The 136,741-nt window shown below is 43.9% G+C and overlaps 2 protein-coding genes and 1 long non-coding RNA gene across 5 annotated transcripts; 1 reads left to right on the forward strand and 2 right to left on the reverse strand.

Moving 5' to 3' along the window:
• Nucleotides 1-36,410: 36,410 nt before the first annotated feature.
• ebf1a (EBF transcription factor 1a) lies at nucleotides 36,411-121,681 on the reverse strand. 3 transcript variants are annotated; one of them, XM_036126899.1, is made up of 17 exons: nucleotides 121,474-121,680; nucleotides 120,478-120,634; nucleotides 119,302-119,365; nucleotides 118,609-118,664; nucleotides 115,410-115,483; nucleotides 113,965-114,033; nucleotides 78,019-78,100; nucleotides 75,571-75,712; nucleotides 71,935-72,065; nucleotides 69,899-70,025; nucleotides 58,650-58,738; nucleotides 52,202-52,267; nucleotides 48,165-48,327; nucleotides 46,805-46,984; nucleotides 42,628-42,825; nucleotides 42,335-42,403; nucleotides 36,411-39,548 (listed from the first exon to the last, which is right to left on the reverse strand). In XM_036126899.1, exons 1-16 carry the CDS (start codon nucleotides 121,605-121,607, stop codon nucleotides 42,336-42,338), a joined length of 1,800 nt encoding a protein of 599 aa, XP_035982792.1. In that variant the 5' UTR covers nucleotides 121,608-121,680; the 3' UTR covers nucleotides 36,411-39,548; nucleotide 42,335. The 3 variants fall into 3 exon arrangements, with proteins under 3 accessions (XP_035982792.1, XP_035982793.1, XP_035982794.1); XM_036126900.1 differs by lacking the exon at nucleotides 42,335-42,403; XM_036126901.1 differs by lacking the exons at nucleotides 36,411-39,548; nucleotides 42,335-42,403; nucleotides 42,628-42,825 and adding an exon at nucleotides 42,832-42,984 and having other exon boundaries at nucleotides 121,474-121,681.
• On the forward strand, nucleotides 48,458-52,074 carry LOC118557279. The gene is made up of 3 exons (XR_004927760.1): nucleotides 48,458-48,841; nucleotides 50,442-50,472; nucleotides 50,680-52,074. It is a non-coding gene; the product is annotated as an uncharacterized LOC118557279 (long non-coding RNA).
• An 11,869-nt stretch (nucleotides 121,682-133,550) lies between the features above and the next one.
• On the reverse strand, nucleotides 133,551-135,455 carry il12ba (interleukin 12Ba). The gene is given in 12 exon segments (XM_036127702.1): nucleotides 133,551-133,555; nucleotides 133,885-133,921; nucleotides 133,923-134,006; nucleotides 134,132-134,304; nucleotides 134,418-134,659; nucleotides 134,845-134,936; nucleotides 134,939-134,952; nucleotides 135,051-135,129; nucleotides 135,132-135,213; nucleotides 135,215-135,266; nucleotides 135,269-135,331; nucleotides 135,452-135,455. Coding segments are annotated over 12 exon segments (927 nt in total).
• Nucleotides 135,456-136,741: the final 1,286 nt, after the last annotated feature.

Below are 136,741 nucleotides of genomic sequence, written 5' to 3' on the forward strand. Positions count from 1 at the left end.
CTCCACTTCGATCTGACGAAGGTTGAGCAGCTTCGTTTAATAATGAGCGACACTTTTTGTCCGTAGGTGTGCGGAGACGGTGGAGAGCCACCCCAAAAGGCTGTGACTGCAATCGCTCTAAAAGTTGTTTGACCAAGTCGGAAGAACCCAAATAAACGCACACCACACATTTCCAATTTTTATTTCTAAGATAAGATAAGATAAGATAGTCTTTATTGATCTCACAATGGAGAAATTCACTTGTCACATCGGTTCATACAAGAAGGTGCAGAGTAGGAAAGGTGCATTCAGTTATATACAGTGACTCTTCATATATACAATGGATCAAAAAGGATACAAAAAAATACAAAAGAAATAGGGATGGGCATATGCTGTCTTATTTACATACATAGTGATCTATATATATATATATATATATATATATATATATATATATACGCCTACATACATGCGTACCTACACGTATATATGTGCATATACATTCGTGTATACATTTGTACATACGTACATACATGTGTACTGACATATGTTCAGGTGGTGATAGCAGCAGAAGTCACTACATCAGGATTATTGCACGGGTTGTGGCCCAGTGTATTAATTAGATTATTGCACATTAGTCATTGCACATTAGTTATTACAGTTATGGTTACAGTTATAGTGCAGCATTGTATAATCTGATAGCAGCAGGAATGTATGACCTGCGGTAGCGTTCCTTTTTACACTTTTTTTTCTTATTCTTTTTCGTCTGCCACTGATTATCCCGAGCAAAATCCATTGCACTTTCGCGGTTTCAATGTGACAAAAACACGTGAACAGTCAAAGGGAATGCAGCGCCTTTTCTGAGACGCTGCAGGGTCCACAACAGCAACAGAAAGCTGCGAAGGGAAACAGAGCGGCGGCGGCGGCGGAGGCCTGGAATGAAGGAAGCAGACAAAACAGCCGGAGCATCAGGTGACAGCAGGCGTTATCAGACCTCACCTCTGATTGCAGGCTATTATGATGGAACAATAGTTTCCTGCAGGCCATGCTAACGACCTGTGTGTGACAGCGACAGGGGAAATTAACCCAGCCTGCTCCGTTCCAGAAGGAAATCTGACAATGGACGGCGGGGGGAGAACAAGAGGAAAGAAGCATTCGCACACCTGTTATTTAGCGATATACAGCTGCCATATGTCCATACCTGCACAGTGAAGCGGAAGGGGAGCTGTGGTGCCAACCAACAGAGGGCAGCAGAGAGCTTCAGAGGCAACATACTCCTCTGAGGTCAGGCCCAAGCAGAGCAGCCTCTCTCTGCTTTGGACTCACACTGGCTAAATCTGGATAACCATGCAGCACGCCCTCTTTAATCTGTTACGATTTCCTTCAAGTGCTTGTGAACTACATGTGAAGTAAGATGGCTTCACTTGAGGTGTAAGAGAGAGAGACTAGTTGTTTGTGTTTGCGAAACTTTCTCCCCCCCCCACCCTTCCCCTTCCACCCATGTTTTCCCAGCCGAAACAAGGTGGAGGTGGTGTTTGAACCGCGGGGGCACTGGTAATGGCGGAGCGAGTGTTCCGCAGCACGTCTCAGCGAGAAACCAGCCCGATCTATTCGCACTACACGCAGAGCCGTGGCCTCCAGGCTCGGGTTCCTGCTTCGGTAATGACTCTGTTCCCCTGTGGAATGTAGAACATTGTCTTTCCTCAAATGAGGGAAGCGCGCAGTCTCACACAAACACGAGCACGCACGCGCGCGCACGCCGGAGCGATATGCACGAAATACACACACCAACACGAGGCTGTAAACATAAACAGACGAAGAAAAAGGAAGAAGAAAAAGAAAAAAAACAGGGAACACTTGCCCACACGCAAAACAGACACTCTCACCTGCATCTCAACAGATTCAGAGACATTGATTGGGCCTCCTCTTCTTCTTCTTCTTCTTCTTCTGTCTCTCTCTCGCCCTCTCCTCTCTGGCCTGGCTCGCTCCTCTCCCGATCAATCAGTGAGTTTATAGACCGCAATGTGTGGCAACCTGCGTTGCTCTTTCCTCCCCGCTCTTTGTTACCGATCAGAGAAAATCCCACTCTAAGCAAGTGCAATGCACATTCATACAATTTTAATGACTCTTAAATTAACCACCATATTTTTTTATTTTTTTTTCTTTGCTCCGCTCCTTCACTGACTAAATCACTTAATATGCATCAGCACCGGCCTCACTTGTGGGCTACGCCGTGACAGTTTTATAATTCCTGCGCAACGTGCATTGTGTTTATTTATGAGCGTGTAGGCTTTTTTGGCTGATAAATGGCACAATTAAACAGTGCTCAGACACTCGAGCAGGCGATTCAGGCTGCCGACAGATTTTTAGTGTCCTCTTCCTTGGCTAACGATGAAGGTAAATAATGCCTTAACGAGGTTGCTGGAGCAGTTGTTTGAGGATTCATTTTATCTTTTGCTTTGAGTCGCGGCGGTCGGGAGCAGAGAAACACAAAAGCGCCGCTCGCCGCTCGGATTTCACACTTTGAACATAATTTAAGAGCTTGTTAACAAATTCCTTTAAAGTTTTCACCAAGGTTACACGGGCGAGCATTGAGACGAGTTTTCAGAATTATGCTGGCACCGAGCAGACGATTCATTTTTTTTGCTCGCGTGAAGGTCCGTGTTACCGTTCTTTTGCGAAAGTAGTACTCCCACCGACTGTTTTTCACGTTTTGTCACATTACCGCCGCAGTCTTCCGGCCGTTTTATTGGGATTTTATGTAATAGGCCGACACAAAGTAGTGCTTGGCTGTGAAGTGACAGGAGAATGATACTGGGGGTTTCATTTGCTGTATTGCTAATATAAATCTGAAAAGTGTAACATGCATTTGTATCTAGACCCATAAGTCAATATTATGGAATCACCTTTCTCTGTAATTACAGCCGCAAGCCTTTACCAGTCACTATCAGTGTTGGACGCCCAAACCCTGTTCTTCTTTGCAAAATAGCTAGGAACCTCAGTTCTCGAGTCTTGCTGCAGATTCCTGATTGATTAAGGCCTGTAATTTTCCGTTCCTTACACGATAAAAGGTTTTCATGCTGGACTGCCCCTTATTTAGCTCCAGTCTTCTTCTCATAGATCAACTGTGACAAGCTTTCCTGTTACAGCTGCAGACAAGCATCCCAATAGCGTGACTAAGCTTTGGTGTGGAGATTGTGTGTCCAGGGTGAAGTGCAACATAGCACAACGTAGCGTTTTGCTTCTAGGCAAATTTAGCGTCATCAAACCAGAGGACCTACTTCCACCTACTTTCTACATGGGTTGAGCAAACTACAAATGGGAATTCTTAACCCCTTTCTCAAAATTGGTCTTCTTGTCCTGTCAATAGACCTGAGCGGTGGATCTCTGCAGCTCCTCCAGTGTTACCATGGGCCTCTTGGTTGCTTCTCTTATCAAGGCTAACCTTGTCAGTTTAGGTCAGAGGCCGTGAACCTTTTTAATCCAATGATACATTTTTGTCCCTGGTCATTTTGTTCCTGCTTCATAAAATTTCTCTTTATAATTTTTTTTTTTGCTTCCTCATAACCTCCCCCCCCCCCCCCCCACACACACACACACACACACAAAACATGGTTGAACTTTTAGAAGGACCACAAATGTACAGTTTCCTGGGTAGATTGGTATGCACTGAGTTCCATGTTTCTCAAAAATAATCAAAACCAGGCATTACTATTGAAAAGAAAACATAGGACCAAATTGCCAGGTTTTGAAATAAAAAGATGGAAACAAAATCACTGAGCAAAAATAATTCTAAAAAGTAAACAAATAACAGAACTGTTAAAATCATCCTGTTGCCTTTATCTCTATCTATCTATCTATCTATCTATCTATCTATCTATCTATCTATCTATCTATCTATCTATCTATCTATCTATCTATCTATCTATCTATCTATCTATCTATCTATCTATCTATCTATATATATATAGATATATATATAGATATATATATAGATATATAGATATATATATATGGTTTGCCATTGTGCTGTACTTTCTTCATTTTTCAAATAACTGAATAAAGTGCTTTCAACTTCTGGTGGCTTCATAAAACAAGTATTACGTTTAACACAGCTAGACTGTCAGGTGGGTGGCACTGCAAGCAGTTGGTTGTACTGGATCCTGGTTCAGTGTATCAGAGTAAAGGGTCTCTGACTATAAACATACGGCCCAGTGTTTATATATTTGCATTTGTACACAAGCATCCCAAACAATGCATCGTGGTCCTTGCCTGTGACAACTACTCAGCACTTTGTGTTCACGGCGTAAAAATCACAAAAGAACCCACTTGTGGCCTTAGCACGAGAAGTTCCAGGCGTATGCATAACTTCGCCAAGCACTGTGCTTTGTGTTTGTAGGCTTCCACCGTCCGCTTCCGCTCATTTTCTACTCGTGCGACACGATTGTGTTGCTACGTCAAATAAGCCAGACGCCAGCGACGCTTAGTTTTCTCTGGGTGCCACGGAGAGAGCGAATCTTCCGACTTCCTGTATGCATTATTGAAGGGCCCCCATTGGTTCATGCGAGTTCAGCGATGAAAGCCGTCTGACGCAACGCCCGGCAACCGTGTTTTACAGTATTGTTTTACAAACTATTGTAAGGCATGGCCAGAACAAGGGAGAGTATTAGCCAGGGCTTGGGAGGAGGGTAGCTTTATGAGCCCTCTGAGGCTGACCGGGCAGCGCCTGGGCTCCTGTGCAGTTAAGCAGCCGGCTACGGCGCTACAAGCTGCCCCTACATTTACAGAATGCCCTTGGACAGAGGATGTGTGTGTGTGAATGAGGGAGAAAGTGAGGGGGCTTGCTTGCTCATGGGCTAATGAGTGCATGTGTTAATGCCTGTGTGTGTTTTTTTCTGCACACATTTGTATATATGTGTGTGTGTGTGTGCGTGGATGGGATGTTGTTGGGTTGAGTCATTCTCCAGAGGGAAGGAGAAGGACAAATGCTCCTTAAAAATAGCCCCTGGGCAGCTGGTGTACACAGTCTATCAGCAGTCCGTCCCTGGGGCCAAGGAGGGAGGGAGGGAGGGAGGGAGGAGATGGAGAGAAAAATGGGGAGCGAGAAAGAGACAGCGGATGGATGTGAGAACAAGAAATGTGGTAAAATAGGGGGGGGGGGGGGGGGACCGCAAAGAAAGCAAGATGATGGAAAGAAAAATGGAATCTGTGTGAGAATTTTAAAAAAGAAAGAACCGAGAAAAGGGAAAAAAGACAACCCAGTTTGAAAAGGAGCGAAGAAAAAGAGAGCAAACTAGTCAGCAAAATCGAGAAGATGAGTAGCGCCTCCAAGTCCCAGTTGTGAATGCTCCAGAGGTCAGAGTAAGGGATAGGGTTTTTAGAGAGAGCAGAGAGTCGTCCCCAGACGTCTTCAGTTACTAATATACCAGAGTGTGCCGCGCTAAATCGCTCCCAGTCGGCAGGAGGGGAGATCCCGGAGACCCACTGAGACCCTTTATGGAAATAACTCCCATTTGCTCTCAATAACTTGCTGCAACACTGTGCATGTGTTCCGAGTGGGGAGGGGGAGGTGTGTGTGTGTGTGTGTGTCTCATACCTTTGAATCGAAGGTGCTCACCGGGCATTTGCGTGCGTCATTTTAATGGACGTCCACATCATGCGTAAGATGGTTTTTTACAACTGCTCAGTCGAGTGGGAGCAAGAAAAAACAGCCCCTCAAGCTATTAGATATTTATGGAGCTGGAATGGATTTTTTTTTTTTTTTTAGGGCTGCGGCGGGAAAACTCCCAGAAAATTTAGATTAGACCTAAAAAAAAAACACAAGCACGCGTCTCCCCAAAGAAATATCAGGTGGAGTGGAGTTTGACGCTGGCGAGGAAATGTGGGTGTTTTCTAACTTGAAATGAGAAATAAAGAGCTGGGAGTCATGCTATGGTTGCCTGAAGGATCCCGCTCGCCTGCAGCATCATCAACACTCCAATTAGAGCCAGAGACTGGGAAAGGATCAATGCGGCGCTCCAAGAGCGCGCGTGCGCGGCGCGCGCGTGGGTGGGTGGCGTGCGCGTGAGCGGGGGATAGATGTGTTTCGTTAGCTCCTCCGCGGAGCTAATTGAGCCGTTTCTCCTCAACAGTTGGGAGCTCTTAGGCTGCGGACAGATGCCCTTGGGCACAAGGTGTGTGTGCGTGTGTGTGTTTTCCCATCAGTTTGTGTGCATCTGTATGTTTGGCCCTGCAAGCATGTGTTCCATCTTGCCTTAGCGACTGTGATAGTTTTGTGGGTGCAGGCCGAAATAAAAAAACTTTTGTGAGTGTGTGTGTGTGTGTGTGTGCGTGTGCAAGTCCGGCAGGCCGTTGGTCTGTCAGTGGCGTATTTAGTGGTCTCCAGGCGTCATTAGTACCCCGACTGTCACATCCAGCAGTCTGCTTGAGCTCTTTATAAAGCTTTGTTTAGAATACTCCGGCCACATGTGCGCCACTGCGACTGATGAGCCCTGAGCGGGTGCTGATGGAGTTTCTCCGTGTGTGTGTGTGTGTGTGTGTGTGTGTTTGTATGTGTGTGTGTGCGTGGAAGTGGGGTGGTGATGGAGCAAACCCGTCCTGACAGAGATGTTACCCAGCAGCAGGGTCCTGCGCCCAGCCCCCTCTGTAAACACACACACACACACACACACACACACACACACACACACACACACACACACACACACACACACACACACACACACACACACACACACACTCTACTATTACCCCAAGCAGCCTGCCTGCTCGGTGTCGTAGTTCAGATTGCATTTAAGTTTAGAGAAGAAGTTCTACTTTGCTTATTTCAGGAATACAACCTGACACTTAGACTGGAGCTCAGATGAATGTTGAAATGGGACTACGGCCAATTTAATGTTTATTCATATATATGCTTAAAAGTACAGTTCCTTCTGCACACAGTAATGGACAATAAAACTGGTTTGGCATATCGGATTTAAGTTTTTATTTGGATTGGCTATATTGCCAGTTTAGAAGTTAAAATGTCCCCCCCTCCTTTAAAAAAAAACAACTAAATTCAGATAACCATGTTTACAAAGTTGTGAATTTAAAGAAAGAACTTATATTTCTGTTCCCATTGTCATGTAAACATAACATGAACAAATGCCTTCTTGGGCTCTGGGTCAGTTCAACCCTTTGCATTCTTGCTCCCAATGGAGACTGTTTTGTCTCAGCCTACTTATATTTTGTATCCAGGAAATCACAGTTGCTAATCAATCTACTTTTCTAGGTGTGTTTTTTCTAGGTGTTTTCTAAGTGTTTTCTAAGTGTTTTGAAGAGTTATGGAGACAAATAGTCATAAAGCATTCTCAAGTGGCAAGTTTAATTTAAACTAAACGCGCATGTATCTATATTACGACGTGATATTGACATTTATTCTAGTCCTGATTGGCTCTGTTTTACAAGAACCACAACAGATTTTTATTTATTCTTTTTATTTTTATGACTGATGTGTTTGATGTGTACCCAAATGCAGAGATAAGGCTGGGAGGATCGAGATGAAAGCAGATGTTGAGGAATGCAGGAAACGGGCGGTTCGGATGCAGGCTGACAACAACAGCAGAGGATCTGGCAAATGAGTGATTGAACCGGCAAGCGTTTATGCTGAGGAGGATGATTACAGGATTCGCTACTCCGGTGTGTCCGATGCGCCGAGTGCATGGCAGCCGCTAGGAGAGTAGGACCACGGAAGCCGAGGGAAACTTAATAACAGATACAGCAGTAAGAACGCACACTTTCATAAGGGCTAAAACGAAACACCAGGCGTGACTAACATACCTCAAAGTCCTGTCCAGTCCTGATCAAACCAAAATCACAGGGATTGGTGGGTAAGATTTATAGATAATGCATAACCATGTTTTCCAACGGTGGCCTGCGAGTAAATGATGGAAATTGACTTTAAATAACCGGTTGTCAAAGCAGGTATGAAACCTTCCCGAAGCAGGTGCGCATTGATGCATTTGGCCAGTGCAAAATGTCCCGGGGGCCACGGCTGCTTTAGAAATCATCCTAAGCTGCAGAAGGAAGGGCAACCAATACCAATAGTCTTGTTTAGGATGAAGTATTGGAAACGGATTTTGATTGTATGTGCAGCTGACAAATTCCTTATAGCCTGTATCTATTTTTTGGTGTCATCACTCTTGGACTCTTTTCGTTATCGTTACAAATGCCATTAAATATTTTTCTCTAAAAAGGTCATTCCACAAAGATGGATTTGTTTGTTGCAACTCTACCTTCCACTTTATCTTCGATGATTACATCCTTTTACTTAGTTATTTATTTTTCTCACCAAATATCTTTGCTTTGTCAAAGCTCAGTAGTGTCATGAAAATAACGTAGAATTTGTGAAGTAAAACATACTTCCAACAGTGAAGTGACTGAATCTTGCGGGTTTGTTTGATGTTTTTTTTTTTTTTTTTTGGGGGGGGGGGGGAGAGAATTTAATACAATTATAAACATTGAAAATAAAAGTGGTAAGCATGAAAAGCATTTATAGCATGACGCCATTACTTAAAATAACCCGCAATAAAGCAAATTCATATCAGATTTCATTATCTCAGTCTAAATTTTCCAATATAGTCATATTCATTAAATTATAATATTATCAAAAAGTCAATTTGTTTCACTAACCCAGTTAACTAAGGTAAACACATTATATAGACTGACTAATTACTCACAGACTGATGTTTTAAAGCCATTATTTCTGTTAATAACAATTATTATTAAATATTGTTTGCTTATTTATAATAAAAACATGACATTTAAGGTTCGAATATCACAACAAACCATTACAAAAATCAATGTAATACATAAATATGGGTTTAATGAAAAGTATGTTGAATACTTGCTTAAAGGTTATTTTGTATTTTCAAAGGGTACTTTGAATCTGACAAATTAGTCTCATTCTAACCCATATTCTGATTTATTGAACATGACTGTATACACAATTTCCCAGTATTTACTTACGTCATTTAACATTTTGTTAATGTTAAGCTTCTATAAAGCAAAATAACTTAACCTTTATTTGCTTACTTTTTCTGAAGGGATGTTTATCTCTAAAAAACATTTAACCTCTGTTCTTTAATTTTTTGCTTAAATGGCACCTTGCTAACTGTAAAAAAAAAAAAAAAGCAGCGACTAATCATTGCATGCTGGCCTTATTTACTGAAGCACCTTTGACTGCAGACACATGAACCGACAAAAACATATTCCCTGGTTGTGCTCACTGCAATTATAATGATTTATAACATTTTACCCCCCCCCCCCACGCCCCCATTGCAAATCAAGAACCCTGGAAATTTTTTTTGCTTTTTTTATTTAGAACCTCAAAATACAATTTTTGAGGATTTTGTAAAAGGATTTGTCAGAAAAAACAACAACAAACAAACAAGAAAAAAAACAACAAGAATTTCCACAGGGTGTACTTTTTCTCTCCCCCACAGACCTCCTTTCTGGCATCAGGATGATGTACTGTACCGTAAGCGGACCTGGCTCAAAATAAACCACTTTGTTCACGTTCGCGATAACAAAGGACCGAGTCACGCTCTGCGAAGGGGTCTGCTTGTTTGTGTATCCTAACGGCAGACCGGGGTTATTACAGCAATTTGTTATTGCTTGAAAATTAAAACACAAGAACGTTGTCAGGTATGTTCTGCACCACTTACTAATGCGATCGTTTTAATTCTGCACCAGAGCACGGCCCTCTGAATAAAACAATAAAGCAGCCCTTTGGCTTTAAAACCGCAAAAGAACTCCACATCATTATTCTGCACATACATTCATACATTCTGCACTTCTTACACTTATTAAACACGTGACGGCTGTAAGCAGCCACGGCATCAACAAGTAGCGTGCGTGTATTTTCAGGAGAACTTCTCGCCGCGTCTGTCTGGTGTTAGCCGTCTCTCCTCACCCCGGCAGCTGCCTCTGATGGTTATCTCTCATTCATTTTCAAATGCACGCACACACACAGGCACACACACACGCATGCACACACACATGCAAGCGTCCGTGTTTAACGTACGTAGTGAGAACCGTGCCTTGACTTCCATTCATCTTCAAGCCTTTCTATCTGACCCTAACCCTACCTTTACCAGTATAGACCTAACCCTCATCTGATCCTAATTGACACCTTAGTGCTAACCCTAACCCCTGGACCAGAAAAAAGTGAGTACCAAAAAAAAAAAAAAAAAAAAAAGGTCCTCACTTTGCATCAAAGTCCTCACTTTACCTGTAAGATGAGCAAACATTTTTCTTGCTCAACCGCACGCACAAGAACACGCACACACGCCCAATCCGGTGCACATTTGCACACTCACTCCTGCGGCTCAGGCACTTCCCCATTTGCACAGCTGAACATGTTCGCACACTTGCATGTTCTTTTTTTTTTAACTATCTCTCTCTCTCTCTGTCTTTTTCATACACAACTTCCACCTTAACTTCTCGCAGAAGTGCGCCCCTCTCAGTCCTTTAGCACAAGTCGATTTACTTTGAGGTACTCTGGAAAGCAGTCTAACTTTCTAGCATGAGACTAGTCGTTGAGTTTACCCTCCAGGGACCGCCGCTATATAACTTATACTCACTTTACAGGACTTCCATATCAGTGGAAAGCACCTCTCTGCGAAAAATCACTGAAGTAGGAGTTGGGGTAAAGCTATTTGATGTTTTGTAGGGAAACGCATCTGAGGTAATGGATACTGTGTGAAAGGGTTACAGCAGCATGAGCGAACTGACAAAGTTAGTTTGGGCCTTACAGATCTCAAAATCCCCCCGGATCTCGGCAAAAAAATGCCCCCTCTCTGCACTCACCGCTCCGCTGGGTTGGGTGTGTGTTCGGCGCGCACGGATCTGATGATTGGTGCCTGGGCTAACAGAGAGGAGTCCCTCAGGTCCTCCTGTGACGGTTCCCGGGTCTGGTCAGTTAACCTCCATCTCTCTCTTTGATCGCTCGGGCTAAGGCGACCCTCGGGGAAAACGCGGCGCGCTCAAACCTCGGCCAGACCGCTTTTTCAGCACATTTCCACACACATCTAGTGCAGACAAGTGGATTGACACAAGAAAAACTTGTGCTTGTGCCAAAGTATACACCCCCCAACTCACACACACACACACACACATACACTTTGACACACTCACATGGGGTAATGCTATACAGCCAGTGTCAGTGAGAACAGGGTACTTAAGGTGCTATTACACTCCCATTACCTCTACTCTCATGTGCAATCAGCGAGAGGTGATGGCCTGTATTCTGGCAACACACCGCCTGTTTTCCCTTCTGACAGCGCTGTGGACAGAAGCCTGAGGCGCCGGGCTCCAGGATCGTTAGGTGGCAAAGGCGATAAGATTTAATCTGAAGGGCGTGTGTCATATCGGCGGAAGGCAGAGGAGAGGGAATGCACGAGCACTGCAAACACGGACGAAGCTCATACTCCTGTTTGCAGAGGATGATGATAGGTACGCAGAGTTGCGCGTGTTTGTGGAGCAGTTGTAATGAAAGGCATGAAAAGAAAACATCACTACCCACCCCAACCCTTTGCCGTTCCCCCATTTTCTACCTGTTTTTTTTGCGCCCTCTCCCTATTCCTTGCACACGCGCACACACAGGAACCTTGGTTCTCTCTCAGCTGGCCCCAGATAGTTTTGCTCTTCCCCCAGTTCCTCTGGGACCTCTTCTCTGTGTCGTTAATCAGAGCTCCTCAGCTCAGATTCTCTTTCTCTCCCCCTTTTTCTTTCTTTCTTTTCTTTCCAACCAACTCACACACACACACACACACACACGCGCGTATGCACACTCGTAGGCAGCCGTATAGTCCCCCCCCCACCCCCACCCTCCCATGCATCTTCAGCCCCATCCATCATAAAGCAGCAGTGTGAAGGTGGGGTTGTGTGTGAAAGTGCGGCTCTGGTGTGTCTGCCCATGTATGTGCGCGCCGTGGGCACACATCTCCGTGTCTCCTCAGCAGAAATGAATTGAGACTTTACAAGAAGAAAAAGCAATTAGGCCAGGGCTCTGCCCTATCATTCACCGGCTAATGTATCAGAGGCAAAGTGAATATTATTAACGGACGGGAAGGGTGACGCTCGGTGGGCTTAACAGCCAGGAGGTAGGAGAAGAAAAGACTAATGATCGTGATGAAGTAACCCTGAGTCGAAGGGTTTTAATCACTTGTAGGCTTTGTAGCTTCACAGTTGACACGCTCTTTATGATAACTGCGCGGACTATACGGCTCCGGGGCGCTGCCATCCATTGAACAACAGTGTAAGAACCAAATGAGCCATTATTGGACATGGACGCGTATCAGTGGGGACAATGCCACATGGCTGCTCATTTGTCAGGAGCAGCGAGTGAGTGGGACACATGCGGCTCTTGTCTTGTTGGATTATTTATTTGCATGTACGGATCAACGTCCAGCGCCTCCCAAAAGAGTCAAAACCCCTGGAACTTGTCCACGTTTGGCGTCATACCCAGCCCGCATAGATATGCTTGAACTGAACCCATTGCCCTGTAGCTCTGACTGCGTGTTTGGGTTGATCGTCCTGTTATAATGGTGAACCCCTGACCCAGGCTCACTCCACAGCTTTATCTCTGACCTGCCCGGTGTGTCCTTTGGTCTTTATGATGCTGTTTGTTCTCCAACAACAACCGTTACACACCCGGTGGATCATATTCACCAGTGAGGTGACTTCTGAAAGGCAACCGATTCCAGTGGGTTTTATTTAGAGATATCCGAGTATTCAGCAATACGTATTCAACATGATGTATTGCCATCGGGCCAAAATAACTTCAGGGGTGCACTTCTTCTAGCCTTCTGCCAGTTTCTGACATCGGTCGGAGGAAAGTTTCCCCCGTCAATCACTTTCAACAATGAGAAGTTTGAGCAACCGGTTTTCAAGTCGCCCCACAGGATGTAAATGAGCTCAAAGACTTCAATTTCTTAATTCTCAGCCAGTCCTTGGTGGATTTACCGTTAGATTTTGGGTCAATATCATGTTGAAGGGTTTTTTTCATATGGCTTCACATTTTCACCAACCACCTTCTTGTACTCTGTAAAATTCACGTTGAATTCTATGATGGTGAGCTGGGCCGGTAGCCATACATCCCCAAACCATGACCCTTCCAGCCTATCGCTTTACACTTGGTATGATCTTCTTTTCCCTGGAGTAGCGCATCGTGTTTAAGCTACACATAACTTCTGTTCTGGTGTTCAGAAGAGTTCAATTTTAGACTCGTGTGTTCAAAGAACATTATTCCAGAAGTCCTGGTTCTTCATGCTTTTTAGAGTTGAAAGTTTCCTCCTTGCACACGTCCCACGAACGCTAAAGGTGTGCAGTCTCTTTCATATGAACAGTAGAGTCCGCTGCTCTGTGATGGCATTTTAATGATTTGGAAACTTCTTTTAGCATCTTGCGGCCTGCTTTTAGTGTTCACTTGCTGGTGCGACCAGACCCGCACATGTACAAAGTCATTTTAAGGGGAGTCGTGGCTGAGTGGTTAGAGCAGTGTGCTTGCAGTCAGAGAAGGATGCAAGTACCCGGTTCGATCCCTGGTCCCGGCTCTCTTGGTCCCTGATCAAGACCCTTAAGCCCTGATTGCTCCCCAGGCGCCGCACATGGCAGCCCACTGCTCCCCAAGGGGATGGGTCAAGGTGCAGAAGTGAATTTCTCCATTGTGAGATCAATAAAGCTCAATTACTATTATTAAATGTCCTCTTTTGCAGTATCTTGAAATCCCTAAACAAACTCCAAAGATGTTACAATCTCTTTTTTTCTTCTGAAGTCCTCAGAAAGCTCTTTGGATATCACCAAGGTCTTCACTCTCACTTCAACACTTAGGAACTCACCAAACTAGATATTCAACCAGGAGGTTCAACCAGGGGCAAACATCCAAAACACAGAGGACGATGTTCTAATGATGGAAGTAATCTTAGCCCTTTCAAGCGGGAATAAACATGAGAGGGTCCCAGTTTGTTTCTCCTCGGAAAAAGCATTTTTTAGGAGGTTTTACGGAATTTATTTAAACATTTGAATTTCTCCGTATTGCCAAAATAAATAAATAACAGGAGTCGCGAGTGAGAGCGAGAGGCTAAGGCAGCGCAGGGAAAACAAATTGAGAGCTCAAACGTGCGGCGAACAGAGGACACGGAGACAAATGAGAGGAAAAGCGCAGGAGGAAGAGGGCACAGAGGCAAAGTGCAAAAAAAGAGAGATGGGTGCAAGAGGTGCGGCATTGATGGACAGAGTCAAACAGGGCTGGGTCGAGAAGAGAGGAGGTGGAGGAACGGCGTCGGGTCAGTGATGCATAGAGGCAAACCATTTGCACCTCTGCAGCAGCCGAGCAGAGTGCTCTCGACTTGTGTAAGACACGGTGTGTGTGTTACACTTTTCTTTTGGGGGGGGGGGGGACTGGGTTCAGGTCTGGGATGTTACATGCTGTAATGGTGGCCTTTCTCTTAACAGCATTTGTGTTGCACATCTCCACACAGAGCTCTTTAAATGTCATGCATTTTAAAAAAAAGTCAGGCCCCCAGTGGGTCACGCTGACATTGACGTGTGGACTTTTCCTCGCGCGAGAAACACTTCCTCTTTGGGATTTCGGGCAGGGTTTCTGTGCTCTCTGGTTACATTTGTTAACATGCATGAGCTCTTAACAGCAGATGTGATATAATAACTCAATCACTCAACATGCTAAATATTGAGATAAGCCTATCGTGACCCTGAGGGGGGAAAAAAAATAAAAATTAAATTCATGAGGCCAAATGTTCCAGCCTGTTACAATGTTGCACTCACAATTACTGGAGATTACAGGCAAATTACTTCCACATGCGCTCAATGAAAACTTTACAATCTCTCCCACAATACAAGATGAGGTGACTGTGTTTGGCTTAAAACCAACAGAGGAAAGACAGGGAAGACTGAAGGAAGTAAAGGAGGGGGGGGGTCGGGGAGTGGAAACATTTAAGAAGTAGGTGGAAGGTTTTGGTAAAGGCCTTATTTTTGAGCAAACATGCAATCAACAGTTTCTCTCCCTAAGAATCTCCATTCCAAAATCTGTCAAAATTGGAAGCAAATGTTGCGGGTAAGACCGCACTAGAATAAAAAACATTCCAGTTGTTTCACAATCCTCCTGCAGAACAGAGCTGGCTGGGTGGAGGAGGAGTTAAAGAATGAGCAGGCAAAGAGAAAAAAAAATCGAAATCAGCTTGGACATCGCAGCAAGCAGAAGAATGCTGCAGGACTGGCCCCTGAAGATGCATTTGTATTTAGTTTTGTATTTGATTGTGTTGTCCTGAATTGCAATGATTTGATTTTAAGTTTTTGGATATGAAATTGATCTGTCTGCTTTGTAAAGTTCCATAAGATTGGATTTGTTCTGAACTGAGGCAACATGGGTAAAGCAAATTCAATTAAATGAAGATTATCTGTCTATATATATAATTTTTTGACCTGGATGGCTGGACCAACTAACCAGACAGTCCTATTAGCCAAAGTACCCAGAGAGAACCCACACACATATGGGCAGAACATAAAAGCTCCATGCAGAAAGACCCCTGATTGGGATTTGAGCACAGGACCTTCTTACTACAGGGCAACAGTGTTATCAACTGCACCACTGTGCACCGCTCTTGGAAACCTGTCATGTAATTAATAAAAATTTTGAAGGCGGAGCATGCAAAAATGTTAATTTCTGTTAAATTCAAGCTCAATCCTAATAATCATAAACTACAAATTAGAGGTGTTTGAGAACTATAGTATGTGTGAAAGGTCAAGGGCTGTGGTGAGCCCCCTGGTGGGCCCCTTGCAGCACATTGGTTACGTTTATTGGTTCAATTTCTGATGTTTATATATAAAATTCTGATCTCAATTTTGATGATTCACTCCCTGTTTAAAAAGATAGATAAAGCAGCACCATGAATCATGATTTTGTTTGTACAATGGTAACAGTTGCCCCCTAATGGACATTAGATCTTCTGTTAATACTTTGGATTCTTCTTTTTATTTTGTGACTGTTTTATTCATATTAGTTTACTTCCTGTGGTGGACCGTAAAGTCACAGGAGATTATCTTACTTAAGACTCAAGATTATTCCTTTAAATGTAGAACGTCACCACATTTTCAGCATTAACTGGAAACTGCAGCCAAATTGATGCCCCCATCACACAAATTAGACACAAGAACGTAAAAATCTAAACCCAGCGCAATAGTTACCATTTTCTATTTTGTCTACTCTAGGTAAATAGCGGGAAACAATTAAGAGAGGATGACAACAACTCAGAGCATCTTTGGGTGTTTATTCCTAATTTTAAGCTTTTTAATTTTTTAATTTTAACTCAGCATTTGTATAAAGACAAAAAAAAAACCTCACAGAACTGTTTCATGGGTCACTCACTTAAAGTCAAACTGGATTTTGATAAAATCCAATATCACAGTAATGCAATTGAACCAAAATCGGTTCAGCGTGAGATTAAGCTAGTAGCGGCAAAAGCTGCTAGCCTCAGTTGGATAAGAAGGTGAGAAAAGTTGGTTTGAATAGTTTTTTTAAAGGACATAGCTTAAGACTCCTAGCCTGGCAAGCCAGATAGACTGATGCAATGTGTATTAAATACACAACTTGTCAGTCTGGGCAGGCTTAGACTCTCCAGTCTGAAACTTACCAATTACAGTGCGGGAGGCGGGAGTTTACAATGCGTCACTCTTAGCGCATGAATGGGGTACCGCGCGCGAGCTATTTTTAGAAACACAACGTCACGATGACGTCACATCACGTGGTACGCAGTGGGGCAAACTCCGGAAAGCCGCCGTTGTTTTGCTGTAAAAGAGACGTGCGTTAGCCTAGGTTTTACTCGGTAAACGACTGCTTTTTCCAAATCTAAGACCATGGTTTTTAAACATTGTTGCTATGGAACGTGCAACAGTGACTCGAGTTACGCTGATCGGCCGCATATGAAGGATGTTTTCTTCAAGACTGCCAAGGAGAAATGTGTGCGCTGGGACCGGGGCGGTCGGCCTACACAACAGTTCAACCCGGAAAAAGTTACCAAATTCAAGTACATATGTAGCAAGCATTTTGTCGGAGGAAAGGGCACAACCGAAGAACATCCTGACCCAATTCCAGCGACATCAAGTCAAGGTAAGAGTATTTTGGTGGCCGACATGTTAATAAAGTAGCGCCTGCTACCATGATAGCATATAGGCTATCATGGTAGCAGGCGCTAACATGATAGCCTGCTACCAGGATAGCTTACTCAAAAACATTTCAAATGAGACAAACATTAAACATATACCCATTCCTGGACGGTGATTGCAAACAACAACAAAAAAAAAAAACGACGCTGCCATGATCGCCGCGCAGGAAAAAAACAACAAAGCTTACCGTTCATCAACTCGGCCAGTTTTCCAGTCTTTTTAAGCCCTCGAACCTCAAGCCATCGTTTGAGCTGAAGGTTGGTGTGTTCTTCGACAGTGCGACCAGTAAACCGTGTGCCTGGGACATCGTCTTGGGAAAGTTTAACGGCTGTAAAGTCGGTCATATCGCTGTTTCTGTTGCGCTTGTAATAGCTGGGTTATCCGTGCTTTCTCTCCTGTATGCCCTACCTAAGCGGCAAAAGGGGCGTTGCTCTTGAGACGGTGACGTCACGTGCGCGGTACCGCATTGCCCGTAATGCAGCAGTGCTTTTCTGTAACCATAACAGTCAAGATGGCTGACGCAATGGAGCAATGTTTTAAAGGAGATGGCTGTAAGTTTTACTCCCCCTAACCAGTAGGTGCCATACTCGCTAACTCTCGTTCCAACCTGTAGCGTTGATTCGGTAGCATTAGCATAATAGTTAGCATTAGCAAACATTTAACTTACCTGTCCAGAATGAAAGCGGCAACCTCCGCATGGCTTCTGAGCCCCTTTGCTTCCTTAAGTCGGCACCAACGCTCAAAAGCTTTCCCCCTCATTTGGATTTTTTTTGACCCATTTGAATCTGAGAAGAAGCCATTTCTTAGCACTAAGCTAAGAGCTACTACGATCTGGCATCGCCTGAGCTTCCTCTCACATTTCCTATAGGTGCATAATCCTTTGGTATTGACGTTAGCATCGCAACCAGAAGTTTGAATATTTTGGACTTGTCAAAATTTAGAAAACAATTATTTATATACTATATATTTATTTTTTAGTAAAATTAGTACTTTAATTCTGTACCACTCTTGACATTCTGTGGATGTTTTACTTTTGAAAAATGTATCGTTTTGATGAAAACAGCATTAACCTCTAATAATGCCCTTAATTATGTCCTGAATGACCTGGATATATCTTTAAAACCTCAACAACTGGCTGCTCTAAGGGTAAAGCAGAGCATGTTGCTTGGAGTTTGCTTCACATCCATAGTTGTCTGATTGTTTCTAACCTGTTTCTGTTGACTCTGTCAGTCCCAACCTTTGAAATCGGGCTCTACCTGCTGCACTCCAGACTGATATGCTGTGCTTACAGCGTAAGTATGTCTGAGTGACCAGGCTAAAAGTCACCTGCCCTACAATAAGACTGAACAAGAACAGTCTGCTGGCAAATTAAGTTTAAAATCAGAGATCCCAGGGGCCACCGGGAACCCACTTTGTGTGTTCTTTATCTGGTTTTAGTTTTAACTCCCTTTATTTTCCAATTTAATATATTTTGTTTTTCACTTTTTCACTTTAGACACTGTACTGTTTTATGGTGCTGTTTTTGCAGCATGCAAACTGTTAACATGAAACCTCCCTTTAGAGAATTACTTGGTGAGAATACCTCAACTTACCTGTTTATGGCTGCTGGTTTATAAAATAAAACACCAAGAATTAAAAGCAGTTAAATATTGTTCTCACTAAATGCTAACTGTAAATCCAATGACTGTTTTTAAGAATTACTGAAAATAGTCATAGCAATTCAACTCCTTTCTTAAAGGATTGCATAATTCCATAACAAAGAATAGTTTGGTTGATGGTTGGCATGTTAAAGGGATATGAAGGAAGCGTGGTTCTGTGAACTCATTATCAGTAATAGTTCCCTTAACAGTTCCCCAGACGGATGTTATATTGCAGTGCGTTTTGAGAAAAGAAATCCTCAGAACTGCGGGGTCATATCTGGGTCAAAATGAGTCATATCTGTGAGATAAAATGCTGTGCTTGTGGATATTAATTGTCTATAGTTTTGCAATAGACTTTTATTGAGTTTTTTTTGTTGTTGTTGCCATTTTCTTGGACAAACAGCATGTTTGTTACTACAGGATTTCACATTGCCGACGTATCAGTATGACTGATCTAACTGATTAGATGATTATTAATCCGAACCACTATTAGATCTGTGCAAATCTCCTTGGAATGAACTGACAATTTACAACCGATGAAATTGATTGATTCATATTCTGATTTGCAGAAAAAAAAGGACTCAGTCGTGAACAACTTTACTGGTATTCTGTTTACTCAAAGAAGACTCATGCTTTAACATATTTAATGAATGCCTTCTCTTTGTGGGAAGGAAGAATAGCTAAATAGCAAACTTCAGATACTTTTTCATAAATCAACAAGTAAGCATTAACAAGATCTTGGGTTTTAATCCCAGCCTGTAGTCTTTCTGCAGGGAGTTTGAATGTTCTCCTTATGCACGCGTGAGTTCTCTCTGGGTACCCTAGCTTCATCCCACTGTCAAAACCTGATTGTCAGGTAACTGGTCTGAGGGATGAGTGTGTGTGCATGACTCTTTGTCTTGTGTGTCTCTATGTTGCCCCATGATGAACTGACCACCTGTCCACAGTGTGCACTGCCTCTCACCCAATGACCACAGGAGAAAGCCCCCCTGTGACCCTGCATGGATAAGCGGGTAGAGGCAATGGATGGAAGGATAAATCCAACTGTACACAGAACGGAAAAAGAGCATCAACTAAGAATCCAATCAAAATGATCAAGACCTCTCCAAGGTCTACACCACCTCTGAACCAATGACTGCTGGAGGAAGGCACAAGCCACACCACCCAAAAAAACAAAACCCACACATCTGTGGATCCTTACAATAGATTAAGATAAAGCATCAAAATGCTGAAGTAAACATGCAAAACTCTGGTTAGCATGGATTAAAAAAAGAGCATATTTGCTGTAAAGATTTTTAGCTTGATTATTCAGAAATATAATATAACATAAAAATAAAATAAATTGGCATTTTGACATAGCACTTTTTTGAACAAAATGTAAATATGGACAGGGACAGTTTTTCTCATAGGAAATGTCTCTAATCCAAAAAAAACAAATCTAAGTTTCAGTCTAAATTCACAAAGGGTTGTGAATGATTTGGGGCTTAATTGTAAGTGAAGAATGTTGCAATAGCGTGGAGCTGCTGGATGCTCAAATGATCAGCTGATGAAGTGAAGATGAACTGAGGGAAAATACACATTCTCTTTCCTCAGGTAAGCCCACTAACACACCTACAATGGGCAGCACGGTTGTTAAAAGATAGAACTTCCATGTAAGTTAGCTACAAGCCAGATATTTCAAAACAACACAAAGTCTGGGCTGAATTTGAGGGAATGGAGTAGGGGACGAGATGTGAATATTCCCTTCATTAGATGGAGGCATGATGATGAATTTTTAGATCCAATCCATCTTTATTTATAAAGTACTTGAAATAAACCCAGAGACCCAAGTGCTGTACAGACAAAAAGCTGTATTTTTAGACTATAAAATACATACAGTACGTAATAAACAAACCACATGGGGGATGGGCAACTGGTCTTACATTTTAAGTCAAGTCCAAAAAGCCAAGGGTTTGAATATTGTCTGCACCTGCAAAACACAGTTTTAACTGAACAGAATAGAATAAAAAATACTTTATTGTCCCACAGAGGGGAAATTCAGGTGTGTCAGCAGCAGGAAAAAAAAAATACAACATAAAACAAAATACTGTACAGTTATCAAATACGACTTTGAAATTTATTTCTTGAGTAAGCTATTTTTAATAACTGACTGTGCAGTATTTTTTCGTTATGTTGTAAATTTCTTCTTTGCTGCTGGTATACATGAATTTCCCCACAGTGGTACAAAAAAGGACTATTCTATTCTATTCTATTCTATTCTATTCTATTCTTCTTCTCAGCCTCCAAGTGTTAGTTTCTCTTTAAACCCCAACAGACCGGTACCGGGTCGAGAAGGTGACGCCCATTTTTCATCTTTTCTAAACGTAGTTCAGACATAGTCATTTTTTTATTTCCTAAATTCCTCAAAGAAGGAGGCTTAAATGTTTCTAAAACAAGACCCTGAAATTGTGTTTTCACAAATTTTACAGCATTTAAACACAGAAGATGCCATTTAAAGGCCTATCAAACATGGCACACTCTTCCGGAAAAATGTTTCAGAGCACAGATATGTTCTTTCTCCTCCCCTCAGGGCTTGAATTCTGGGAAACTAAAGTCATACCTTTCCAATATCCTTTCGCACGTCTTTTTTCATTGTTGTCAGGTGACACAATTCATGGCAATTTATTTTGACGCTTTTATAACCTCCGTGCTTTACGCACAGTTCACTTTAAGAGCTGCTCTGGACACAGTTGAAGACTTACAGTGTAAATGTCATGACCAAAGGGTCTGTCATATGCAGAGTCCTACAATGGAAAACAGCACATTTATTTGATCAGATTTCATTTTGTGAGGTGCAAAGCACATTTGGCAGAGTTTTGGCACATTTGGCTAAATTGTGCCAAAATAACTGCTCCACTTGGCACAACAGCCCACTAAAACCTTTGTGGATCAACTATGCTTCAACTGATTCAGTCCAAATTTGCTGCAGTTATAGTACAGATGTTGATGGATATAATCTGACGTGTCACTTAGGTTTTCAAAAGGACTTTCATAGTGTTTTTCACTGTTTATTTAGAAAAACTTTAGGTGAGGCTCAGAAAGATTAGATTTTTTTCTTCATTTAATCACAATTACATCGGACATAGCAACAGTTGTGCAGATAGGGTTCCTGCACCACAAGGAACCCATATCAGTAGAAATCGATGTGTACACTCACATCAGCCACGTGTAGTTGTGGGTTCGGTTACCGAGTCCGTGCAGCGCTTCAACAAGATCCCAAGTGGGAAGTTTGACCGGACGCCGCAGTGGTCCCCAGATCAAGCTCCTGAATTTCACAGGCCAAGCAGGAAATGTTGGGCACTAGACGGGAGAAAGTTCCAGTGAATTTCAAAATAAAATCACCCTACCAACTCACGCTAACTTGACAAGTTTAAAGAAAACGGCGACACAGAAACAGAAGGAAACAGAGAGGCTGTTGGAAGATGAATTAGGATATTTATGTGCACCGATAATGAGTTTTGCCCTAGAAAACGAAAACCTTGGCTGTTTTTGAATCACTTATGAGGGACAGCGACAGAAAGGACCCCGTTAACGACCGTTCTCATGAGCGCCCTTTCCTGCCGGAGTCGCAGCTGGCCGCTGTTTCCTTGGGGGCAGTTTGGGTTTGCGGGAAGGCCAGGACCGGATCAGGACCGTAACCTGCACCGTAGTCAGTGTGAGCCCAGGGTTAAGGTGCTTGTGCTGTGATTCTGGCCGGCTGACTGTGTGTCACTCACTGCTTCTCCTAACTGCTGTGAGCATCTGCGTCTCCTCTGCAGCAGCACAACTAGCCAGAGCATTTTTCACCTGTTCCCACTCATTTATTATATTCAGGAGCTTCACAGCATCTCTTTGCTACTGAAAGCCATCGGTGAGTAGACGTCCAACGTTCTCAGTGACAAAGCGCTCATTTTGTGGATTTCCCTGTTTTTGCCTCGCTGTTGTTGAACACCTCATCGACTCTCTGTTTTCTAGACACGACCTGGACCGTTTTTCTGACCACAATCCTTTGCCTGGCTCTTTCGGATCTATCTGCCTTTCTCTGTGCTCCCGTGCATGACCCAACCTGTCCTACGGAACTCATTTCAGCCTCTCCCAACCTGCCCGTCATCTCCTGCTGTGAGCAGCCGGCATTTCCAGGCTCCTGCTTGCTCCTGCAGGGCATTCTGACTGCCAGCACCAAGGCTGTATTTATTTCAGTAAACCTTTTAAAACGCAACGTCGTGTCCGGCTGAATATCAGGTTCTCCGATTTTCCGGTGCACGGCAGCTCGAGATAAGGACACACGCGGAACCTTGGACTTTGCAAATCGCGATTCCATTTTTTTGGGAATTGAACCTGCAACTTCCAAGTGTTGCTTGTGTTACTAGTGGAAGTGGCACTTAATTCAAGTTGTGAATAGCAATAAAATGAAAGAATAATAATACAAAAAAAAATGCAGTGCGCAGTTAGGGTGGGCTTGTGTTTTTATGAAATGTCACATAAAGATTAGCCCCCTCCAGACTCCAGTCCTTTTTGAATAGTCCTTAAATCACTGAACGGAAAGGGGTAATTGTTGAACCAATTTCTAATTTTTCCCCTTTTCCTCCATAAAGCCGTCTTGTTGAAATGTCTTCTTTGTCCGCTGCAGTTTCTTGGTAAAACAATCTGCGTTAAAGTCTGTGGCCTGTGGTCGTAAAGTCAACCTGGCATGCCGGGCTTGCTTTTATAGGTGGCAAAAAGCTACTAATCCTTCAGTCCAATATTTACTTAGTCCAAGTTATGCTTTCCTGGACCGTAGCTATGCATCTCCCCTGCTCGCTGCTTATATATTCCTGGCCCTTGATGTATTCCTGGCGCAGGAAACAACTTTTAGTGCCCCGCAAGGGCTGAGTGAGAATTGACAGTGTGTGCCAGAGTGAGAGCGAGAGGTAGGGGGGCTGTTTTAGTTCCACTGTGTTTGTAAGGTCACTCAGAGTACATCTGTATGGAGTGGGAACTCACTCGCTTTCACTGTCACAACCACTCACAACAGCCATCTGTAATGCTGTTATGTGGAGCACTGTGTCCCTTTGTCCCTTACACGGACGCACACGCCGCACACACACACACACACAAACACACACACACGCGCGTGCACAGAAGCGCGCACGCCGCATAACCTTTCGCACAACAACAAGCGGACCGGCACAAACACACATTAACATAACGCGCGGCTCTAATTGCCAGAGCATGTGTTTCTAATGAAAAAGTTGTTTTAAGGGCTTTATTCCGCTCAGCTGTCAAACAGTTCAGCCATGTTTTGAAATATAATTGTGGGTACTGTAAGAGTTTTGAAACCCAACCAAAACATTGCAGCGATCCCCGGCTTTCTAATGTTTCTAATTTGTTGAAATATGCCGAGCGAATGACAAAAGTGAGGGAGTCCCGACCTGCCAAGAAAAACATATCAGAGGCACGGCCCGTGTGGAAATACAGAGACTCTTTTTAGAAACATGATCAATGTAACCTTTGTTACAGGAAGGAGAGGCGGCCATGGAGGAAGGGTAGAGGGGGGGGGGGGAGAAGAAGAGTGGGAGGCAAAAGAGACAACATACATAGACACTAGGTTCATGTTTGTGTACATGTTTATTTATCACTATATCTACAGTGTGCGGCGCAGAAATTCAAGTGGACCTCCCCCACCACCACCATTAAACGCAGCACAGACCACATACCGAAGAACGAGCTTTGTTGTGGTGAAGAGAGGATTTTCTCCGCAGAGCAAATATGTTCAGGGACCATTTTCACAAACTGTCAAATGCCTCGAGGAAGAATAGAAGAATTTAATTGTTTACAGATGGAAACGATATCTCCTGCTTCTCTCTCTCTCAGGCTGGACTGAGAAGGATGTGTAACCCCCCCCCCCCCCTCCACCCACCCTCTTCAGTCGACCCTTATCCCACACTTCTAACCCAAAACTAACATACAGCCTGAAAGTGGGCTGAAGGGGGAGAACGGGGGAAGAGTGAAACTCATATGGTTGCCGAAGATTTTTTTTTCATCCCCACTGCTCCCCGCTTCACTGTCTCTCCCCGCATATCTGTTTCTCCGAAGAATAACATACAAACCCTCTGTGAAAGGATTCATGGTTTATTAAACCAGAGGTCCTTTTCCTGTTTCAACACCGAGAAGAAAAAATAAATACCACAGTTTGTTTTCTCTCCCTCTGGCTTAGTCCTCTATTTATCTCATTATCTGTTTTGATAAATTCTCTCCTCCATTTCTTCTACTTCTCCTGTCCGTCAAGAGAGGTGGCTTGAGTCTGCCACTTGGACCGGAGTTGCCCTTCAGGTGCAAATGTAGACTTCCTACTTGACTTGGACTCGCACTCTCAAGAGTTGAGACTTGACTTGGACTTGAGGTCTGGGATTTGGGTCTCGTGTACATTTGTCATCATGTCATCAGGGGATAAAGTGAGTCTCTAATGTTAAGTCATCCGAGTAAATAACTTCTCACCTTTGCACTACTGTAGTGTATATAAACTAGAATACTTATGCAGTATGCAGTAGGTGTCAGTAGAAGTAGATAACAACAGCTTAAAGTTCTTAATTATTGTGACCATTGAGCAAACATTTACTGTAAATAAGCCACAGACCACAGTTTTTACAGAAAGGCGCACATTGTTAAAAGGTGTGTTTGATTTAACAAACAGGAACATTTGCGCATCATGGGCTAAAAATATTTCAAAATAATCTGCTTATTTTATCTGTACCATCATAATAATGATCATGGTAATGCCTCTCAAACTGCACTGTGTATTGAATAGCTTTGGGTCATTTTAAGACAAATGAGAAATTAAATTTTTGACCACTAGAATCTTTACAAAGCCAATTATGGTTCTTTAAAGCAGCATTATTTCCCATTAGATTTATTCAAAAGTTTAACTTTAACAGATGTAGCCCCATTTCTGCTATTTTTATTTGAACTTAAAGGCATACTTCTGGTGGGGTACATATTGCATCTTTTTGTTTCAAGCATTCAGCATGCTGAGCTAAGTAAATCATCAGCACAGACAGATTGTCTTTATAGTTACGCATAAGAAGTAATATTAAAATGGTGTCTTCTTTGCAAAACTGGAGTCACAGTTGTGCAAATGCTATAATGATGGCACACATGTATGCTATACTTAGAGTAAAAGAGCTGTGATACTTAAGTTTTGGAATTTTACAACATGCCCCAAAAAACTGTTGCAGCCTGGATTATCTTAACAGTTATGCTACATAGTAAAATACATGGAGAGGTGAGGCTTAGTTTTATTAGTTCTAATCTTGTTTTAGTTTTTGCTCTGTACAGTTTGCAAACTGTCATGCAACACATGGCAGTTTTTGCTCAAGTATAAAAATCACATTCTATTGTATATTCTGTGGCCTGGTTCAATTAAGCTTAGGACCCTTTGTCTAATTACATGGTTTTATGTTATTTAATGTTTAATCAAATAACCCTCTGCCTGTTAAGTATTGTCTGGTGAACCCAACTGGCTTTGATATTAGGACAATAGTTGGAAGAATGAATCGAGCATTAGCATTTTTCTAACAGTAAATTCTGCAGACATTTGGAATAAATGAGTGTGAACTTCTCTTTAAGTATAATCATTTATAAATTGAAATAATTGCTCAAACAAAGAACACCATTAATTATATTGTTTACATGAATTAACAATATACTTCAATCAACAACAGCTAGTGAAACTTATCTAAAACTACGAAGCAAAAGCAAGATTAAAGAAATCAAGGAGCTATGTACACACAAAAGAACAAAAGGACAAATACAAATGGTTGAACTCTGTCCACACATGAATGATTCAATGAATTTCAGAATTCAGCGATGATTTTTAAGTTAGAAAACCAAAGTTCATTCTAAAGAATTTAGAATGAGGTAAATTAGCTTAACTAATTTAGAACATTTGGTATGTGCCCAGCCCATTCACAATCCAACTCTGAGTTAAATAGAACGTTATATTTATTTTACTTCTTAAATAGAACAAATAACATTTTAAAGAATGATTTCCTAAATTAAAAATAAATTTTTGTAATTATTTCTCCAGAAATGATTAAACTCGAATTGGTAACTTAAAACTGTGGAGGGAGGCTTTAAGGGGACAAACGACCAGACGTTATGTTGGGAAAGTATCTGGATCATGTGGCTCTTAGCTTGATAGCTTCCTCTTAAGTTAGCCAAAACCCCATTAATCAACATTAATGTTCCCCATTAATGGTGTACGAAAGCTTGTAGCACCATCAGACGATTGCGAAGCCAAACGGAAACAAGCGATTAAACAAACCATATGCTGAAACAGTTAAAATCATTAATGTTTAAACTGTCTACTAGGAAGCTAATAGCAGCTAACGCTAGCAGCAATACATGTCTTATTTAAAATTACTTTTAGCCATATTTGGTGAAATAAGTGATGTGTAAAATACAAACATTCATGTCCCAAAAGTGTTTAAACCCCTCATGGAAATAAAGTTTGTCATAACCTTAAAACACAACCAAAAACACAGCTTTGTTTCAGAAGCTCTAGCAGGTAGCTTAGCCTTTGAGCTTCAGGTTAACCTTAAATCTTAAATACACAGTGAAAACACATTAAAAGTAAACAATTTTAAACAGTTTCATCTCAAACTAACGTTCCCTGTTCATCTCTTTCAAACTTTAGTTTTTGTATCCTGTTTTTGGTTACTGGTGCATCCGGTAGCAATGAGCTATTGCAGGGGCAGCTAGCAGGTGCAGCTAGCTGGTCAGGCCGGCGGCAAGAAAGCGGCTCTCCTTTGTGCCCACTCAGAGTCAATGCTGGGGAGCGGCTTTGGGGTCAGCTTTCTCCTGCAAAAGCTGAGCAGCAAGCGATCACAACAGCCGGTTTCTGTGGTTGATGGCTGACGGCTTCGATGTCTGATTTCACAGAAACACTGTACTTAGCTCTGACTCCAGTCCGAGGAGTGTCACACCGATGCGGTCAAAGATAGCTGGAAAAGAGCGACGTGGTGGCTCTCCAGTGTGGACCACCTTCTCTAGAGGGATTCAAGGAAAAGAGCCGTGTCTCTCCAGTGCTGCCATGGCATGCAGTGGGAAAAAATAGGTTGATTTGATTCAAGACAAAGGCTTTGTAGGATCCCAATAGGTGTCCTGCTGTGAGGACAGTCTTAAGGTTGTTCTTGCAGTCTTATATTACTCACGGCTATCATATGACAGTCTGATACTTATATTCCTAGAGCTGAACCCCAACACCCCTCTCAATCAAGCTCTCTAAATACTATGCCATCAAAATACAATACAGATAAACAATACTGCAATTGCATAAGGATAATAATTTCAATTCAAAAACCTACAGCCACCCATGTTTGCTTTCGGACCAGAGATGCAGCTGTAAGAAGGTTCCAGCCAAGAGAGGCTTGAGTCTTGATTTAGACTTGGGAAAGGACTAACGAATGTCCCCATCTGTTAACCTTCAAGCTCTGAACTTTTCTTACTCTAACATCATGTCCAATCCCTGTTAGGAGTTTTTTTTTTTCTTTTTTTTTTTTCTCAGTCTTCCATCTCTTGGACACCAATCAGGCCTACAGCCCATTAAAGCCGAGTGTGTGACTACTGAATGGGTCCCACTAGTTTACGCCCCGTGTCTGCTCAGTCAATGTGTGTGTTACAAAGAGAGCAGGCCAGGATAACTCTGGGTAATGTATTGTCCTGAGCGCCGTGCCCTGACAGTACCCCCCCCTCCTCCCTCGCCGCTGTCTGCTCATTCATTACTGCTAATTTGACATGTTTACGGACCCCCCTCCTAACATTACATACTTAAGGCAATTGACTGACCTTAAATGGAAACACCTACAACCGCACGGCATGTCAATACCAGATGAGGATGTTTGTGCCTGTGTGTATGTGTGTGTGTGTGTACCTGGGAGGCAGTGCATCAATACTGAGTTAGTGGTTAATCTGGAGGAGCAGGTGAGTTATGTTTCCAGAGACGGTTTCAAGCATTATCTGTGTAAGTGTGTGTAATGTAGCTAAAAGGGTGAACAATTCAGGAAATAATGCGGGGCATGTGTGCGTTTGTGTGTGTGCGTGCGAGGGATTAGGCCTTTAAGAGGTGATATCTGTTTTGATTTCACCCAGTCTCTGTAATTTCCTCTCCGTCTGTTTGTGTTTTTCCCATATTCAGCACTTAAATACAGAGCTGTGTCATTAAATGGCCAATCTTGCGTTTGTCTCTCACTGATACACAACATTAATCACCAATTAGCTTGTCCTGTGACTGGCAACCTCTCTCATTAGAATATGATAGAATATAATGGTACTTAATGATGCTTGGGAAACATAATTAAATGACTGAGCTGTAGAACATGTGGAGGAACCGCGGCGCATCAATCAACGACGACCCCGTCAATCTAGCACTCGTCAGAATATCGGGGGTTGTGTGCGCGCGGGTGACAAACAGAAGCGTGTGCGCCCGCTGAAACCACTGGCCTCTGTCGTGACCTCATTAGGGAGAAATGAAGGGTGGACGTGTCGCCATCACAAGATAGCTTCGGTGCTTCAAAGTGTGAATGACATTAATATGGCACTGTGTCTGCCTCCAGATTTAATGTCTGTCGTGGCTCCAGATAAATAAAAAAGCAAAAGGGGTCATTTCTCTCTGGTGCCCGGTTCTACCTCTAATTAGAATGAGAGTAAATGAGCTAAATAATCTACAGTGCCGTGGAGAAAGTATTCACACCCTGGGACATTTTCACATTATTGGAAGAGAACAGGAGAATAATTCCATGTAACATATTCTAAATATTGATATTTTTTTACATTTTAAAAAAATAAAAAATGTGTCATGCTGATGTCTTTAGCCCCCTTTGCTTTGATACCCCTTAAAATCCTTTGCAAGTCACATAATTATTAAATAGAATCCACCATTGTGTTTTTCAATCTAAGCTTAGTTCCATCTGCTCTGTGAAGGACTCTAAAGTGTGTTAGAGAATATCAGTGAACAAAACAGCATCATGAAGACCACGGAAAACATTAAACAAGACCAATCAAGTCACGATCATCCACCTAAACTGACAGAACATGCATGAGGAGCTTGAATTAGAGAAGCAACCTGGAAACCCGTGATAACTCTGTAGGAGCAGCAGAGATTCACAGCTGAGCTGGGTGAATTTTGTTAACAGGACAACTATTAGTTGTGCTCTCCACACATTCATGCTTCATGGCAGGATGACAAGAGAAAGCCACAGTTGAAAGATAGTCATAAGAAGTCCCATTTACAACTTGACACAAGCCATGTGGAGAGGACATGATGTTTTAGTCATTGGAGACCAAAACTGAACTATATGTGCTTCCTATTGTGAAGCAGAACTCACCAAGCGGTGTGTTGTCTAAATGAACAAACGCCACCTTCGAGGAAACACTGCACATCTCCCTGAACACACCATCAACACTGTGAATAATAGTGGCAGCAGCCTCATGCTTTTAGGCATGCTCGTCTTTAGCAGGGACAGCGAAACTAGTCACAGTTGACAGGGTAACATATTGAGGTTTATACAGATCCTAGAATCTAGGGCTGTGCGATAAATTGATTTATTTGAATTTACCATTTTTTTTAAGACTTAATTTTTTGAAAATTGGGATTTCATTTTGGCAAGGCACTCACTGGGCTTCCATGAGGAGATTAGCATGCAATGCTGAATATATGTTTAGGAAAAGACATTGTCGAAATATTGTAAAGAGGGATTTTTTTTAACCATAGTATGGGGTACTTTAATTAACATATTTACTTTTTTAAAGTTAGTTTGAAGTTCCACAAGTGAAGTGATGCCTGTTTTCAGATCATTGTGTAGAACCACTTGCAGAAAAAATTTAGTTATATTTCATTGTTCACAATGGAAGAGCCCGCCACCTTGTTTTACAAGCATGTTTCAAAGCTTGTATTTAGTTGCACTTTGAATTCAGGTCACCTTCCAGACGAAATGCTAGACATGAAAGCAAATAAAATAAATAAATAAATGAAACCAAAATGAGTAAAAAAAGTCGATTAATCGGGTTTGGTATAATAAAATTTGAGATTTTATTTTTAAGAGATATTGTCAGCCCTCCTAAAAAAGACCAAAGCAACAAGGAAATAGATTTTTAAGCATTTTCATGTGTTAGAATGGACCAGTCAAAGTTCAGACCTAAATTGAACAGGGAATCTCTGAGGATCTCTGTCTGGATCCTCACCCCTCTTGCTCATCCCCTTCACCTGTTCCTCTGCCTTTATACACTGGTCTTCAGCAAACAGACAGTGCCAGATTATTGAAAGCCTTGAGCTGGTAAATGTTTTTTTAATTTTTTTCCTGTGTGGTTTCTCTGTTCTTTACTACGGGCACGTCAACGTGGATTTCCCCTGCTTTGCCTTACCCTTGACTTACATCTCTGCTCAACCTTCTGTATTCTGGACTACGACCAGGACTGATCTCTTAATTGCAAGCCTTGCCTAAGGCCTACGGATCTGTCTGCCTGTTTGTCCTTCCGTGCATGACCTAAGACTGTCCTACAGTGCTGATCTAAGCCTCTGCCAGCCTCCCTGTCATCTGCTACAGGGTTTCTTCTGCTCTTCCCCGCCAGGCTCATCAGCGATCTCCAGAAGAGCCGTTCCAGTCTGCACCTAGTCTCAGGTTCGTCATCTGTTTCAATAAATCTTTTTCAAGCACAACTCTGTGTCTGGTTTGAATATCTGGTTCTCTACCGGTCTGGCGCATTACACTTTATCCACTCTGGCTGAGTTTGAGGTGTTTTACAAAGAGCAATGGGCAGAAACATCAGTCTCTGGTAGTGCAAAACTGTTTGGCCATACTCCAAATGATTCACTGCCGCAATTACAATGAAACATGGCCGCTAAATGTATTAACTCAGGGGGGATGAATACAGATGTATGCCACACTTCAAAAAATTGTATTTATAACAAAATAAACAAACAAACCATGCATCATTTCTTTCCCCACTTTACAATCATGCAATCTTTTATCTTAGTTTATAACATAAAACCTAATTAAAAAAAGGTTTGAGCTTTTGACACGACCAAATGAGCAAAGGTTTGAAGCTGCATGAATAGTTTTGCAAGGCACTGTAGGCCCCTTTTTTAAAATCGGTTTTATCATAAATCTACGAAACCAAAAGCTCGACAAACGCACTCGCTGGAGTCGCCATTGTGTCATCGGCAGATGGGAGGATGGAAGTGGAGAGAAAGAGAAGGAAGAGGGGGCCGAACGGCTTATCTTTTTTTTTCATTTTAGTAAAACAATAAAGATAAGTGTTCTACGTGCTTGTTTAACACACACAGTTCGCTGGCCTCCTCCCCTCTTCCCTCTCTCTGCAGGCTGTGTTGAAATGCATCTCCCTATCTCCATCTCTCTAACATCCATTACATACCCCAGCCCCTCACCTCCCTTCTCATTAGGCCGGCGCACAGTAAATTAGCAGCAGCAATTACAGGGAGTATAAAGCACGGGCTCTCTGCCGGGCTCCCCCTGACAGGTACCACACAGATCACAGACCAACACCCGCCGTCGCCGCGGATAATCATTGCGGGAAATGACCATACGAGAGGCGGGAGGAGTCACAGAACGCCAGTGTGCAGTCCTCCTCGGTATGTCTCCGCTCACATGTTCTCCGTCTTACAGCAAGGGGGCTTTTGGAGCACGTGCATAAAGAACAGGCTTTTCTAATGCGCGCAGACAGTAAACTAAGGCTACCAATGCAACCTGACTCTCATTGCCTGCTTAAATCTAGCTATAATGTCCAATGTTGCTATTTTCCAACTCAGAATACTATTAATATTCATTCCACCAGTCCTTGTGTTTTGCTCACTGTCTAGGTCTACCTCTATTCCGATCCCCCCCCCCCCCACCCCCCCCCCCTTCCTCTCTCCTTTCCATTTCTTTCCTTTCTTTTCTGTATGCGGGATCCCCATGGGGACTCCTGTTTTCTTTCAAATACGCTTCTCCGCTCTTTCTCCCCTCATGTGTCCATGCGGGGAGGAGAATGAGAAAGAGGAGGATGCGGAGCAGGAGCATGAGGAATATATGCATTAATATATTTCATTAGGATACTAGCAGCACTCTGCTCCCGAACGGCACCCCTTCCTGATGTGTCGGGGCTCTGCAGGAACGGTGCCTTTTATAGTTCGGTCCCCAGAGGGCCGAGGTGTGCCGGCTCGGCGCTGCCCTCGGCCTCCCACTCCCATTGTCCTCCTCCCACACTGACCAGTCTATCCGAGCCTGAAGACCGGCTGGAAATAAAGAGCAGAGAAATGGCTTCACCTTTTGTCACAGTGTATTTATGATTTATGAGCGGGAGTTTGAATGTGTGCGCGCGTGTGTTGCTCGGCATTTGGGAGGGGAGCGGAGGGGAGTGGAGGGGGGGGGGCTAAGTCCCTGGAGCTGCTCGGTGCAACTCGGCATCGATGCTCGGTTCGCTAATCAGAAACATTAGGCCACAGGACTCATTTTCCTGAGGACTAAGTGTGTAAACTCCATAATTCAATAATCTTCCTCTTACAGCTCAAAAAATCATGCACTCTACCTACCACTTTACAGTTTGTCAGCAAACTATTAACTGTGTTATTAGATATAGCGGGAAGAGAGCCCTGTGCAGCTATGAACCTCTGGGCAATTAGGGAGGCGAACACAAACAATCGCTCCTTGTGTTTATGAGTCTTTTATTTCATCAGTACTTCCAGGTCCTCCCGCTTCTCCACAAAGACCCCCCCCCCCACTTCCTCACCCCGCTCCCCGTCCTTACTTTGGCATTACGGAAATCTCCGGTTACCGTAGAGACCCTGGAATACTTTGAGGTCAGCAGAATCCCGGGATCCGCAATTTTCCTGACCTAATCCAATCGCGGCCTCCGAAATTAGATATGCAAAAAATGAAAAAGAAATTAATTTTCTGCTGATGACCGGGTATGCAAATGATGACTCAATTATGGTGGGCTGGTGCCTCTGCAATTAATAACCTTGGAATCATCATTAACTAATATGTTTAGGAGGAAACTTGTCAGGCTAACCATGTTCACCATGCCATCAGTAATGCATTAATGAATTAGATTCATTAGGGAGAGGAGGCTGGTGTGGGTGGGAGGGGCGCAGTCCTGTTTCTGACCTGTGGAATTACCCGTTTTCCCCCGGTCTGGCTCTGTTCCTCTGTGGCTGCCTGTCGGCTGTCTGTAAAAGAAAATCTAAATCCAAAAACGATTCACCTTAGTGCTCCACTAAATCTACAAGTCAGACCTTTTTTTTTGCAAATTCCATCAAACTCAGCTTAGATATGGTTTGTCACCTATAAAACGACATGCAATGGTCAGTTTATGCATTTGTCCACCCTACCAAAACAATTTCACATGCGCTTTGACTCTGGCGGCGTCACATGAGACACTTCACAACCACATAAGTCCTTCACAACCTATGCCAAAATATGTTTACTAATGCCAGCTGATAAGCTCGGCCTTGTGTTATGTCATCGACCCAAGCACGTGCTAGGCAAAATTAGCGTTTATTTTTCGCCGCACGTTTTAAAAACTTTGTCTTTTGTGAATTGTGAAACTCTGTGCTTTATTAACCATCTGTGTTTTTATTTCCAGAGAAAATACATATGTTTTATATCTTTAAAGCAAATAGTCAGAAGGACTTAAAAAAGAACAAAAATAAAAACGGCGGGACACAAAAAAACGCATCAAAAACAAACTATTTTCAAATTCTGAACATTCGAGGGATGTTTGATTTCACAGAGGGTCCTAAGGACTGACTCTAGACGGTGAGTATATAAAACAGCTGGGGTTGAGAATAACAAGCACATTGTAAGGTGATTTGTGTTTAGTGAACAACACTATGTTAAACAGGCTAAAGTATCTAATCTACCCTAATGAAAAACACAAACAAGATCAGACAGATTGGGCATCCCCACTGCAGGAGACGTGACTCTGGCAATCCCTAAACCTTTATGGAAGTCTACATAGTGACTTAAACTGGTTTGAACTGTTTCAAATCGCATTTAATGGTTTTCAGTCATTTGGTCTTTGTGCCTTCTGGGCCACCGTAGTTTGCTGCTCAGAAATGCCATATTCTCCTTGTGTCGCCCCAGCTATTTGTGTGAGATAATAGCACTGCCGTCATATAAAGGACATTTAGATCCAGTGTAATATGCATCCAGAACTCTACAGAGGGCTCAAGCGGAGCAGAGGAGTTACCTCCGTGACTTTGCGTAAACAGATTGGGTGCTACGTTCTAAATTGTTGCTTTTTTGTTAATGTCTGCCAGAATCACACAGTCGCAGGGTCACACAGGGAGCACACAGCGGCTAAAACAAACAATCACATTTGCTTCTGGCATGGCAGTGAATGCAGCAGAAACATTAATTTTTTCACTTTGAATCTTCTTCCTTTACTTCTCCTCCTTCTTATTCACCGTAATTGCTTTAAAATCACCATTATCTTTTTTTTGTGGTATTTTTAGCCAATGTTGTTTCTTTGGGTCCACCCTGCCCTCTTTGTTTTTTTCCTTTTCGTTGTTATCACTTTTGTCTTTTCATACGTCTGCTGCCTAAACCAGATTTGGCCTTTTGTGCCATTTATGTAATTGTGGAGTTTTAACAAGATTTTATGTAATGTGTCTGAAACTACAATATAGAACTACAATATAACAAACTTCCTAATTAAGGTATTTTAACTAAATGACACTTGTTCATAACTAAATTGTTCTATGATTTGACCTTTTGTAAATAAAGTTTTGTTAAAAGTCAAAGCCATTTGTTTACTAAAGTCAGCATTACAACAAGGGTAATGTTGTGTTTTCCACATTTTGTACAATAAATCCTCCACTGACACAGCAAGGCAACCAGCCCCACCAACAGCGTTGGCCCAAGCTGCCAAGTTTACAACAAGTAAACTAATATACAGAATAGAAATTGCTGTAATGTGCTGACTGGAATGATTGTGTCGGTTGTGCTGGTGTTGCTGGACCTTTGCTGGACTCCTGTGCCTGCTTGGTAATCATCATGTGCAGTCAAATCGTAAACGGTACAGTCCACCCTGATTCTCTTCACAAACCACTTCCATGCACCTTTCTTGTTTCTAAATATTCTGAAATACAGTATTTTACAACATAACTTATCAGTCTATGTCAGGTGAGATGATTTGGTAGATCTTAAGCATCTACTGTGCCATGCAGCTATTTTAATATGATGACGTGACAATTCCAACACTGGCAAACAGCAAGTTTAAGCATACGCTTCTCTTTTCTTTTAATTTTTTTTTGTGTTTTGTGTTTCAATAACTACAAAACATTTCCACATACAGGCCTGCCACGGTCTCCTGCCCTGAAATGCAAACTACATGTTTAAAACTATGAATGACGAAGTAGCAGAAAGATTGACTTTCTTTGTTTTATCGAGGTCCAACTGGACGTAACCCGAGTTTGAATGATTTGAAACAAGTCCTGGTCATTAGGTTGGTCAGAGGAACATGTCTGTTAGCTGATCGCATGCGACAAATGAGAAATAAAGACACCCGACAGGGTCACAGACAAGAGGTAACTTTAATTAACATTGTGAGAGTCCAAAAGTTATCTTACAGCTCAATTTTCATCAAAAACAATAACAATCTATACAGTAGAGGTTTTTTTTTTAATTCCCTTATATTATAGAGCTGTTCAGTGTATTTGCAGTCAAAGACAAACAGAGGAAAAAATAGACACCAGCTATTTGGTTTGCATCTTTTTTTTTTTTTTTTTTTTTTTTTTGTTCTTGTTGTTTGTTACCTAAATACAAAAACTTTGTCACCCATCAGGCTACTGATATTCATGTTCAGGATGGAACTTTGCTTACAAAGATGCCATTGTATGACAACAGACCTCTGTAGATTATCTGAAACAGACCGACCCACACCACCCACCAAGTTGCCCCACCCCCCCCCCACCCCACCCTCCACCCCTGCATCCCGGGTCGCCCGGGCGGGCGGCAGAGGAAAATAAGTGCCTGGAAAACACTTGTCAGTCAGCAGGCGCCGCCGCTAAAACGATCCTTTCTAGCCATTTTAACAAAACCAGGCCCCTTGAAAGGAAAAGCAAAGAGAGAGCAACCCCCCCCCCCCCCCCCCACACCCACCCATTCGCCTCTGTCCAGCAACAGCTTGAAGACACACGGCAGAGACAAAGAGAAGACTACGAAAATGGCTGACGGGGGGGCCGAGGGGGTGCGTCCCGTGCAGCCTCACGTACCGCCGTCCTGTTTAGTCACCGATGAGGTCGAGCTCTGTGCCAGCTACTGTAGGCCGGATAGTAAAATTGTGCTGTGACAAGTCAGAAATTCGAAAGAAAAAAAAAAAAAAAAAATACTACCTTGTGTTGTGAAACTGGAGAAAAATGTCACCGTCATGCTGCTGTAATAAATTACCAATTGAGAAAAAAGCTGCACAATCTGTTAAAAACACCCGAAAAAAAAAAAAAAACACCAATTTCTTTTAACCGTAATGTGCAGCAAGCATAACGGAGTCAGTCTGCTCTGGACTGCCTTTGGCAAAGCATGCCATTGCCACGGCGTTATAGTACATCGGGGCATGTGAGATGGGTGAATTATGGCTCTTTGTATTCTAGTCTGGCTTCAGCACCGAACGGAGCGGCTTTGTGCTTTGTCCCCAAAGTTCTCGTGAATTCCTCTGTGGCAACACACAATTGTGGTGAAGGGTAGAAAACTGTACACGTGATTGAACGAAGAAAAAAAAAAGGGTTTGCATTGTTAAGGCATCTAGACTGCTGGTAAAGATTACAGTGGCAGAAAAAAAAATGAAAGAGTATATAGATAGTAGATGTAAGCAGGCATAAATAACATAAAAGAAAAGAACAAAGGGAGGGAAAAAAGGAACACAACAAAAGAATAAACCGAGCGTTTCCTTAGGTCTCTTGGTGTCCACACACACGCACACACACGCACACACACACACACACACACACACACACACACACACACACACACACACACACACACACACACACGCAAAAAGCAGTCACTCAAGAGAAGAACCCATGCATATTATCAGATCAAGAACAGTATCCATCTAAAAGCCTCAAAGGTTCAAACAAAAAGATATAGATTTACAGTATATATTAATGTGTGTTTATATTCTTAAAAAATCTACCTCAACCAAATACTCTGTAAAGATGCTACTTTTTTGCCGTACAATAAACATTTTTATAAGGAAAAAAAAAAAAAAAAAAAGAACAGAATTCTTTTATTAACTTACAAATAATACAAAAATAGACAATGGCATGTTTTGAATGAAAAAAAAAAGAAAAGAAGGTATATCGATGCAAAAACAGTCAACGTTTAAAATTACAAAATCAATTAAAACCGTCACATTTAAATAGTGAGAGACGACAGTAACAAAGCAAAAACACTGAAATATGTTCAGTTTCTTGTATTAAACATACACAACACAACTAAACGATGGTGAAAGTCAATGTACATACACAGGATAAATACATTATTTATAGAATATTTTACAGGACTTCCCCCCTTCTTTTTTTTTTTTTCCGAATCCAAATCCACGTTTTGTCAGGTTTTTGCAGATGAGATATTGACAACACAGAAAAACCGTCTGTACTGAGAAGCTGCCATGAGACGTTTAATGCTTACATCCCGAACTATAGCTATCGCAAAAAGGAAATGAGATGCCAGATTAAAAACAAACAACACAAATCAACTTTTTTATTTAATATATACAAAAATATATCACATATATCACGCTTTTTTTTTTTTTTTTTTTGATAAATTTGATAATTGCTAGGCTCCTTCATTGACAGTGCTGGCTGGACGCGCACATTCCTCTGGCTTTTCAAGTCTTCGCTAACATCTCCAACCAAAAAATAAAAATAAAAATAAAAAAAGGCAAAATATTCACCTTTTTTCTTCACATGAAAGCAGAGAAAAAGCATATTGCAAACAGCTCAATCCTCACAGTTTTATCAAAAAAAAAAATTCATACAAACAAACCAAATGAGAAATGGAGAAAAACAAAAACACAAAAGGCAGGCTGGGATCTTTTTAAAGGACAACTCTTTAGATTTGGGATATAATTAGCAGCAAAAAAATTGAGGGTGGACTTTGTTCTCTTCTCTGATTTCTTTGTGTTTTACTACGCAGACCGGTGGCGAGGTGGTTTCAAGAGAGCCGCCTAAATCAAAGAGAGAACTTCGTGGACGGCGGACGGCCGCAGGACGGCGTGGAAGCGTTCCGTAATCGGACCCACCAGCTTCCGGCCATAAACATCAAGATAAATAAATGCTCTTTTCATGAGGTCAGTGTCACACTGTGGGCAAGCGATCAGTCTCTTTACACTCCGTCCAGCATGGTGTCAGAGATGCTACACTAATTCAACCAAAAAAGGGAGAGGAAAAAAAAAAATAAACATCACAAAGGCTCAATATGTCCCCTTTATCTTCTTTCATATCCCCATTCCGATGAAATCCCGTTGGAAAGGCCTGAGTTTTACAGTCCCGCATCTTATCTGCGCTTCCTTCGCTTAAGCTCTGGAGAATAACAGAGACTCCACTGCTGTGTCTTTTTCCTCTCAACACCCCCCCCCCCTCCAAAAAAAAAAAAAAAAAATCTCCAGCTTCCCACATCCTCTACATGGGTGGAACAATCATCCCAGGGATTGCTGCTCGGGGTGGAAGAGAGGGAGAAATAGAGAAAGAAGGGAGAAAAGTGGGGTAAGGGGAGAAAGAGGGGGGGGGGGGAGAGAGAGGTCAGTCACATGATTGCTGGGTTTCATCTGTCATCAAAACAGTCACATAAGAGAAATGCACTCGGGCATCTGGCGAGCAAAGACGACTTTTGCCTCATTATCTCTTCATTCCGAGGCAGGAGAAGGAAAACATTCCCTTCTCCGCAGCGGCCGCTAACTCAGCGTACGTCGACAACATTGTTCAGCTATTCACGGGCCGCTGTGAGCGGCTTCATGCATGAGCTGCCACAGCTGGCTGTCAGGCGTTGCAGAGTGTAAGACAAGCCTGTGTTATGGGGAGTAACTCAAACAGGACGGTGACGTGTGATGACAGAGACGCTGAAATTAGGCTCGGTACTTAAAAAAAAAAAAGAAAGAAAAGAAAATGAAAAGCCAAACTTTGAACTTGCCAAGCTGAGTCACGTTTTCACCCCTCTATAGCATGCTGTGCCTTCTGACACATTCCTCCAACGTTTCCTCCCCTGCACCCTTTTCTCCCTCTCTCATTTTTTATACAGAAGCCATCGCAAGGAGGAATTTTTCATATAACATATTGGCTCCATATTGATTCCCCCGCTCTCCCTTCAATCCACTAATTCCCCGCTTATTCCCTAAGAGTCTCCGGTTTGGGATTAACCGAATTGTGTGTGTGTGTGTGTGTGTGTGTGTGTGTGTGTGTGTGTGTGTGTGTGTGTGTGTGTGATCAGTGCACAGTGGCCATTGGGTCTCAGGTCACTGTGGTCAGCGCTCATCAACGCCGCCAGAGGAAGCGAGGAAGTGCTTAGCTTGGGGCTCTGATAAAGATTCCCATCCATCATCTCTCCCTCTCTCTCTCTCTCTCGTTCAGGATCTCAACACTATACAACATCCTGCCCAGACGCAGAGACAGTGTGCTGCATTCAGTGCAAATGGGAGAACAGAGTGACCCGCAGCGGCATAACAACCTGACCACCCCCCCTTCCCTCCCTTTAGAGACAGCCACCGGGGGCACAGGCAGGAAGCAGGAAGCCAAAACAGGAAATGCAACACATATGGTGTGGCACACAGTCACACTGACAAATCAAGGGTGACTAAAAATTTTAAAAAAAAAGGAAGAAAAAAAAAAAAGAAAGCTTGGGGAGGACGGTGCAAATGGACCACTTCATAGCGTTCTGGTCAGAAACTTACACGCTCATCGGCATAAATCTCTTCTCACTACCACGTGTACCTACAGGATGTCCCCATACATGTATAAAGTCATTTTGATCCATTGTTACTTCTTTTTACTTTTAAAACTGATATCCCTGCTACATTGATTCATTACCTATTAATGCACATTTGCCTATTTCACCATCATTTGTTACTGTTTATAACTTTCTCTACAGTCCACTTTCTCACCTACAACTAGGGCTGGACGAGAATTCAATAACAATATATATTGATGATAGAAAAAAAAGAATTAATAAAAATTTCAATAGAATAACATTTTTCCTTCCTTTTGCATTCTAGCAATGTAGGTTAATATTACAGTCATTACATCCTCCCAACCAATCACAAACGCAGACCCAGGAACCAAGCTCCGCCCCCTTCTAAGGTTTAGAGAGTATGCTTCTTTTTTTTGTTTTTAAAAACTTGCAGTTTTGGCAAAAAAGTCGGTTGAATAAAGTATTGAGTTTGAATCCAGTGTTTTTGTGTTCTGTATCTAAAATAGGTTGCTAAGCAACAGCATAAAATGGTCAGGGCTGCACTTAAAATATATGTTTTGAATTTGTTGATAATTATCAATATCGATCAATATGATTTCTATTTTATCAATATGCTTTTTTTCTATATCGTCCAGCCCCATTCACAACCGTCCATACCACTTAGATGCAGACAGTTCTACGACTCTTAAAGGGGCCGAGTCAACTACTATGACTTTACGAATTTCTAAGTTAGTAGCTCACTCTGGTCGCATTCAACGGTTTTCTGATTAAATTATTGTGCCTTGTTGGCTTGTTACATTGTATTTCTGTGTTTTACACTTAGGTGTTGCTCTATTTTGTCATTAGGCGAAGAACTTTTGTGTGTATTTACCATAATAAGACCACGCGACCGGCAGCATGGCGTTGCGCATGAACGCGAAGAGTAAACGAGGAGAAGCAATGGAGCCGAGCGAATCGGCAATGCCCAGTGGAGGTGCGGAAAGAAAGAGGTCAGGTAACCCTAATCCTAACCCTGTACTGCGAGGCATTGTAAGACGGTCTACCAGCTCTTACAGTAGCTACGTCAATTGTCGCCATCTTGCTTTTCTGATAGCGCCGTGGTACTACTGGCAGATGGCACAACAATGTTTATGTCTGCTGAAAAAAGGACTAATCACTAAAGTAAATACTTAATCAGGGCAAACAGTTGGCATATATTGTTTTATTTGAAGATGATGTTTTTTTTGCCGTTTTCTTCTTACGGTCAATATGCATGTCTCTTTAAACTATTTTATTCCCTTAGTTATTTTATTGTTGTTCAATCTATGACTTATTTTTACTCCATTTATTATTATTATTTTGTCTTTGCTCCATTTTACTTCCTCTGTCCAGAGGGGAAACGGCCAAACGGTGACAACAGTGTGCAACGACTGCGACGAGTTTAAGTCATCCTTCGCACGGTGAGAAAATGTAAACTTGTGACCAGAACTTCAAGCGTTTAGAGTACAAAAAAAATAATATGGAGAGAGGAAGAAACGAATTAGAAGGATGACATACTTCAAGAGAAGGCCAGGCCCTGCAGAGAGCTGGCTGATGAGTACTTGCTAGAGTCCACGAAAGATTGATCTAAAGTAGGGAGGAATAGCAGATTAGTGTTGCAAGAAAGATAAAGTAAGGAAAACAACGGATGAGGAGTAAAAAGGACGGTTAGATTAAAGGAAGAAGGGTAAGTGAGAAACTGTTATTATGACAGGACAATAAAAGTGAACCATACTGACGCAGCTGAAACAGCAGCTCCGCTTTTACCGATAGGCGAGCAGTAACAATCGGCTGCATCTACATCCGTTTACCTTGCAGGCTGTTAGCGTTAGCACTGGTGCACGTGGGGGGAGGCGAGTTCTGGGGCCGGACGACGGGGGCAAAGGCGCTCTTCTGCTTGACGGCGGCAGAGACCATGTTAGCCGGGGAGAAAGAGAAGATGCCGGAGGAGCTGCTGCAGTTGGACGCCAGGCTGGTTGACGACGCCATGGTCGGGCTGGACGGGACGACTGAGAGAGGAGAAACGGGCAGGGAGGGGTGTTCATGTGGGATTAGAGAGGGAGCGGTTGGGGGAAGAGCGGACAGGAAAGGAGAGTTGAAGACAGAAAAGGGGGGTTAGAGAGAAGGCCGAGGGCAGAGGACAGGCAAACGGGATGAACAGAAAGGGACTGGTCAATGGATGATGGCAGGAGGGATAATGTTTTGAACTCAGGTCAACTGACTCAAACTGTTTTACCAGCTTTTTATGTTATTGTGCAATTACTTGCTTAAAAAGGCAATGCGTAATTAAGAACAAGTATTTTCTGTAATGTTTGTGGTGAACTTTCAAGAAAACAGCCTAAAACTTCTTCCCCCTTCTTCTAATCAGTCTGTTTTATTTATTCATCCTGTGCTCAAGGATTGGCATCTCCTTGACTTCTCTGTAATTTTCTTTGGAGCAACCTACTTGTATTTCATCTTTAGCCCTAAGACTCAGTGAGATTTCCATCCGAAACAAAGAGTTGGTTTTCAGGAAATACAACAAACAAGCCCCACATAGCACATAGACCAATACTTTGTCTAGTTCTTGGTATCTTTTCTTGCACTTTAGTCATGGTGCCAAACAAAGTCAAAGATGCCAGGTAAAGGCTGATTTATAGTGTCTCTCACTGCCAGGTTTCTGGTTGGAAGTTTAAAGTTTTAATTCGATCCTAGGGTTTGCATAAGGGGAACACAGCTGACCCATCTAGATTTGTTTCAACATCCACATTTGATGGCTATCTTTGAATTTGTATCAGTATTAATAGCAATACGGAAGTGGGTATATTTGCAAGTATAGCCACACTTTAAAAGAAATTTGTGAATACGTTTATTAGCTATTTTCTATTCCATTTTTTACAGTCTACTGTGAAGCCTCTCGCTAACTTTGCTGTTAAGAAAAAAACAAAACAACTGGAAATCGTAGATGACGCTAGGTGTCACTTAAAGACATCATCAACCATTCTCACAATTAGACATCAGAATGTAATTGTAGTGAACGCTTTAGATGAATAAATGACATTAAAAAGGTCCATAAGACAGCCTAAATATGTAAACCTATAACTAAAGCTTCATCTGTGGATTCTTGTTTTTTCAAATATCACAATTCAAACTCTGCTCTTTTATGTGGGGTTTGGCACTGGCAAAGGTCACCAACGAAATACACTTTGATGAGTTTTAAGGGTCTTTTTTCCTGACTGATCTGGTAGCTGAGGCTTCGTGTATGTGTGATTCATTTGTAGTTTAGTTTTGGAGGGGCGTAGTTTTTAGTTTTACTTCTCCGACTGCAGCTAGGAGGGAGTGGTGCGTTAAGTCTAGGATCTGGTAAGAATATTTCATTTCATATCAGAAAACGTCACTAGATTTGTGGCCCACTTCCCTCTTGAAAAGGAGTCGCTTGAAGGGTTGATTACTTGCGACAAAGGGCGTAAGCTGGTTATGCTTACATATAAGATATATATAATATATGTATATAAGAAGTCCTGAAATCGTCAGCAATGGTAAACATTTCATGGCTCACAAGAAAACATTAATGACTGGAAGATATAAAAATGAAACTAATGAGCTGTCATTTTATTGTCATTCCTGTAAAGTGGCATTAGTCATTCAGTGCCTTGCAAAGGAACCCCCCCCCCCGACTTTTCTTTTAGCTAATCTGTTACATTTTAACCTGTAATTGAACCAATCTTATCTTATGCAATGGACTCACATAAACCAATTTAGTAAAGTCAAATGAGAATATCTATCTATCTATCTATCTATCTATCTATCTATCTATCTATCTATCTATCTATCTATCTATATATATATATATATATATATATATCTATCTATCTATCTATCTATCTATATATATATATATATATAAAATGTAAAAAAATAGAAAACTTGAAAATGTGCATGCTCTCAAACGACCCGTCTCAATTCCAGGTTGTGAGGGAACAAGACATGGAAAATGTCAAATTGAGTGAATACTTTTGCAAAGCCCTGTAGGTCATAAAGTAACAGAAGAACCAAATACAACTACAGCTTTTCATACATGTCATAACACTGTGTCTAGTTTCCACTGGTTGGCAGAGGAAACAAACTACTTTTCTACTGATCAGGGGCCGTCTCATTAGCTATAAAGAATACGGGCTGTGAGTTGGTCAAAATGAGCAGTAATACATTAGCTGCCGGCATAAATCAATGGATCAGAATTAATCAGACTGGAGCACTGACTACAATAAGTCGGTCATAAAAGTCTATAATAATTGTAGGAAATTGTACCTTTATTGGTAGAACAGGAGCCGTGAGGAACTTAAATATGTCGGGGGGCCACATAATCATGCAGATTTAATAGTGGGACGATTTCATACGCAGAAGCACTGAACAAAGCTTCAAAAGCTGTTGTGAAGTCTTTCATACGCAGCAGATGTCAGCTGGATTTACAGCGGCTACCGTAGTCACAGGAAGCAAACCTACACCACATTTATCACTGGTCAACTAGAATCATGCGTTTACCTGTGATCATCCCATCCATCCATTTCTGCCACGTTTGTCTTTTCTCTGCTAATACGCTAAGAGCATCCCCCCCCCACCCCCCCTCAGTGATTTTACAATCAACCGAGCCGTATTTCACCTGCCCTCTGATATCTGCGTCTGCTTTTATTGTTGTTATTATCCAACACTTAGCTTTTATGGCTCTTCCTGACAAATCCTTTGCAATAAAGTCATAATCCATTTATGAAGGGGCCTAACTAATCAATTAATGAAAATTGGACCTACAAAGGCGGGCCGAGGGGCCATTGATTGAAAGTGTCTGTGTGGGGCCGATGAGCCTGTTAAAATACTTGTTAACACTCAGGAATCAAAGAGCTGAAATGGAATTGCTTCTCTAGCAATTAGTTTATTGATTTAATCAAGGGTCTTTAATGTAGGTGGTGAAAGTGTGTGCACAAGAAGTGACAGGATATGTGTGTGTATTTCGAAGGGGGTGCCGGGTGATATGCTCCCTTGGCCAATAAAGCAGGGTTTTGCGTTTGACTTAAAGCGCCTAAAGAAACACAGTCAGCTGAACTGTAATACGTCAGAGTTGATTTTGAGTCTCACTTCTGTTTCTCAGTGCACCGATTCTGTTATGTTGGAAATGCCCGATGTGTCAGAACCCTCAGTGATGAGAATAAATAACCATCTTGGTCTATTTTGAGTATTTAATAATTAAAAAAAAGGGGAAATGAATGAGAATTAAAAGGGAACAGATGGGCATGTTATCAGCTGCACACGAACATAACCCCCTCCTTAGGATTTTCTCTATTCCCTGCTTTTTATATTGAAAACCCAAAATCAAACAAGTTTGATTTCTGTTGCATGACAGAACGTTTCTGGCCCATCAAATTTGGGGGTTTAATTGGGATTCAAACCTGAGGCCTCCAGCTAGCAGCACAAACATGACTACTCTTCGTTATTCTTCTTTTTCTCTCTTCTTTTTTTTAAAATTTGGAAATAAAACATAAGCATGGCTTTCCAATCTCATTTCTAGTCGTTCTGCCACAACAATTTAGGGAATTGTGTTGGGATTTGAACCTTGGACCTCTAGCTGGCAGCAGAAGCCTGACCACTTTGGAATCTTGTTTCTTTCCTTTGTATTTGTGTATTATATTCTCTAAACCAAACAGTTTTTTTTTCTGTCGTATTAACAACGTTTTTGTTGGAGCAAATCTGGGAGTTCATCCAGGATTTGAACCTGCCACCACAAGCTGCCAGTCTAATCCTGATCATTCTGGATTCTTCTTCCTTGTTCCTTCTTTTAAAACTAGCTGCTGAAATTTCTGCCTCAACAATTTTAGGGGCTTGCCTGAGATTTGAACCCGGGACCTCTTGCAGAATGCGCCACTCCGCTCCTTTCAGAGTAAAATCCCATGCAGTCCATTACAGTGCCCTGAGTCGACCCCCATCGCTACGTTAAAGAAACGATGCGTGTTTACTCACTAGCATAGGGCGAGTTGCCGGCAGATCCATTGAGGAAATTGGGTGAGGTGCCCAGGGTTGCCATGCCAGAGTTAGCGTAGCCGTTCATGCTAGTGGAGACAGAGCTGTAGCTGCTCTGCTGAGGAGTGGAGCTGGGGACGTAACCATGAGGGGACACACTGCTTGTACTTCTACTGAAACCTATGGACAGGGAGAGAACAGGAAAGAGGAAGATCGGTGTTAGATGGATAAAGCAGACGGGCGAAGAAAAGATTTCATGCATGTTGCCAAGTCCTCTGTTCCTTCTAAGTCTGAGAGATGCATCATTAAGAGTTAACAGGATATCTTTAAAAAACAAAAAAAACAACAAAAAAAACTACAAAAACTCTTACACAACATATGGCAAAGCGAGAAAGCAATGAACAGAGCGGAAAAAGAGGGATATTAGAGATCCGACAACTGAAACAAGAGGCCTTTAACCCTGCTGGCTCTTCTCCAGTTTTAGATGCATTGACAAGGCAATTAACACCAAAGTGCTTTCGCGGCCATACTGTAATTCACAAAGAATGAAGCCTGTATTTGTGATAGGATGGAGACCTTTTTCACTAGAGAAGTGGGTACAAGGCGGACGACATGGTAAGGAAGACGATAAATTGACTTCTCGGTTTCAACGTGCTGACGCCGGAGGAAAAAACAGCTGGAAGTGAACGCATTTTATTGCTGTAGCCATTTTTTCCCCCCCTTTTTGCCACACTACTCTGCCATAATTAGCATCCATTCTCCCCATTCTCACCTCCTGTGCAATAAGCTACAGCCTGCGAGATAAGCAGCTGACCTCCCCTTGTTTTTCTCCTACCTGCAGATGTTTCCAGATGAAGATGAAGGGCAGGGGAAGCTCATTGGAATTATTGAGACACATTCCAGAGGCAGGTCCATCCGCTCTCCTCTCGTTCCCCTGGTACATGTGATGAATCACCGCTGACTGCACCCACATCTCTCTCTGTCAGACAAGGGCCGACCCCAGTCTGATATACACACCCTGAGGACCCACTCATTTTTCTCCATCGTACTCCATCCATGACTCTCTTTTACTCCATTCTTCACTCTTTCACTGCCATTTTTTCCCTTCTTTCAAGAACCCACCCCCACCGCCCCCAGTTCCTGCTGCCACCGTTATCCCTCCTCTCCTTCCTGTCCTGCATTTTAAGGGTTTTCTACAACGCCCCGTGCTCCTAAATCAAACCGCTCTATATTTCCCACATGAAAAATAAAATTTCCATTGCACTACTCATTTTTTACTATCCGTCTCAAAAAGAGGAGAAAAATATATTAGGCCCCTGTCACTTTTACCCTCCGTGTCGGACTTTAACCACTTGCTCACCCTGATTGGCCGTCTGCCCCACCTCCGACCCGGAGAAGGAATTAACGGCCATCATGCCAGCGTGGACGGAGCCGCTGCCCAGACCGGCGAGCTGGTTGTGGCCCCGCGGCACCGTCGTGTAGAGGGCCTCTGCGATGTCCGCCGCTCGTTTTAAAATCATCTCCTGGCAAACAGAAAGTCGAGAAAGCAGCTCTGGTTACTGAGAGGTTAGTTAAGCTACAATACGGTCATCGTTAGAAAGGCACACCTGCTTTCAATGATAGGGTTTTACATCTCAGGCCGTAATTCATCTCAGCAAATTTTTTATTTTTTTATTTTTTTTACCAGGTGCTGGTATGTTTTTCATCTCACCTCCATGAACCAAGACAGACATCATGTATCGAGAACGATTCATCCAAAATAAGAGCCCTGTTTGTGATGAATCTTTACACACTTCCTACAGATTTTATCAACGTCTCTCATCGTTGTGGAGGCGTTTCTACCTACTCTTCATCGTTAAAACATTTCTCCCATGATCACTTTTGACCATCCTCACATTTGGCTTTAGAATACTTTGAAATACAGATAAGTTCATGATTAAAAGCTGCAAGAAATCATGTTAATGCAAAAAAAAAAAGAAAAGAAAAAGAAGAAGAAAAACAGGCCAAATCATCACCCCTTCATCACCAAGCTTAAAGGTTAGTACGGGATGTTTTGTGCTGAAATGTTGCGCATCGATTTGTGCGTTTCGGCCAAAGAGCTCCGCTTTAGTCTGATTTGACCAAAGGATATTCTTCCAGAATCCTGTTCATTAAGATTCAACTTTGCCTTGCAAGTTCATACAGCCAGGTTCTTTCTTGAGTAAATAGCTTCTACTCAGACTTATTTGTTCAGATTTATTGTAATTTTACTGTCATTAACTTTCACATTTAAAGCCTTTATGGTTTGGGATGACACTATTGGATTTTGGCAGTTTCTCTGAGTATCTCACGGTCTGACCTTAGGGTGAATTTGCTGTGAAAACTGGCAACGGCTCTAAATGCTTTCCACTTGTAAATAATCCTTCTCGCTCTAAAATGATAGTCTACGAGCTATTTGGTAATGTCCTGAAAAAGCTTCCCAGATTCATGAACAGCAACACTTCTTTCTCTAAAGTCATCAGTGGCCTTTTCTTACCTTGACACTGCGTGTTTCACATGGGAAAACTACACAAACCCTTTAGGTGATCATTTGTTGCTGAAATAATTTGATTACTATTTTTGGCTCCTTTTTCTTTATTGCAGATGCAACAGCTTACCTAGTTTTTTCACATGTTTCCATTTTATCTTTATGCTGGCTCATCCCTATTATTTAATAAAGGACAGCGTGGAATCTACTGTGCAGCTCTGTGCCCTAATGATTAAATCAGAAAGCTTTTAAAACCTCGTAAGGATCAGATCATTTTTACAATGTCCTGATAAGGCGCAGGATTCTCACAGCATTACAACCAAGTGAAACCACTACGATTTCCCACGATTTAACGATTTAACACAATAGCCAGAAACATTTCCAACAAGGCAAATTAATCTTTCTTAAAAAACAACAGAAAGGTGTAGTAATCATCTTTCAGCCAGCTGACAGGCAGTGCGGCGCTGCAGGTGGGGAGGGTAGCACTGCATGACCCCAGGCTTCAAACCACAAGGGAAAACTGTGCCCACTCTGTCCTCTGTTCCGGTATCTCACAAAAAAGAGCTTTAACCATGAAAACAACATGATGGAAAATTTTAGAAGACTTAAAACTGTACGTTTTTAAATGCTTGGCAGGGCATTATACAAGAGGGCTGGACGATATAGAAAAAAAGTATATTAATAAAATAGAAATCATATTGATTGATTTATTCATTCATTGATTTATTCACCAACTTTTCAGTAAAACTGCAAGTAAAAAAAGAAAAGAAAAAAAGCGTGCTCTCTGAACCCTTGGAAGGGGGCGGAGCTTGGTTCCTGGGTCTGCGTTTGTGATTGGTTGAGACGATGTAGTGACTGTAATATTTAACTTACATGGCTAGAATGCATAAGGAAGGAAAACTTGTATTCTATTGAACTTTTTACTGACCTTTTTTTTCCTATCATTGCTATATGTCTATCGATTGATATATATATATATAGACATTGATTTATCGTCCGGCCCTATTATATAATAAATTCAAAAGATGGAGTATTATTTTTTTCACTATACCTGTATTGCACGTTTTATGGCATCAAAAGAATGCCTCCCTGTGAATGTAAAGCTAATAAATCTTTCTCTCATCTATGCAGGGTTAAGATCCATAAGACACTCCAGGAGCAGGTATAGTTTGAGAATCCCAGAAAAGAACCCCATCAGATCTTGTGCATTTTCCGCCCTGTTTTGTCCTTCCTATCTTTCCTCCTCTTCTACATCTTCCTCTATACTACTGTCTCCACCATCTAAAGTTAGTTTTTTACTTAACTTCTACATCCCTTGTCCTATTCTGTGATATAAGAGCTTACATATTCCCATGCATACCACATCTAGCATGAGCGCAGCAGGGAGCTGCAGGGCCTGCGGAGAGCAAGCATGGGCCAGAATAACACTCTGACAGTACATTAACCTTGTTTAAAAGTAAGAAATTTCACTGTATTAACGTCTTAACCCAAAATATTTAACAAAAATATAACATGTCATAATGGCTTTCATTGAAAATCCAACACAGCTTCACTAGAAAACACAAGGCAACAACAATACCGGTGGCTGGTAAAATGGTCTATCATTCTGATTATTAGTTCTAAAACTGTCGTCTATAACCTCTGTTCATTGTTACTTTCATTTTGACTTTCTGACCTAAATAAAAATATGACGCACTCATTAAAGCGCCTGCTGCGAAGAATATTATGTCTTCTTGCTGTATAAAAAACTGACTGTAGCTTGGTATTTAACAGGGCAATATGTTGGGGTTACTAGGGTTACTAGGGACATGGGGTGTCCAAACTTTTCCTCACGTGGGCCAAATGTTCCCGAGGGCCCAAAATATTATAACATCAAATAAAATGACCAAAAAAAATAATTTTGTCAATTTGTTTTTACATTTTCCATGAAATATGAGAAAGCAATAAAACAATTAGTCAGATTTTCTGTTGGAAAGGGATGAGTAAATCATAGCAGATCCAAAACTCAAATAGGCCCTTTGCACTTTTGCCTTCTTAAAATCTTTTGGGCCTGACTGAAAAAAAAGTCTATTCTCAGCAAAAGGAGCAGGATTTTGGTCTTTCTTTCTGTGAAAACTCTTCCTTCATTTAGCCAGTTTTAATAAATGAATCAAAAGCAGATTTTGGTGGACCGAAGTCTTCATCTGAGTAAACATCATTGGATAAATGAGGTCCTATTTACTACGAAATTAAAGAGAATGTAAAAAGTTTGATTCCTAAAAGACAAATACTTGGTGTTGCACCTAACATGTTCAATTGTAAGAAAATTTTAACCTGTGTGTAATAATTTTGCCCCAGGTAAAAATAAAAGGCCTCCATCTGCATCTACCACGTGACAGTGAGCTTAATCACTCTGGAATTGCATTTGGCGGCCACACAAAATCAGTCCAGGGGCCACAAATGGCCCCCGGGCAGCACTTTGGACACCAATGCGCTAAAGTGTGGCGAGTCTGCCTCTGCTTAGAGTCCACAACATGACTGTCCATCACCCTTTTTCTGTTTTGTAAGCATCCTAGCATCCCAGCTGCCTATCCTCCACCTGCGGCTGCACACCATCACTCCACTGGAAAAAAAAAAAATGCCACCAAAATTCTTCCTGCTTACAATACAAACAGTGTCTTGTAATATCATTAGGAAATATTTACATTTGTAAAAAAAAAAAAGAAGAAGATGAGCAGCCGTGGCAAGGAAACTAATGGAGCACCGCTATTCTTCATAATGAAAGTACTTGGGTCGTCTTATACGCTTTTGTTTTAAAGTGTACGTGTTAATACAGCTATACCATGAAAATCTCATATCGGCTGATGTCTACCATGCAGCCTGGTGTTTTTGTGTAGGTGTGGTTGTTTCACCTGATTGTTGTGAGGCATCCCGTACAAGGCCTCCACCAGGTCGGCTGCTCTCTTTAAAATCACCTCCTGCAATCATACAGAGAGAGAGAGAGAGTGGGAGAGAGAGAGAGAGAGAGAGAGAGAGAGAGAGAGAGAGAGAGAGAGAGAGAGAGAGAGAGAGAGAGGATTGATCAGGAGCTTGACGGCTCAAAGAGTTCAGTCACTTTTATTACGTCTCACTTCTTACATTATGCTGTGAATGCAGAACAGAGAGTGGCGAAGAGGGGGGAAACAGGCAGACAGAGGCAGGGCGAGGAAGAGAAATGGGCCTATCCCAGCACTTTGTTACCAGTCGGGGCAGTTTGGGAGAGCAGGGGGAAGATACTGTTATCAGTGAATAAAACATGAGCCTATATCTCTGTATCAGTCAACCATCTTCTACATCTACTCCCCTCCTTTTTTGTCACTGATGGATCATGACTCCGGTGCGCATGATCACGCATCAATTTCATTTAACACAACATATCATCAGGTTGACGGCTACACAACCACCCCCAGTCAGAGGGAACACTCTCGTCTCCTGGCCCGTATTAACCCCGGTAATGATCCGAGTGAATGGCCCCACATCCACTTTGTGTGATAAATGTAGAACATCATTGCTCAGGTGAAAACCGCCGAGCGGAATTTCCCACATCAAACATTTATCCTAACGCAGTGTTACCGCAACCAAACCGCCCCCCCCCCCCCCCCCCCCACCCCGTCCTCCTCCCCCACCTGTCTCCGTCTCTATTCCTCTCCCCTCTGAGTATGTGACTCCAGGCAGCCGTTATATATGTGTGTGCATGCGATGGAGACACCTACAGCCCTACAAAACCCTTTTTAAAAGTTAATGTGCCGGGGCCAGGATATATGCTGGAGGTGCGACAACCAGAAAATTACAGCCCCCCCCCACCCTCCTTCTTCTCGTTTCTTTCTCTCCCTCTTTCTCTTCCACACACACGCTGTGCGTTATACTCTCCTGAGTGTATCCCTCGCTGTGAACAAGCCCCGGAGCATGTGTGCTCTCTGTTCCGTGACACACCGCCTTTCAATCAGACCTCATATGAACACCCCCCTCCCCTCCCTCCAGACACACACACACACACACACACACACACACACACACACCCGCACACACGTAGCCGCACACATGTGGAAGCTGTCGAGCACGCCCGAGACATGACGAGAGGGTCAGCAAAGCAATAAAGATTGTAGAGCGCTGTCCGAGGTGCTAAATTCACTCAATAATGGGAGCGCTGCCTCTGTGTTAACCTCCCATTACTAGCACTATCTTGGGGGATGCGGAGAGGGATGAGGGGGGAGACAAGAGAGGGGCCTGCTTCAGGTGATTGAGAGATGTAGAGGCCCTGGGAAGGTAAGTGGTTCTTTAGTATGTATGCGTCGCTCCTCGCTTCTCCTTTCTCTCTGCTTTTCCTCAAAGCCACATGCCTCCCAGGGATCGCTAGATAGGTAGATGGACAGGAGGAGGGGAAAGAGAGGGACGAGGCAGAGGAGGAGGAGAGGGGAAATGAGGGAAGTGTGAGGCATTAGGACACAACCAGATCTGCAGCTGGAGTGTTAACGGTGTTCCGGGAGGACACGTGAAAGCTCAGTCGCTTAACGTCTGCGCATCAGCCCTCTCCCTTCCCCACCTGTGTCTCCAAACTACTTTCTTTCGTCTCCCTCTCCTATTAATCACTCTCCCATGGTCCTGCGGCCCGTCTGTGCCCATCAGCCTCTCGTTAGCCAAGGGATCTGTCCAGTGGCTAAACGTGATTAGGCCCAGCTCCAGAGTCGTTCTGATAAACAGATAAATGTGGTTAGCTCCGCTGCTGTAAGGGGAGACCATTTCCTGGGCGCAAGGGTCTCTTCCCGTAAAGTCAGGCCCACAGAGACGTCAACAGGAAGGGGAACCTGATCCAGAGCAGAGCCTGGCCCCGTCTGGAAGGCCGGTCACTCATTAACGACACCCAGACGCCCAGCTACACCGCAGCTCCTGCTGAACTCCATGCAGTCCAGCTCTCTAGTCACGCTGCCTGTCTTCCTCTTAGCTATAGGGTGGGGAGGCTGCTTTCAGCCCAACACTGGGCCATCACCACTGTCTACCTGCTTTCTCCCTCTTTAACATGTAAGCAAAGAGTTATAAAGACACCTAGCAATCTAAAAAATTACTCGTATCTGATATGAAATGAGTCATACCAATGAAGTGGGCGGCAAAAAATACCACAGACAACGCATCATCCTCATTTGGTTAAGTGAAAGCAAATATCTGAAATGCGTTGCTTCCTGGTAATCAGCCTTTTTTACTCTGTTACTCCTAAATAAAACCTGATTTCTTCAAAGAAGTCGCCTCATTTGTAAATTCGTAAGCCGTTCTGTGAAAGCCTCGGAGGTTTGTTAGAAACCATTAGAGAACAAACAGCATCACGGACATCAGGGAAGACAGAAGACAGGGTAGGGACAAAGACGTTGAGACGTTTGCAGCTGGGTTAAGATTATAAAAACAACATCTGCAGATTTGAACATCTCAAATCTTGTCAATAATTGATATAAACAATGGAACAGTTTTAGATCAAAGCATGTGGATTAAACGGCTCATTTGTAATCCAGACCTAAATTCAATAGAGAAAGCTGATCTTCACTGACACCGTCTCTCCTATGAAATTGAGTTTGAGCTATTTTGTATGGAATAAGGGATAAATAGTTACAGTTTATTCCTTTACTACAAGAAATGTGAGAATTTTTAAGGGCCATGCATACTTTTGTAAGGCAAAGTGACTGTATGTAGATCCAGAAGTTGCCAGCGTGTGCCCCTCTCCTGCCAGACTCCCATGATTGAGGCCAACAATTGGGAGAAGTGTGGTCAACAAAGTGTTATTACCTCAATAAAGGCACAAATCAATAGCTCTGAAATGAACAAGCTGGCCTGCCAGCTACCGCTGTTCATTTAGAAAAGAAAGAGACACCACCAAGCGAGGGGGGAATGAGCAGGAGAGGAAAAAGAGATGGACGGATAGATACAAAGACATTTAGAGAGATACAGGGGGTTGATTGGCTAAAGACCAGAACTCAAGTCAAGTCTGGCGTCCACCAGACACTCGGCGAGGACACGCATGTTCTTTGTCTTTCCTCCTGCATCTACCTGAGCCCTTCATCTCTACCTCGTGGCCACTTCCCTCTACCCGGCGCGCGCGTCCGCGTGTGCTTCTCTTTCAGTGCGCTGCGTTTGTGGATGTGTGCTGAAAGTAATAAAGTCCACCCGGGGTTGACTTCGATCCACTGACCCAGCAGGAGGTAGGACTGGACAGCTATGATGGATCACCTAACCTGCTTCTGCCTCAGCCTCCTTTCCTCCATCTATTCCTTTTTTTCTCCCCCCCTCCCCACCTCCACCCCTCTTTGCCAGTCTAAATGACCTTACACTTGAAAAATAAATGGATCGGCTTTTATTTGTTGTTCCTGTGAATTATCTGCTTCAACAGCAAATGTCCACATGCGGTGCCTTGCAAAAGTATTCAAAGCAGTTGAACCTATCACATTTGATGTCATGTTACAAGTTTATTATATGAAAATACAATAAGCTGGTGCATGGTTGTGAAATGGAAGGACAATTATTCTATAATTATTTTTTTATATAAACATATGGCACATGCCCTCCTTTGTTAATGCTTTGTAGAACCACCTTTCTCTGCGGTTACAGCTGTAGGTCTTTTGGGGGTATGTCTTTACCAGCTCTGCACATCTAGAGACATTTTCGCTCACTTTTGAAACGCAGTCCGATTTGATGGAGGCTGTCTGTGAACCTCAATTTTCAAGACGTGCCCCTGTTTGAATTTAGGTCTGGACTTTGGCTGGACGATTCTAAGACATGAATACATTTTGAGCTAAACCAGGGCGCCTTCCCTGGGCACTTGTGCCACAGGTGGCACACAAGTGGTTCACTGATGCCAGGCAGTGCATTAATCTTAGAAAGTTTATTAATATGGATATTATAACGCTACCTGTACAGAATCCAGTTTAGATGACAACATCTGAAGCAACACCTCACCTACTTGGTTTTACTTGAATGATTTTGCCTACTGGTTAGAAGGACTCGCCAGTCTTATCGCATAGAAGTGAATAAAAAAGAAAAGGACGAAAAAGGACAAACTGTTTTAGACAAGTGCAACACATGGGAAGCTGTTGTTCAAAAGTTGGCATTTTTTTCAAGCGATGATGAAACCTCCACGTTGCGGCACTTCAAATGCCTCAGGGAGCTGCCCCCTCAGAGCAGCATCAACACCACGGACGTAGACGGATACATCCGAAGATTCAAGACAGAATTCACAAGGGCAACCTTTGGAACTTTTCAGGTGTATGGAGCAATATTTTCTTTTCTGAACAAACGAGGAAGCTTTAATGACCAGCTGGATTTGTTTCTCTTTAACTGTGGTAGGATACAGATGACATGGAAATGCAGCTGACTGAACCAAAGTGGGGGACAACGTTTGCAGAATTTCGAAAGCAACATGAGTCTAAAGCTGTACACTGCAAAAAGGGAACTAAAAATAAGTACATTTTTCTTTAAATTAGTATATTTGTCCTTGATTTGAGCAGGCAACTTTAAATGATCTGCCAATGGAATAAGATGTTTGCACTTTAAACAGGAACAACTCATCTCCATCATCTCATTTGTAGTGCAGTATATCTACTTATCTTATTTTAGGGGTCAAAATACTCATTCCATTGGCAGATAATCTTATTTACCTGCTCAAATTAAGGGCAAATACATTATTTAAAGAAAATTTTACTTAATTTTAGTTCCCTTTTTGCAGTGTACATGATCATGAAGCTTGCATTCACAATTTCCGCATCCCTCCCAGACACGTTTTACTGTCTCAATGAACATTACACAATATCAAGCTCTACATATCTGTAATAGCAGACTTTCGTTTGTGCTCATGGCCTGCCCTAGTCGTCTGACTGCTGGACACTCAGAGACCTGTGTGCTCCTCAGAGTTACACAGTGTGGTCCCCAGACAACAGAACAAAGCAGGGGCATGAGTCCCTGTGTTAACATACACATCAAGTTTTTTAATAGCAAATAGAATTTACTGTTCTATGGTTCTGTTCCATTGTTATTGTGGTGGTCTTGTTATAGATTAAAAAAAAGTCTGTTTTGAACATCTGCACTGTGCCAACATCTGTCTATAAGTATAGTTCTAAGTCGTATTCTGTGATGTATAACTGCTGGTACACAATCTTAAATAAATGTATTGTTATTGCTAAGGTTAATATGATAACAATAACCTAGGAGGGAATTTGGAATGGAACTCACCAATCAGAAAGTTGACCCCTCAGCTAAATCATTATATTGTAGTCCGTGGTGTAAGTTTGGGGTTGACATCCAGATGAAAAGCAAACCCTCGTCCAGTTGCAAGTCTTTTGCAGCTACAGGTTTTCCCCAGGATTGCCCTGTATTTATCTACATTCTCCTCCCCAGCGTTTGTCACCATGGTGTATGTCCTTGTTGAAGAAAGTCCTCTTCACAGCGTGACGCTGCCACCACCATGTTCCACAGCAGGGATGTGTTCAGGGTGACGTACAGTTATAGTTTTCTGCCAAGCATTGTCTTCTGCATGTAGGTCAAACAGTTTGATTGTGATCTTAATGCTAGCTCCAATGTACCTTCTTCCACATGTCTGCTGTGCCTCATGCATAGAAATGGAGCAAACAGCACATATGACTTCCTTTGGCTTTTTCCATTAATACATTTGTGTGGTGCAGGATTTTTCCACAAACAGCCTTTGTTGTACCATACTCTTTCCATTTTTCATGATGGATCCATCCATCCATCCATCCATCCATCCATCCATCCATCCATCCATCCATCCATCCATCCATCCATCCATCCATCCATCCATCCATCCATCCATCCATCCATCCATCCATCCATCCATCCATCCATCCATCCATCCATCCATCCAGCTGGAGCTGATCTCTGATGGTAATTGGTTGAGAGATGATGTAAACCCTAAACGCTCAGGACAAACAACCATGCATAGACACAATCACTCCAAAGGACAATTTATAGAGACCAATTAACCTAACAGTCATATTTTTACTTTGTGAGGGAGCTCAAATTGTGGAAGAACATGCAACTCTTTCCAAGCACTTCCTTTTTTAAAGCAACAATGCCACTTCAAGGGGTAAAAATATTTTAAAGGGACCACATCATGCCTACGTGAATTCATTCCTGCATGCCCAACTGTCTCTAAGGCACACACGCTGTGCATGAGGTCAAGCTGCCCTTCACCGTTTCTATGAAACTGAAGAAGTTTTCGATACATCTCGTTTCTTCCAGTTATACCAAGCCAAGTTCCTCAGGAATCGTTTCAATGGGTAAATCAGAAAAGCACAGAAACATGAGAGGAGTGGAGAGGCACCGTACCTTGGGTAATCTCTCCTGGTCTCCAGGGTGTCTGGGGATGACCTTCTGTAATCTCTGGAAGCCGTAGTCTATTGTTGGCTCGTTTAGCGCTAAAACAAAAGACAAAAGCCAACCTTTAATGCAATGACTCCTTATAACATAGAGAAACACACGTTTAACCAAGAAACACGGCAGGACATGTCACCGACACCTGACTTAATCAAGCGTGAACATGAAGCCAAACATCGGGGCAAATGTAGGTATTCTCTACTGGGTCTTGTGTGTGTCTTTGTTAGCCTGTGATGTAATGAATCTCTTTCTGTCTCCCGCTTTGGTGGTTAGTAAAAAGACTGTCAGGAATCATGTGGGGGTGAATATATTTGTGTGCGTGACCGTGTGTGTGTGTGTGTGTATGTGTGAGTCTTGTGGTCTTGCGTTGATCAGCAACTAATATAAGCAATTATAGAGCTTGGTTCCAATATAACAAAGGCTTGATTGCTCCGGGGAACAAGCTAAACACACACAGTCACGTGCACACACAGACACACACACACACACACACACACACACACACACACACACACACAAACACGCACGTGTAGAGTGAGCTCATCCTGGCAGCAGGGAGAAAGCACTCTATCTGCATGCTGTGGTCGTGCAACTGTAATTGAATATGAGAAGATTTACCATGAATATTTAAACATTAGAATAAATACAATGAAGATCTGAGGCTTACAGTACAAACACTTCAGAGGAGGACGGTTGGATAAGTGCTCTCTCCACATAATTCATTCCTAATGTACTGTTTCTGCCTTTCTCTCTGTCTCCTCTGTTTTTGAACCCTCTCTCCTCTCTTCTGAGCTGCCTGGGAAGTCAACATGAGGTCTTGACTACTTTTTCAGGGGAGCAAGCCCTTTAAGGTTGCTGCATCTCCCCGCAGAGTTTCCAGTCGCCTGGGTACATTTTGGGCTCACATTTGTGCCAGGAGACAAAGAAAAGAAAACTGTTATTCGCTGGGAATCGCCTCCGTGCGTTTGTCCCGTCCGTCTGTTTTCCCTGTGGGTCGCAGCTTGGATGTTTCCTTAGGGCTGATATCTCGCTTGCCTCACATCTGAGCAGCCAGGCTGACTAGGCGGCCCCCAAGAAAAAAAAAAAAAAAAAAAAAAAGGCTCCCAGAGGGTATGAATACAAGCTGTCCTGCTGAACCTCTAGTGATTTCACCATTTCTTCACTTCTGTGCACACACACACACACACACACACACACACACACACACACACACACACAGACACACTTGAACCATAGACAGGAGCAAGAGTAGGTGATGCTCTCCTTTGGCAACACAAACATATTTGGACAGCTCTCCCTGTGGACTGCTCCTAGTAATCCATAAGACTGAATGAAAGGAAAGGTGAATAGCTAGAAGCAAAGACGCCAGAGGGAAGGAAAGAGTAAAAGTCCTGGTGCCAGGGGCAGGCTCAACTTCCCAAGAAGGACGCACATTAGATGCTGGATGTTCCACGGATAAGACAAGACACAATGACACGATCGCACGCAACAAGAACAGCGTGAATTATTGCCAGGGACAAACAATTTGACATTACTTCCCCCATTGTGTGATCTCTGCAAAGCCTAAAGGAGGATTTGCCCTGGATTAGGGCCCGCCAGAGTTTGTTCCGGTAACTTTCTCTGTTTCGTCTCAAAGGCTTTTGTTTTCGTGATGAATTTTTTTTTTATCAGTTCTGCTCAATGTGCCAAATGAGCCTCGGGTGAACAATAGCATAAAAACCCTAGGACATACAGGATACCCCTATTACAAATAAAGACACACTTTTGGTAATTGAGAGAGGAAGCGATTTTGTCTTTGCTCGTTTTCAAGGGCCATAAACCAGAGGAGGTGCATATTAACTGCATCTCTTTAGGGATAATTTTTTACTTTTTATGCCATCTACATAAATTAGAATATCATAAAAAGGTTTATTTGGGGGGGAATTCAACTCATAAGGTGAAACCCTTACATTGATTTATTGCGCTGAAAGCGATACAGTTCAAGCAATTTCTTCTGTTAGTTTGGATGATTATAGCTTAGAGGTAATGGAAACCCTAAATTTTATTTCTCAGAATATTTGAATATTACACAAGATAATTAAAAAGGATTATAATACATTGATTTCATGTTATACACAATCATCGCAAAAAACTGCTGACTTGACAGTTGTCCAGCAGGCAGTCGCAGGCACCATCCACAAAGTGGGAAAGCCATTAAGGGGTATTGCTGAAAAGCTAGCTTAAATGCTTAATGTTATGAAAAAAATACCATTTGAAAAAAAAAAAGATCACTTAGAATTAATTTGGAATGATGGTTTGTATTTTTACTCCTTTTTAGAATTTGCAAATGCCTTTACATTTATGTCTGTCTGATTTGATAATTGTGTTAAAATTTGTTTATAATTAAATAGTTACTCGATACCTGAGGAGCCTTTACCCAGATACTTTTCTTTTACTCTGAATTGACTCACGTTTGTTTGCATGAGTGCGTTTTACTTCTACTTAAGTACAAATACAAAGATCTAGTGCTACTCTTACTTGAGTATATATTTTGGCTACTCTAGCCACTTCTGGCTTTATCTAAACATATTAATTCATTAAATGTTTAAATGTTGGGTAGAAATAAATAGTGTGTTAGGACTTGGCAGTACCAATACCTGGTAAAATGAGATCATAGAACATAAAATACACCAGATTCAACTAAATAAATATGCGCTAAGGCTGTTATTAAAGCTGGGTTTCCTTAACACCTCAGCAGTGCCACAGGTCTGGAAATGTACCAAGTACCGCACCTACATACTGTACTGTAAATGGACATAGTTCAGTAAACCAAAATTTTTGTATAAATAAATCCATTATTTTTATGTAATCATCTACTTTTCTGAGAAAAGTTAATCTTGGGTCTTCATTTTCATTCCGATTCATTCATGACTATAATTCTTAATCGGAAATATTAATAGAAATAAACACTTGAAATACATCACCTGTGTGTAATGAATCTACTTCAATTGAACCAATGCTGCACTAAAAGTCTTAAATGACAAAGTGCTATTGATGAAAATAAGTAGTGTGTGGCTGCTCTTTTTTTTTTTTTTTTTTTTTTGCCCTGGCTTAATCATTTGATTTGGTGGACCACTGTATTTTGCTGGACAGGCTAAGCAACTCACGGTTTCCTGAGAGCTGATTGTTTTGGTTTAAAAGTTACTTTTCTTGTCAGCTACATTCAGTGAGGATTCAGGGTTTACTTTCTGACTCCCCTGCCCTTATCTAAATGTATTTCAAAAAGGTCCACACTGGGTCCAACACTATTTAATATCTATCTTGATATTGCTCAGGGAGCATTCCTTTTCATATACATCTATATGCTGATGACACTGTTATCTATACTTGTATTTTCTCTTTTTGTATTGAGTTACGTTCTTTGTAGTGTCAATAATTTCCTAAGTGCTTTATCTAGTCTTCATTTATTTATCTTTTAGAAACGAACCAATCCAAATTAATTGTCTTGAATTGGAATCTGTTAAAGGTTGAGTGTCCTTTTAAAATTATACGCTAGGCATCTGTCTTAACAGCACACCCTGTTTGGAAACCTACAGTAACGTCTTGCTCAGGAAGATGATATACTAAATTGGGTTTCTTTACTACAACAAGCCTTTATAAACACATTCTGCCAAATCACTTCTGGGTGCAATGACAATCCTTTAATTTTTTTGACCATGCCAATGTCTACAAGCTTTTAAACATCTCCTTCACAAACATGACGTTATTTCAATCATTTCAATCATGCTGCCACCAGTTTTGTGACTGGGTTTCCAATTATTTCTTACCATCATCACCTGTATTTCCCAGGGAACTGGCCCTCACTACCTTTTCACAGAAAAAAAACCTTGAATATATTTTTAAGAAAGAACACTCCTTCATATGTACAGTAATGAGCTAAAATCCATTACGGTATTCGAGGTTTAAGTTCTTGCACTTTAATTATTGTACTGTTCCTCAAAGCTTGCATCTTGTTTGGTCACTCTTCATTTTAATTTTCTGCTGTAATTGACTGAAATCATATGCAAACAACCCCTTAAGCTCAGATCATTCATTCCCCCCACATTCTTTTATTTTTTTTCAACATACAATCACCCCAGAACACTGCACTTGCTTTTAGCTACTTTACTTTAATGCATGACTGTATTTGCAGTGTACTTTAGCCTTTTTCTAGTGTTTTATTGTGTAAAATTGTTCTCTCTGTTGTTGTTGCTCTTTTGTTGTACGGGAGGGTGTAATATAGTTTTTATGTATATCCCTTTTATGCTGCCTCTTGGCTGGGTCTTTGATGTTAATGAGAATTGGTTCTCAATCGATCCACTTGGAAAAAAAAAATAAAAGCTTACCTTTTGTTTTGAACGACTGAAATTAATTAACTTTTCAATGCTATTCTTACAGAGATGCACCTGTGCCTATCCTTGTTCAATATCTTACATTTCACACCGTGACTTAGGGCTAGAAAAAAAAAACAAAAACAAAAAAAAAAAAACACTCCCCTGCCTGAAAAAAGGAGTGGTGGGCCTCTCTACTCTGGGATTCAAAGCTCCACTCTCCTATACAGGTATATTTATAATCCTTAGCTGTCGCTCTCCAGAAGAGCAAATCAAAGCCAGTAAAACATAACTGCCATAAATAAATGAATAGATGAGCAACAGCCCTGGACTGGAGGGATTCACCTAGCAATCACCCACATCAGATCAGATCAATGCTCATGGAAATTTCATGAAGCCTAGAATCCACATCGCTTCATATTTCACTATAATAACCCACAGAGCCGCAGGGGGAGTGTGTACGAAGAGGTGAGGGGGGGTAGGAAGGGAAGGAGAAAAGGCTGGTGTGTGTGGGGGGGGTGGGGGTAAGGGGGGGGGGGCGTGTTGAGGGTGAATGTATGGTGCGTAAGGAGAAGGTGGGAGGATAATTGAGAAATCGGAACAGTGGAGTTGTCGTGGAAACAGAGAAGTCAGAGTCCGGTTGCCCTGTCTCCTCCTCGGCTGGTGTCGCAGCGCCGTGTGTGTGCGGGGAGGTGAGTGGGCAGGGTAGTTGCAGGGTTAGGTAATTGGCTCTGAGGCTTGATGTTAACACCTTAACAGGCCCTCAGACAGCGGGGTAAGGAGCTGATCATATCACAACCGTCTGTTTCTCCCTCTCTCTCTCCCTCCTCCACTCCCCCTTTCGTTCCCTGTCCTTCCCTCCCCTCTGCAGTCTCCCGTGCTCAGGTGTGATCTCATAAGCGCTGCTTGGCGATCGATGCCGCCAGTGGCAGGGGGTTCAATAGCCCTGAATTACGGCTTCATTTCTGCCCCCCCATCCCCTCCCTTTCCCTCCTTTTCCTCCTCCTTTTCCTCCTCCTCACACAGATGAGAGCTGCCCACTAATACCCCCCTTCTCCCACACACACACACACACACATACACTCACACCCACCCACACCCCCACCTACTACTCACAATCCAGATCAATACCTTACAATCTAATTTTTATCCATTTTTCCATAAACCCTGAGATTGCGTTTATTTGCAGAATCCGACAAGCTAAATAAAGCATCGCTTGAACATGTCAGGGAGACTAATGCATGGCTGGAAATTCATACAGAGAAAACAGATGAGTGGAGCTTTTCGCTCCTAAAGGAAGGGAGAGGCTGAGCCCGACACAGAGCGGGGTGGTGGTGGTGGCGGTGGCGGTGGGGGAGAAGGTGGGAAAAGATGGAGATTCTACAAATCAATGGAGGTGAGGACGCTGCTAGAACGTAAGCCCTAATTATCTGTTGCAAAAAGTGCATGTCGACAGTTAACAATACCTGACAGCTAGGAGCCTCACAGGGAGAATGCAAATTGAAAAAAAAAAAATCTAGATAGAAACTGTGCGCTTGAATTAAGACACAAGAAAAAAAAAAAAAAGAAAAAAAAAACCCTGTAAGGAACCGTTCCCTCTGGTGAAGGCTGCTCATTTTCAGCAGGGTATAAAATAATCTACATCCAAATTCATTTACATCATCATCATCATGGAGCAGATGTTCCTGTAATAAGAAGGCAGCATGCTAAAGAGGGAAGACAAGCCACATGGTGCAGAAAATTAATCTCAATCTCAAATAGAGGTGTGAATTTCCCTGCATTTAGGACTGGGAAGGTATGCGGCTTCCTCAGCTGGCGTCTCCCCCTCCACCCCACCCCACCCCACCCAGCAGCTGTAAGACCGGGCCAGTTTAATCAACAGCAGGCATCCGCCCAGGCTCAATAAAAGGGAGCATTCACAAATAGGAGCAGGACAAGTAATTGACCACCTCATGGTCGAACCCGGCTTTTATTGCCAGATGACACCGCGCTGCATCCCTGCATCGTCAATGTGCTCGTACGCTACTGTCGGGGGCGTCGCAAGTTTATATGTGGATGTGTTTATCTGTGGGATGTTGGCTTTAACTATGCATAAAAAAAAAAAAAGAAATCCTGCAGATCTGCAAATGAAAAAGTTGCACCGAATTAAACCGACCTTTCCTCGGTTCGACTGCGAAGCGAGACGTTTTCGTTGCAGTGCTTCGCAAAAGTATTCCTACCCCCTTGGACATTTGGCCGTGTTATGATCACAAATGCGGAATACTACGTGGTACACAGCAGGAGGTAGAGCCAGGTTGCAAATGAGAGGAGAGATTCACACAGTAAAAAAGCAAAAAGAGAAAGGAGAAAGTCCAGCATTCATTTGTATTCAGGCCCCTTTACTCTGAAAACCCTAAATAAAACCCAGTGTAACTAATTTTGGCCTGCATGTAAAATACTGTTAATACACCATGCAGTGTTATGCTGCGAGGGAGCTTTTCTTCAGCAGGTAAAAGGAAGCTGGTCACACCTCCGCCTCAGACTTGGATCCGAGGCAGAGAGTTCGGCTTTCAAGAGGAACCCAACCCGAACTCACAGAGTTACAACGGAAGGCACGAGATTAAAGCATTTTTTATGAGCTAGTGTGGCCCAGTCAAAGCTGGCAGTCTCTGGCAAGATGTGAACATTGCTCTTCACGGAGTCTCTATAGCCAATCTGTTCAAGAGGTTTTATGAAGAAAAAACGGGTAATAAATTCCACCCCTAGATGCACAAAACCGGCAGAGACAGACCCCCCTGAAAAACTTGGGTCTACAAAGCATTTAAACCCCTTTGATTTTCAATTCATAAAAAAGTTCACCAGTAGGCACTACTTTGTGTTGGTCTGTCACATAAAATCCCAATAAGCACATTGACGTTAGCGCTTGCAACGAGGCAAAAACGCGAAGAGAGTTCAAGGACGAGGAATCCTCTTGCAAGGCACAGGGATCTAGCAGATTTTCAGACTTCTGAGAGCGTCCTCATGCTTGCATCACCGCTCTTTGACATCACCTGTGTTCCCCCCGCAGAATATGCAAGCTTTAAAATGACAGGCGACTGACTGACTGACTGACTGAGCTTCCTCCACTCCCGAGAACTAATTTAGAGCACGGAGGCAGAGGCTCCGACGGGAGACGGAGAAGGATGTCAGCGGCAGCCGGTTGAAATTCTCCTCTTGACTTTTTGTCTTCTCTCCTCGCGCCGTCCCTGCTTCCTCCTGGCTGCGGCTGACTGATGTTTCCACCCCACCTAATCTGCACTCATTGCCGAAAAACCACCCCTAATGTTTGTGCGTGCGTGTGCGTGATGTGCCTCGCCATCAGCCCCTAATGTGAGCCAGCAGAGCCTTTTAATATCAGCAGAAGCTGTGGCGGAAGCAGCACACGGACAAGGTTGCATACTGAGGAGGGAGGGGGATTGCCTTTTCAACGACACCGGTGATTCATCAACTCCCCCCAATCCCAGGCCGGTATTCCAGCCCCGCACACGAGAAGGCGCGCGCACGGGCGCGGGTCCTGCTGCTGGAGCATTATCACTTTATAGAGCAGGGAGGAAAGAAAAGGGAGACCTTCCCTGATGAATGTTGCAACGACCCAGTAAAGAGGTGATACACAAGCCAACATGGAGATGCGTCTGTACCCGGAGGAGGAGGAGGTGGAGGGAGGGAGGGAGGGCGGGGGGCAAGCAATGACCTGATAATAAGAGCGGGGGATTAGGGAGAGCTCTCAGCCCCAGAGGTGGGTAAGGCAGAGGGCAGCGAGTGGAACAGAAGAGGGATAAAGGGATAAAACGACAGAGGAAGAGCAGGGATTGAAAAAAAAAAAAAAAAACACAACGCCACAACAGTCTTTTATTCTTATCAGCGGATGGCTTAATTGCCTTTGATGATTCTAATTGGAGCTTTTGGAAGTCTAATGGCGGATAAGTCCTCAGAGACGGCAGGAGACACATTACTGTAAAAGCTTCTCGGCGGATCTCCCCCGCACCCAAAACTTCCCCGCTCGTCCTGTCTATCCACAGCAAAGGCCCGGCTTCGTTATTTATTCCTTATACTTTTCATTTGGTGTCCAGCTGGCGGCGGCCGCGTCCCGGAGTATCAATAATCGTGCGGCGAAAGGTGCGCAGGAGAGAAAACTAAAAACACAAAGAAAGGGGTTATGAGGGGAGTGTTTGCAAAGCAGCAGTAGCAGCAGTATTGGGTATGTGTTGACTTAATTAGGTCTGTGAGCTGCTCGCTTTCCTCTCCTCAGCAGAAGTTGATTAGCAATGCCAGCTGTCCCCAATGTAATTCAGAGCGTGCGTGTGCGCGTGTGTGTGCGTGCGCGTGTAATATACGAGTGCGTGCGAGTCTGATACTGCTGGGCCGTGTTGATGTGTGTTTATGTGTGTGCTGTAGCAGCCAGCTGCCACACGGCGCTGCCAATCCTCTATGATTAGTACCCACTGGCAACTGGGCTCAAACCGGTGCCAAACAGACCCAGGAGGGTAACATAGCCCACGGTGATCCTCCTCTTTCTCGTCTACTACTCCTTTCCTCTTCCCTCGCACCAAGTTGTTGTTTCGCTCGCCCCGCCGTCCCTCTGCGGCATCTGTTCCCGGTGCTAAACAAGGCCGGGTTCCTTCTCCCTCGCTCGCGGGAAGCCGACCAAGAAAAGCCGGGCGAAAGGTACAGAGGAGCCAGCGAGGGTACTCAGCAGTGGCTGAGAGGGAGTGTGAGAAAAAGTGGGGCCGGGATCTGTGCCTCGCCGCGCGGTTGACTGTGCCCTCGTGAAGATGTTGGTGCTTGGCAAGCAGCTTTGTGGCGCCTGTGCTCAGCGGCCAGCAGATAACCTTGCAGCCTCTCACCTGTTGAGATTCCTCTGCGCACCTCAGCAAAGGGCCAAGAGGATGGTGAGAGTGGGGGAAAAAATGAAAGAAAAGGTGGAAGAAAATGACAAATTCACTCAGCGATGCTACTTTTGAACAAGTGAATGTGACACTGCGAGAGAGTGGAGAGCTGAGAAGCAATACAGAAATGAGTGATTCAGAGACGAACCAAGGAAATCTACCGACATTTTGTTTGATTTGCTCTGAACTGTGACCGGCCGGTCGATCCTTGCGTCCCGTGAATGCAGCATATGTGCCGGGCTCCACTTCTAGCAACACTCTTTGATGTGGATGCCGTTACAGAGGGAGGACTTTTTCAGTATGACTGAGCTTTTTCAAAGGAGGTCAGTGGAAGTACAGAAATTTGAGAAGCTCTTTTTTTGACAGGAAGCTGCGTTTTCTAGCCTGCCGTTCATTCAGGCTGCAAGAAAGTGAGAGAGAGCAAGACTCTCAGCAGAGAAGAGGAAGGCCGGACGTTGTACAGCGAAGTACATCCTTGCGAGCTTTCCGCCGCTGTTGGTCAGAAAGCGAACAGGGTTTGTAAACATTTTACGGTCTATTGTAAATGTCAGCGAAGGAAAGGATCTACATTTTCCAGGAAATAAACATTGTGGCTGCTTTTCTTTTCTTTTTTTTTTTTAGTAATGCTGCCCATGCGAACGGCACTAATCCCCAATATAAAATGCTAAAGACAGTTTAAAATGTCAACTCCATAACTCCTTTGTCTTTGATCGAAACCAGTAAACCCTTTTTTTTTTTATGACGGCAGCTATTTCACACACATAACCTCGTCTCCACTCTTGATTTACGGGAGGAAGAAAGGAAAAATAAAAACCTTTTGAATGCCGCCGTAATATGTTCTTATTGTGTAATTCTTGAGGACGAGTGAGGATCGGCCAAAACTGGTACGGAAGGCTTTAAAAAGAAACGGAGATGGGAGATTGGCCACCAGATTATGGCCCTAAAAGCGCACATAGGCTCTCCTACATGCGCTCCCTGTATACGCACACAGCTCTACGTGTTTTGCAGACTGTGGGGGCGTTGGGCCGCTCTGGCATGGCAAAGGCTGCACACCCATCTGCCCCCTTTGGATGTAATGCCGTTACTTTCCAGCACACGTGTGTCTGCCTGGAGTGCATATGTGCAAAGACAGGAGAGCGTCCAACGGCAGCCCTTACCGTAAATCCACACAAAGCAGCTATAGTTTGTGACTGATGGCCGTGGATAGTGTTTCTGCGCTGTAATTAGGACACGATATGTAGAAAAATTGCTCAGTGACTCGCACGCTCTCTCGCTCAGTTATGATTTTGTCAGATGTTGGCAATTCCAGTTGGGGCTTAGTGCCTAAGTCCATCAGCGGTGGAGATTACAGACAGATTTATGTGATTCGCAGGCTCCCTGGAGGACCTGCGGCCTCGCACTGGTTAATCACCGCTTCACATTCGCTCTTTCGACCATTCTCTCACCGCTCCGCTCCGTCTTTACTGTAAAACCCGAGCTATTCGCACCCCTGCCGACAAAAGTAAACTCGCTCGCCGCGTGAAACCTCCACCTTTTTTGGACTGAATCCCCGCCTTTGACGGGGGTTAATTCTCCGTAATCCCACTAATCAAAAGGTTAAACCTCCCCCCCCCCCTCTGACCTTTGCTTGCTTCATAAAAGAAGGGAAATTCCTTTTTTCGTCAGGTCAGCAGGCTTTTCCACTGACTTATCGAGTCGTGTTATTGAACTTCGAATTGTCTAGCACGCACGTTTCTCCGCCGGCGGTGAAGGCGCGTGAAATGTACAACCTCGAACATTTTCAGCAGATGCAGCAAAAGAAGCGCGTGTATATTGTGGGGACACCGTCTATCCGATTACGGCTTTGTTTCTCCACCGTAAGTTAAATCACGCATGCAGGGTGGAGCGGAGGGCCGCGTTGTTGCACCGCAGGCTGGTGTGACTGGTGTTAGTGCTTCTTCGCCGGTACCTGTGTAGATGAAGCGTCCAGGTGTGCCTTTGCAGAACTGTTTGGATTTGTAGGATAGCGTGACTTCCACCACCCCCGGGATGTGCCTGGGCGGGGTCTGCACGCGGATGGCGTGGGGCGTGATCAACTGCGGGGAGGCAGAAGGGAGGCGGGTTAATGAAATGAAACTTCATATCTTACCAGGCGCTCCTGGGAGTACTCTTGCGTCATCTGAGCCCCTCTTGTTTCGCAGCTTTGACTCTGCCCCCCCACACTGTATAATAAGCCTGAAAATGATGCGTTAGCGCCAAAGCCCTCAGGTGGCCTCGTAGCCCGAGGCAATGTCACTGTGAGGCTCGGGATGGTTATCGGCGCTGACACGGGGCTATGTAATCAGGATTCAAAAGCCGTTATCTTGTTTATGAATAAAACACACTCTCCCCCGCTCGCACCTATTGAACGGCGTTAGCAGGAGCAAAACACGCTCGTCTCCGCCGCGCCCTGTCAGCCCGAGCCACCTCGCCGCCGTTCGGCCGCGTGAAAGCGCCAAAAAGGCTCGCTTAGCGCGGCTTTGCGCTGTGCGCGTTCTGAAGAGTCTTTGAAGGAAACGGCATCGTGACAAAACACGGATGAGGCCTCACTGAGAGCTGGTTTTCTGCTGCGAGCTAGCACTCCAAAAGCTAGAAGCGCTCAAAAGCTATCAGTGCCGCTGCCAGCACTTTAAGCATGCGGATGCATGTGTGTGCGTTGCTCTTAACTGTCCCTTTCATTCCTCACTTAGCTAGGCTTTCATTCCACCATTGTCTGCCCCCCCCCCCACCCCACCCCACCCCCTCCCTCCTCTTCCTCCTCGCTCACCCCTCAGCGAGACAATATAGGAGCTTTTTATAGAATGATTTCTTTACTAAAGAGAAAGCTGTTTCGCGGCGCCGCCTTGCTGACCTTCAGTTTTTACACATACACTGCATTTACATTTTAGTCATGTGGCAGATGCTCTTTACAAAGGGATCCGTCCTGTACCGCGTGAGCGCACACATTTCGAAGAAAGTGGTTTCAAACGCAGCTTAACGACTGACAGGTAAGGAAGGAGGTGAAGAGAGAGCTGCGCAGATTGCACAGGCTGCTGCTGCTGCTGCTCGGCTCGTGGAACGGATGGGAAAAGTATCCACAGGCTGAAGCCATTCGTTCCTTTAATGACTTTTTAATCATTTCGTTTGTGTTTCTTGATTTATTCAAGCTGGGCTAAGTTATATACAAAAATGACTAATTTCAAGACTCGAGGAGAAAAGAAAAGGATTTCTGTGTTTATTTTTCTCCTGCGGAGTCAGTGACTGTTATAATCAAAGGGTTCATTTTAATCTGAGTGAAGTTGCATTAACAAAACTAATGCATGTAAGGTCAGCGATTGCAGCAAATACAGAACCCTTTATTTGAATGTGAAATTTTAGTTCACATTCAAATAAAGTGTTCTGCAATATCTACAAAAAAGGATCAACTTTATGCTTAAAAGTTCAACCTTAGTTGCTACAATATTCCAAATTATGTTATTACTACCTATGGACCGTTTCCTGGCAGAATTTCATAATCACATTGGATTGAGGAGGGGAAAAAGCTACAAATTGTTTTCAATATTGAATAGCAGCGGTTTGCATGATAAACTAATTCACTCGCAAGTTTCTTGTTTTGAAATTGGAATAATGTCTAATGAAAAAGAGGAAAAAATATTTTTTTTAGGAATTGATTACTAAAACATGAATAAAACAATAATCAAAAAACTTTTATTCTGGTAAAAAGAAATATCATCTAAATCTCTCAGAGGAGGAAAGTGAAATCAGAATGTCATAACTAATACTAATTGTTAATTAAAATAATTGTCACACTTCATGTCGTTTTAAAGCATTAATTTTTCTCCCTCAATTTATATATATCTATATATATATATATATATATATATATATATATATATATATATATAAGCTATTTCTGGGAGGAAAACGTTTCAGTGTGAGACTCTGCTGGTGTAATCAAACATTTTAGCTTTGTAGCTAAAACCTTACCTCACTCCAGACGAGCATTGTCCCAAAAATGACTTGGAGGCCATCGAAGAAGTTGTCTCCGATAATGATGACTGTTGCGCCCCCTGTGGTCCAGCCTTCACTGGGACTGATGGCTTTGATGCTGGGAGTTGCTAAAAAAAAGAAAAGAAAAGAAAAGTCCCACATGACAGATTAGACACTAACCACCCAAATAAAAGCCCTAAAAGCTTCTTTTTTTTTTTTTTTGCTACCAGAGCCATGCATTGTCCCTTCTTCCTTCCCTTCCCTCTCTTTCACACGCTCTCACGGCACGCATAGATCACCTCTGGCCCCTCTCCCAGGGGTCGGGAGTGGACGTGGAATTCTAATCAGAGTTATTACACGCGACCCGTTATTAAACATCACCCCTGCCCTGTGCGCGGGGGCAGCGGCGGCGCGCTTGTTTTATGACACGTGGCAAAGCGTGCGGGCGTGTAAATGTCAGGTGTGCTCAGTGTCTGATCAAAGGGCACGCGACCGGGGAGCAGAGGAGAGCCAACAGTGGCTGTGCCCTCTGAATACTTCTGCCTTCATTAAGCAAACGCCTCGCTCCCGCTCAGCTGTCTGTACAACATAACTGTGTGTCAGCTTCCATCTCCTGGCCGTGGAGTCCCTCTCAGCACAGGTTCATGCTGGCATAAAGGTAGCAAATCTTGCACGCTGCATGGGGGACTTTCACGCGGCTTAGCTCGTATAATAATCTTTACGCTTTTCTCACGTTTGGTCACAATGCAACCACAAGCTATAAAGTATTTCAATGTTATTTTAGGCAGTTGACCAAAACGAAGCGTTGCCTAATTGTGAAGTGGAAGGAAAATGATAGCTTTGAAAGTTTTTGAAATGAAAAGAGAAAAGCATGGAAAGTTTATTGCGTCCATCTGGCATTTATTTGCACTTACCGCTCTGATACCCCTAAATATTTCAGTCTGCAACTATTTTTTTTACAGAGGTCACCTTTATAGTAAAAAATTAATTATTTGATATCGGCGTAAATCCAGATGTGCGCTGAAGGCCTCAGTGGTTTGTCAAGGAACATCATCGAATAAACAGCATCGCAAAGCTTAGCAGTGCCAGAACATAGCCGTCCAGCTAAACCGACGGGCTGAACACGGAGAGCAATGAGCAGCGAAGCAGGCCCTATGGTGGCTCTGGAGGAGCTGCAAAGAACCACAGCTCAGGAGGGACAGTTTGCAGACAGGGTAGCTGTTAGTCGTACGCCGCACAAATTTTCTGTGAAAGGCCCAAAAGAAAAAGTTATTGTTGGAAGAAAGCCATGTAAGGGACAATAGACGGTACTCTGATCAGGTGAGACTCCGTGTCCTCGTGTGGTGGCAGCATCATGCTGTGGGGATGCTTTTCTTTTGCAGGCTTAGGGAAGCTGGTCAGAGATGAAGGGTAGGAGCTAAAAAACTGAGCGATACTTAAAGTACCTGAATAAAACCTGTCAGACGGTCCCCCTTCTAACAGAAGGCCCAAAACAGAACCTAAGCTGCCATGGGTTGGTTTATATTAGAGCATGTTAATGCATTACAATGGCCTAGTCAAAGTTCAGACTTCCATCCATTTCAGCAGAGGCAAGACTTAAAATCTGATGATCACAGACGCTGTATGTCCTCATTGACGGAGCTTGCCGTGTTTGCTAAAAAAGCACGGGCACATTTTCCAATCTGCAGATCTGCAAAAACGTGCAGATGTCGCAGCAGCCAAACGTACTGACTCAGAGGGGACCGCGCGCAAATGCTTGCTCCTCTTTTCTCATTTTCAAAACGTTTTCCTTCCGCGCAATTATGCGCTGCTTAGCGTCGGCCCCGTCAAAAGACTATCCCAATTAAAAAAAACGGGACGAAACGGGATAAAACGGGGTAATAGATTTGCGATGCATTGTCGCGACAGTTTGCACAACCGCTCCCCGGTTTGCTTTCGGAGCTTACATGTTGGTGTTACGGACTTGGAGATTACTGTGATGTGATCGAAGAAAAGAACAGCACTGGGAGGAGGGGAAAAAATACATGTTTATACAATCTAAATCTCCTCTCCTTAACAGATATGCAGCTTGTCAGACATGTTGTAATTCTGCAAAGCGGCATAATCCACTTTAGACCAGGCTGACTTTATTTTTTTTTTTCTCTCCCCCAACAGCCCTGCCTTTGCTCTTTGCCTGACTCCCTGCTCTGTTGATCCTCCCCAACAAGCTGGAGTGATATTTAGCCCCCTGATACGCCCGCAGAGATCAGCGTTTGCCGAGCAGCAATCTGTGGCCGTAATCACGGCCCTGAGATGCCTGCCTTTCACAGCCGCTGATATTATGTGCGCTCGGTGTGCACGGGTGTGTCTCTGCGCGCCAGTGTGTGCGCGGATTAACCAGATGGTGGAACGTGAATCCATGTGATAGGATTATACTTTGGGGTGTTCCTCCGTGCCATCTGTTCGACTCTTTGGGCTGCTCATCCATTACCGCTAGAAATGGGCCCCCAAAGTCACGTATATCCGCGGCACCGGGATCACACTTTCTTTTGTGTCATTTCCGTCTCCTCCTTTTGATACGCGTCTACGTCTTCCTTTTCATTGAGCGTACGCCCTCTCCGTCCTGCACCTTCCCTCCTTCCGTCTTTCTTCAGACACCTCTCGACGGGAACGAACGGGAAAATCAGAGGCGAGGAAATTCCCGAAGCAAATCTCTCCGACGCGGGCGACATCTGTTACGCACGCCGCTCCGGTTTGGCTTGTCGGCGCAGGATCCGACGTGTCCAATATGTCTCCTCGTCGTAAACTTTTCTAATCATCGGCGAGACCGGGCACCGGGTGGGGGGGGGGGCAACCGGTCCAGTCTGTCTCGGGAGAGCAGTCATCAGAAAGACTTAACCGTAACATTCAATCTTAACTCAATCTACTCTAGGCGGTCATTTAAATCCCTTCTTAGTTTTGTCGTCGTTATCATCCCTGAGGTTGACTTTCCTCAAAGAGGGAGAGCAAAAAAAAAAAAAAAATATGTTTCTCTTATTCAATGTCTGGGAAATCGAAATGAGAAAATAACTGGATTAGGGACTAGGGAATCAGTGCAGCCTCCTAAATCATGTGCACATGTCATTATGAAGTATTAAAGGTTTGGGTTTGACTGTGAGTGCGGGGGTGTGTGCGCTGGCCCCCCCCCCCCCCCCCTCCTCCATCCTGCGTGTTATGGGTGTGCTTGAAAACCTGAGGGATGGAGAGTGATGGAGGGCTAGAGGATAAAAGCAGGTCTCCGAGGAAATAAAGCCAGTGTTGGCTTTAAGCAGAACAGACCTCATAAGACACATAGTGCTTATGCTAGGCAGAGTAGACGGCCCAGAGGCGCAGACCTGAGGGGAGCAGGCCACATGGGAGAGACGAGAGACTCTGGCGCGCTACCGCTCGCTCCTTAGCTCGAGTTAGAGCGCCAACAAGAGAGGAAAGTGAAATCCAGGAGGAAACAGGGGGGAAGATAAGGAAGAAAGCATGTTTTAGAGGGGGTGGGATAAGAGGAGAAGGGAAAGAAGGGTTGAAAGCAGTGCTGGATTTGTAGGAGGGAGGATGAGGATGAGGATGGGGGGGAGAGGAAGACAAAGGAAGCCGCGATAAGGGGTTGTTTAAAAGAAATACCGTGTTCCAGGTAGGACGGCGTTCCTTCCGAGGGGTCCAGCCGTCGAGCCCGCCGACCGTGTTTGGAGTTGTTGTGCACAAACATGTTGTCGGACACGGCCAGGACATGGCCCTCGACGCTCACCGTAGTCGACACAACCACCTAAAAAGGAGGGAGGCCGTTAAAAGAAAGAACCCGCCAATGACGACCGAACAGATAGCAGAAGACGAGGTAGCCGATCACAGCTTTATGGAGTCTTGAAGGTCTTGTATAGGATGAAATGTAGTAATATAATAACTAGTCTTTCTGACATCTAGGCAGGTTAAGTTTTTAACCAAATCAATCACATAGAAAGAACATTTGGACTACTTAGGACTGGGCCGATTGCTTATATCTGCTTCATTAGTGACATGATCATCCTGTTAAACATCGAGCTTTGACATCCACCAACTCCGACGATTGATGTCAGACTTTTTCTGAACTGTATTTCCTTTGAAACTGTTTACTTTCTAGCGGTTTTATATTATTCCCAAGCAGCAGTAGTGGGGTAAAAGTGACAACAGCTTTAAGTTAGAGTCAGTGAATCAAACAAAGTCGAATACATTCAAGTTTTACACTTACAGAGTTTCTACTGGCGGGAAGAAACAAAAATCTGAACCTCAGACTTACTTTATCAACCATAAAATACTAGTGAAAGAGACTTATGAACCCCATAAGCAATAAACTATACTATATGATGTGTACAACAAATCGCTAATAAGCCCAATAAAGGCTGCATAATGGCAGCAACTCAATTTATAAGTTGTGACAACAAAGGCAAAAAAACTTTGGTGATTTTTAAAAAAAAATTTCTTTGTCTGAAAATGATCTGAAGACTTGGACCCCTGCATCCCACCTCACCTCCACGGTGACTGAAACAGCACATATGGTGCTTTGGAAAAGTATCTAAATGCCTCGAAGTTTTCACATTTCATCAAGTTTCAACCACAAACTTCAATTAACTTCATTAGGGTTTTATGTGACAAAATAGTGCATAATCTTGAAAGGAAAATAAAAAAAGTTTTTTTTTTTTTTTTTTACAAAGAAAGATCTGAAAAGTGTGACATGCATTTATTTTAAAGTCTGTCCCCTGTTTTTTATTGCTCAAGCTTAGCCATGTTGGATTGAGAGATTTTGTGAACATCAAACTTTAAGTCTCACTTAGGATTAGGTCTGGATTTACTGGGCCTTATTTTGAATAATCAGGGAAATCCTTTGATGCTTTGGTTGCTGTGTCTGTTTCTTTTTAGGGGTCTTCTCCTCCTGGGAGGTGAACCTCCAGCCCAGCCTCAGGTTTTACTCCTGGTTCGCCCTGGATTTAGCTCCATCCATCTTTCCACCAACTCTAACCAGATTCCCTATCCCTGCTTAAAACGAGGCAATACCCACAGACCGATGCTGCCACCTCCATGTTTTACTGTAGGGATGGTGTTTCTGTGGGATTGTGAGCAGTGTCTTCTGCTACACACAGTATTTCACATGTGAGCCAGAAAGTTAAAGTCTGGACATATCTACCCAGAGCACCTCATACACATGTTTGCTGTGTCCCCTTCCTGGCTTGTGCCAAACTTTAAACAGGAATTCATTTGGCTTTCCTTTTGGCTGTTTTTTTCTTGCCACTCTTGCATAAAGGCAGAGTTCCTCAAATCCTGCAGCTTTTAGACGTTTGGATGGAACCAAGTTCTCCAGAGTCCTGCTAAAGGCCTGATTATTTGACTCAGGTGTGTTGAAGCAGAGACATAAAAGTTTCAGGACACCAGCCCTTGAGGATTGGAAAGGAGGACCACCGCATAAAGGTAATGACTTGTGCAGTCCAGTGCTAATAGTTGTCCTGTCTGGTGTGTATGCTGGTCTTCGTGATGGTGTTTGTTCACTAATGTTCTCTAATAAACCCTCTCTGGCCATATGAGACGGCAGGGAAATGTACACTGAAATGAAATCACACCTGGGAAAACTCTGTTTACTCCTGAGAGACTTGTGACGTTCGTGCCCAGGATTTCATATGGTAGGGGGGGGTCTGAGTAAAGCACACAAGATTTTTTAGATTGCACTTGTAAAAATGTTAAATCTATGTAATGTTTTTCTTTCCATTTCACAGTAATGTAAAATCTTGCATTGCTCTGTAGGATGATACCCTGTTGGAACACAGGAATGTTTGTGATTATAAATGGAAAAACATGTGAAAACTTGGAAGGTGTGTGAACAATTTTGTAAAGCACCACGGCGTATGAGCGTATTTATGTCCATGAAGAGATGTCTTTAAAAACTTGTTTATGGAAACTGATTAATATACATGTAGAACTTTTTCCCGAACAAGAAACCTTGCTTGTGTCTTTAGTTTCCCTCCCTGGGAGGACGGTGTTTCCTGTTCACTCTGCTTTCTGTTCACCAGAAAGCAGAGTGAAGAGGTTCAGAAAGCGGTGCGTCACCTGAAAACGCCTCATGTCTCGAGGGTTCCCTGCATTCTTCAGGCAGTTCTGGTTGCACTTCAGGAAGAACTTGAGGAAGAACCTGCACACGCACGAAGACACACAAAAAGGGGGGGAGAGATCAGACGAGCGGTTGAAGGATTACCCGCGAGTCCTTAAAAGGTCAGCGAGCCTACTGATAAATGACAAAACACAGGTAGAAACAGATAAAAACTGGAGGCAGACGGCGGGCCCTCGCCCCCCACCTGACAGTCCTCCGTCAGCCGCTTGTGACAAGCGCGGGTTTTCTCCGTAAAAACCTTCGCCGAGACGGTGACTTAGACGCAACCTTGTGTATCAATCTCTGAGCGTCTGTCACGGCTTGCCATAAACCCACCGAGGCAGATGTAAGCCCCCCCCCCCCCCACCTCCCCCCACCACCTCCCCAACCCCATCCCGGTCCTCCAGCTGCACAGCCGTGTGACAGAGGTTGTGCTGTAGCTACTCTGCGGCACAGTGTTGCCGTTCCTGCTCCTCTCAATCTCAGTGTGAGAGACCACATCAACAGCACCTGCCATGCATTATTAATAGGCTGAGATGGCAAGTATGGCTGCCCACATCAATACTTAATGAGGGAGGGGAGGAGTACAGGGGAGAGTTGGGGTTGTAGATGGGGCGAAGGAGGAGGAGGAGGAGGGGGGGGGGGGTTAGTCTGGAAAGCAGAAAGGGGCTAGGATGGAGTGGGGGGGGGGCTGACAATTTATTCCCTTGCCCCACCCCGAGGCTTGAGACCTGACAACTTCTTCTGTAAGTGAAACTGCAGTATTGTACATCTCCTCATTCAGCCTTCTGCCCTGTCTGCCTGCCTCTGTGACACAAAAAAAAGAAAAGAAAGAAAGAAAAGAAAATCAAATGAACCGTAAAAATAAACAGAGCTGTGTACAAATAAACAGGAACCCTCAAAGCGTGGGGTGGGGGGTGGGGGGTGGGGGGTGGTATAAAACTACAACATTTCCCCTCCCTACTCCACCTTCCTCCTCCTCCTCCTCCTCCTCTTTCCCCCCCCCTTTGAGGTAGCTCAAAGAAGTGCTGACAGCTGAAACTGCTTACAATACAGATCTCCAGCAGCCAGAGAGAGAATCACTCCTTTGCTCAGCTTTTCTTTCATATGTCTTATTTTCTCCCCTCTGTTCATTTGTTATGGCTACAATTCTGCACTGGCCAGCGCGTTTTGGGAGCCAAGAGCCTCGGATTGTAATCGGGCACGCACGCACGCAGACGTGTCAGGAGAGACGCAGTGCCGCGGACAATTGCTTCATCTAGACACAGAAGGGGGAGAAAAAAACACAACAAAAAAAAAGAAAAAGAAAAAAAAGAAAGCAGAGAAGATAAATGGACGGAGCGGAGTTATGTCTCATTTGGAAAGGGCCGGCTTACTGCTGTGTGCATTACAAGCGTCTGATGTAACGCAAGAACTCGTGGTTATTCCCCGACAAGTTTTAAATGCGTGACAGCTGGTCGGTGGCGGATGCTCCCCCTTGAGTGGAGAAGAAAAAGCCCGTTATGATCTCAATTACAAACTCTTTTCTTTAATGCTTTGTGCGTTTCTTTTTTTTTATTTCCTTTAGCTTTTCCTTTGTGTGCACGCGTGTGTGCGTGCGTGTGTTGTGATTTATAGTCGTATACTCGCACGAGAGGCCAAATCTGAACGAGACGGGAGGGAATAGGGGAGAGGGGAAAGAAACGGCGCACGGAGTGAAAGGAGAAACCGATTGAAAGATAGACAGAAGGACGAAGCAGACAGGACGTGAAATCCGAAAGGAGAGACAGACCACCCTCCTGTATATTTTAGAAGCTTTGGGCCAGTATCTCAATAATTCATGAAGTGGAGAGATGTTTTTTTTTTCCTCCCTCTCTCTCTCTGTCTCTCTCTCTCTCTCCAGCATGCTGTTAGACCCCGCGGACCGAGGGTCTCCCTACTTTCTTATCTCCTCAAGGTCAGAGAGCATCCTAACAGGCAGCTGTGGACCACATCCACTTGTCCAACATACCCCACCAATCCTCGCCGCGCCTCCTGTTTAATTCATCGATTCCGCTTTCCTGCGATTCCCCGCCACTTTTGCCCAGGCGCCCATGATGGAAGGATGATGGATAAGTGGAGGGAAGAAAGTTGTAGGGTCACCCCAGTCAGAGGCGGCGAAAACCAGAGGGTTAAACACCGGAGTGTGGACGAGGAGTTAGAATGAGACTCCTGAGAGGACGGGCGTAAGAACACGCGCTGGATTCTCCTCTCCTCAACGTCCTCTTTGGTGTAGATCTCCGGGTTTTCGGAGGTTAAAAACCAAGACCGAGATAAATCATTTCAGATCGTTAATGTGACATTAACGATTCAACTGAAAAACACATTTAGCAAAGAGAGAGAAAGAGAAAGGGGTAACAGTCTTTGGCGTCTGTCACCCTTTCACATCATTTCCTGGAAATGTTTGCCCAGGGAAAAAAAATTGCCAAAACCATCAGATCCTGAGGAGATCCAGAACACCGTTGAAAACCCTCATTGTGCACAGCCTTGCCTGCAAGATAAACTCTCGCGGTATTTGTGCGTTCACAAACACGCGGGGATCCCTCTTGCACCGCTCCGGCTTCAACTGTTTGCGCCCGAACCAAAAACGGTTTGGGCCAATCACGTTGCACTATGGCGGTGCAAGGCGGGACATATCGGCGCCATGAAAGCCGAACCAACATAAACATTGATTTTTGTCACAATCCACAATTTCATCCTTGATACCTTCTTGCGCTTTCTCATGCCGTCTGCTGCCTACGTTTTAATTTAGTACCGTGATTGACCGAAACCAACCTTTGGTAGGAGGGCCCTAAATTTTCGCTTCGCCCAATCAGCTCGGAAAGTTCTGCCGAATGTCCCTTCTTTCCCCAAAAACAAATTGGACGGGAGCAGACCCAGATTGATAGTGTGCGGAAAGGAGAATGCTACACATTATCAATCTGGCTGGCCAAGTTACATCGTGCGTGGATTATCAGCCAGTGTCAGCGTGGGACGGATAGAGGAGCAATGTGTGTTGATATGTAACAGCAAAGAGATTACCAGTGGGATTAAAGGATAATCTGATTGACAGCTGACGGGTAAATATGTGCAGAGAGCTGACAAAGGTCTGGAATGGGATCCGTTGTTCTGTTTAGCCGGACAGTAATTTTTGTGTTTTTCACGCTTTTTGCAGATTAACAAAACGAGGCAAATTCATTTTCAGTCACAGAGAAAAGTGTAGAAGACCCCCCCCCCCCCTCGTGGCGCTTAGTAGGAATCACCCGTTTATACAAAGTGAGCATATATTTAAAAGCCAGAGGAGAAGCCGTGATGACAAAGAGACCTAGTTATTGTTATCACAAAACCCTCTGAGGTTACGAGCAGCTCAGTCGCTGAAACATGTGACACGGTGCTAAACGCTGCGCATACCCAGCGCTCTTTGTGATCCCATTTTTATCATCGCACTGACCCAATATAACGCAAAAAGTCTCCATCCCTCTTTACTATTTCCACATTGTGTCACCTCCAAACCTCAGACCTCAATCTATCTCACCGGGATTTTCTGTGATGAACCGACACAAATGTACCACATATCTATAGGCATGAATGAAAGATTTTTACTTTCTTTTTTTTTTTTTTACCAAAAGAAAATATAAATTGTGTCACCCATTGTATTCAGGCCACTTTAGTTTGGTATACATGAAATAAAACGTAGTGCTGGTAATTGGTAGGGCCTTGGTCACCCCATAAATCTGGCCCCTCCTGCAGTTTGCCCCCCGAGCCCTAAACGGGGACCAGCGAACACATGGAGGAAGATGTTCCATTCGGGTGAGACCCAGACGAAAGTTTCCCGCCTTAATTGAACTGCACATCACCTTTAACACGCTACGCGGTAAGAAAACTTTTTTTTTAGCGGAGACGGAAAACCTGCTCGGAGCTGACGCGAAGATGGATGCGGCAGTGCATGAAGAACCCGTGTTGTTTGAGATGTTCGCCTTCCAACAGGACAAAAAAACCCGGGACATAAACGGATGCAACAGATTGGATGAGATCAGAGCAAAATCATGACATAGAAACGCTCAAAGTTGCAGTTCCCAGTCAACCTTCCACGTAATTAGACTGAGCTTGAGCTATTTTGCAAAGACTGAAGCTGGTGGAGCCATAAAGTGAAGAGAACTGCAGTTATAATTGCAACGAAAGGTGCTTTATTAAAAAAAAAAAAAACAGGTCTCCTTTTTAGTCTACTTCACTGCTTGTCTATCACCTTAAATCCCAACTATATGCACTGAAGTTGTAACATAATAATGTAAAAAAGTAAAAAAAAAAAAAATCTTTAGCATGAATACTTTTTCAGGCAGACAAAAATCCTTTGAAACAACTTTCACACAATTACACAACCATAAAAATACAGAGCATGGTTGATAGGTAACGACTAAAGAAACCCCCTTTTTTTATGATGAGGATATTTGAACTCGTCTTGTTCTTGTTTCCTCCAGAATGTGCTTCCACGTATGAAGGCCTAAAGTTCTTCCGCTTTGTTCTTTCTTCATCCCTGCTTCAATTATTCCCCCTCCTACCGTCTTTGCATTTGAAAGTCTTGCTGCTTTTCGAGCTGTTAAACCCGTGCAGGCAGATATTACTGGTGCAAATTGCTGCCCCGGCCGTATTAAATGAAATAAAACCATTTCGCTCTCACGTAATTATCCCCAAATCCAGGAATGGCAGTGGAAGTGAATTTGTGTAAATAACTGCTTGGCCTTTTCTAGCCTCGTGGTGTAAATTAGCTACGGCGAAAAAAAATAAAAAATTAAAAAAGAAGGAGGAAAAAAAAAAACACAGCACACGCAGTCGGTCGCGGTGGTAATTTAATGATCTCACACTTTCATCATATCATAACAGGCGTTATTTGTCACTTTGGAGCAATTAAACACGAAATCACCCCCCTGCCCATGCAAAACAAAACAAGGAAAGCAATTACAACACAACTTTTAAGTAATCCCCGTAGCATCTAAATAATATTACCGCGGTGATAAAGATCGTATAAACGATTAGCTAACAGCGCGGAAGCCTCCGAGGTACAGGTCTGTTATATTTTCTAATAATTTTCCGACATTAGCCACAAATGAGGTAAGAAGTTGTTTTCCTTGTCAAATTCAACACAAACAACTTTGGAACAGCGCCTTTATACTCAGTTCTACTTCAGGTGATTTATTTAAATTATTATTTTTTTTGCCCCTCCTTCCTCTGCTCTGCTCATTTTGTTCCGATGCTTCGTACGGAGTTAGAACAAAAAAAATAAATAAAAAAATAAGGCCCAGTTGATGCTGTAACTCAGCCCTCCCTTTCTCCCGCCATCCATCCCAGCCGTACAGATCGTCTCCACGAGATACGCGCTTGTGCCTGCCTCCTAATATGCTTCATGAGGTGTGTAATTCACTGTGCTCCAGAGGGGAGCCATTTGTCTCGGGGGTTAACTAAGTGACACAACAGCACTTCCCCGCGCCTGTTAGCGCCGCGGGACACGTCCAACCAATCCAGGCAGGTAGACGGAAAGAGGGCATCCTGCACTCTGGAAAAAAAAAAAAAAAAAAATCTGTCAGCACGTGCAAAAGGCACAGCGAAGCCAAGTGTGGCGTTCTGGCGGGATAAAACCTCTTCCTCCGACGCTCGCTTTGTGTGTTTTCTTTTCCGCCCCCTACTGTGTCTCTACGCTCGTTTTCTTGCCGTTTTCTCTTTCTTTCGCTCTCTTTCCGCCATGCATCACTGACACTTCAACCGAGAGGCTGACTGGTTTGTTTTCGTGGTGACCTGTCTCCAAGCCTGCAGTGTGTGTTTAAGCATAGACGCACACTCTCTTGACCCGCACGCACACACACACGCACGCATGCACACACTAATTTAGGGAGATTTATGAGTGGGGCCTTGCACCAGGAGCCATGCAGGCTGACCCCAGGGGTGCAGTGGGGCACTGGTAAGGGGGGGCGGGGGCCTGGCTTCACATGGGAGGGACATTAATAATCCAGAACCAGGTCTGTCTCCGGGTCTGGTCCTCAGCTTTGGACATCAGGCTATAACATGTCTGCGGTGGCCCACTTTCGATACAAAAGCAGACGAATCTGGTGGCGAAACAAACCCAAGCTGGGCAAAAAAAACAACAACCCCCAAACAAAACAACTTTTAATTTCAGTACATTTATTCAAGGAAAGGGGGGAAAAAAATCCATGTCAAGATAAACATCTATTCTTTTTCTATCACATCAATCTCCTTCAACAATTTCTCTAGATCACCCAGAGTCCCGGTGCGCCCGTCTCGCACTCGTTTTCAGCTCAGTCGACATCATTTCCAAACGACCTGTGTCAGAGGACTCAACTAACCGTGGAAGACTTCTGTGCTGTTTGAACCGTACATCTTGGAACCTTTTCCTTTTCTGGCATTTGTACTCAGAATCTGGACTGTTCAATCTCGAGGTGTTCAGGGCCACGACACAGGCGCGCCTAACCGCGGAGATGAGGTGCTTTTCCACATGCTCCTGAACCCATCTGCAGAGTTTGGCCAACTTTACACTTTTGCATTAACGATGCTAGGAGATTGTGTTACATCAATAGCGTCTTACATTACAGCCCTTTTTTTTACAAACCTGAAGACTGAAAAAAACCCGAAACGTCCCGTTTTATATCTCATGCCAGCAGATGGACGGCGAGAAACGACCGTTAAAGCAAAAATATCTAATAAGAGGGGGGGGAAAAAAACGGATGATCACAGACAGCGTAGCGTAAGGACAAAGAGAAACATGCTCGCACACCTCGCTTCATTCCTTTGGAGTGCTCCTCCTCAAAGTAGTGGTGGGCACCTCAATATTGCCCTCATGTCTATCTTAAGTGTCATGATTTATTCAAATGGAACATCTCGATGCGCTGAAAAATTCATTCCCAGCTCGCTCGGCGCATCGTCCCATCCTCCTCTTTATCTCCTTGATGTGTGTTCGCGTCTTGTCAGCCGAATTTCCTCCCGTCGTTAAATATTTCTCAGAACAAATGGACCCTGGAGGAGGGAGACGTCGGGTCAAGGGGGGGGGGGGGGGGGGGGGGGGGGTAGCTGCGGTGCAGCTTCGGTGCTTAGGGAGAGGCCTCGCTCGGGAGAGATCGTCCCCTTCCCTGCTGCTGGAGCTCCGGTCTCAGCTAGCTTGGGGACAGAAGTCCCAGAGACACTTAAGCAATTGTGTTTCATCCATTTGATCCAAAAAGGATCATTCAAAATTCAACCGAGACTTCTTTGAGGAAGCCCGGGAAGACAGGCAGTGAGGAGGAGGACAGGCTCGGCTCAGCAACTTGTAGCCTGAGAAGGGGGCTTGTGGACCCCGGCGACAGAAGGGGGAAACGTGCAACTAAATAAACATCTGTGCATGTGTGTGTGTGTGTGTGTGTGTGTGTGTGTGTGCAGCCCTGTATCAAAGCCACCATGAATAAGAGCTTGTCTGGGTGATGGACAATCTTGGCAGGCGGTGCTGATTGAAACACTTCCTCTGTCGGGCCTAGCCCATTAATCTGATGGAGACAGAGACAAAGAGAGGGAAGGAGAGAGGCTCCAGGCCCCAGACCACAGGAGTAATGAAGGGTCCTGGTCCCGCTCACCCCGGCGCTATCCCGCCACGCCGGGATGCTGCGCTACCTCTGTCCAGCCCCAAACTCTGCCCTCGTGGGAATGAGCGGTGAATAATGGTCCTGTCACCGGCCAGGTAGACACCGCTGCACAGCCGAAGGCCGTGTGTGACCGCTAATGCGTGTGTGTGTGCGAGTGTGTATCTGGACCGCGTTCCCGCCCCGCGCAGTCATTCACCCCAGCTTGTTCTCCTTTCTGCCTTATCCAAAGACTGATGCACTTTTATTGAATAGTGTTGATTTAAGCACATGTTAAACTTAATGCATAATGCATCGACTATATTTAGCTTGATAAAGAGCAGCGTGTCAGGCGGAGACCAGCCCCATACATTGTGGGGATGAATGTGCCGCTCGCAGAAAGTTCTCTCTTTTTGTTCCATTTAAGCACCACATTAAATCATAACCGCGACTGCAACTGTACGCCGGCTCAAGGTTATGTTTCTAAATGCAGCGGGATCAGAAATCAGAAACTTAATTAGCGTGCCACGTTTGTTCTCTTGGCTGAAAAGTTGCTCCTCACCAAAAAAGGGGTCTTGAGGGACGAATATCGACGCAGAGAAGGAGGAAAAAACGCGAGGCAGAAAGCGCGCCTGTGTCAGAGGAAGACTGATTCTGAACGGAGGCGAACGGCTTCCCACAGTGCACTTGGGTGTGTGTGTGTGTGTGTGTGTGTGTGTGTACTTGTTCATGTGCATGTTTTGGCCCTGCGTCCCTCTGTGTTTATCAAACATATTACAGCTCCTTCTAGATTCCTCACCTGCACACCCCCAGCCTGCTACATATGGCCCACCAATCACAAAATAAGGAATCATGCATACATTAGCATGGCTAATGTCCTACTCTCTCCATTTAATATGCAAATTTCTTGAAACATTACTGAATGCCTTCTGTTCTAAATGAATAAATTTGAATCGCAATTAGAATAATCCTTTATAATTAATGAAAACTGTCAATTTTGGTTCATAAGTAATTTGATTAAAGTGGTGATGGGACACTTATGAAGTTCGGCGCGCCGCGAGAAGCGAGAGTGCACTCCTGGCGGACGCGCTCGAACAGCAAGACGACCAGCGGCGTGGCGGCGTTATTGACGACGGTGATTAATAAACCTTTGAAAGTGGTTGTCACACAAATGAGACGTTCTTGTTTTTTTTTTTTTTTTTTTTTTACTCCAGTGCAACTTCTCCCTCTTACCACTGTGGAGAACAACAGATCAATCACGCCTTTCTGTCGCCTGACAGACAGGGAAAAGTGAGGAAGTGATTGAAGAGGTTTCCCGGCCTCGTGGTGCTGTGTCAGTGGCCCGTCTGTCCGGCTGGAGACACTGATGGACTGTCAAAGTGGCGAGAGAGCTGCATTCGCACATGCCAGGTCATTACGAGGAGCTGAGAGGCTGTTTTTCGCCAGGACACAGGGCTGTGAAGCCCTTTGTTGTTCACCTTGTTTTATAAGTGAGGTTCTATCGGAAGGATGTGAGCAGATATCTTCAGAAAACTCCTTGCAGCCTCATTTAGTATTTATGGAGAATAGTTGGTTGTTAGAGGCAGCTGGTCTGAGAGGGACCAAGACCAAACAGACTACACTGCCTAAAAGCAACGTCAACCTTTGTATTTGGCAGGTTTTTACGTACAAGTAGATTAATGCTGCGCCACCAATAATCTTCCTGTGTGAAACATACTAAGATAGTAGTATGACCCAATTACTTTCTGGTGAAAGTAATTGCTTGACTGAAGAAGGAAGCAATAAAATCAGATGTAATAACTTTGACTTAAAGGTGATAGCTACAACTTTTTCATCAAAACAGAAATTGTTCAAATATAATAAATCCACAGAACGTCAAGAGTGTTGCAGAATAAAAGTATTAATTTTACTGAAAAATAAATATAGAGTATACCAATAATTGTTTTCCCATATTTTGGCGAGTCCAAAATATATAAATGTTTACTTCTGGTTACGATGCCTATATTAACACGGAAGGATTCTGCATAACAGGTTGAATAGTAGGTTGAAGCCGGATCATAGTGGCGCTGTGATAGCACGGAGAAACGGCTTCATCTCTGCGTTACTTTTCTCAGATTCAAGCAGACCAAAAAAGATGCTAAACAAGGGTGAACATTGGTCAAGGTTTTCAGTGTTGGTGCCGACTTAAGGAACCAAATGGGCGCGGAAACCACACAGAGGTTGCCGCTTTCTGGACAGGTAAGTTAAATGTTTGCTAATGCTAACCATTAAGCTAATGATACCGGTCCTGACAGCCGGCTGGCAAACAATACAGATGAAGGTTGAAACGAGAGCAGGCGAACGCGAGTGCACCACCTACTGCCCGGGAGGAGTTAAACGTGTAGCTATCTCCTTTAAACACCTAAACACACACAAACACATTCTGCACTCAGTATATGTTTTATACAGGAAGCTCGTTGTTGGCATGACGGCTATTACCTACAATTGTTGTGTGTCCATGTCAGACTAGCAGCTAGCTTTAGTAGTTGCCGGCTCCAGCAAATCTGCACATATGCTAATAAAGATGCCAAGAGAGTTATCCCCCCCCCCACCCCCCGTAAGATATTAAACACATAATCCTTTATTTACCAGAAATTGAATTGCAGGATTTTAGGAATACATTAAGTTGTAATATTGTTGTTCAATATCATGCATGGGATTTTTTTTCTTGTCATCACGGGACGTCCTCACCACTGTCCGTCAGCCTTAGGATCTTGGCCTCTGAAATCTGTATCAGGCGGGGTCATAAGAGGCAACCAATATCCATCCAACGTCAATTCTATTTATGGGAACAAGAGTCTGAATGCATGACCCTTATTATAACCTACCCAATATTGCCTCCAAACAGTCCTTTGCGATTTTAGTAATAGACGCATTGAAGCTGCGATGACATTTCGATAAGATGTGCGTCTGTAGAAACTGTCAGTCAGCTCTCCTCGCGGATGCCCCCCTTTCCCCCGTCACAAGGGTGTCACCTAAATTAGGGTCACTCAGCTGTGTGAAATTATTGCTTTGTGCAATGCAGGTATGTATTTGCTCAGCAAGCACCATTGTGTGTGCCTGAGAGTGTTTGCATGGCTTCAACCCGGTAATAATGGTCCAGATAGCGTAGAGCCTTGCAGACTAATTAGCCAAATCACTGGGAAAATAGCAGCATGCTAATTAATGGGTATTATGGCATTTCAGAAGTCACCACTCTAATTGGTTGGGGGGGGGAGGAGGGGGGTTGCTTGGGTTTCCGTGCGGCAGCAAAACAAACTTTACCCATCTAGTTTTTGGTCTTCCTACCTTTTTTTTAACCAGTTTTTTATGTTTACGCAAGTGAAATAATTAGTCCACAAACATGTAATTTCCCATTCAGACAGTGACGACTTTCTGCTTAGACAGATAGCTTGGATACTTTGGACTGAGGCGCTCTGAGCTTAACAGTCATGGTTCTCCTTCCCTGTAGCAGACAGATGTCATATAGCAGCAAATTTGTAGAATGGGAATGAGTGCTCAGAATAGTGGGAGGCTAACAGTTAGCCCACAAGTTCCCCCATATTAGCCGATTTCAGAAAATCAAAAGTAAAAAATGTAACTAACGTATTTTTAATGGAAGGGATCGCTACACTTTTGTAAGGGATGGCTTTGGAAATCTGTGGCACCACGAGGAGGTATGTTTACTGATGCCGCTGTCTGATTCGATCCACCTCACCAGCTGCAATTTGCCATTCTGCTCTGTAAGTCGGGCCAAGAGTGGAGCAAGCTTTTCGGACTGTGTGTCAGACTGTCATTGAAGACAGTTTCCTTTCTCTTTCCAGGAGTCTCAATCGTTTGGAAAACACGCAGGTGGACAAACACGTGGCAGCTGATCAGGCAGATCGTCACGGCCGACAGCCGAGGCGAAGGTAATTTTCCATTGTAACGCGTACGCTTAAGGCTGGAGCAAATCTTGGTTACTTAAATGATCCCAACAGGTCAACTTTATTACCGTGGAAAGGTACAGGTTTTCACCATTAAAAACCAAATTCAGAAACATAAAATGCATTCTGCTCAAACTCTTTTTCAAAGCATATCTTGTAGGTAAACTGGATGTTTTAAAACTCAAAATGTGTGTTTTGAGGGTCCAAAATGTCACGCTCATAGGGGCTTTTGTTGGACAAGGGAGTCAAATACCACAGTTTCACATCTGACCCATTACCTTTCATATTAGACTGATTAAATATCTGTATATTACTCTGAGAGGAACAAACCCCTGATGCAACTGAATTGGTAAGTAATATAATCCATCTGAATAATTCTCTTTCTTATTTTGTGTCCCCCCCCCCCCCACATCCGAGCCCACCGACGCACGCCCATACATGCATATCCCCCATAGACTCCTCTTAACCCTATCAGACGGCGAGACAATCAAAATAGATTTGCATTCAAATGCCACATGCTCGATATCAAATATCAAATCAAGCTTGAGTCGCTGAGACGGACAGACAATCGCTTCCAACGTGCAAGCCATGCGCCTCCCCTCCGCCACGTCCCCCTCCTTTTCTCCACCAGGGGTCCAGGAGACTCCCCATTCTCTGCCCTGGACGAGCTCCACCGGGGGGAGTGACAAGCGGCGGCTCGGGGGGGGGGCTTGATTGACAGCCTGTTGATGCTTCTTTTACACACATAAACTCCACAATTGGCCCTCGGCGCCTCCCGCCGCATGTGTGCTGTTCGGGGTGTCTGTGATCGCCTCTGGGCTAGTGCCCTGCAGGGCTGCTCGCTACTATACATACAAATAACAGTGTGTCAGCCTTGTGAATGGGCCCATTTTGACTTTGCCCTTGTAAAGTCAGGCCCCCCTTGAAGCCCGCCGTATCTGCATCCTGCCTCTGTCCCTACTTTCCCTCTCCGTCTTGCGCCGGCAGATGAAACGTCCCCCCGGCATTCAGGAAGGCACCCGCAGGAAAAAAGGAAAATGGCACATCTAAATGTTGTGCTAATGGGCGGCGCCTTCGGAGGTGGAGGATATAAATACATCAGCAAGAAGACAAACCGTGGAGACGGTCCACACGCATCATGACGGGCCCAGGGTGCCCGGGGGCCTTAATCTCCCACACTCAGCCAGTACACCTGGTTAATGTTAAGAGGGCAGTTATAGTCAATTACATTCCCATATAATGCATAAACCTCGACCCTGCCAGTGCAGCGGGAGTAATTGAAAACAGGCGCAGAGCAAACCGGGGTCGAGGCAAAACAAAAAAGTCAGCTTCCCACCCTTGACTTTGCCATTTACTTTATGTGTGCTGTCTTCCTCAAGCTATTATTCCAGAGACCTGGGGGGCACACGTAAGAGGGGGAAAGGGTGTGGTTGCCATTTGGATATAAGGAAGTAAAAGAGCAAAAGAGGACACCGCATGTTATGAGGAAGACAAAAAAGCAGTAGGATGGAAAAACTGGTGAGAGGGTTTTTGTCTCTCAGGTGAGGTCCAGGGGAGGCGGTGATGCTCCAAGCGGGACTGGGTTGTTGGGGGGGGGGGGGGGGGGGGGGGGGTATTTTAAGAGAAAAGGAAGGGGTGGGCTGGCGTTGTAAGTAGGAGTTTGAGACTGACAGGTGACATTACCCTGCGTCACGGCTGGAGGGACAGAGGGACAGAGGGCGCGATGGTTATCCAGGCAGAGAAATGTCACTGTCCAGACGCGGCGCACACACGCAAACAAGGGCCGCGCGCACACACGCGTACACACGCACACATTAACACAAGCCCACAAAGATCCAGGACAAAAGAGTCTGGAGTCTTTTAGAGTGAAAAAGGCAGGCTGCAGTGGGCAGCGATGGAGCGATTACATCCTCCCCATTTAGAGTCCACATACAAAAGAGGAGCCAAGCGAAAGAAAAGGCTCGAGAGTCACTTACAGAGCTCGTACAAGTCAACAACTTTACATTTTTTTTTCTCCTCGCATTATCTCCGCGCTTTTGTTTCCGTGCTCCCCTTTTTCCATTTCAATCCTTTCCCTGCTGTTTTCATTAAAGTCGTCCCTCGTTCTCTTTCTTTTTCTTGGCAAAGCTTATAAAGTGTCCATATTGCAGCTCGTTTCGACCCCATTGATTTAGTGTTTGGTTAAATATTCACGACTGTGGATGCAATTAACATGCTGTTAATGAATAATTGATCGCATCTTAAGCGGCCATAAAACTCATGCATATTAATTATTGAAACAGGAAATATGAAAGAAAAGGAAGAAAACAGCCTTGCTTGTTTTGCCTCAATCAACCTTCTTTCATTTCTGCTTTTTTTTTTTTTTTTTAAAGTCAGGAAGGAATGGTGAGAGGGTTTGGGTTGGACGAGGTAGACAGTGATTGGATTATGCAAATCTCTCCCAATAAAACATACTTTTAACAACCTTTATACGCGTTCAAGCCGACGTCGAGAGCACATGCGTTGCACTTTTAACATACGTCTCCTGGTGCGTGTGCTTGCGCGCCGCGCCGCTCAGAGCAGGATTGTGTTGTCAGCCTCGGCGTGACAGAGGTAGTAGCTGGCGGTTATGAGAGGCGAGTGTTTACCACGCATGAACAGAACAAAAAAAAAATCCGACGAACACGGGGAGGCTTGTCAGCGAGAGACTGGAGATCAGTCAGCCTACAATGAGCTCTCCCCCACTCCCATTGTGTCTCTGCCGGTTGATGCTTATGGGCTGATGTTGCCCCCGGCGCGTCTCCGGATTCTGGTGGGCGGAGAGCAATTGCAATAGAGAGGGACATGGGGGCGGGAATTATTGCTGCGGTGCACCTGTGGTCAGGTAAACAGTCAATACCCCCCTGCTGTGTGCGTGTGTGTGTGTGTGTGTGCGAATGTGTGTGCCGAGTGTGTTGGCACACAGTTTTTGGGGTTAAATTCATTATCTGTACATTTTGCACTCCTAAACCACTCAAAAAAAAAAAAATGTTGCAACATGAAAAACACATCCCAGGAGCAGCCGCATACTCCAGGAAAACACCAATTTACATCATCGCTTGTTATTTATTTAGCACGTATTTAGCCCTAGAGACACGCGTGTGTCTTCTTCGCGCGCGCTACCTCTCCGTCTCCATCTCCTAACTGCTCCGCAGTGTTGGTGCCTCCGAGCTACAAAAAAAAAAAAAAAAAAAAAAAAAAAAAAAGTGACAAGCCGTCAATTGTGTTCCGGCATTAACCCCCTTCTCAATGGCTGCGCGCTCGTCTCCGCCTCTGTGATGTTGGGTTGATCAAAGAAGCGGCACTTTGGTAAAAATAACCAAAGACGGCGAGACGGAGGACACCATGCTGCTTGCAGGCTTCAGGCTGAAGAACGACGGGCCAGTCTTTTAGCAGAAACGGCGTCTTAGTTTCCCTTTTGTCACTCTTTTTTTCAGTCTGTCTCGTTACTTTACTCTTTCTCTGTCTTCTAGAAAGACAAGATGCGGCGGAAAGTTTCACTTTGGGATGCGCCATTCAGTGCCTTGCCAAAGTAGGAACTACAGCGTGTGCCGTTGGGATTTTGTGTGACCGACCAACACAAAGTAGATAAGATAATGGTGAATAGGAAGGAAAATAACACATAATAACACATGTTTTCTTTGACAAATAAAAAATAAAGAAGAGTGGTTTGCATCTTCATATATCCGCCACTGGGTTGATACTTTGTACAACCCCACTTTGCAGCAATTAGCTTTTTTTAGGGTCCTTCTATACTAGCATGGCACATAAAGACAACAAAATCTCCCCATTGTTCACCATAAAATAGGTGTAGCTCAGTCAGATGGGTCTGTGAACATCAGGTCAGCAGTTTTCCAATTGAATTTGGATCTGGACCGGTCCATTTCAACACGGCGGGATTGATCAGTAACCAGCTTGTTTTGTCTTCCCAATAACTTCTGCTAGCAACTCTTCCTTAAAGGCCAGGTTTGTGCAAAACATAACTAATGGCGGCTCTGTCAACGTTTTCTTGCACCCGAGCTGTGGAACGCTGCAGCTCCTCCAGAGTCAACTGGGGACCTCATGGCGGCTGCTCTGATTAATCCTCTCCTTGCCCTGCCTTGCAATTCAGACGCTTTATTATTTTTCCTTTTCAGATGTCATGGGCAAACAGAGCTCTGTGAGATGTTCAAAGCTTGGGATATAGTTGTGTAATCTGACCGTGTTTTAAAGAGTTTGACAGAGTTGACCCATCTGTTGTGTCCCTCGGTCTTCTTGATGCTGCTTGTCTGGCAACCAAACCTCTGAGATGTGCACAGAACAGCTGGATTCATTCTAGGGGTTAAATTAAACACTTGCAGACTGTTGCGACTGGTTGCACTGGACTGAAGGACATCATGCAAACACACCCCATACTTTATTTGTGAGTAGATTTTTATTTGTAAATTGTTTTTTTTTTTTCATGCATAATTTCCATTCTTCTTCACAACTGTGCGTTTTGCTGTATCACATACAGTCCCATTCATAAACACTGGGTGTTATGGTGAAAACACCACTTTACGGTGCAGAAAGAGGCACGATTGAGTTATATATGTGAGTAAGACCGCATAAAGCGTTCATCATGCCCGTCCTCTTTCTACGAGAAGGGTGGGGAGGCACTGAGAGGTGAACCTGAAGGAGACCAGAAAAAGAGCGAGGATGGAGAGATGCTCTGTGCCTCGTCGTAGCGCCCCAAGATTCGTCCGGCGGTTTTTATCCCTCCAACTAACAAACGGCGCAAGAAAGAGGAAAAAAAAACAAAAAACAGAGTACGAGCAGAGACGTCGAAAAGGGGGGGGGGAAGAAGAAACTGGAGGTGGATCTCTCTGTGGCTAATTCTTCGGGTGTGGGAAAGCGGAGCACCTAACACAGGTTGGCCTGGTTTCAGTAATGAGTTTGATTCTTCTCGCTGCCTCCTCAGCCTCACTGGGGACCAGGGCTGCATAATAACATCCCTCACACTCACACTTACCCAAACACACACACACACACACACACACACACACACTGCCACAAACAGGTCTATTGGGAGCTAATTATTCTCACCTGTGTTAATTATTGCTGTAAGCCAATCAGTGGACTCTCTGCTAATTAGGCTGTGTTAGGTCTGATTAGTGTTTTGCAGCAGGCCCACTCAAACTGTTATCTACCATATTCGTCCCCTCAGGCGAAAGAGGAGAGAGAAGAACAGGTGGATGCTTGCCCTGCTGCGTGTGTGTGTGTGTGTGTGTGTGTGTGTGTGTGTGTGTGTGTGTGTGTGTGTGTGTGTAATAGAAAGAGTGCTCATCCCTGACAATAAATACCTGAAGGAGAACTTAAAGTAGCAACAAAACAAAGTCTTATCGGGTTTGTTTCAAATCCAACTTCTGTTGTAGAAAACAACGCACCCCACCGGTGCGCCACTACTCTCTGCCCTCTCAGTTAATTGGCCCTGGTTTGAGGTCATTTCTTTCATCTGGACAAACAGTCCCGGTGCCCTTTTAGTTAATGAGGGCTGATCCGGGATCAGCTCTGTCACTAATGGCTCAGTTTTTGCCGGGGTAACCCCTCAAATTGATCCAAACGTCTCACATCGCGCCTCCCCCTCTCCCCACCCCATCCTGAACCAGCAGAGCTGCATGTGGGAGCGGATAAGTGTGTGGGAAGAAAGAAAAAAAAGAAAAAAGAGGGTGTTAAATGTATAAATGAGGGTTCGGTGGATGACCTCCCAGATGAGGAAAATGGAGGAAAAAAAGGAGAAGAAGATGAGAAGAGGAGAAAGAGGAGGAGGGAAGAAAGAGGGGAAAAAGGAGGGTGGAGGAAACCTTTCTCTTATGACACCATTGATTTTCCTTCAGAGGCTTGAGCCTGTCACTACTGAACACTTGGTTTCCCAGTCCTACACACTTACACACAAAATCCGCGACACACACCGCACACACGAGCTCCGTTGCCCTGACCTCCACGTGTGCCTGCTGGTCCATACTGGGTCTAATGACACCGGGGGCCTCCCACAGATCAATACCGAGCTGTCACTCAGCCGGCGAGCGCGCACGCTCAGGCAGACGCGCGCGTGCGCACGGAGAGCGTCGGAGCAGATGCAGACACGCACGAGCACACACATGCAAGGTGGGTATGGGTTTTGCACATTTGTGTATGCTGGAAGCAATGTTTTCTACAACCTCAGCAGATGCCCTCTTCCTCCCCCTCGGCTGACACTCCCCCCACCCACTCACTCACACACTCACACACACACACACTCACACACACACACACACACACACACACACACACACACACACACACACACACACACACACGCACTTTGGACCAAAGCCATATTCTCTCTCACACAGCCGTTTTCTTGCCCTCCAGCCACCCCACACAGAGAGGAGTCCTGATTTAATATTGATGAATGAGGATGAAGGTCCCAGACAAAGCGATGGGCCCTCATGATTGTAAATTATAAACTGTCACAGCTTTCCTGTTCACACATACCTGCATGCAAACACGCACCCAGTGAACGCCAAAAACGCCAAAAAAAAAAAAAAAAAAAAAATTGCTTCCACAGCGCCCTGGAAAAGTATTCATGTTTGCTGAACTTTTTTTTCCACATTTCCTGACGTCACAGCAACGAGAATTCGATGCTTTGTGTTCGGAGTTTATTGTGACGGGTAACAAAAAAGATCTGCGAAGGGAAAGGACGACGAAATGTGACTTTTTTGAATTTTTATTTGATAAAAAAAAATAATCATCTGAAAAGTGTGGTGTGCATTTCCATTCAGCCCCCTTTACTCTGATTTCCCTGCAAAAAAAAAAAAAAAAATCCAGCGCAACCAATTGCCTTCAGAAGAAAGCAGTTTAGGAGAGCCCACCCATATGCATCTGGATCTGTGCATAGATGCATGCATGCATGTTTTGTTAAAGCCTCAAAGGTTTGTTAAGCTACGTTCAGGGAGCGGCGAGGTCTGCGTCGGCTCACATGTGCAAACACGGCAGCGTGTAGCCACTCTAGGAGCAGGATTCAAATGTAGTCGGTTTCACGGCCACTTCGCGCTGCTTCTACGGGATGGATCCCCCTATCCGACCAATCGGATACCGGCAAACCTTAGATATGCCTTAGATAACGTTAATGAAGAAGCAGCATCAGGGCGAACGTTGTGGAGAGGTTTGAATCAGGGTTAGGTTATGAAATAATATCCCAGGCTTTAAACATCTCAAAGAGCCCAGTGGAATCTCGTAAAGTGGAAAGAGTATGGTAAGCAGTTAGCAAGCATTAATTGGAGAAGCAGTTATGAGGCTCAAGCTGCAGAGATGAGGCGGGAGGATCTGCCGATACATCCCTGACTAAGTATGCACTCCACCAATCTGGCCCTTATGGGATATTGATAAGAAGAAGGCTATTGGTAAAAAAAAAAAGCCATGACGGAGCACATCAGTACATTTGTTAGTGGAAGCATCACGCTGTGGGGGCGCTTTTCTTCAACAGCGACAGTGAAATTGGTTAGTTTAGAAAAAGATGGAAGAAAACCTGTTAGAGGCTGCAAAACGCTGCAAAAGCAGTCAAAAAAGGAAGAGTCCCCTTCCTGCAGGACAACAATCCAAAACACACAGCCAGAGCTCCAGTGGGATGGGTCAGATCAAAAAAAGAACGGCCTAGTCAAAGTCCAGACCTGATTTTAATGGGAATCTGTGACACGAGTTGGAAATTGATGCTCGTCATCTGGTGTGACTGTGCTCGAGCTTTTACAAAGAATTTCCGATTTTTTTAATTGAGTTTACAAAAAAAAAAAAACGTTGAAAGCTAAATAATACGTCTGCATCTGTATAGATAGTCTTCCTTCTAATAAGCTGTTTTTAGATCTTTCACACACAAAAAAAAACACATCGACGTACAGTAAAATGTGCGATTTTTCACAAACTGTGAAAAAGTTCAAAAGTTCTGAATAGTTTGAAGGTCACTGCTCCTCTGAAGAGAGGAAGTGCTTCTTCCCTTCTCTCGTCTTTTCCTTCATCACTCACCAGCATCTCTCCCGGCCTCTTCTTCTTTCCACCCCCCCCCAGTCCCCTTACACTTGCCCCCTCCTTCATAGCCCCTCGCTCCCCTTCATCAACAATCTCAAGCACCCATCCGCTTCTCTCCACGCACATCTCAAGTAGCCACTTAGAGAACCAGATGTGGGGCTTGAGTCAAACTCTCCTCCCTTCCACAGAGTTTCAGCGCTTTCACTGTCCTACATGTGACTTTTTGGCATCTGGAGGACAGCGAACACACACACAAACACCCCTCCCCTAAAAAAAAAAAACTAAAAAAAAAAAAAAACACGCTTTCCTTTAATTTCTGGACAAACAAGATAATTACAGCTGACTAAAAAATCTGTTGTCGGTGAAAAAGCCCAGGCTGAAAAACATTTGTTTGTCTCAGTTAAATCACTAATTATAGCCTGGCACAACGCGGGGCAGATGCGGGGCTAATTCACCATTAGGCCGTTTGGTGTTTATTAAACTTTTATAATGTGATCACTCTGATAACGGCACAATTGTTTCCCTGGGCGTGTGTGATTACAGTGTTGTACCCCTCTGTCCCCTTGTAATGTCTCCCGTTGAGTATACATGCTGCTGTATAAGTGTGTGTGTGTGTGTGTGTGTGTGTGTGTGTGTCTTGGAGCTCTCCGAGTTGTGTTTTCCATTTCTCATTAGAGTGGCACAGACTCCTGCTGCAGGGTCAATGGAGGAGGAGGGGGGGAGAGAGAGAAAGAGAGAAAGAGAGAGGGTGTGTGGGAGATTTTGTGTGTATCCGTTTGAAGGGGAGTGGGGTGGTAATGAGCGCAGGAACATAATACGGCGGCGTCCATTAATGCTCTGAGGCAGTGACATTAGGCATACTTAACTAATAGAGCCAGTCTCTGCAATTACCCACTGTTATCTCTGCAGCTTTAGAGGGGAACCGGCTTTAATAAATGTTTGTAGTAATGTGATAAATGCCAGGTTTGCTCATTTGTAATCTGCACTGCGGGACAAGGGGAAGCGGTTTAGGTCTAATTGTTTTCCTCCGGATTCAAGGATGCACGGCCCCTCGCCAAAGCCGTCAGGGCCCTCAAACTTTTTTCAATGTTTTTTTTTTTTTGTACCGCGTGACCGCCACACACTTCAATGCAATTTGTTGGGATCTCAGCTGATCGACCCGCCCAGAGCAATGCATAATTGTGAAGCTGAAAGGGGAGCAGGGGTAAAAAGCAACTTTCAAAGAATCGTATTCATAACCATGGAAATCTGAACCTGAATTCATACTGTGGAAGACCACCTTTCAGAGCTACAACAGCACCAAGCATTTTGGGGGATGTTTGCTTTAGCTTTGCAAATCTCAAGACTCCCATTTTCAGAGCAGCACAAGCTGGATTCGATTGGCCGGAAACGTGAACATCGCTTGAAACATTTCTCGGGTGATCTAGATCTGGACGTTGAACAAAAGCATTGCATCGTTGCTCTGGCTGTATGTTCACTTCAATTCAATTTTATTTATATAGCGCCAATTCATGAAACATGTCATCTCAAGGCACTTTCCAAAGTCAAATTCAATCAGATTATACAGATTGGTCAAAAAAGTTTCCTATCTAAGGGAACCAGTTGATTGCATCAAAGTCTTGCCAAGCAGCATTCACTCCTCCTGGAGAAGCTTAGAGCCACAGTGGAGAGTCGTCTGCATTGTCCATGGCTTTGCAGCAATCCCTCATACCGAGCAAGCATGAAGCGACAGTGGAAAGAAAACCTCCGGCGGAACCAGGCTCAGTATGAACGGCGGTCTGCCTCGACTGGCCGGGGGTTTAGAGAAGTTGGGCTGGTTGTCCGGCTGAAAGGCGAACCTCAGCCTCGGTACCAAGCGTTCTGCAGCTACTCGCAGGTTTCCCTCCAGAGTTGCCCTGTTTTCAGTTGCGTCCATCATCCCTTCAACTTGGACCAGCTTTTCTGTCCCCTGTTGAAGAAAACCGTGCCCACAGTATAATGCTGCCCCCGCCGTGCATCACTGTGGGTAGGTTCTCTTCCAGACTGCATCCTACGTGCAAGGAAATGAGCTTGTTTTGCTCTCATGTTACCTGAGGTGGGAGGGCCCTGCACGGCCAGTGGCAATATGCAAACAAGACTTCCTCTGTTTTTGACTTTCTTCTTGCCTTCCAAGAATACAGAGATTAAAATATACAGGGGGGGGGGGGGCATCCATTTATAATTAGTTGATCTTTAAGGGCAACTGGATGCACTGGATTCTATTCACTATCAGATTAAATGGGGCGGAATACAACACAAAGATTTTGATGCGTTCATTCCTGTCCACTTCGCAGTCACGGAATACTTTCATTGATTCATGTCGGTATGAATGCTTTTGCCGTCTATCTGAGCTGAGAGAAATCCTCCATATGCAAGGGGAGGGGGGGGGGAGAAAAGAAAAGTCTTTCCTTCTCAGGATGTATTTCTCCAGGTACGTCTCTCCATCTCCGTCTCTCAGTGGGGTACCATCAGAACTGTCAAGCAGAGAAAAGCGGTCCGCACCCGACGCCTGCCGTCATGCCTCCCTCTCGTCCCGTCTTGCCTTTCATCCCCGGGCCCCGCGTCGGAGGCGGCTGCCGTGATTGCGTGTGTAAACATCTTGTCATGCTAACATGGGCGCCATGACAGAAGAGAGATGCGCTTCATTAACGGCACGCTTGTAAAGTTTGTCTCCGCGTTTGAACGTGCCTCGGTGGGTAATATGTCTATTCGTGGGGGTGTGCGGAGGAGAGCGCACGCTGCATTTACCAAGGTCAGTGGAGAGATGTATAAACCGGGTTCTTCTTCTTCGTTTTTTTTTTTTTTTTTTGACACAGTTTAGGGAAACCGTCCACGCCAGATTCACACAAAAAGCATCCCCGCACTCCTCGAACTAAAAGAAAAACTTAGAGGCTCGCTCGTTTCTGAAACTTCACACACCCTTCATTCTTCTGGCAGTAAATCTTCCTTGTTCGTGCAAAGACAATAACCAGAAGAAGAGGAAGGAGTGGTGTAGTGGTGGGGGGAGGGAAGGGGTGGGGGGGGGGGGAAGCTAAAGGGAGAGCAAGCTGCACGGTTAATTGTTTTCCAGAGAAAGAAAATAAGGTTGCAAAGGTCTGCTCGTTTGAACTGAATGTCACCTCATGTAAATCGTGGCTCCGGTTGCTGGAAGAAGCCAATAACCGGGATCATTAGCACGACTCTCTGTCGAAGGAGAGGAGCGCGCTTGCAGAGGAGGCAGCGTTCAAACGCCGGGGAAGATTCCAAGTGTGATTAACCAGAAGAACCTCCAGAGTTAAATCTGGAGTTTTGAGTGGGAGGACCAAAGAGAAGCGGAGACACAGACAGAGGGGCAGACACAGACGGAGACAAGAAGAAGAAGAAGAAGAAGAAGAAGAAGAAGAAGAGGAAAGAGACGCATGGATGAAGAAGGAAAATCAGAGACAAAAGACAAGGAAGTGAACGAACATTCCTCCCAGCGAGGTCAAGCCACTCCGTAAACAAGCTAACAACGTTCGCAGCAGCACACACATGAAGGGGGTGAAGCTGCAGAACAACAAAGTGTCTCGGTCGATTGCCTACGCCTTACTTTGTCTCCCCTCGTGAGTTACATAAACACAAACAAAGGCCTTTAAATTCAGCGCTGGCTTTTTGAAGTGGAACGGTGACATGTGCTTGGGTCTCATTTGTTGATGCTGAATAAAGAAAGTAAAAAAAAAAGAAGAAAAAAAGAGGGAATATATTAGGAATGGAAGAATATATCATCGCTTTGATCAAACAACGCCGTTGACCATAATTGTCTGCATGCCGACGTCTCTGCTTTACATTTAATTAACGCACAGATACACCCTTGAAGGTTTTCTTTTTGTCCCCTAACAGCGCAGCTCAAATTAGTCAGGCTCAATGCGGGAAAACTCAAGACACCAGAGCAGATATGAGACGGCTGGACGCCGAGACATTGACGCTCGCAGAATAGCTTCTAAGTGTTTTCTTTTCATGTTTTCAAAGAAAACGGAAAATCATCCTGCAAAAAAAAAAGAAAAAAAGAAAGAAAAGAATACACACATAAGTATAATTTACACTGTCTTCACAAAGTATCTATGCCCCTCAAAATTTATAAAAACAATCAAATTCCATATATTTCAGTGGGATTTTATAAGAAGGACCAGATCAAAGTATTGCATAAAAAGGGGGCTTGTATGGTATTCAGCAGCCCCCTGAGTCTGAAACATCCCCTGAATCTTTGCAGATGCACCTTTTGTTGCAGCGGCTGTAAGTCTGTTGGCGTATGGGTATAAAAGCTTCGTACATCCACAGAAGGAAATCTTTGCCTGTTCTTTACAAAAATCCCCAAAGCTCATTGACTCTGAAGGGAGAACATCGGAAAACACCAACCTTAAAGTCGTGACACGTATTGGCAATATACAGTACGTTCGCCAGGGTTTTGACTAGGCCATTGTAACACATGAATCTGTTTTGATCTAAATCATTCTATTGCATCTCTGACTGTACTTTTTAGGGTCGTTGTCCCGCTGCGAGGTGAACGTTCGCCCTAGTCTCAAGACTTTTCCAACATCTAGCCAGGTTTGACCAGGATCGGCCTGTATTCAGCTCTCCATCAGCTTCTCTGCCAAAGCTGAATAAAAGCATGCGCGTTTGACCAGAACATGTTTGCTTAGTCGCCCACATGGCAGATTTGTGAAGGACACCAACAATGGATGTCCCGTCGACAGATTGTGCCGTGACAAACTTCTGAGGCTTCCATGGATCTGCTGCGTTTGTACCGAACGCTGGTGGACTTTACCGGAAAATCGGGTGTTAGAGGTCTCAGCGTAACGGTGGTGGTGAATATAACCTCAAGCGACATTTTGCAGTCATGTATAGCCTTTCTTCCCGTCTCAAAAAACTATTTTTGCGCCATTCGGTCACACAGAGTCCCAATAAATCCCAACAAAAACGCGCAACCCATTGAAGACCCCCGCAGGGGAGGCAGAAAGACCACAACGCCGTTGCGCAATCCCGCCCGCCGCTATCGCAGCGCACATCTCTCCCTCCCCGTCTCCTCCAGGCTTTCCTTTCATTGTGACATGTGAAACTGCGAGAGCCGCTCAAAGCGCCTGGCCAGCGATCCATTCTTCCTGGGCAGATTGATGGGGAAACAATCAACAGAGCACGCATCTCTCGCTCCGGCCCAGCGGGTCACAGGCGCTCATCCTGGACACCTGGACGCACATCCTGGGCAAGCGGAGCTGAGGTAGAGACCCGAAATGGTGGGGCAGCTCTGGAAAGCGGCTGGTAAGGAAGTGAGACGCACCAGGCTTGGAGGGGAGGAGGGAGCTGGCACAAGGCATGCGGTCTGTCTTCTCACTTAGCAGAAATAATCAGTAAACAATGAATCATCGCCGAGGGCTGAAATCAGGACGCCGCTCGATGTCACACGGGCTCAGCCTGCGACGAAGGGGGAAGGCCCAGGTATCCTTCACCGAAAGGGGCCGGTGTGTCTATTCAATTAAGAGCGGCAACACAAGCAGTCATGTAACACGCCGGCTGCGAGAGAGCACTTAGTGGGCCGTGCGCTAGACTGTCCACACACATCAGAGCACTTAGACAACAAAGCCTCGCATCCGGCGCCCGCACACACATAGCCATGCACGTCTGAATGTATACCATCACACAGCGAGCTCGCGCTCTTCACGCCTCATTTAAAAAGCAAATTGAGCGCGTCTTTCTGGGGCGAGTCACAGACTAAATCCTTGATAAAAAAAACGCTACGCCCCCCCCCCCCCCTCCGCGCTCGCCCCTGCCTCATGCCTGTCTGTCGCGCGCGGGACCTTTTCACATGGCGAGCGTGTCTCCGTTCTCTTCCAAGTCCCATTCTTTCTCTATCTCCCAAGCCTGTAATCTACGACACCAAAGAAAGTCTTAAATAGCTCTCGGAGAAGTAGAACGGCAGTCATTTGGGTCGGCTCTGGCCAGCCGAACCCCGTCATTCTGGAAGGGCGCAAACACCAGCATGAAGGCGGGGAGGAAGAGCAAAGGGAGCCGCCAGGTTCAGCAGTGGGCTGTCCTGCTAAAAGTGCTCGTACCCTTTAAGCCGTTTCACACGTTGTCACTTGAAAAGCACAAACTGCAATCAAATGCACAATTGTCTATCTATCTACATATATATATATATATATATATATATATATATATATATAATATATATATATATATATATATATATATATATATATATATATATATATATATATATATATATATACACACACACATATGTGTGGTGATGGCTGTTGTTTCATGCAGCAGAAAAAGTTTTAGACGGCCTTTAAGATGTTCTACAGCTAAGTTGCTTAATGGCCAAAAGCAGCAGCTACAGCTGTTTGGTTGTGGATAGATTTGTCTGGATGAAACCTTTTTAATAAAACCGTGTTGTTGCGATGGAAAATAGGGAATTCCTTTTTCTTCCACATGCTGGATAGACTTCTCACCATCTGGGGTTGATTACATGTATAGCGTGTTTTCCTAATATTGCCCATCCTGCTCCCTATACGTGTAAAAAAAATATCCCACTAATCTAAATCTGCATTTGTATTCGCCTTTTTCACTCTCACACCTCGATGTAAAACCTAGCTAGGCATTATTTGCAAACATCGGCAACTAAGTACAGTCCACTTGTGTGTGATTTGACCAAAGTAGAAGTACAGCTGTTCTATCACCAGGCAGGTGAGAGACAAAGCTGTGAGGAAGTTTAACGCCCTGTTAGATTGTTGAACAACGTCACAAACGTTGAACCAGAGCATCGTTTAGTCCTTCATCCCATAAAACAAAAAAGTATGGCGCTGTCGTATAAACACACCAAGGCGCGGTCATCCAAGCAAACTGACAGGCCTGGCAAGGAGAGCATTCATCAGAAAAGTAGCAAAGAGTCGCGCAGTGACTATGGAGGAGTTGCAGAAAACCACAGCTCAGGTGGGATGATTTTCTGTGCATTCTACAAATCTGGTCTTTGTGAAAAAGTGGCAAAAAGCATGTCAAAAGAAGAAAGAAAACCTGAATAATCCTGTTTAACATGTGTCTACAAGTCCTATAGATAAAACGGTAAACATGTGGAGTCCAATGTGTGGCGGAACACACCCTCCCCACGGTGCAACACGGCAGTGGCTGCATCCTGCCGTGTGAATGCTTTTCTGCTGCCTGGACAAGGGTTGCTGGTAAGAGTTAACGGGGAGATGATGACTGATAGAGGCTGCAGAGGTTTGAGATAACGACCGAGGTTCGCCTTTGGGCAGGACAATCACACCGCCAGACCTACAATGGCACGATGATGGAAGCAAGTTCATGTTAGAACCGCCCACCGTCCAACTGTGAAAATGAGTGTTTGCCCACGCTTTCCAACCAAACCGACTCAATTCGAGCTGTGTTTCAAAGAAAAAAAATGGGGAAATACTTATTTTCTCTTATCGCATTCTACGCAAAATGATGACGTCTAGCAAAGCAGTTTTGCGGAGAATAAACACTTGCAACATTGGTATTTACAGTTAAAAAAGAAAAAAAAAAGTCCACTTGTCAGGAAACTGAAACTTTTCGCAGCTGTGTTTTATAGGCCCTAATAAACTGTTATTTACCTTCATTCAGCTGGAGAGCATCGGCTAAACCACCTGTAAAGTACGAACCAGCTTACTTTATTGGGTAAACAAAAACTTAAGCATTAATTAAAAAAAAAAGGGAGAAATATTTCCAGAGCGTAGCTTGCCACAGAACACATATCGTTTCCTTCAATTTACTACACCGTGACTGCAAACAATAACACCCAGGAAATTATAAGCTTTTTTTTTCTTTTTTTTTGGTGTTTTGCAAATTAAAAGGAACCAGTTGCTTGGGGTGAGAAGGAGCTGAAAGTCCAGTTGAGAGGAAAAAGAAGCTGCGCTGCTTTGGAGGCTCCTCGACCTCCAAACTCCCTGCTGTCAATCAGCACAGCCATCCATCCCCCTGGGGACCCGCTTTCCTCCAGCGCTGGTTGGGGCGGGGGGGTGGAGGGAGCCCATGGGGGGAAGAAAAAAAAAAAAAAAAAAACATCGAGGGGGGAAGAAAAAATAAGAACACAACCAAACAGATGCAGAAAGCTGCGGGTCAATGTGCATCTGTGCGTGTTTTTGTGTGTGTGTGTGTGCACACAATATTTTTTGCACAACATGTGCTATATTTTTTTGCTGCTCCTGTGCGTGCGTGTTTGTGCGTGTGTGTGCATGTGTGTGTGTTTGTGTGTGTGAGGCAAATCTGCGAGGCAACTACAGCACCTGCGGGAGGGGAGTTCTGCCTGCATATCGATGAGCCAGCAACTCTGCCTCTTTGCCCCTGAGCCCTGCACAAACATCACAACCAGCTAAGGGCCAGTCCTTTTCAAAGCCTCCCATAACGTCTAATGCATCCTCGCCCCCCCCTACTTCCCACACCCTCTTGCACGAAAAAAAGAATCGGCACATCAACAGCAGCACAAACATCTTCCTAGGAGAGGGAAGTCTGCGCAGCTTTCGAAGGAGATCCGGATGAAAGAAACTCAAACAAGTAACAAAAAAAAGAAGAGAAATAAAAAAAAAAAAAGGAAGGAACACTCTGACACCGCCGGGTTGTCATGTCACTGTTTCAAGCGTCCCTTTGTCCTGGTGGGAAATGTCAAACTTCTGATAGGCGGTCAGAGACAATATGTCAAAAAAGAAAAAGGAAAAAAAGAAAAAAGTGGAGCAGCGCATGAAACAAAACAGGGTCGTAAAAGAAAATAACGAAGACCCATCCGATATTCAGACGCCGGCAGATGCGGCCCCAAGAATGTAGGACGGCTCCTCGGCGCGGAGTGGGCTCACCTTCTCACTATTACAGTCCTGAAAATGAAACTAAACTAAAGGGACGGATGGCGCTGCCAGTAAACCGCATTAGCATCAAATGCAAATGAGAAGGGGGCTAATGGCTGGACAGGTGCAGACTAGGCCTCTAAATGACGCACGCACACACAGACGTTTGCACACTTCTGTGCACACACACACACTAACACACACACACACACACACAGACGAGATGGATGAATTAAACATGGGTGGGCTCTGCTTGGGGGGCTGGAAGAGCTGACATAAAGTCAATGACATACATTATTCACTACTGCACGTTAGCCGGCTAAGGCAACACATGACCTCTCACCCCAGGAAGTGCATCCAAACAAAAACAACCAAAACAACAATAGCGGCTCCCCAAAGGAGAGATTCTGGGACAAAATGGGGAGTTTTCGTTGCGTTGGAAAGCGTTCAGAGCTTCCGCGGGAAAACAAACTTCGAGACACGTCAGGTGTCCGAAAGGCGGACCGAAAGCGGGTCGGCGGCGGCGAGCTTCCCACCCTCGAGGCTGGGAGCGAGTCTGCTTCACAGGCTTGGAGAACAGGAAACAGCGGGCCATGACATCACCCTCCCCGGGAGGAGCACTTCCTGCCCGACATTCTTCACTCAAGACGCTCGCGCGCGTACGCACTCATCAGGAAATGGCCTCCATCAGCACACACACACGCGGATATCCAAGCACAGACACGCATGCGAGGAAATGGGCAACATTAACAGACGGGCCGGGGGAGCGTGCGCAAACCCAAACACATACAAGATTAAAAACAGCAATAAACCTGACAGAACGCTCTATGGGTTGACCCTTTTTTTTTTTTTTTTTTTACTTTTACTGAAGAGGGTCAGCCCAATGGCCTTGCCGGGTTAATCAGTGGATCCTTATCTTTGGTCACAGAGTCTTTCCACACCCCTAACCCCCCCACTGCAGAGAAGCTCTCCCTGCCTGGGGGACACCCTGCAGCAGGCCAGTCAGAGCTGGATGAGGAGGAAAGGGCCACAGGATACAGGTGGCAGGAGCCAGGAGAGGACACACGGTGCTGGAGGGATAGTGACACTCCCGAAGAAAGGACGTTTGAAAGATTAGAAAAGCTTTTTGTTAGCCTACAAAAGAACAAGAAGTCACTCCCCCCAATATTCAATATTTACACAAATCTGGCCGGCACATCCTTGGATTAAAAATCTCTGACTCACCATTAGTTTGTTCTAGATGCTGATGCTTGGCTGCTGGCAGGAAAGTCTTTCCTAATTTTTGGACATTTGTTTGGTGCAGTTTTCTTCCCACAGTTTACTCGCTATCCCACAGGAAACTACGCAGCTCTTATAACAGGGAAGGGAACCGTGTTGCATACGGGATTATGCTGCCTTGGCTCAGAATCGGTCGATGCTCCCTTTAGATCTTAAAAAAAGGCAGTCCTCTAAATCACATTAAACACAATTTAAAGTTACGCAGTTAAAAACACGTGACGGAAAATTACGGCTAAACCTTTCTGATTTTTGCGTCGACCACCGAAATCTTAAATTCAAGCTGCTAATCTGCTCGTTGATGTAAACGAAGCCGTCATTAAGCCGAATTATCAAAGGGGGGGGCGTTTAGGCTCCACAGAGAGGCAGGGTAGCTGTGCACAAGCCGGGGGGGAATGTGGTTGTGATTTGAGGCCCATCCAAGCACATGATGGACTGATCACAGCCAGCGCCTGCATACGATTAACCCCACGCTAAGCAGGAGTGATGGCGAGAGGAGGAAACGGAGCTTTGAGGGGTTAAGGACGCCCCTCGTAACACGCTGCCACCGTCAGACGCCGCGGCGGGCCACACACACGCTTCCCTGGGGGGGGAGAGACGCACGGCGGCGTCTCACCTTTCAGCTGCTTCCCTCGACCGGAGTCAAGAACGGACACGGCGCGTCACGCGGGAGTCTATCTGAATTTCTAAGCGCTTGCCACGTCTGTGGCAAGCGCTTCACATCGTTTGTTGATTCACATCGTTTGTTGGCGTATACAGACAGATGTTTTTCGTGTTTTTCTATGAGTCCTGGGTCTTCTCTTATGCTCCCCTCTCTGGAGTGACTTCAAGTGTTCCCGACGGGATTTTCTTTGGTCCTGGGGTCTGAGACGGCCATTAAAAGAAGGCTGATTGCGTCTGATGAACCCCGATGGTGGTTTGGTCAGTTTATCTGCTGAAACTGACGACTCGTTTTTTTTTTCAGTTTCCTGCTGGCAGCACGTTTTTATCTAGTACGTCCCGATATTTCAAAGAGTTCAGGACGACGTAAGCGCTCTCAAAACAATGTTCCCACGACCTTCTGGGGAGAAAGAAACAGCCCAACAGCATCACACCTCCTCCGCCACACTAAACGACTTGGTCTTAATCTCATGTAACTAAAACAAATCTATTAAATTGCAGCCGATGTTTAGAATATTCCACATACTTGTGCTTTTGGTGGTATTAAATAAATTCCTTTTTTTTTTTGTTTTTTTCCTGGCCCACTTCCAGAGCAACTGGTTGGCATGCAGATGGCGCGTAATGGTTCCTATGGAGACCTCAAGATGCCACTCTTTTGCTGCAGTCCTCCACGAGCGAGCTCCTGTGAGCACGCGTGGTGAAAATATCAATGCAGGTCCTTGTCCAGGATTGTGTCACATCATATTTATTCCCCACAGTAACATGAAGTCACAGATTACCGATCAGAAGTTCCTGAGCGCTTGCTTCTGTCGCATTCTTCCAAGATATGTCTGGGGGTTCCAACAAATTCAGAACCAGTATGATAAGACAAAGATAAAATCCACATCTACCACCACGACTAACTAAATGTTAGATTTTCAAACCAGTCCAGTGTGAGATGCATTAAAAGATTCGCTTATACGTTCCTCATCTCTCCAGTAAGGCGAGACAAACACATAAGTGCCTCTTGCAATCACACGATAAACAGACAAGCCTTTTTTATAAAAGCTTAAAGCCCAAAACAAAACTGCCTTTTCGTCGAGCGCGGAGATTCTCCCGGCGAGCGTGTTACAGCGACGCGGATTCCACACCGCACCGCACCGCATTTGTTCTCCTAACAATCAAATAAGTTTCTCATTAGCCGACTTTATTTTTTTCCCCTTCGTTCCCGCGGTTTTGCTGCAGTGGCCTGTTTCTCCCCCGACTTAACGAGAGGGAGCTAATTAGGCAATCACACCCATTACTCTTCCAGAAGAGTTAGAGCTAGCCCGGCTAATTAGGGCTGTAAAATCTAATCATCTCTGCGAAACAGCAGAGGGCTAACGAGCCCTTATTTAACGAACTAAATAACTTCAAGGGTGGAGAGGGGCCTGCTGATGGTATTTCTTTATGAATTTGAAGGAGGGGAGCTCACGGTAATTGAGTCAGTAGTTCCAGCCTCGCAGTTGTTTGTTTGTTTATGAATCCTTGATTATTACAATTGCCAAGAATATATTGGCGCTAAATGAGCAAACGTATAATTCCACCTCCTTCACTCTCATCCCCCTCCGGTCCCTCCTTTAAAAACTTGCCCCCCTCACTCCCTCACTCCCTCCCCAGCAGCTCTGCACTCACCTGACCTATTTTTCCTGTCCAGAGAGAGTGCTTGCTGGAGAGGAAAACTGAGATATTGCTGTTGTTTTGCCTCCTCCTGTTCTAATTTGTTGTTCGTTAACGCTGCCCTCACACCTGAGCCTTGGGCCGCCAGGGGAATACGGACACAACACGCAGCTCGGTGTGGGGACAGCCGTTCTCAGCTTGCCTGCTCCTCTCCGTTTTGGCGAGGGGCGGGGGGCGGAGGGGGTGAAAGTGGAGCCAAAGAACGACAACGTACCGAGAGTGGAGAAAAATCAACAAGTAAAAAAGAAAAAAAGAAAAAAAAAGCAACAACCAAAAAAAAAAAAAAAAAATCCAAAAAAAGTCACAAATATGACAGAGAGTGATGGGTGAGGCGTGTATGTCTGAGGCCACGTGGTGGGGTGCAGCTGTCTCAGGGAGCGCTGAGGTGAGGCCTTCCGCTTCAGCGGAGCGGAACGAGGGTGGCGTTCAAACACACGGACACACACGCACGCACACGCACACACAAACAACGTGCAAAAGTTGTGCACAAACAGACACATGCATACGCAGGTAAAGAGCAGCTTTTCACGGAGCAGCAGCGAGAACAGGGACAGCTGCGTTCATCAGATAGCACAGGTCACTGCCTCATTAACACTCACAAAAATACACTCAAAACGTGACAAAATTCAAATCAGACACACGACGGAGACGCTCAGACTTGTTGCCGCTCACAAAACACAGACAAGACAGACATTTTTCCTTCTAAATGTGTAAAACCTCTCTTTCGGTTCGGTTCAGATCCGTCCTCTTGGCATATTTCAGAGTTTTTGAAGTGAGGTTCCATTAAAGGCTAGAAGCAGTGACATGTAGTAACACACAATTTTATATCTTTATTTTGTATATATTCAGATGAACTGCTTCTGGAGGCTAAAGCTAACAGCTAGTCTGAAAGAGATCAAGACTAAAATGGACCAAATGGATGCAATTTGATCCAAATAGATCAAATTGTTTTGACTTTTGTATTGGAGCATTAGTTACCAATTATGACGTGCACTACATGGAGTTAAGGAGGCCGACAATCTTCCTGTTTGAAACAAGCACTAAGAACAGAATAAGCATTTTTCGGCAATGTCAACAGTATAATTAATCTGCCAATCTCAATATGCATTTCCCTGAACTGTTTGATAAAAAGCACAGACAGATTAAAATAGCAAAAATACCATCTAATTTTCTTTAAAAAAAAAAAAAAAAGGGTACAAGGGCTAGAAAGACTTTCTCTGAATGTGCTTCTTACACACAGAGCATTGTTGGTACACTCTCTCCTACCTTTGATATTCTTACGACTGAAGTTGCTGGTACAAATCTGTTCTGGTCTCGGTCCTGCTCTGACGGGCCGTTAGCGTTAGCTTCTGGGACCACCTAATCTGCATTTTTACTAAATGTAAATGTCCAGAGAGGTATCTAATGTAGCTGAGATATTAACCATGACTGGTCAAGATAACTTTAGTCGGGACATTTCGTCATGTAGTATAAGCTTGTCCTGGTGGCTGATGCTAACGACTAGCCTAAAGTAGATTTCCGAAGTGTCATCGTAGTTTATTTGGATGCTATTTTCTAATTGTTTAAACCATCCTTATTTTTGCGCTGGACGCTTATCCATAGAGAACATAAGTGTAATGTACTGTACATGAAGGTGAATGCAGTGCACCATAAATGATCGTCCTGAGTGAAACAATTACTGAGAATGAAACCAGGATGGGACTTCTCTCTGATATTACTAATGCAGCATTAAAAACCAATGATAATTATCATAACAGCGGTGTAAGTGAGTGCTGTTTCACTAATTTCTAACCAGACTTACTTTACTTATATGTAGAAACACATCCGTGTTTTGTCTTAGCATGGGTTTCACTCAGGGAGCTCATTGATGGCGCACCGCCTCCCACCTCCATTTCCAGGGGAAATAATGATCAGCTTTTTTCTTCTATATGCAATACAAATACTCCAAAGGTTCGTTAAAAAAATCTCCACATAAAAATACCTTTTTAATATCTAGTTGTTTAAAAACAGCAGAAATGCTAGCTATTATCTTCGGCATTTACAGCTGTAATTCCAGGTATTTAAGTCCTGGAAGCTAAAAACTAATGTCTAGGTTGAGGGACCATGACCCTTAAAACTACTCCGATTTAAAATAGTCACAAAGATTCTTGCAAATACCAATAGATGGAGCTTTAAACTCTCATTATGTTGACAATGGGTTGTTATTGACCGGATCCGATGATTATTTACTCATTAAATGGAGGCAGGACATGGCCTTTCTTTCTCTGAGAAGTGTTTACAGTTCGCGCTAAGGTCAATAGAAAACGACAACCTATGATGACGGAATAAAAGATCTCATATAATTTTTTGTTAAACAACCAACACCTGCGGCATCTGGTTGGGGCCAATGTCCGAGATGCAGTACCCAGCAATTTGTTTCAAACCTGATCCACTGCAAAGAGGTGATGCTTCTGATAAAACTGTCTGTGGGAGAAGCCACACTTCAACATGTGGCACCCAACGTGGGTTAAAGTCACCAGCTCACAGACGTTCAGGCCAAGGTCAACGTCGTCGCTACAGCATATGAGAACGCCATTATGAGTAATGAAGTAATGAAGAACGCTGGAAAGCAGACAGCTGAATAAAAAAACTGAAATATTTGCTCCTGGAGTATTTAAGACGGTTGGAGCTCATGTTAAAAGCCTACGTAGAGGAGAATCGTCAATGACTCACATTAATGGCTGACGGTGTGTGTCCATCTACTGTCTGATATAAAATCCAAACGTGTAAAAGCGAAATCATGGTAACAAACTCGGAGAACAAGTTTTATGGATTTTTACGCTGCCTCCCTTTTATATCAGACAGTTACTCTAACTGGAAGCGCGTTCACATGTTTACATGTTCTGCTGCCGCCGACCTCAACGTCTCGTGTAAATAAGCGTTACCTTCTCCGCAATAGCTGCACACTGCAAACGCGGCAACGGTTTAAAGAGTCATAAAAGTGCCGTGGCGTTTTGGGGGGATTTGTTGTTGTTTGGTGATGGAGGAAGACAGCTTTGGTCTCGGCGCCTCTTCTCTGACAAGCTGCTAGCGTTAGCCTCCAGGACCGGCTAATCTGTCTACGTCACAGCAGGTAACATACTGCCTGCTTTTAACCTACTCACATCACCTAATTTCAAACGTGCCGAACCATCCCTTTAAATCTGCATGCTTGAAGCTCGAATACACACAAACACAAACGCACACACACGCACAGCTGAGGCTGGACAGTAAATCTACAGGGCTTTTCTTTTTCCTGACTGGCTTTAAATCACACAAGCCACAGCATCGCTCAGAGCAAGTTTATGGCAACAGGAGAAAGGCACACATTTCAGGCGACTTGTGTGTGTGTGTGTGTGTGTTTGTCAAACGCAGCAAACCGTTTTTCAGCCAACACACACACACACACACTCACGTTCACCCCCAGACTGACGCTGTAACCCAAACTGCTCATCAGTTAAGTCATCAGCACAACCACACCAACGCTGTTTGACCACACTTGAAGCAGAGCTCAACTGCTGCGTGATTGCTCCTGCACTTCATCCCCTCACAGCCTCCGGAACATAATTTACTGCTGGGGTTTTTTTTTTTTTTGGAGTACACACAACATTATGCGGCCCCTGAAAACAAACACAACAACCTGTGGCCTCCGTTTTCACGCGGCCTGGGAGATTTCCTCGACTAAAAAAAGCGTGCGTCAAAACCTGCTTTGATGTTGATTTTTTTTTTCCCGCCTTTGTGGAACACTTTCTGGCCTGTGGCTTTCACCATTTCACCATGGCGGGGGCCACGTGCTTTGTGTTCGCAAAGTGTGAGCTGGGCCTTACCTGTCGATGATGACGGGGTCTGACGGGGTCTCGTTCCTGTTGCCGCAGCTCTTCTTATCGCAGCACCGACTGCAAGGGAAAGGCCACAGAACGGTGAGAGGCGAACAACAACAGAGACAGCGAGATAAGACACGTCTCAGAGGGGGGGGGGGAAGACAGGTGTGTGTGTGTGGATGCAGGAGCGAGAAAGCGGCGAGTGAGAGGGCGTGGGACTTTTTTTGGGGGGTTCAAAACAGGAGACGAGATTCGGGATTTCACGGTAAGACCGGGGCTCGTTCTGCGGATCAGCGGAGTGCTTTTAGGTGAAGTTTAGGGGAGCGAGCTGGAACGGGGCTGGATACAAACTTGAATTAGCCTCCAGGGCTCAGGTTAGCTCCATTTCTGTCAGACATCACACAACCAGACATCTTATGTTCTCTATTTTTCCTCAGCTCTCGTCCCCCTCCCTCTATCCCGCCCCTCTCTTTCTCATTTTGCACTCTTTCTCTCTCTCTCTCTCAGAAGTGGGTCACAGAGTGGTCCCACTGGACCTGGGGAGCGTTGCATGCTGGGTAAAAGGGGGCTGCATACTGATGTGACGAGTCCTCTTAGAATCATTTGACTGCCGAGCAGTGTAACAGTGTACTGCCCCCCCCCCCTCTCCTCCTCCACGCTCCCAAAAGAAAAAGTAACACCACGTCTACCTTTATTCCTCCGTGTCTGCATGTCTGCGTCTACCTGCGCCTAACTACATGTGTGCTTCCTATGCATGAGTGTGTGGGCGGAGATGGAGGAAGACAACTGAGAGGCTGACCCTCCCCGCCCCCCCTCTCCCCTCCATGCTTTCTCTAGTCCCTCAGGACGGCAGGCTTGGAGAGCCAGATCGGATTTCTGATCTCCACTGTTTCCTGCAGCATACGAAAACAAGTGGTTCCAAATCGCCTCGCGCGATAACCAGGAAGCGGCCGCGCGCTCTTCGCCAACCGGCCGTCCTCTCCGCGCGCAGCTCGCTCGTTCCAAGCCCGGCCGGCTCTTGTGGGACGGCTCCATCGCAGGCTGGCGTGACGCTTTTATTGATGGCGCTCTGCCGCTTTTGGAGCCCCCGAACGCGTCTCCGTGTCTCGCGTTAAAATCTGAGTCTGCACATAGCTCAGTGTCAGGACAAGGCAAGCCGCCGCGTATTACACAGGGGCCCGAGGAGGATGGGTTTGAGTAATGAGCTTTTCCTTGTCCTAATTAGCTGAACATGAGAGGGATGCACACACACACACTCACACACACACACACACACACACACACAGAGACATGCGTGCACGTGCAAAACAGAAATAGGCCAGGGCCCATCTCTCCAACCCACTTTGAGGAAAATTATAAGATTTCTATCGTAATCCAGCCGCCCACTTTATGTCATCTTTCTGAGCTGCGGAGGGATATAAATAACGAGCTGGCCGTTGAGTTTGGCTCACCTGCACATGATCTCGTGGGTCAAGAGGACCCGACACATCTCCGGATTTTTATCCTGACCCTCGTAAACAATCGCCTAAGAGAGAGAGAGAGAGAGAGAGAGAGAAGAGGAACAATCACAACAAAATACATTCAGTTGATTACATTTGTTACTTTCATGGCTTAAGGATGCAGGAGACACGTGCAGCTCATCATGCAGCATTTGTTTTCAGTAGTTTTTTTTTATTTAGATTTGTACTGCATGTTTGCATGTGTATGAATGCATGTGGCATATTCACTGAGATGTGCAAAATGCCTTACAATAAACCAATCTTTTATTGCAGAACCATAATCTCACACTGGAAAAATGTAGACAAATTCAACTTTGAATTTGAGTAAATGTATAAATCCCAAGTTAAGTAATAGCTAAAATCAAAATAAATGTCAAAGTTATTTTATTTATTTATTTATGCATTGCTTTTATAAATTGAATCCTTTTACGAACTTCTAAAAAAAGTAATCTGCACCCTTCAGTTTGCCGCAGATGACCTGACATTTGTCAGAACCACTTTCCCCCTGGACTGGAGGCCGGAGCCGTATTTAACTCGCCACCCTGCGCAGTATGGATGATCTTGGTAGGGGAGGTAAATAATGAAAGCTTACGATTGGAGAACTGCAGCAAAATGGGTCCTAAAGTCTCCACACCGACAATAAAACACCATCTGCAATGCAACTGGTTGTTACGGTTGAGTGGTGCCAGAAGAAAAAAAAGAAAAAAAAAAAGAAGCATTTTCTGTCCTACCATCACAAATGTAGACCTGTGGAGACAGCTAACAGATGCTGGGCGTTTAACAGGAACAGTGGGATTCGCTCTCAGAGTAGACTAAGACGTTTTCATGACACTGCAAGTGCGTTCGGTGTGAGACAAAGGTCCAACATGTGGAGGGGCCCCTCACGCCCACCGTCGCATTCATTCTGTGGTGGCTCCGTGATGCTGTGGGCCTGCTTTCTCTTCCTTGGTAGCCTTTTTAGACCGCATGGCGTTATATCATTTTTTGACACACAAGCTCATTTTAGGTCAACATATGTCGGCATGGTTCACCAAACCAGACGCAAAAGTGGAACTTCTTTAACGGCCGTCGCAGTCCCCAAGCCTAAATCCTGAAGAAGACTGAAAATAAGGAAGGACAAGAGAAGACCCCGCAGTTTCTGGATGATCTTGAGAGCTTGTGAAGGTGGTGGTGGTGGTGGGGGGGGGGGGGGTGGGGGCTGTAAGAGCCCTCTCTCTCTGTGTGCTACAAGAACTGTGAGAGATTAGATACATTCCTAGTGGCAAAAGTGTTCAACTAAGTTTTAACAGCAGGTGGACCGGTAACTGTGTGACCACTGGCTTAGTTTACAGCTGTCATTTCTTAACACATGTTTTTTTTTTTGGTTTTTTTTACAACTGAGGAAATGTACTGAAATAAAAAAAAAAACAGAATCTGCTTGCTTTCAGTGTGAGTTTAAGTTACTGCGGTAAAAGATAAATATGTATCAAGGTTGTATTTGCAAGTCTTTACCAGGGCTTCCATTACGTTTGTCCCTGTCTGTTCATTTATACTTTTCTTTCATTTCATTTATTATGGTTGTCATGACGGCCATTGTCCTTTCCCTGCTTCCCTCCACCATTTTCCTTTCCTTCCTTGCCATCTTTGTATTTTGTTTTTTATTAAAGTTTCGCATCCTAACTATTTTGTGTGGTTAACCAGGTGTGGTTTTTCTCGTCTTTAATTCAATAAAGTCACATAAGCAACAGGGGACATATTCTGTTATGCTCCTTTTTGTAGAGTAAATGTGCCCGTGACGCTGAGAGGTGACCAGACCCAATGCACTCTTTGCCTAAGCTGCAAGGACCGGACCCAATAAAATAAATAAATAAATAAAAAAAAAATAAAGATTCATAATTCATATTTTTTAACACTCCCTGCTGATGGAAAAGTCAACCAGGACTTCAAGCCAAACCAAAAAACAGAGGGATGTGTGTGTCTTTCGTTTTTGGTAGAAATGTTTGTCTATCTGGCAAATGCGTGTATCGTGGGAATCCAGTCCTCCCGAACAGGAACGCTGTGTTCCAACAGAGACGGTAAGAGGGAATATTGTCCGTGTGCGTGCGTGTGTGTGTGTGTGTGTGTGTGTGTGTGTGTGCTGCATATGTGTTAGTGCTTGCACGTATGTTTGTTCGCAGTGTACAGTGAGCAGTTGGACTGCCAGACTGGAGGATAGTGCACCATCTGGTCCATGCAGCTCGCCGTCCAAAAATCTAGTCTAGTTACCCCTCCAACCCCGCTCAACATGCTCTCTAGGGCTTGATCACCCTGCAACCCCCCCACCCACCCACCACCACCACCACACACACACACACACACATACACAAAGCCTGATAAACATGCAAGCACACATCATCTCCTCCTACTCTTTTCATTCTACGGCAAACTCTCTCCGAGCCTAATGGCACCAGAGGCAGAATTGGCAAAACAAAAGGCCCGATATGAAAACAGCGTTGAGGGGGCTTTGCTTTGCTCCTCGCCGTCTAATTCAGCCCCGCGAAGAATTCCCACAGAGCGCGGCCAGCTAACATGTGCACCACTTTGTGTTTCTTTTGTGCGGTGGCTCTGGCCGCAGCAACACAACTCTGGGATAGTTTGTTCTGTTTCACATTGAGGAAATGAGGGTCAAGGTCCTCAAAGAGTGAGCTGGCATGCATCACTGTCTCTACCCCAACGCTGACACACAACCACTCCTGCGCCTCGCACAGATATTCACACACACACACACACAGACACAGACGTGATATGCACACACATTTCTCTCTCATACATATAACCACATTTATATACATAAACCACCTCGTGAAAAACAAACACACACACACACACACACACACAGGCACACCATCCTCGCCTGCAGGCTGCAGTAGGAGTATGAGGACACATGTCCTCTACTTTTCTGGGCCTCTGTAAATGTGTTCCACAGGTAAGACAGGTCGTTTATCAAGCCGGCCGGGCTGTGCTGAAGTTAAGGGTCTCAGACACAGGCTTGCAGCAAGGCAGTTTGAGTGTGTGTGTTTATGTGTGTGTGTGTGTGTGTGTGTGTTGGGAAGGGGGGGGGGTCAAATCAGCAGGACAAACTAATCTTTTTTTTGTCTCTTTCTCAAAGTCTGATGCAGGTTTTCTTTCCTACCTGTTTAGTCATGGAGTCGATGAGCCGAACATACAAGTCCTGCTCTGTCCGGATTCCTGCAGAGAGAGAGAGAGAGGGAGAGAGAGAGGGAGAGGGAGAGAGAGAGAGAGAGAGAGAGAGAGAGAGAGAGAGAGAGAGAGAGAGAGAGACTTAGATTGCTAAAAGTTTGATCCATTGAGACCCAGTAATTCTGTTTCCTTCACTCTCTTATAGGCAGCTTGCAAAAAAAATTATTAAATAAAAATTTTTAAATAACTAAATAAAATCAGGACTCCACACTGTCAAGACTAGCTTTCAGTTTGAGTTGCAAACAAACAGTCACTTTGGTTGAAACCAGAAAGTTAATTTTCCAAACACGCTGTGAATAAATAAACACCGCAGGAGAAACAAAATTATAAGTTATTTGGGTTTAATCTTTTATTTCAAATAAAGTTTTTTTATTCCCCTACTTGCTTTTTATTACAGCAACACAACAGGAGGAATCGGGAGCGCGCTTTTATTTCTGAGATTATTTTTTTTAAGATAAGCAATTAAAAAAAAACATATTAATTAGTAAAGCAAAAATATATAAAATAATTTAAGATAAAAAAAACTGGCTCATCATTTAGTCCCAAAGTTTCAGGAATTTTCTTTTGACTTTTGTGCTTGCTCCATAAAAAAGTAACAATATATATATAAAAAATAAAAACTCACCGTTACTGTAGAGGAGCTGAAGCCTATAATGAATGCCATTGTTGGTCTTTTCCCCCGTCGTTTCCTATAAAAACAGAAGCGAACACAGAGAGAGGCGGTCAGAGCGAACAAACCCTCTCCTCCTCCTCCTCCTCTTCCTCCTCCTCCTCCTCCTCATGGGACCCTTTGCAGCGGGAGCACCGCCTGATATTATTTTTAGATAAATATGGCGAGGATCAAACTCTGATCTAATTCAAATCTGTTCGCTTCTAAAGAGCAAACAAATTGAAAAAAATAAATAATTGGCTAATTTAGCTTAGAATCAGTAACGCACGCAGATTCGTTTGGTCACCTTATTTCGACAAAACAAAACAGAAAAACATGAATGTTTAATTATTTTTGGGTTTTTTTACGTCTTGAATGAAAGAAAATGAAGAAAGAAAAACGCAACTTTCAAAATAAGTTCTGTTACCAAATACGTGATCTGTAGTTTTTATTTGTCCCCCCTTACAAACTAGGTTAAAATCAGAATTTATATTACTCTCTATTTTCCATAGATTGCTGCGCCACAGCAAAGTCGCTGGAAACGATTTGAAGCTGACAATCCACACGCAAACTAACATATAAATGCTAATTAATAATTCACATTTTAACCAGGCAATCGCTAAAAAAAAAATATGGCGATCGGATTCGTGAGGAATTAAATTAAATTCTGGTTCTGATATTTGTTTTTTGAAGCATGTTGGCTGGTAATATCTGCTGCAGGATTAAAGCTTTTAGAATAAATCCACCAGGAGCGGAAACTAAGCAACAGAGTTCCCACGATGGACAAATTGATGAAAGAAAAAAAAAAGATTAAGAGATTCTTTGAAATGTTTTTATCAAAACACCAACTACAACAATCAGCGGTCTGTGGTGCTTTCGGAAGCTCCCCCCAACTAAAAATCACATCAGGGAAGCCTTCAGGAAGAATTGATCCCTGCTGTGCGCGTCTGGCTACTTTGTTAACTCACGTCTGGTAATTCATCACTTTGACTTAACAGCTTCATATATCGTGTCAGGAATTAGTCGCTCGGACGCGCACGTCGTTTATTATTTGAGCGATTAAAAATCTAGGCGCCGGGATCCTCTATAATAAATCATCCATTTTCTCTTCTTTTTTTTTATAAAAAATAAATACATAAAATCAAAACTCACCTTTTCTTTCTCCACAAAGTCGACAAAGGTCGTCCTCTCTATCTCCACTGGCTGACCCTGCCTGTCGTACAAAGCCAGGACGAAGTGGAAGAAGTTGGACTTGCGGAGGTTGGAGGGCGGCTGCTTCTCGAAGTGCGCCCGAGCGAGACCCACTCCGCTGCGGGGAAATGAGCAAGATTAAATAAAGGCAATAAAAAAAAGAAACGCAATTTATAAGGTAAATAATAACAATAATAATAATACACTTCCGTTGCTTATCCCCGAGTCTTACGTCCAAGCCAAACTGAATAAGCTGCATGTGCGCGATTTAATTGAAGCGATTAATGAAAAAGGAAAAGAAAAAATAGTGGAGATATTGAATCATAATTCAAGCAAAAAAACAAACAAACAAAAAAACAACAACAGAAAACAAACGTTAATTATCTGGTTTGCTATGATTGTCACAATTTAGACACGTCCGCATTAGGACAGGTTTCTTGTAAATACATATATGTTTTTTTTCAACTTCGAGAATTTGGGCCAAAAAAGTGTTAATAATAAATTCAAGCTTGATGCATGCAGGCTTTAAAAAAAAAGACCCTGCGAGAAAAAGCTTCTTTATCACAACCCCACCACCAAAAGCGAACAGAGAAGCCCAAGCGCAAAACTCCCCACTGACTTTTCAAACTTAAAAAAAACTTTGGGCCGAAGCCGCATTTAAAACGCCTCGCGTTGGAAATCTGTCAGACAGCTCTGATCCGCGTCAAGCGTTCAGACAAGGTGGATTCGAGATACAAATAAATAAATAAAATATTAGAATAAAAAAAAAAAAACTTCAGATGCCAGCGGGACCGGAGGTTATCCCACCGCTGCGTCCTCTTGGGACGCCTTTCTGCCCCCAAGTGAATCCGCCGCTCCGTCTTTAAACGCCGCATATCAGAACGCGCTTTGCTCTCCACCCGCCGCGGTGCCAGCGCAGCGCAGCGCAGCGCAGCGCCTAGTCCGCCTCGGGCTCACCTCTGGGCGGCTGTGTTGGCGTCCAGCACTCCGGCACCCTGCATCCATGTCCGAACCGCGTTCATCCCGGCCACCATGGGCTCCTCTTTCATACTACTCCCACTCCTCTGGATGCTCTCGTGGATGCCAAACATCAAAACGCACCTTCACTCCTTCTCTCTCTCTCTCTCTCTCTCTCTCTCTCTCTCTCTCTCTCTCTCTCTCTCTCTCTCTCTCTCCTCCTTTCCACCCCCCTTCTCTTCTCTTCTCTTCTCTGCCTCTCCTCCTCTCCTCTCGGCGTCTCTCCTTTGATAGCGCTGTCAGCCGGAGCAAAGTGTCGTGGGTCTATTCCACTCTGTGTTTAGACGCGCGCGTTCCTCTCAAAGTAAACAAAAGATGCGACATGTGGGAAGAAAAGGGGAGCTGTCAGCATCCAGGGTTAGCTGCTCCTCATGTCGAGGAAGAATGGGAGGCAGCAGCTGTGAAGAGGAGCGACGTGTGCGCGATGAAAGGTGGGGGAAGCGCAGGATGAGAGTGCGCGCGGAGTCGGCGACAGTCTCCCCTTCCTCGGATCAAGGTAGAGCTGACAAAAAAAAAAAAAATACAAGCAAAAAAAAAAAAAAGTCAGTTTTTTTTTTGCAACAAACAGATGAAAGATGAAATAGGGTTTCTTTCTTTGCTCCGCTTCTTTACACGCAAAAGTCGTCCTGCTCTGATGGATGAAACGGAAGATTACGCCCAATTAAGAAGGCAGTCGTGGGTATCCGCTCCTCGGCTGCTCCCGCTCCTGCTCGGGTGATTTGCGCTCTTTTCGCTTCCCCTGAGGAATCACTTCGGACCATCTCTGGGATGCCAAACAGGAGAAACTATAGTAGGTGAAGGAGGCGTGGTCTCTGGTAACGCCCCCCCCCCTCCTCCTCCTCCCCGAACTCAGTTAATGACACGGACAATCTGCTGTCCACCAACCCGACCGGAGCGCACGCTGTCCCCGCCTCGCTCCGCGCAGCGTCCCGCCCCAGCCACTTAAAAGCTCGAACGCTGCGCACGCCCCTGCGAGTGCGCGCGTCTCTGTGGGTGCGCAGCGTTCGGGTGTGCGCCTATGCGCTTTGCAATTAATGTAGCTATTCACGACAACTCAAACAGCAACTCATGGGGAGGATATCAGTTTAAGCCTCGCAGTTTGCACGCTGAGACTGAAGTGTGGAGAATACCCCGGGAAGCTTGATGGAGCATCTTTTCCCCGCTGCGATCCCACTTGCGCTCACATCATGCATACCCAGGCCTAGACAAAAAATAAAAAAAAAATAAAAAACGATCAGGTGTTAAATTGAGCATTAGAAAAAAAATAAAAATACATGCTTTTTTCATTTTATAAGAAACACTTGCAAGAGAACTGGATACGTGTGGTCGGATTTAATGAAGTTTAAGTGTGCACATAAATGTGTCAGATCAATGCAGGGTCAGCAACTAACATCGTGCATGGTTGTTCTTTGAAAAAAAACAAACAAGAAACATTTTAAACTCAACGCTGTATTTCCTCAGAAAAGCTGCAATAAGCTTTTGTTGGGCAGCCCAAGTGCTCAGTGAGAGTATCAACTCTGGCAGATTAGGAGTTTAAGAAAGTTTCCAAGCCTGCCAGCCGCTGCGCACATTTTTTTGTCTCCTCTCTCTCTCTCTCTCTCTCTCTCCTTCAACCCGTTGGTTTGAAATTAGTTCTCACTAGATGCATTACATGTAAATCTTGCGGGACTGTATGTGATCTAAATCCAGCATAAATACGAGGATTACATGCTAAACTGTGCAAGGCCGTGTCCAAGGATTCTTTAAAATGGGCAGGCTTTGAAAACGAGTGCTAAAAAAAAAAACGAAGCAACATCGTTTGCATGGTCACAGAGGCGTGAAACTGCACAGTGGCTCACATATGAGAGCATGCACAGATCATCACTTCTCGCTGTTACACTGTAAAAACGAATACTAAGGGATATTGAATATTAGTATTCTTCTCATTACAATCGAGTGTTTTAATTTGCAAATATTAACTTCAACATTATAAAACAACAGCAGCAATAGATCTTTTTTGTAGCACATTCTTACTTAAACATTTTAATTAGAATTTAGCTGAAGATTCGTCATTTGCAGTGTCCAGTAAATCTGATATATTTTTATGGATTTTATCACGAATGCATATCAACATCATGAAAGCTAATAACTGTTGTAAGACTTGTGGTTAAAAGGTGTCTATATTGGAGCAATGATTTGAGTTTGCATCTGGCTTTAGCTAGTTTAGCAATAGTGCTAATGCTAAAGTTGAGCGGTGCCTCTTATCCCTGAGGCAGCCGTTGCTAAACAACGACATATCCTGTGTATGGTTCTCAGGAAAAAAGGTTAATGTTTAGACTAAATTAAAAAAGAAAGTTCAGCGTTCTTTCTAAGGCATTTTATGCCTTAGCTAGTTTAGCAACACGGCTAATGCTAAAGTCAAACATGCTAGCTAGCGGAATTTTTATTAACCTGGAGGATGCCATAATAGACTAAACATCTTGTATGTGGTTGTCTGTAGAAAAAAAAACTTTAGATAGCACAATCTCATAATAGAAATAGGGTTATTACTAATTTGTTAAAGTTTTATCAAATTACTAGTTTATTGACACCAATAATGCTAAAGCCAAGCTTGCTAGCAAGCGAGGCTTCTTAGCTCTGGCAGTTGTTGATGAATTTAATATGTTAGGAAATTATTTACATCCCACCTTGTTATGCAGATTTCAAATATTTCAGATTTCACTTACCGACTCCTATTTTAAGTTTATTATTTTTATGATAGGACCCGATGAGTAAAATGAACACAGACGTTAATTAATTTAGTTGAGGAATAATTTTAGAAATTAGATTTTTTTTTCTCCATGTTTTAGTTATTAAAGTGGCATAATTCCTACTCATCAATACAGATTAGAAGGAAAACCCCTCTTTGTAAGTTACATTTATATGGTTTGTCATTTAAATTAAAGTCATGCATAAACTAAAAACTGTTTAGTTAATGGTAGTCCACAAGATGGAAATAACAAAGTGGATTTAAAAAAAATATATAAAATCTGTTTCTGTTACTTCAGATTCAAATCTTGAGAACAAGAACTAGTAACATTCAGCTGGATGCTCCAATCAGCTTTGGGACAACAGACCAAGGAAAAGGGTCATATCTAATAAAATTTACTTTTTTTGGTCCATTTTAGAATTCCGTGTTCGCAACTCAAATGGTGCAGAGATATTGCTCCTTTCTCCAGACTATAGCGCCGCTATATTATCCGCGGAGTCTGACAGATAAATGCCATAAACGGTCAAGGTTAGACACCAAACTCCAGCAATCATCCCATCATTGTCTGGTCTGGAGCTGTTTATTTATGTCTCCTGCTGTGGGAGGAGAAATGTGAGCAGCCTACCATTACACGATACAATAAATAGTGATAAATAAAAGCAACGGGGGATAAAATGTCTCTCTCTCCTTCCCTCTATCTCTTTCTCTCTCTCTCTCACACACACACACACATAGGCTACACAAGTCCAGAGCCATCCTTCAGCACATTTGTTTGATTGCGGCCCCGGCCTTCGCCAGAATCTGTCCGCCTGGGTTGACATGAACACTGCAGGCCTCTGGGGGTGCCTTTATATTTAGATCCCCGTGAAACACACGCACGCACACGCACACACACACACACGCACGCACGCACGCACACACGCACTAATATCACCGTATCAGTGTCCAGGAGCAGAGATGTCAGAAGCCGGGTCCGATGATGTTTCAGCCATGTTAATGCAGTGATTTACTAACTGCACGGCAGCCGCACACGCGGTTCGCAGAATATAGATCTGGATCATCAGCCCCACGCCGGTATGTGCGCACCATTCCAACCATGTGCTGACGCGCTGGTTGCGCGACGGCGGTCATGTTTGCATGTTGCAGCCTTTTAAAAAGGCGTTCAAACCTGCATGCGTTTTACAGTGGCTTGTGAGAAAAAAAGGGCTTTAGGGTGCTGTCTCTCGTCTGTGGGCCCACCACTACCAGATGTTGTCGTAAATCAAGACGCTTGCTTGATGTTATGCCGCGACCAAAAAAAAAAATAGTAACCAAAAGTAGCGATCTTATCATTAGATAATATGGTCCTTAGTGTACATAAACAAAACTATTAAAAATGTAAATAAGATATAATAGCACTCCTACTTCTGAAGTCACCGAGGCAAGGTAAACTTTGCAATTGTGAAACTTTTTCCTCAGGTCAAGCGCTCCGTAGATCACACGTAACCGGTGCAATGTTGCCACCTCGTGGACATAATAAGACATTACAGGCAACCGGCTTTGGAAAGTTTAAAAGGCGATTAAAGCACATAGGTATTGGACGCGTAGATAGTTACCATCAGCGCAGATTGCGACCTCTGGGCCCAGCGGTCAGTATGACAATCTAGATTTATGTTGAGTTTAACATAGGATGAGAATATAAAACAAAATTAATGTCTGAACCCTGGTTCTTTAAAGTGCATAATAATAAATAGTATAGCAGATTGTGTGAAATAAGGACACCCTAAGACAACCTGTTCGTTTCCGCGCGCATTTTGACGGATATATATTTAATGTAAAACATAAAAAAACTGAGGTAAATACCTCTGAAATATTTTGTAAACTGTTATAAAATATGAAAAATTCATTTGTAGACTTATGCATATATTTCACATAACATAAGGGACACACGAAGAGAGCAGCATTTTGATTTATGTTTACCCTATTTAAGCTTAATAGGGTAAACTATTAAGTCTAAATAGTAAACTTCAGAGATTTAGTTTGGTGTGCTTCTGACTGTTGCAGTGAGAGTGAGCACCCTGGAAAGATTGAAGGTGTAGCAGCATACGAGTCTGGCAAGGGATTTTCAAAGGCATTCCTTGGTGTAGAAAATAGTTTATTATCACTCAGAATTCTGGCTGTCCAAGCAAGTTCACACTGGAAGCAGATGAAATTATGCCCTAAAGAACACCCTAAAAGATCATCATAGGATCAACATTATGCTCGTGCAACTATTGGTGTGACAGTGTGTGCCTGCACAATCAGAAAGAGACCGCAAAAGTTCATGGTAGGAAACCTTAGCCCTCTCCGAAAAATACAAAGCCCAGACTAAAGTCTCCCAGTGAGACGTAGACACAGATCTGGACTTCTGGACTAATGTTCTTAAGAAAAATGGGTCAAAGACCGAATCATTTGGACATCAGATCAGAGGACATGCTTGGTGTAAACCAAATACAGCATCCTTAGAAAATAACCTCATACTATGATGCATGGGGTTGGAAGTGTTATGGTTTAGAGGAGACTTCTGCTACAGCAGAACCTGATCAGTTCACTGTCATTGAATCCAACATAAATTCCACAATGTATCAGAGGGTGCTTGAGGGATATGTGAGAGCATCTGTACAACACAGTGATGACCCAACACATACCAGTACATCCACCAAGTCTGGATCATGATCTAATTGAGATGCTGATGCTGTGGGGTGACTTTAAACAGACAGTGGCTGGGAGAAACCCTTTCAACTTCTCATAGCTAAAAATTGGGAGGGGGGCGAACAACGAGTGTGCCATATATATATATATATATATATATATATATATATATATATATATATATATATATATATATATATATTAATCTTTTTTGTTTATTGTTGTGTGGTTTTATAAACCAGATGATGTATTGAGGATCAATTTAAACATTCTCAGATGGTCAGGATATGGGCAGCACTGAGAGAGACTGCCTGTTGGAGGAATTTACCAGATCATTTCAAACTGACTTGGATGAATCCCCACCTGCATTTCGAGTTGACTTTCTACATTTGAGCATAGACACCTCGTTTGTCTTGATCTCAGGAACTGCAGGACAGCGTGGCGAGTTATTTTTCTTTTTTCACAATGACTAAAACCCTAGTTTCTATCAAAGGGTTTGCACCTGTACATGTGAGAAACTCATTGTTAACCCTATACTCATCTTCACCCTGATATTTAAAATGAGGAACGTTTTCCTGTTCACAGAAGTATGTGTAAACAACGATTAATTACACTAGGATGTTCTGAAAATCTGATTTATCGATCAATTTTTTTTTATCCTTGAAGAGAAATAAAAAAATGTTTTATACACACAACTCTGTCACTGTCTGGTTAGATGCATTTTATGTTGATGGCAGACCAGAAAACTATAATGTTGAGTAAGTTGTATTAAAACTGTGGTATATATATGTGTGTGTATATATATATATATATATATATATATATATATATATATATATATATATATATATATATATATATATATATAAAACAAAAGCAACTAAAACTGTAATCTGGAAAGTGTGATATGCCTTTGTGTTAAGTTAATAATATTTAAACTGTAATTCTGCAAAGGCTGTAGAGGTTGCGTAAAAATTTATTTGCCACGCCTCACTTTTTTATAAAAGTATTTAACGTTTAAGTGAGTTTGGAAGGTATATTTTTTTTCGACTTGAAAATGAGTTATGATGGTTCGCTGCTATCCTTCCAGGGCCACTAATGTTGGATAGTTCTCAACTGAATTGTATTATCTTTTATTAGTGTGTGTCGTTTGTTTGCTTGTTAAGATACAACAAAATCATGAAGACCAAGGAATGCACCGGACAGTGGAGTTTAAAACAGGCTCAGGATATAACGCATTTACCCCTATCTTTGGACATCTCAAGGAACACTGATCATTCCATTGTTTGAAAGTGGAAAGAGTGTGAAAACTTCAGTAAGCGATTGATATTTGCTTCACCCAAAAGGTAGCTGGGCTCAGGCTTAGAGATAGGGGGAGGAGCTCTGTCATCCAGGGACAGATCAAAAAAGAGACCAGTTAAGGCAGTTTGGACATCTGGTTAGAATGCCCCCTGGGTGCCTCCCTTTAGGGGGTTTCCGATGGGAGCAGACAAAGACCAAGAACTCGCTGGAGGGACTATATATCTTGTCTGTTGGGGTCCCCCAGAATGAGCTGGAGGACAGAGCCGGGGAGAGGGATGTCTGGGTTTTTCTCCTGGACCTGTTGCACCTCGGACTCGATCTCGGTTAAGCAGAAAAAAATGGATGGATGAAAAGTTGTCAAGACATGGCAGTCTATCTAAACTGACTGCATTAGTTAGCAGAGCATTATTAGATAAGCACCCAAAGGGCCCATGGCAACTCTGGAGGAGCTGCAGAGATCCACTGTTCAATTGCGAGAATTTGTCCACAGGAAAACTGTTGGTGGTTTTCTCCACTTATCTGACCACTTTGAAAGAGTAATGATGGTAATGATAATAATGAATAATGAGTTCAATTTAAACATAAGCCACGTAGCAGACACAGTAAGCATGCATATGAAGGTTAGAGAGGACAAAAAAAAACTACTTTTCTGTCGACATTCAAAATGTCCTGTGACTAACATTACACATCGCCATGAAAAACCAAAAAGACCAGACATGGTGAGGCATGGTTGTGGCAGCGTCATTCTATGGTGTTGCGTTCTTTCGTCAGGTACAGGGAAACGGGTGTTGGCTGATGGCAGGATATATTGTGCTAAATCTGGGTCTAAGCAGAGAGAAAAGATGTTAGAGGCAGCAAAAGATTTGCAACTGGGCAGGAGGTTCACCTTCTAACAAGAATACAAGACCAAATACAGTCGGGTTTAGATCACAGCATAAAATTGTGTTAAAATGGCCTAGCTAAAGTCTTACATCCAATTAATGTAAGGGAAGACTTAAAATCGTATGTTTACTGATGGCCTCCATCAAATTTGAGCTATTTTGCTAAAAGGATGCGCAAAGCTGTAAGACTTACAGCTGTAATTGCAGCGAAAGGTGGTTTAACAGAGTTTTCACTCTCAGATGGGGGGGGGGGGGGGGGGGGGGGTCGTGGATATAGTTGCAAGTAACAGTTTTCAGATTATTATGTGTTACATGAAATTCAAAACTATACTTTTTCCCCTATACTTGACAGGTTTTTTTTTGTTACCTTGTGTCAAAATCAGAATTGAAGTTCATGGCCTTAACGTGACAAAATGTGTGTCAAAAGTTCCAGGGGTGTGAATGCTTTTGCACGCCGCTGTAGGTGCAGCTTTGCGGCTCTGTTCGCCGTTCTTCACTCAGCCAACGCTAGGCAATCAACGCTAGGCAGCAACGGCGTTCGGTGAAATCCCGTCACTCTTGTTATTACTCTACGGTAAAATCGCTCATTATATCCTGTGGCTACATCCCGTTAAAAAAAAAAAAACAATTTTAGCACCACATTCAGCAGCTGTTTCAAGAAAACAGGACCTAAACATCTGCTGGATTTGACCGAATAAGGAAAAACCTTAAGGTTAAGCTTCTCGTCCTTTTTTAAAAACTGTAAAATTAGAAAAGTAACGGGAAAAGAAATCTAAGAAAAGTCAGTATCTGACGTCAGCCAAGTCTACGTTTTGGACAAGATGATTATGTTTTTGTTCTTCTAAATCACTGCACGGTTACAGGAACACTGGAAGAATAAAGGCCGAGCCGTTTCCCAAAAATGTGTCAAGAGTAAGCCATTAAAACGTGAAAAGGTCACAGCAGTCACAATTAGACCCCCCTTTTTTTAGTCCATTGGCCTCGAAAGTGCTTAGATCACGAAGGCTCTTCTCCTTTTCATGACAAGGAAGCGAGGAGTGAGTTGACCACAATCTCCTGACACGCTGAGTCAGGAGATGCATGCTGCAGGTGTGAGGCTGTTTGCTTGGGCTTTCCTTCCATGTGAGGCGGAAAGTTGGTGTCGGACGTATCAATGTGACAGCCTAATTACTAGATAGACTGGAATTTCTCGTCTGATTTTATTTCAGAGCAACAGTTATATAAACTGGTGTAACATCCTTCTGTTTTCGTCCATATCAAAAAGTCCCCGTGTGCTGAAGGAGGAGGCAGAGAAATTACAATTTAGCACCACTTCTCCAAATGTATGAGCTCTTTAAGATGAGAGATTTCATTTCAAGCTGGTATCTGCTTTGCAAGAGAACAGAAGACTTATACGGGAGCTGTATAAGAGCACAAACTTCAATGTATTATCTTGGGATTTCATGTGATGGACCAATATCAAGCATTTGTATACAGCCCACCAGAGTAGAAGCACTTTTCGCTGCGTCTGCAGCTGAAGCTTGGGTCTTTAAGGACATGTACATCTAGAGAATAAAACTTTGATCAGTTGTTCTTGACAAAAATAACTAAAAGGGGACAATTGCAAAATCCACTTTTTCACCCTTAAATACTTTTTGTTGTGTACTTGGAGTCTTTAGGAATGCAGAAAAGTTGATTGCAGTCTGGCCAGGAGCTGCGCACATATCTTCATGTTCAGTTCGGGTCATATTTTTTTCTCTTTTTTTTCTATTACGATTTTTTGAACAATTGCGTCACAGCACTGCCTGCGGAGCTGCTATACAAGGTCATCGACTTCTGGCTTACTGATTTTGCGAATCCACCATTCTCTGAGCGATTTTGTAGTCCAAGATGAAGGATACCTAAGCTACAGGTGGATAAGTAAAAATGTCTGTGTGAACCCACACAATTCATTACACTGTGCACCAAGAATGCTACAAATATGGCCGAACAGGGTGGAGTGGAACTCTTCGTGACCTAAAAAGGGGAGATGTGAATGGCCTCCTTTAGATTTAAAGAGACAGCACCAAAATCAGTTGCTGTGAAACGCACCTCAGAACGGGGTAGAAGATGGCCTGTGGGGCTAAATGAACAAGGAGTTCAAACCAAACATTACAGTTACACTTTATTTAGACCACAACAGAAATATTTAAATGTGAGAAGGAAGAACATCAAAGCATAATATGTCACCTTTAAATCAGATGGAGCATATTGCAACTTCAAGTCCTCTCACAAACTCTCCATTTGTAAGCAGGTCTGGACTTCAACTGGACCATTTTGCCCCATAATATGTTTTTTCTTTCTCTAATACTTATTTCCTTCAAGGACTGTCCTACATTTAGCTCCTCTGGCATTTCCCCTTAACTCTGACCAGGTTTATCTCCCTATAGGAACTATGCCCTCCTCAGTATGATGCTGCGACAGAGGGTTTGTCATTGAGGGGTGCAAACTGAACTTCTTAAAGCTTTCTTCTCAACAACAGTTTTCCTTTTGGCTGTCTTTCATGAAAGCTGGATCTGTGGCGAGCACAACAAATACCCATCCTTTCCAATGCGTCTCTTGCCTGAGCTGTGGATGTCTGCTGCTCCTCCTCCCCTTGCCTTGTCTGTCGGTTTAGGTGGATGGCCATGTAATAATTTTTCACATTTATAGAGCTACAAGTCCCCAGTGACATTGCCAAAACTGAGGCCTTAACAGAACCACAGTATTTATACTCATTAAATCACACACAGGCAGACTAATAATTAGCTGACTTCTGAAGGCCGTTGATTGTATTTATGGATATCAGTAAATGGGACAGAATACAACCAAGGCTCACACTTCAGATGTTTATTTCCATTTTTAATCAATAAAAATATGATCCATCTTTCTTTTGCTTTAAAACTAGAGTAATAAATACAACAGGGCTTCTGCTCCTGGTTGCGTAGTTTCAAAATGCCTCTGTACTAAATCCTCCGGTCTCAGTGGTTGAACACCTTGGAAAAGGGTGAAAGTCTTGTTGTCAGACAAAAAAATAAATAAAGTAAAGCTCCTCTGAAAATCTTAAGAGCAACGTAGCAAAACATGTTCCAACCAGAGTGAGAATAGCACCCTGCCATACATACCTCCATTATATTGTTCTTTTTATTTATTTTTTATTATTATACAGCTTTTTTTTTCTTTTCTAAACTGTACCACGGGTACCCACAAGAGTGTGTACTGTGTGTGTCTCATGTGCACACTCACGAGTTAATTAACAGAAATTGATAATAAGAGTTAAAAAGCTCAGAGATTCCAAGATGTATCACAGTGCTTAAAAAACAAAAAAAAAAACAAAAAAAAAAACAATATTGATATTGTAGTCACAGGCCACAGACTACTATTTATTGCTGCAGTGACAGAATAAACTCTGGCCTTGTAACACCAAGCAGTCATGCTCTGATCAAACTGAAAATGAGGCTGCGTGTAAGGCTGAAACTCACAGATTTAAAGTCATATATAAGAGCGGCACCGGAAACATTGTCAGCAATGAGAGATCTTAAGTAACATTTACAAGCATGACCTCTGTCATTTGCTTAAAAGTCAATGTGCTGCAGTTAGATCATCAAAGCTGCAATTGTGTTGTAGTATCTGAGCTTCCTCTCATGGGATATTTGAGGAACTGTCTGACCGCAGTTTTCTTATTACTTTACTTTTGATAGTGGGAGTATGGCGCCTGCTCTGTTATGTCATCGCCCTCTATTTGCCTTTTCCTGCAAAGGTCTTTTCAACACAAAGCTAGGAGAACTGATTCTTTCTCATAAATATGATCTGGTTCCATATATTGCGAGTGGTTCATGGGGCAGGAAAACCCTCATTTGTAGCATGTGTTGTCTGCTGGTAAATGTTAGGCAAATACATTTCAAAGTGCACTGACTGTTATTTCGTTTGTCATAAAAAGAGGGAGAAGAGTTTCCATAAAAAAGCCCTGCTCTGACCTTACTGGTTTGGAAAAAAAAGGTGTAAAAACCCAGAGCAGCTGATGTCATACACACATTGGCTCATTGGTCAAACACAAACAGCGACGGTTAAGTTGCCCAAACAAGAAGGCCTTACTAACTAAAGATTTTGTACAGATAAATACATTTTTTTAATTAGGTTTCATAGGTGAACACTGTTTGTGGACGATGTGAACTGTGACGCTGAACGAAATTCAAGACACAAAAAGCAGTGTGCATTTGGCAACAAAAAAAAGAAGAAAGAAAGAAAACAAACAAAAAAAGCCACTATGCCATCTTATTTTATTAAATCAAATATTAATAACTTATAGCTTACAAGCACTGCATCATATAATAAGTAAAAAGGCAGAAAAAAAACAGTATATGACATTCACTGGAATCTTCCTTCATCAAGTTAGAGAGAAAACCGATGTTTCCTCTTTCTGTTTTTCCCACCTCTCTTCAATCTGTAAGGAAAAGACATACCTTAATCATTCGCATACTTGCAATTTGGACTTCAGCCCACCGAAGTTTCTGTAGAAACTTAAAACAACAGTGGAAAACCACCAAGGGACCGTGTTGGCAGGCACCCAGGTACAGAAAGCGGAAGTAAACATAGGCAACAGCCAGAGAATTACAGATACTGTGAAGATGTGGGGATGTTAGTTTAGCCAGGAGGAAGGAAATCGGGTGACAGGTGACATGCGGACAAACAGTGATGTCGGTCGGTGCGTCTCGGTTGCACGGCGGAAAACGAACATGGCGACCTCATGTTTTACGCGATCGGAGCCACTACCTGACGTGGTCCATTCGCTCCACTGCGAGTCACAAAGGGGCATCCTTCGCTCTGACACAGACAGCCCTAACTTTGTGCTTCACTTTAAACTGGCAGATGTCGGTGGAGTGCACGGTCCAGGCCTGGAAAAGCAACACATTATTTTAGACACTATGTAATATTCGTCTTTTGCTTCGTTTTTGTTTTTCTGCTGTTGTTGTAGATTTGCACTTTGCTTTACTCCTTCAGTTGCAGGAACGCTTCTTACTTTTGACGGTTTTAGGTCTGTGCACGGGCTTTCACACTTTCTGCATCGACCCCTGAGCTGTGAAATCTGGAACGTGAGAGGGAAATAGGAGTAAGGCGTGTTCCAGGAGCTCGGGTAGCTCCACTCCACCACCGTCTTGTTGACCTTGCCAATCTTCACTTTGTCTGGTTTAACTGACCGAAGAGGATGCACAAAAAAAAAACAATATATATTCGGAATGAATAGATACATTTATTGAGAAAGGAGATGGCATTGTCGTGCACGGTCAAAGCGACAAACTTCTCACCTATTTCCGCCAAGTAAAACAGTTTAGAGTAGCTCTCCAGCAGAAAGTCGTCCGTCCTCACAAAGACCGTGACGTGGATCTGCTGTCTCTCCTCGGCGTATGGGCAGTGCTGCCGGTCCAGGCAGGACACACCGGACCCGCTGTCGTCCACAGAGCAGCTGAAGTTACTCTGAGCTGAGGAGCACGTCCAGTGGCGCTGTCCGGGGTCCGCGGAGCATTGGCTGTCGTGGTCATCCGAAACACTGGGAACGTAAGTGAGTCTGTTCAGAGATGGTGGAGGAAAACGCCAAAGAACAGCTAAACACCAATTTGAGAGCATCTCTGTACAAAGGGGAGTAGCGAGGTCACTGCTATTTCGAGAAGAGTGTCAAATCTGTCTATATTGGAGAGTCAAAGACAAACCGCACTTGCAGTGTAGGAGCTGTACCGTTGAACTTTGATAAATGCGGCTTTGCCAACACGACTGCTGTGCCATGTCCAGGACAGTGAAACTCCCCCGTTGTAGTTCATGAGTGGAACACTTTCAAATAATCTTCTAAACGAAACCACCAGAGGACAAGAGATAGTTGTAGTGAAAGAACCGCTTTAAATGCATTTAATGTTTAGCATTAGCATCGCTTAACAAGAGCAGACCGTGCGTGTCTTTAACAAGAATTTCTTTTTCTTGTTTCAACTAGCGGATCAGGACCTCTGTGTGATTTAGGAGTGATCCCATCCCGGCTGTGGCAGGTTGTAGTTGCCTCATCCTAAGATGTCCACTAACGGCACCAGGTACAAGTTGCCTCTCTGGCCTCCAACATCCCGTTTTCTTCCAAAAGATATCTGGAGTGGTGCCTCTCGTCTCGACGTCTCCGGTAGCTCCAGGCAGGTGATTGGCTGTTGGCCCAAAGTGCCGTTCACTTCCACGACCAGAACTACGGGGAACCCAAGTCCACATTGCACACACACACCACACAGAGGAACGGGAAAATGTTAGAGATGCACGAGACGAAATTTACATGGAAGATACTGGAAGAGCTTTGAATGTTGAAAACCCATACCGATGACCCGAGCAAGCGACAACTAAAAAACATCAGATTTTTTCCAATCAATAAGCAGCATACATACGTACACAAGTGCTGCGACGTCTTCGGTGCCAACGCAGTATTTAGTTATTAAGAAACGTCTTGCATTCAGTAAAGTGCTTATAAATGAAGTCAGAGGCGTAGACAGATGTAAGATGCCAATGAAAAAACTCTAAACAATTCACTGCCCTGCATTGTAATAGTTTTGGGTCTCCTCTCACTCCCCTCTGTCCTAAGGTTCTGGGGTATCACTCAGTGATCTCTTGGTTGGTCCATATACCAATCAATTCTGACACGCTACTAACGACAGTGTGCGTGCTCGTCTTGTTAGTTTCTGCTTTGCAGGCTGGCATGCTAATGTTTAATTATCTGGTTAGCTTAGGGTTTAGCTTCGGTTTTAGCCATTCATTGTAGCGCCCACTGCTCTCACGTATTATTTGAACATGGAGAAGAGTTCTCAAAGCGAACAGCGGTCATGTTTTATGACAAGGGACAGAGAGGGTTTGGGCAAGGTAAGATAGTCTTGCCAATGCAGGCTATCGACAACCCTTTTAGCTTTATCCTATCGAGCTTTTAACTGTTGGGTATGTGACATGAGGAAAGATTGGTAGCTTTTCTGAAATCTCAAAAGGTAAGCGCATATTACCTAATGCTGTTTTAGCATCTTTTTTTTATAGCTTGTGCTGTGAACCTGGCTGCAAGCTGAATCGATATGGTATTTGTGCATTCCCACACACACACGGAGAATACATCTAGTTCGCACCACCTCAACCATTCGAGACCGACCCAAATTGTCGTATTAGGGGTTTTACACGGGTGTACATACAGCTGTGATGAAAGCAATGCCACAGCTAAAACAAAAATAAACATGGCCGTGCAGGAGGATGCAAGAGCAGCTGCTGTGATCACATGTTTTGTCAGAATCCACCATTGTTCAAGCATCATATCCAAATAGGCGTGCCTTGGACAGCCTAATGTTGTGGTTCTCATGGCGCCTGCTGCTTAGGATGGCTTTAAAACAGCTTTGGTAGGCGGGCATTGGTCGTGGCCTTCGCCCAATCAGCCGGGAAAAAGTTCTGCTGAATGTCCTCTTTTCCCCGAACAAATTCCGTGGGAAAAAGTCCAAGATTGATGAATGATCAGAACCGAGAGTGCACACATGATCAAACTGGCTTGTAGGTATGTGCTTCGTACTGAGCCACTAATATAGGATCAAATCAAAGTTTATTCATGTAGCACTTTGCAAAAGTCAAAATGGTG

Source organism: Fundulus heteroclitus, chromosome 23, assembly GCF_011125445.2.
Source record: "Fundulus heteroclitus isolate FHET01 chromosome 23, MU-UCD_Fhet_4.1, whole genome shotgun sequence".
NCBI lineage: Eukaryota > Metazoa > Chordata > Actinopteri > Cyprinodontiformes > Fundulidae > Fundulus > Fundulus heteroclitus.

What these genes read in the sequence shown, in the direction of transcription:
- ebf1a (XM_036126899.1), bottom strand. Translation starts at nt 121,607, where the DNA reads ATGTTTGGCATCCACGAGAGCATCCAGAGGAGTGGGAGTAGTATGAAA. An exon ending in ACCCACGAGATCATGTGCAG is followed by an intron (nt 114,034 to 115,409) that starts GTGAGCCAAACT and finishes TTTCCCTTGCAG; the next exon opens with TCGGTGCTGCGATAAGAAGA. An exon ending in GACCCCGTCATCATCGACAG is followed by an intron (nt 78,101 to 113,964) that starts GTAAGGCCCAGC and finishes GTGCGTGTGCAG; the next exon opens with GTTCTTCCTCAAGTTCTTCC.